This window comes from Globicephala melas, chromosome 4 (assembly GCF_963455315.2).
Source record: "Globicephala melas chromosome 4, mGloMel1.2, whole genome shotgun sequence".
Lineage (NCBI taxonomy): Eukaryota > Metazoa > Chordata > Mammalia > Artiodactyla > Delphinidae > Globicephala > Globicephala melas.
This window is the reverse complement of record NC_083317.1, coordinates 145,111,797-145,255,975: the sequence shown is the minus strand read 5'-3', so window position 1 is coordinate 145,255,975 and position 144,179 is coordinate 145,111,797. Positions and strand designations below refer to the sequence as shown.

Sequence of the window (144,179 nt, the reverse complement as noted above, 5' to 3'; positions counted from 1 at the left end):
TTTTTTTTTTTTTTTGCAGAATAGCACAATGGAAGACGGAAGAGTGAATCAGTGGACAGGACCAACTTTGCCATCAGACAATCTGGATTTGCATCCTCATTCTGCTGCTAAGTCATCTTTTCACTTCTCTGAACCTTAGTTTCCACAAAACAGCAGGATGCTCATTTGTTTGTTGTGAGGATTAAGTGAGATGATCAGTGTAAACATCTCTCCACCGTGCCTGGCTTTGATAGACCCTGAACAAACATAAGGAGATGGAGAGCAGGTCAAGTTCACTGAGGTGCTGCCGGGACCTTCTCCACATGGTCCATATCTTCACTCGGAATCGTGAAACTAAAGGGGGAGCTTAGGGACCATGTGCTTTTCAAATGTGACTGCACACCTCAATCACCTGAGGAACTTTCTGTTTTAAAATCTAGATTCTTGGGCACTTTCCCCACATCTATTCAAGTAGAATCTCTGGAATGGATTCCTGATATTAGTGTGTTGAAAAAACAGCTCCTGGGTGATTCTGGTAAGACACCAGGTGTGGTACCTTCTGATTTAATCCACTCTCCTCCAAATGAAGAAATCTCCTCTTCAACACCCTTGCTCCAGCCTCTTCAGGGCACGTCAGTGCTCTTAAGTAGAGAGGATCTTATGTTGTGTCGGTCCAGTTGTTAGACAAGTGTTCTCCAACGAGGTCCAAAAGTCTTATAATTTCTAAGCTCCCAACTTACATCTTAGTATGAAACAACCCTTCCTATGTAATAACTTTTCTAAAATCTTAAGCCTGCTGTATCTAAAATCACCATGCCTGCTGTGTATCTTTTTTCTTCTCTAGTTCCTTCAAATATTTCTCCTAGGACATGGTTTCTAACCAACCCACTAGCATCTTCCTCCCCATCTTAACACTAGGTCAATTACAACAGTCCTCCCTGAAAGATCACACTAGAACACAATAAAATTCTGTTTGGCCTGATTAACACAAGCAATCATTTCCATGATCTCCTCCTAAGCAGTCTAACGTCTTATGAGTAGTGCCTATCATTTGACAGCTCTTTTGACCTGTGATGTCACAGGTCCATCACGACCACAGATGTTCTTCAGAAACTGCTACCAAACTGCGTCTTCCCTATTTTTACATCCGCGTTTAATTTTTTGATGCAAATTAAGGACCATATATTCACCACTCTTAAATTTTGTTTTGGAGACTTTGGAATCATCATCCCAACTTATTGAGGTAATAAATACAATTTTCACTGTAATCAATATATGCATTCTTCTTCTTTGCTTTGTGTCATCTAATTCAGACATTGCCTTAAAAAAAAAAATGCAGGACCAAGTGTTAAAGCTTATGGGCTTCCCTGGTGGCGCAGTGGTTGAGAGTCCGCCTGTCGATGCAGGGGACACAGGTTCGTGCCCCGGTCTGGTAAGATCCCACATGCCGCGGAGCGGCTGGGCCCGTGAGCCGTGGCTGCTGGGCCTGCGCGTCCGGAGCCTGTGCTCCGCAATGGGAGAGGCCACAACAGTGAGAGGCCCGCGTACCGCAAAAAAAAAAAAAAATAATAATAATAAAGCTTATGGAACTCCACTAGAGACCACCACCAGGATGGACACAGACCCATACAACTAGCTACAAGTCTGATCCTATCAAATGCTTTGCTGACCTCAAGAAAAAATTTAACTGGAGAGCTCCTTGCATCTACCAACCTCAGAGGTATCTATAAAGGAACTGAAGTCAGCTTTAGTCGTCTTCCTCTCAATGAATACAGCTGTTCCTCAGTATCCTCGGGGGGTTGGTTCCAGGATCCCTGAGGATACTGAAATGCACAGATGCTCAAGTCCTCCGTCTAAGATGGAGTAGCATATCTCAGGTTGGTTGACTCTGTGGATGTGGAACCCACAGATACAGACGGCCAACTGTAGGCACAAGTGGCTACGGATCCTTGCCTCTTCTAAGGTACATAAGCAACTTAATGATCTATTTCAGGATGTTGCAAGGTTGTAAACGTCAAGGCTCCCAGTTTATATCAACCAGAAGATAGATAGCCTTTATGAGAATAAGGGAATTATTTGATTGTCCTCATTTTTCTGGAACTTCTTTATGAGCCCTCAGAGGTTATTGACAATAACGCTGAGACTCAAATCACATTTCTAAGTTCCATTAGCATTTTAGAGACCTGGTTCCTTTTATTCTCAGGTACTTGAGTTCTTTTAAATCTACTAAGTCGTCTTCTTTTTTTTTTAACATCTTTATTGGAGTATAATTGCTTTACAATGGTGTGTTAGTTTCTGCTGTATAACAAAGTGAATCAGCTATATGTAAACATATATCCCCATATCCCCTCCCTCTTGCGTCTCCCTCCCACCCGCCCTATCCCACCCCTCTAGGTGGTCACAAAGGACACAGCTGATCTCCCTGTGCTACGCGGCTGCTTCTCACTAGCTATCTATTTTACATCTGGTAGTATATAAAAGTCCATGCCACTCTCTCACTTTGTCCCAGCTTACTCTTTCCCCTCCCTGTGTCTTCAAGTCCATTCTATATGTCTGAGTCTTTATTCCTGTCCTGCCCCTAGGTTCTTCAGAACCATTTTTTGTTGTTGTTGTTAGATTCCATGTATATGTGTTGGCATATGGTATTTATTTTTCTCTTTCTGACTTACTTCACTCTGTATGACAGTCTCTAGGTCCATCCACCTCACTACAAATAACTCAATTTCATTTCTTTTTATGGCTGAGTAATATTCCATTGTATATATGTGCTACATCTTCTTTATCCATTCATCTGTTGAAGGACATTTAGGTTGCTTCACTGTGCTGGCTATTGTAAATAGTGCTGCAATGAACATTGTGGTACATGACTCTTTTATTTCTTTTGTTTTGTTTTGTTTTGTTTTTTGCGGTGTGCGGGCCTCTCACTGTTGTGTCCTCTCCTGCTGCGGAGCACAGGCTCCGGACGCGCAGGCTCAGCGGCCATGGCTCACGGGCCCAGCCACTCCACGGCATGTGGGATCTTCCCGGACCAGGGCACGAACCTGTGTTCCCTGCATCAGCAGCCGGACTCTCAACCACTGTGCCCCCAGGGAAGCCCACATGACTCTTTTTGAATTATGGTTTTCTCAGGGTATATGTCCAGTAGTGGGATTGCTGGGTCATATGGTAGTTCTATTTTTAGTTTTTTAAGAACCTCCATACTGTTCTCCATAGTGGCTGTACCCATTTACATTCCCACCAACAGTGCAAGAGGGTTCCCTTTTCTCCACACCCTCTCCAGCATTTACTGTTCGTAGATTTTTTGATAATGGCCATTCTGACTGGTGTGAGGTGATACCTCATTGTAGTTTTGATTTGCATTTCTCTAATGATTAGTGATGTTGAGCATCCTTTCATGTGTTTGTTGGTAATCTGTATATCTTCTTTGGAGAAATGTCTATTTAGGTCTTCTGCCCATTTTTGGATTGGGTTGTTTGTTCTTTTGATATTGAGCTGCATGAGCTGCTTGTATATTTTGGAGATTAATCATTTATCAGTTGCTTCTCCCATTCTGAGGGTCATCTTTTCATTTTGTTTATGGTTTCCTTTGCTGTGCAATAGCTTTTAAGTTTCATTAGGTACCATTTGTTTATTTTTGTTTTTATTTCCATTTCTCTAGGAGGTGGATCAAAAAGGATCTTGCTGTGATTTATGTCATAGAACGTTCTGCCTATGTTTTCCTCTAAGAGTTTTATAGTGTCTGGCCTTACATTTAGGCCTTTAATCCACTTTGAGTTTATTTCTGTGTATGGTGTTAGGGAGTGTTCTAATTTCATTCTTTTACATGTAGCTGTCCAGTTTTCCCAGCACCACTTATTGAAGAGGCTGTCTTTTCTCCACTGTATATTCTTGCCTCCTTTATCAAAGAGAAGGTGACCATATGTGCATGGGTTTATCTCTGGGCTTTCTATCCTGTTCCATTGATCTATCTTTCTGCTTTTGTGCTAGTAGGATACTCTTTTGATGACTGTAGCTTTGTAGTATATTCTGAAGTCAGGGAGCCTGATTCCTCCAGCTCCGTTTTTCTTTCTCAGTATTGCTTTGGCTATTCGGGGTCTTTTGTGTTTCCATACAAGTTGTGAAATTTTTTGTTCTAGTTCTGTGAAAAACGCCATTGGTAGTTTGATAGGGGTTGCATTGAATCTGTATATTGCTTTGGGTAGTAGAGTCATTTTCACAATGTTGATTCTTCCAATCCAAGAACATGGTATATCTCTCCATCTGTTTGTATCATCTTTAATTTCTTTCATCAGTGTCTTATAGTTTTCTGCATACAAGCCTTTTGTCTCCTTAGGTAGGTTAATTCCTAGGTATTTTATTCTTTTTGTTGCAGTGGTAAATGGGAGTGTTTCTTTCATTTGTCTTTCAGATTTTTCATCATTAGTGTATAGGAATGCAAGAGATTTCTGTGCATTAATTTTGTATCCTGGTACTCTACCAAACTCATCGATTAGCTCTAGTAGTTTTCTGGTAGCATCTTTAGGATTTTCTATGTATAGTATCATGTCATTTGCAAATAGTGACAGTTTTACTTCTTCTTTTCTGATTTGGATCCCTTTTATTTCTTTTTCTTCTCTGACTGCTGTGGCTAAAACTTCCAAAACTATGTTGAATAACAGTGGTGAGAGTGGACAACCTTGTCTCATTCCTGATCTTAGAGGAAATGCTTTCAGTTTTTCACCGTTGAGATTGTTGTTGGCTGTGGGTTTGTCATATATGGCCTTTATTATGTTGAGGTAAGTTCTCTCTATGCCTACTTTCTGGAGAGTTTTTATCATAAATGGGTGTTGAATTTTGTCGAAAGGTTTTGCTGCATCTATTGAGATGATCATATGGCTTTTATCCTTCAATTTGTTAATACGGTGTATCACATTGATTGATTTGCATATTTTGAAGAATCCTTGCATTCCTGGGATTAAACCCCACTTGATCATGGTGTACGATCCTTTTAATGTGCTGCTGGATTCTGTTTGCTAGTATTTTTTTGAGGATTTTTGCATCTATGTTCATCAGTGATATTGGCCTGTAATTTTCTTTTTTGTGGCATCTTTTTCTCGTTTTGGTATCAGGGTGATGGTGGACTCATAGAATGAGTTTGGGAGTGTTCCTCCTTCTGCTATATTTTGGAAGAGTTTGAGAAGGATAGGTGTTAGCTCTCATCTAAATGTTTGATAGAATTCGCCTGTGAAGCCATCTGGTCCTGGGCTTTTGTTTCTTGGAAGATTTCTAATCACAGTTTCAATTTCAGTGCTTTTGTCTTCTTTCACTGGCCACAATACTTACATATTTTGTTTTTAGTGTTTTTTTTTCTTTTTTGTTAGGAAATGTTTTTCCTTTCTAGTCAAAGGAAACAAAAATAGAAATGGTGAGCTCTCCCTTCTCTCCATTATGTTAACACACAAGTCTTTTTTTCAGGCTTCAGGCTTGACACTTCCTTCAATGGTAGTAACCTCTTGCTCCAAAGCCAAAACAGTTTTCTGAGTCACTGAAACCCTGGGAATGTCCTTTTTAACTTAATATTTACAGTCCTGTGCTGGGCTTTCAAATTCAACCTTGATAATTGGACATTTGAGGCCAGATAATTCTTTGTTGGAGGGTAGTGGGGCTGTCTGGTACATGTAGGCTATTTAGCAGTATCCCTGGCCTCTGCCCACTTGATGCCAGTGGCACACACACCCCACACCCCAGTTCTGACAACTTGAGGATACCTTCAGACATTGCCCCCAGTTGACATGCTAGTTTGGGGAAATTTTTAGAACCATATATCAAAACTTTTAGATTATGAGGGAAGGAAATCCTGTCACATGCCACAACATGGATGAAATTTGAGGACATTAGGCTAAGTCAAATAGGATAGTCACAAAAAGACAAATATCGTATGATTCCACTTACATGTGTTATTTAAGTAGTCACATTCATAGAAACAAAAAATAGAATGGAGGTTAGCAGAGGCTGAGGGGAGAAAGGAAGGGGAATTGTTATTTAATGGGTATAGAGTTTCGGATTTGCAAGGTGAAAAAGTTCTAGAGATTTGCTTCACAACAACGTGAATATACTTAGCACTGCTGAACTGTACATGTAAAGATGGTTATGACAGCAAATTTTATGTTATGTACTTTTTAACAGAATTTTTAAAAGGAAGGAAATTCTGACATATGCTACAATATAGACAAATCTTGACATTATGCTAAGTGAAATGAGCTAAACACAAAATAACAAATATTGTATGATTCCACTTATATGAGATAACTAGAATAGTCAAATTCATAGAGAGAGAAAAAAGAACGGTGGTTGCCAAGTCTTGGGTGGAGGGGAAATCAGGAGTTATTTTTAATAGGTAGAGAGTTTCAGTTTCAGAAGATGAAAAAGTTCTAGAGATGGATGGCAGTAATGGTACCAAAAGAATGTGAATGTACTTAATGCCATTAAACTGTACACTAAAAAAAAAAAACCTTTTAGATTGTAATGTAACCTTCCTTGGCAAGTGCCCCTTGGTGCCTCTAGGCTGTTTCATACTTATATTTGCTATCAACAAATCCATGCAGTTTGGGTTGTATGTAGGCATACCAGGAACCCTCCTTGGGGGACCAAGACCCCCAAATCTAGAGCTTTTAGAAACTGCTTCTCACATCTGACATCTCCGTTACTTCATTCGCATGTCTGTCATTTTTTAGTCCAGCAAAGAAAAAGTTGAATACTTACTCCTCCTAGAGCTTCTCAGATCGCAGGGTTCAGGTGAAAATAGTGAAATCATGAGACAATACCCTGAAGTTCTCAATGTTTCTAATTCTAACACCCCCACAGATTCTGGGATGAAAGAAACCAACCAGTTCGCCTTGGCTCCTCCTTACAGGCACTTTCCAAGAAATGCTGATTTACACCAGAGGTAATCTTTTCTCCTCGTTGTTCATTTCTAGATACTTTTCCAACAAAGTTGTTTTGGTTTTTTTGTTTTGTTTTGTTTTGAACCTTAACTGGCCCATCATTAGATGTACTTTTGGTGGTGTGTCCTTGTAATAAAGTCAACTGAGCAAAACCCAGAGGGGAGGATGCTTTCAAATGTCTTTTGGGAAGAAAGAAAACAATCCACAAAAAGAAAGCCAACACTGTTCCTTTAGAAATAGCCTGCTGTGGCAAAAAAGGAACACACAGAAAAGGACAATTTTGTGATCCAAAGGGAATGAAGAAGTCAGAATTCCTGCCAACACAGAAGGACAGAAACTCAGAGCACAGGGAGGCAAGGCTGCCAGAATCGCTACTGATACACAAAGAGCTTCGTGCCTGCTCGTCCGCCCTGGAAGACATGCTGTGTATCTTTCCCACTAAAGTTCAGAAAATCTTCCTTCCTCTTTGTGGCATCGAGATCCTGACTTTGTAAAAGTTCCCACCACAAACGCTTTCCCAGAGATTCTTCGGCAGCTTCCTGGGTCCAACCCAGCCTACGTTAGACACCTGCCAGTAGCCACTGGGCCAATGTTTTTCAAACTTTAGTGTGCTTGGAAATCATCAGGAAAGCTTATTTCAAATGTATCATCCTGGAACTTGTCCACCAGAGATTTACTATGCATGGGATGGCACCCAGGAATTCACATTTTTAACAAGCAATACAAGTGATTTTGATGCGTCGTTGAGAAACACCATCCTAGGTGTCTCAGGGTGAAGCTAGGAAAACCCTGTTCCTGGGGCCTGGTTATATGGGCACAAAATTTATTCTACCTTGGTATTTCCTACTTCTCTCTCCAAGGACAGAATCAGCAGATAAGCAACATAAAACTGTGGTACCAAAGCCTGTATGCAAATCCTTCCAAAAAGAGAAGGGACATATAAAAAGCAACACTGCTCACCAAAAAATATGTGCTCAGCAAGAATATGTTGTCAGATTTTTAAGCTTAGTTTATGTATTAACTAAGATTTCTTTTCTCAAACAAACAAAAGAGTTAGGCCACAAGTACATATTTTTCTCCCCTAATACACCATGAGACTGGAATATTACATGCCAATGCCTTGTCTATATTGTCCATAAACACTCCCTCCATCTGTGAGCCCAGTGAGATGGCCGGGCCCTGGAAGACCCAGACTGGGAGCTGAGCTGTCCAACCACTGACTCCATCTCCACAGAGGATCATGGGGAATTCACCTGACACGTTGGCTCGGGTGTCTGTGTTTCTGGGCGAGAGAAGTTCTAGGTTATCCACCTTGCAGAGGCAGCTGACTGTCACTTCTTACAAGCCTTATTTCTCAGGTCAAAGATATCCCCACGAAAGCAGGATTTCTCTTTTCCAAGATTCGTGGGGCAGAGGCATTCAGGGGAAGTCACGATAACATCATCTCTATTTGAGCCCAAACTGACGTTGCTTTCACTCTTGTTCTACAAAAATAAATGAACAGGACTTCCCTAATGGTGCAGTGGCTAAGAATCCGCCTGCCAGTGCAGGGGACACAGGTTCCATCCCTGGTCCAGGAAGATCCCACATGCCGCGGAGCAACTAAGCCCGTGGTGCCACAACTACTGAGCTTGTGCGCCACAGCTACTGAACCCTGCGTGCCTAGAGCCTGTTCTCCGCAACAAGAGAAGCCACTGCAATGAGAAGCCCGCGCACTGCAACAAAGAGTAGCCACAGCTCGGCACAACTAGAGAAAGCCCGCACACAGCAACGAAGACCCAATGCAGCCAAAAATAAATTAGTTTAAAAAAATTTATAAAAATAAATGAACACCTAAACAGGATTTTTTCTTCCATTTATGAATAGATCCAGAAACAGAAGTGCACAGAGTGTCAGCACCCAGCTGGGTGAGTTTTCACGAAGTTGAGCACACCTCTGTAACCATCCTCTATACCTAGACATGAGATATCACAGGATCCCGGAGACCACCTCTTACACGCTTCCAGTAACTGACCCGCCCAGGGTAGGGGCAAGGGCATGGTTTTGCCTACTGTTGGCCCTTATAAAAGATATAATGTCACCTGTGCTGTTTTGTGCCTGGTATCTTTCAAAATAAGTGCTTGTAATACATGAATGCCCATCTGGTACCCTCTGTTCTCCTGGAATACTGTTATTAATCAAACCATTAAAAAGTATTCAGTAGAGCAAAGCGATTGACCTACTGTATGAGAAAGCCCTCTAAATTTTAGCAGCAGCCTAAAGCATGAAATTAGCAGATACTCACCACAGACACCATTGATGCCTTTCCATCAGGTAATAAATTCACACCAAATGCCTGCTGTGTGTCCCCCACGGGGCTGCCAGCTCTGCATTAGAACCAGGGGGTAGAAAAGGTAGGACCCACACCCAGAAAGCACTCAGAATATATCTGGAGAAGTCAGTACACACACAAAAAGAAATAAAGATCAAGATGTGTGCATATGTATTTGTAGTACTCCACTGTGTGGTCCAAACGATTGGAGAAAAAAAACCAGTAAGGTGCTACCTGAGTTACAGACAATAATTGCAAAATGAGTTCTGGAGGAAGGAGCCCAATGTGTGCTTATTGTCAAGGGAAGGCTTCACAAAACAGACGGCATTCTGTCCTATTAATTGTAGCCGGTGCTACAAAAACTGTGTTATCCATGGCACTAGGATAGGAGCAGGCAGCTCTGCAGGGAGGCCAGGCCCAGGCAAGCCCAGGTGGGCAAAAATAGGTAATGGCGCATAAAAGGGAGGCCCCTGTTAGAGGCTGTGGAGAAAAGGGGACCCTCCTGCACTGCTGGTGGGAATGTAAAGTGGCACAGCCACTATGGAGAGCAGTATGGAGGTTCCTTAAAGACCTAAAAATAGAGCTACCATATGACCCAGCAACACCACTCCTGGGCATATATCTGAAGAAAACCATAACTTGAAAAGATACATCACCCCAATGTTCATAGCAGCACTATTTACAATAGCCAGGACATGGAAGCAACCTAAATGTCCATCGACAGATGGATGGATAAAGAAGATGTGGTACATATAGACAATGGAATATTACTCAGCCATTCAAATAGAATGAAATAATGTCATTTGCAGCAACATGGATGGACCTAAAGATTATCATACCAAGTGAAGTAAGTCAGACAGAGAAAGACAAATATAATATGATCTATCACTTATATGTGGAATCTAAAAAACAATGATACAAATGAAACTTTTTACCAAACAGAAACAGACTCAGACTTCAAAAACAACGTGTGGTTACCAAAGGGGAAAAGCGGAGCTGGGGGAGGGATAAATTAGGAGCTTGGGATTGACATACACACACTACTATATATAAGATAGATAACCAACAAGGACCTGCTGTACAGCACAGGGAACTCTGCTCAATATTCTGTAATAAGTAATAACGTATATGGGGAAAGAATTTGAAAAAGAATAGATACATGTATATGTATAACTGAATCACTTTGCTGTACACCTGAAACTCACACAACATTGTAAATCAACTATACTACGATATAAAATAAAAAATTAAATTAAAAAAAAAGTAGGTCCCTGTTGACAAAAAACAGAAAGGAATGTCAATATTTGTGAGTCAGTGATGATTTGCCACTGAGCTATTTTTTCCTCTGGGCATCTCAGCACCTCTTTATGAATACGAAATCTCGTACTTGAGCCAAAGAGGTTCCATAATTGAAACTTATATCTTGGTAACAGCACTCAGTGCCAGACAAGAGTTTGTTCTTTTTAGTACCAAAGAGTTCCCTTAAAGTTTGCAAAAGTTAAAAAAAAAAAAAAAATTAAATGATAATAAAAAATCATTGATTTGGGGCTTCTCTGGTGGCGCAGTGGTTGAGAATCTGCCTGCTAATGCAGAGGACACGGGTTCGAGCCCTGGTCTAGGAGGATCTCACATGCCGCGGAGCAACTAGGCCCGTGAGCCACAACTACTGAGCCTGTGCGTCTGGAGCCTGTGCTCCGCAACAAGAGTCCGCGACAGTGAGAGGCCTGTGCACCGCGATGAAGAGTGGCCCCCGCTTGCCACAACTAGAGAAAGCCCTCACACAGAAAACGAGGACCCAACACAGCAAAAATAAATTAATTAATTAATTTAAAAAAATCATAGATTTGGTGGCAGGAACTCTTCCATATACATGTTTTAGCTATAATTTTCACCATGTCCTAAAAGGCAAATATATGAAAACTAAGACTCAGAGAGCTGCAACACCTATCTCAGGATCCACTAGCTTGTAGGGGAATTGGATGGATATGATACAAATCTATCTCGATAGAAAACCTAGAGAGCAGAGGGTGGTCCCTTTCTGATGGGTGTGCTGATAATGATCACAATGGCCCGGTGTAATCAATAATTATATAGTATTTTCTATTCTATGGATTTTTTATTTTCTATTGCTCCTAACAGTCCCACAAACAGGTTCATCTCCTTCGGACATTCGCAGTGACCATAGTGACTAAGTAAAGCCAGCCCAGGCACAGGGGAGCTCACTAGTTTGTAAGTGGGAGGCCACAGGTGAAGGCCAGGGCTTCCGGTTTCATTGACGGTTTTGTTCCCACAGAATAGAAAAGCACAACTTCAGTGCTTCCATATAAATGTAGACGACTAACTATAATATGGCCCTTGAGTCACGGGTGAAATAAAAATCCAAGATATATACACTGATGAAATGTCTTTATAACACAGTTGCTCAAAATGCCCTTCTTAAAAGAGACCTGGAGAGGAGGTTAAGACTCCAATAGTCCTAACAATTATTTATTTCATCAAATCCCAGCTTTCTTCGGCAGCATGGAAATGTCTACAGAAATGGCTTCGCCCGCATCTGTCTGAGAATAAGAGAAGCAGAGGAAGGGTAAACATGCAAATGAGGCCACAAAACTCATGACCATGGATGCGTCTGAATTCCCAGCCCGCTGCTTGAGGGCAGCACTTGGCTCCCCTGGATAAAGGAACGGAAGCATGAAAAGAAGCTGGCGGGCTGTCGCAGAACACACACCACGCTTGGGCGTCTTGCCTGAAAGAACTGGGCAATATCACAAGTGGATTTAAATGCTCAGTGGCTGACCTCAGCCTCAGGGAGCCTTGTGCGGGCAGTGCTCACTAAAATACTTGGACTTGGAGAAGAAGCCAGGTATCGCATGCCACTAAGAACCACAGAAAGGAAGCTTCCTCGGAGGACAGTGCTAGACCAGCCAGCCCCCTGTACCACAGAGATCGTGAGCACAGTTTCAAAGGGCAAGCAGGATGCCTTATCATTACGGTCAAACAAACACATGGCTTCTAGCATCCTTAGGCACCTCCTTGCCAACTGTTTTACCTACTTGCTTAAAGTGCATTAGACAAGGTCAGGGCTACACCCAGAGTCCCTGGGATGTCATTTTACCTTGGTGTATGTCCCTCCTATATTTTGGTGTGTTTTACATTCCAAAAACCGGCAAGTGTTTTCAAGATTCCTTCAGACTCTCAGAAGGGAGAGCCTGAAACACTTGAAAATTCATGTGTCCCTTGGAGAACCCCGAACCGATGACTGACAGGTGTCAGCTTTGTCCAGGCTCCAAGATCAGTCTGTTTGCGCCTGGAATTCCACAGAGATTTTCATTCAACAGTTCTTTCTGCCTTCTGCTAATAAGCATGGGGGCTCAAATCCAGGCCAAGGAGCCAGCTGGAGGAGAGTGAAAATGCCACTCTCCAGGGCACACCCCTTGCCCTCTGAGAAGCCCACCTGCAAGAAATGTCACGCCCGTACACCTGTTTCAGTTACACATATCAGGAGGTCCCCTCTACATCAATAGATGCAAAGAGATCCTGGGAAGGGTGCTGGATACAGGACAGGGTCTGTACGCAGAGATGACTGTGCAAAGAAAATGTGCAAGCAGATTTGCACTGGAAGGCAGGTCTGAGCAGCTTAAAGTCAAAAGAAAGTGTGGCTGGGCAGGAAATCAGGTTGAAAGGTCAGGAAAGACAGGTGTGTTTCTCCTAGAGCCATGGTTCTTAAAGTGTGGTCCAGCAGCAGTAGCATCGCCTGAGAGCTTGTTAGAAATGCAAATCCTGGGGTCCCAGCCCAGACCTCCCAGGGTATGGGCCCAGCGATCTGTGGTTTAGCAAACCCTCCAGGTGATTCTGATGAATGCTGAAGTTTGAGAGTCATTGGTCTAAGGTGTGACTCTCATAGAACCTTGCTCCGAGCATGTGAGCAACTGCCGCCCTGCCGTAAACACCAGGTGTTATGGGGTAAATGGTTTAGACTGTATAATACTGGTACAGACCCGGTAAAGCTTGAGTTACAGGGTTTTTTTCACTGTAGCCTTAAGGCCTTAAAGAGAAAGTCAAATCCTCACCTCCAAACACATCGCTCAAGGATGAAGTGGTCCCCTGTGTCTGCTCTCATCTGTGCAGTGGTTGGCTAGGTGGGAACCAATTCGTGAAGAAGCCCCAATATGCCCCTACCTGTTTGGGATGGCAAACATGCAAGAGGATGTAAAAGAAAAAGGAAATAAGGAAGATAAATAGAGAAGCGGAGAGTTGAGAGTGATGTTCTCTAAGTGGAAGTGCTGTGAGACCTGGGGGAACTGAGTGACCTCTCTGGACTTTGCTTTTCTCTGCTTTAAAATGAATGAGTCAACTGGATGACCTCCACGGCCAATTCCAGCTCTAAAACTCTGTGTCTCTCTCCCTGCAGTCTGTGCCTCTCCTCTCTTAGATGTACTGAGTCCCTGGGGGTCTAATCACCTCTTCCTAATCTCTGGGTACATTTTTTCCTGCTGACATTCCCAAGGGCAAACTTCTACTGATTAGAACACTTTTAAAGTCTCTTCTTTTGAACTGGGTGTGGGATTGGTGCCTACAAAGTAAGCACAGGTGAGAAAAGTGCATTTCAGCAATGGAGGAGGGAAAAAGAAATAGAGTTTAATAAGTATTAAAACAAAGAGAGAGGTTGATACATATGAAGAAAAATATTCTCTCTCTCTCTTAATATGTATTAAACTCTTTATTTTTTCATACCTGGATCTCTCCTTTCTCTTGCAGTTAATTAAATTCTCATTTCATACTTTGCCCCATTCTGCACTTGTGTGAAGAAATTCTCACAACAACTATAGGAGGTAGGTACTGTTATATCTCCATCTTATAGTAAGAAAACTGAGGCTTAGGGACATTAATTCACAGTCCCAGGATGACACAGAGAGCAAGTGGCAGAGGTGGAACCCAAACCCAGGAAGGACTGAGTCCAGAGCCAGGTGCTAAGTCCTCCAGTGTGTTGCATCCCTAGAATTTCCTTTTTAAACTGCTATTTTGAAATAGAAATGAGTTTAGGAAACCTGGTGAAGGTTTACCTGTTCCTTAAAGTGGCCTTTCTGGGCTGTTGCAGACTCCCTTGGGCAGGGGAGGGGCCCCTGGTATTGAATCCCCACAGACAGCCATTGGAAGAGCATCAATTTCCCCCACTGGGGGACCAAGATGAATGAAACCAAGACAGGCCCATGACACCAGGGTCTCCGTGTTCACCCTCAGAGTCTGAGTACCACTACAGATTCCATTCTGAAAAACCATGTGGGGACTCCCCTGATGGTGCAGTGGTTAAGAATCCACCTGCCAATGCAGGGGACACGGGTTCGAGCCCTGGTCCGGGAAGATCCCACATGCCACGGAGCAACTAAGTCCATGCGCCACAACTACTGAGCCTGCGTACTAGAGCCTGTGAGCCACAACTACTGAAGCCCGCATGCTTGGAGCCCGTGCTCCGCAACAAGAGAAGCCACCGCAATGAGAAGCCCACACACCGCAACGAAGAGTAGCCCCCTCTCGACACAGCTAGAGAAAGCCCACGCACAGCAACGAAGACCCAACGCAGCCAAAAATAAATAAATAACTTAATTAATTAAAGAAAAAAGCCATGTGACCTTGGGAAAGTCACTTGAGATTGCCAGGCCTTAGTCTATCTGGAAATGAAGGAAAGATTCCTTTCCTAAGGGGCAAAAAGTATCTGTGACCATTCTCACATCACTCAACTCTTCATGGAGATCTGCTGATTTCCAACCCAGCTCCTTTATATGGGCAGAACAAACTCTACAGAAAAGTGAGACAAGTAGTCAGGTCCCAGAAGTTGGTACTGGGCCCTGTGCTGTCATACACTGAAGGCTTCTCGCCACCTGAAGTTTCTACATTTACATGTCATATATTTGTTAGTCGGTTTTGTTGTTGTTTTTGTTCCTTTTGCTTCACCTCCCACAAGTTAGAATACTGTGAAACACAGTTAACCGATTATTCTAGCACTCAAAAGCCCTTGTTTTCATGTAGAGCAGTTGCTGTATCCTACATGTTGGTATCTAGCCCACTTAGATGACAGATTCCAGTCCCATTGTCTCAAACAAATTTGCTTTCTCTTGTTTAAGCCTTTGATAGAAACGACCCTGTGATTCCGGGGGAAACCTCCTCTTCCCCCTTCACTGTTGTCTCCTCCACCTTTCCAGAAACAAACAGTTCAGAGCAGGGGAAATAATTATGAACCCCTTCTCTATTTTGAATCATGTCCACTAGCATTTAATTTTTAAGGCTGGGTGAATTGCAGATTGAAAGAGTGCAGAGACGCAAACCAAGACGTTACTCTTGGGTTTGAACCTCAGCAAGGAAATTACAGTGTTGGCGTCCCCACCAGGATAAATTCGCCCTTCCTATTTTATTTCTTGACAGGTTCAAAGCATCAACTTAGAATATGGAAAATTACATCTCAGAATCCATCTCTTCTCAGTATCCAGTACACAGGTTCCAGTTCAATTTAGTTGTCAAGTCACATCAAGATTAATAACCCTTTAGGAGAGTAATCGTCTTACTCAACTAACTGAATGAATCTCCCTCAGTGGGAATTTTTTTTTTTTTTTGCTGTACGCGGGCCTCTCACTGCTGTGGCCTCCCCCGCTGCGGAGCACAGGCTCCGGACGCGCAGGCTCAGCGGCCCTGGCTCACGGGCCCAGCCGCTCCGCGGCATGTGGGATCCTCCCGGACCGGGGCACGAACCCGCGTCCCCTGCATCGGCAGGCGGACTCTCAACCACTGCGCCACCAGGGAAGCCCTCTCAGTGGGAATTTTGACGTGGCTAATCCATGGTCTTAGGAATCAGGGGGCTGGAAAGAAACTTAAGAGATGTCCTAGGTCACCTTCACATTTAGATTGAACCAAGTTCAAAATAAAGAGAATAATGAGATCTTTACTTAAAACAGTCAAAGATTCATTAGTCTTTTTTTAGTAATTCAATGCTTATTTCAGTAGACTAATACAAAAAATCATTCACTTCTATTTTTCCAAGAGAAAGAGGAAAAGAAATGGTTTTGACGATCAGATGTTTAATACAGTTTAAACCCTAAGTGAAATTTGTACTTTAACTCATTAAGAATCTTTTAAAGAACCACGAATTTAATACCTTGGAAAAAATGGCTGAAATAAAGTGTGGGCATTTCTAAAATAAGTATACTGTTGGCATAGACAAGCAGTGGCATTCAGAGCAACTAATTCAAACTGCCAGAAATATGCTAAAATAATTCTGCACATTAACAAAGAAAATTTGAAAATTAATTTATATATTGTATTAGTCAGGAATCTTATTTGCAAGCAATCAGAAAATGAATGAATTGAAATGATATCAGCTTCTTGCAGAGTTGAGTTGCTAGGAAGGATGGAAATCCATCAGGAAAAGGGGATAATAGACCACATTCCAACCAGGGTCAGGGTTGTACCACAAGACTTACCCAATGGAGACTCTGCTTCTGATGTCCTTGAAAACCAAACCCAATAGTTTATAAAATGTCCCCCAATGGTCCCAGACCCCAGACGTTACTACTGTACCTGCTACCCGAAAGTGTCCCAGAAATATATATATCCTCCACTGCTGCTGCCACCAGAATAAATGGGAATGAATGATACACTGTTCCTACTCCTTTGCACTTCTAGCTCCCAATACTTCAGTGGATCGACTGATCAACTTCAGGTCAAGTGGCTACAAGAGAGTTCACAAAAGCAACTATGTACCCTTTTGCTCTTCTGTTATGTGAACAAGGCTCTTCCTCCCACCAAGACTCGTAGGGTGGGGGGTGACAGTCAGGAGAGGCCAAGTTATGCTGCAGTAACCAACAACACCCCAAATCTTAGTGGCCCTAACATAAAACATTTTTGTTTCTTTCTTTTTCCTCTGTCAAAAACATTTTTGTTTCTTTCTTTTTTCTCTGTCACACTTACATATCTGCAACTAATTAGCTGGGAGCTCTGCTCTATGTCGCTCTCTTGTTCTCACTCAAGGACATGGACTGACAGTACCACCTCTGTGTGTAGCTGTAGGTCATCATGGCAAAGGGAGAGCATGGTGAAACATACACCAGCACTTAAAGCTTCTAACTGGAAGGAACACATGTCCTTCCCGCTTATCCTTTAGCGGCCGAAGCCAGCTCTGTGGCCACACCCAAGTTCAAGAGGATGGGGAGATGCAGGAAAATACAGTGCTACCATTTGCTCAGCAAAAGAACCAGAAATACTTGATGGGCAGCACTCATGAATAGTGTAATGGTGAGTTCCCAAATATATGAAGGGGATTCAGACATCAGACGGTCAGCTGTTCTACATTAATGATAGTTAACATTTACTGGGCAGTTACCTTGTTCCAATCATGGCTGCTATTAAATTGCCTTATAGACCTTATCTCATTGAATTGATTCTTGTAGCATTATCCTCATTTATTAAGGAGGAAACTGAGGCTAAAGAGATTATGTGACTTGCACAGGGTCACACACTAGGGAATGAAGAGCTGAGATTTCAACTTATAATTTTCAGGAACTGTAAGCTAAAGACCAAAAAAAAAAAAATTACACTTTTTCCTGAATGAATGAACAATAATAGGCACAGAAAGTTCAAACAAAGGGGTGGCTGAAGACTCACGTGGGAAGTGAAGTTGATCTTCTGCTTCCCATCCTCTCGGTTCCTCTTCTCTTTTTGCTTCTTGCTCTCACGAATTCCGTGTGTCGATCCCAAGTCTCCTTCATGGAGACCTTGACCATGAGTTGTGGAGGGAAAGAAACCTGGGCCAAAGCCAGGGTCCTTATAGCAGGCTTTGGACTGCAAGCAACTCCCAGCCACTCTGAGGCTCAGCTGTAAAATGGTAATAACAACCTTAAATTAGAGGACTGTGGTAGAAGTACAATGTCACCAAAAAGTACTTTAAAAAGCAAACCTTATACATGTAGAATATTATTACTAGAAAGATGACGTAATGAAGAATGTCTGCTATGATAAGATACATCTGGAAAAATGAAAAAAGCTTCAAAATCCGAAAGGATGAACAGCTGAAGGAATTCCTAGCCAAAAGGGAGATATTTGGGGGAGTTATCCTTTTCAAACTTTTTTTGAAATAACACCAGATAGCATCCACACGCAAGATTTGTTTTGTTCTCCCTATATACCCTCATCAGTGAGAGCTTGCTAAAGCTGTCCCCTTCCTAAATAAATCTAATTCCCTAAGCCTGTCCTCCTAAGACTCTCTAATGCATTTCAGGAAACAGTGACACCACAAATCATGTTAAACCTTATTCATTTAGCTGATAATGGACAGTAATTAAATATGCCTTCTAGACAATATATTGTAGAATTCTGAAAATGATTCTGTTCATTTTGGGGATGTCATTGGTGAAGTTAGGATTTCTAAATTCTTTCACTTTCATTGGGGTAAGTGGATAGGAGAGGTCAATAGGGATAAAACTTTCCCTCTATTCAGCACAGATGGAAAGCAAGAGCTGACACTTGGAGAAAATGTCAGTGCCAACTAAAAGTCTCCACTAAAACATCTCCCTTTACAGCCTGTCACGTGACTGCTGTGACCTAAAATCACTCCTTCCATCCTTTTCTATTAATTAAGATAGCTTTTCATTGTTCGATTAGCGTAGAGACAATTGCTTATAAGCATTCACATCCACAGCATGTCTAAATTCATGATCTAATGCTGTTTTTTCAAAGCCTGCTTTGTGCAAGGCAAACCCAGAGGCAGCAGATGGACACTTTCTGGTGCTAAGAGAGCTGTGTATTTATTATAAAACAGAATTCTGTTGCTTAAGAAACAGCTCATTTTATGCTTCCTTTACAATGAAAAAAAGGCATTCATCTTCTGTCACATACCCCAAAATTATCTTAGTTGGCATAAATAAGAGAGAAATAAGAAAAGGAAAGACCAACATGGGAAAAGTCTATAGTTTTCAGTTACTGTTGGATAAATTACCCACTCTTGTTTCTTTGGCAACCATTTTTTTTTTAAAGCAGCATTAATTTCCTGAGACATGGAATACCTTTCAGGACCACATCAGATCTCTGACAGATTTTACTCACATCTTAAGCTATGCACATTGAGGAAGGTAAAAATTGCTCATCTTGCAAATCAAATACAAGTGACTATTTAGTCCTGATATTAATTTGTATTCTACCTCTCTGCCCCATAGGCTTGGATCACTGGCAAATAGCTACAACTTATTCCTTCGTGGTTTCAACCAGAACTTCTGGTTTTCAAAGAACAAAACTTGAATATTGTTTTGCAGAATGTTGGGACCTATTTTAGCCTCAGTTGTTTGCAAATACTCGTGTCAAATTGTCAACCATATACTGGAGGTATTATTCGTTTCTTCTCATTGATGAACTCTGATATCAAGAAGTTGATGAGGGGGGTGTTATTTTTTGAGTGAGTTCCTCCAAACTTCACATAGATATCAGCAAAGGGGGTAGCATGAAATTCACCATCCCTGTTGCCATGTATAGGCAGGGTTGCAAAAACACAACCCATTTTCCAAGTAAATAGTAGCAACAGCCTGAAAATGATCGAGATGGCAAATGTGACTCCAAAGAATGTCTCTTGTCTAATGCTATGGGTCACCATGGCTGTGCCTCTACATAAATGTAGCCTTCCTTGGCTGTCATTTCCCTTTGCTGTCACCTTCCCTCCCCTACTCCTCTGCAATTTCTTTCTGTAACTACTCAAACTTTCAAACGGGAACATTGCATTTCCCACTTTGCATTTATGTTTCTGCATCTTGGAAAGTGAATACTGCTTTATATTTCTGAAAGAAAGAAAGAAAAAAAGAAAGAAAGAGAGAAAGAAAGAAAGAAAGAAAGAAAGAAAGAAAGAAAGAAAGAAAGAAAGAAAGGGAAAGAAAGAAAGAAAGAAAGAAAGAAAGAAAGAAAGAAAGAAAGAAGAAAGAAAGAAAGAAAGAAAAAAAGAAAAAAAAAGAAGGAAAGGAAGGAAGGAAGAAAGAAAGAGGGAGGGAGGGAGGAAGGGAGAAAAAGTAGTTTCACTTGCATGATTTTAAAGTATTTCTTTCCCAGAGGCCTTTACTTCAAAAGAAAAAGAGAAAAAGAAGCTCCTCCCCACACTGAAAACCTCCCCAAGAGAGAATACAATCAACCACATTTAGTTCCTTCAGGGGGGAGAACGATCAGGCAGTCATCAGGCAACTCTTGCTGGGAAAATCTGGGACATGAGGGCCATTTCCACATATTTGTTAATTTAAAAATTAGAGTTTTATTTTACTGACTGTATAGAATGATTTATTTTCTTTTTCTGCATGTTGAACATATGCTCTTGTACTGAATTTTTATGATGCAATGCTTTAGAAAAAGCATTAGTATAAAACTTCTTTTAAACATCTCCAACTCTAAACCCTAAATGCCATTTCCCCTGTGAAGTAAGACTGTAAAGATGTGTAATTTGGGTTTTACAGGGCCTACTGTTACTAGAGAAAACAGTATAAGTCAACTTCTCATTAAAATGATATGTGTTCCATATTATGACTTTTAATTATGAACACTGACTCCAACTATGACTCATCATTCCCACAGGCTTTAAGACAAGAAAGTAAGAAAGCCAAGCAGAAGAATTTTATAATCAGTATTTGGGCAATAGTGGATTTGGGGTCTACTAGGATTGGAGAAACCCCCAAAATCTTCTCTGCCCCCCTTTATGAGAGATAATACATTGTCCTTTTGTCTAAGCCAGTTTCAGTATGGGACTCCTGGTACTTGTAGCTAATAGTATCCAAATATATAATATAGTGTTCTTAATTAAAAGCAAGAGTCCAGGGCTTCCCTGGTGGCGCAGTGGTTGAGAGTCTGCCTGCTGATGCAGGGAACACGGGTTCGTGCCCCGGTCTGGGAGGATCCCACATGCCGCAGAGCGGCTGGGCCCGTGAGCCATGGCCACTGAGCCTGCGCGTCCAGAGCCTGCGCTCCACAACGGGAGAGGCCACAACAGTGAGAGGCCCGCGTACCGCAAAAAAAAAAAAAAAAAAAAAAGCAAGAGTCCAGCTCTGGATCACTTAACCAGAAGAAAATATATTAGACAGATCCCTGAGGGATCACAGGACTGATTAGAGTCTGAGAGATCAGATTTGGAAATTAACACAAACCTGGGCCATTATAGACGGCCATGATTTAGGAACCCATAAGAGTGTCACCAGTGTTACAGTCTTAATTAAACAGCTCCCTCCTCATTCTTGTGTTCTTTACTCAAGATTTAATATCTTGTTGGCCATGCTTAGATCACATCTACTCTTGGGGTCTGCAGATAGCAGGAAGGAATGGAAAGATTAACTCCCTTCATTTTCATACTAGGAAATGAGCAGCCTCACTCCAAGAAGATGTAAGACAGGTAAATCCCCAAAGGAACTGGAATATTAAGAGAAATGAGGGTGGACTCTGGGCAAATTACAATGACAAATAATTTAGCCAAACAACATGGGCTTTGAAGTTAGATGGACTCCATTTATGAAGTGTGTGACCTTGAGCAAATTACTTCTTCCCTTCAAATATCAGTTTTTCAATCCGTAAGATGATCATGATTATGATGATGGAAATAACATCTGCTTTGTAGAATTCTTCCAAAGATCAAATAAAATAATGTGTACCAAAATCTTTAACACAGAAACCACAACAAAGGAGCTGTGGACCATCAATACCAGCTGCAGCATGGTTCTCAGTATTTCCAACCTGCTTTCTTGAGTGATCATTAACTTACAGGGTGTCCCATACTTTTTCCTTTACTTGTGATCCCCTAGTGGGATTAACATTTGAATCACCCTCTTTGTCCCTTTACTCTGTCCATATCAGTACTCTCTTCCCAGTCAGCACTGACTAGGGAGGAGTGGGGTCCTAGGAAGTGACAGAGCCATGAAATGAAAGAAACCTGGATCACTGTGTGAAGCGATGCCTCTCCCAATCACAGATGTCTGCACGGAGCTGTGACGTTTAAGCCACTACACTTTGGGGGTTATTTCTTATTGCTTCCTCCTGTACCCCAAATAATACATAAGCTCTATATAAGTATTTGTTGAATATATGAATTATTTCCCCTAGTTTGTTTTTTCTATGCATGGTTCTTGTATTCTTGCAAGAGTGTTATAACTGAGGGTGTTATAAAGGTATGTTTATACAACACATAGTTTTCTATACTGCTTTCCTTTTGATATTTACAGTACTTTTTCCATGTTTCCATATTCTTGTGAACAGAATTTAATGATCATCAAAACCTCTAAGTGGATATTCCACAACTTAATAACTTATCGGTAGAAATTTACATTTTTGTTCATCTTTCACTCTTTTAATTTAATCCTGTAATGAATAACTTCATAATTGAAAATGCATCTGAACGTTATCTATTTTCGAATAATATTCAGACGGCTGTACTTCTTTTTTTTTTTTTTTTTTTTCTGAGGTACGCGGGCCTCTCACTGTTGTGGCCTCTCCCGTTGCGGAGCACAGGCTCCGGACGCGCAGGCCCAGTGGCCATGGCTCACAGGCCCAGCCGCTCTGCGGCATGTGGGATCCTCCTGGACCGGGGCACGAACCCGTGTCCCCTGCATCGGCAGGCGGACCCTCAACCACTGCGCCACCAGGGAAGCCCGGCTGTACTTCTTTTAACATGCAATCCTGTTTTGCTCAAAGTCTGTGAAAATGTTTAAGATAAACTTCTTCCAAGTCATGAGATAAACTTAGGTTTCATTCAAGACCAGTAACAGTTAGACTAAGCCTACTGTGCCTCGTATGCCTTTTCTCCTCTCTCCTGAAGGATGAAACAGCAGCATTCACCTCTGCTAAGGTGTTTGGTGTGCTTATATTTAAGGTCTGAATTGTTTCTTATTATTTTCAGAAGACAGACAGCAGCTGGCTCCCAGCTGAGGTTCCAGCAGTAACCAACTCATCAATCTTAAGGGATTGATCCTGACTTTAACTAATTTAATAGCAGAGTTAATCTTTTATACCTCAAATGTAACAAAAACAAAGCAAAAAAACAAAAATTGTGCCACGATAACTGATTTTTGAAAACCACTACCACCACCACAAAAACCTGCCAGCTGAGTCCTGGAATTCATTGTGTTACAAGAAACATGTTATGTTCATGGCAAGTAGTTGATAAACTAAGCAAAGTCTCTTCCATAACATTTTAGAGCTGTGTTTCTTTTGCTTTAGACCCTTAAATTTGGATATTTATTGATACAAAGGGAAAGAGCTGAAAGAATTATGCAGAACTTTGGGTCTCAGACCCCTCATACTCACGGCCCTTAAGCTTCCAAGGTGTGTTGTAAAAACACACTTAAAGTTTCTCATGAGTTAGGAAAATTAAAAAACTGAAGTGGAAGAAGAAAACAGATTCTGAAAATGGAATCAGGGAGATAGTCTTGAGAGGGCTGGCTTTACATCCCCAAGATCCTATCTTAGATGAATGGAAAATATGTCTGTCTCTATTCATTGGAGCAGAAAAAGGAGAAGACTCAAAATCATGCTGGAAAAAAAGGAGAACCTTGTATGGTAGTTTTTCTTCTCCTTGCCTTTGAATTTGCAGCTCCTGAGTTTTTGCTAGAAATTTTCTTAGCAAGTTTGCAACCATGACCAGTGTGTTTTGGGTATATTAGAAAGTGGTTTTAGTATCATCCTTGAGCAATTAGCTGATTCCGAAGGTGGAGAGAGAGCATTGGTCAAGTGACGGGCTGGACCAACCCAGACCACCTCTAATGTAACGCTGTCAGATGCACTCACACTCATCAATCATGGAACTTGTCAACCAAACTTAGTTAACTTAGTCTGACAATCAAGAGTGACACTCAGCTGCAGGGACAACTTTGCTCAATGTAGACAATCTCCCTTCATCAGTACACAAACCATGCAAAAACGTAATTGACCACTAAGCAAAAGTGTATCTAGAGACCCTGCCACAGACATTTCATGCTGTTGGGGCTTTCTGGACTCACCAGATGGACCATGAAGCATTACCATGAGAACTGCGAATCCACTTATTAAACATCTGATGAACACTCTATGATGTTACAGCCATTATTTTTCCATCTTACCTATTTTGCAGCATTTGGGACTTCCCAGTGTTACAACACGCTCATTCCATAATTGTGGAGAATCCAGCAGGTTGAGGTGAACATTATCTCACCCTTTGAAAAAGGCACTAAGATGCCTCAATAGTTTGTTTCCAACTAGTGAAGCAGATTAAGCAGAGAGTTTCAGACTACTTTTATTGATGTCATCGGAGGATGGGACATCTGGGCACATTCTTTCTTCCCCCAAAAGGTTACTTCCAACATGAGAGGCCCTCAAACTGATAGTGTCTCAAAGTCTCTGATAATAGTTACTACAAATAATATAAATTAACTAAACCAAAGCAAACGGTAGACTAATTTCCTCTTTTCTGTATATGTCACTGTCAATCTTCTTCCTCTTCATTGCTTAACTTAACCTCTGAAGAATTTTTTTATGTGGTATGAGAGGTAGTAACTAGTTAATTGGGAAATTGAAACAAGCAGAGAACTCATTAAAAATCAGTCATCTGGTGAATGTATAAAGAAGATGTGGTATGTATATATAATGGAATATTACTCAGCCAGAAAAAAGAATGAAATGCCATTTGCAGGAACATGGGTGGGATGGACCTAGAGATGATCATACTAAGTGAAGTAAGTGAGACAGAGAAAGACAAATATCATATGATGTCACTTATATGAGGAATCTAAAAAAAACAAAAGATACAAAATGAACTTATCTACAAAACAGAAAGACTCACAGACTTAGAGAATGAACTTATGGTTACCACAGGGGCAAGGGTTGGGGGGAGGGATAGATTGGGAGTTTGGGATTGACATGTACACACTGCTATATTTAAAATAGGTAACCAACAAGGACCTACTGTAAAAAAACAAACAAACAAACAGAATCATTCATCTGGGAAGGTCTTGGTGAGGTGATAACTTATGAGTTGATTCTACATGATGAGAAGGAGCCAGCTACGTGTCTGGAATATTCAGCAACCAATTGTAAGGCATGAGCTTAGAGTGCTGAACACACAGGAAGACGACTTCTGTAGCTGGAGTGTGGTAAGCAAGGGGAGAGCTGGGGGGGAGTGGAGGGTGGTCTGGGCCATGCAGGATGTGATCAGGAGTTCAGCTTTTGTTCCAAGTGCAACTGGCAGCTCACCTGGAGCATTTTAAGTGGGAAAGTGATGTGATCTATTTGACATTTTAAAAGATCACTGCAGAGTAAAGAATTCATTGTGGAGAGACAAGAACAGTCCTAGGGAAGCCAGTCAGGAGGCTATTGTAGGAGCTGAGGGGAGAGCTAATGGTGGCTTGTAATAGAGTGATAGCTGTGGAAATGGAGGGAAGTGAATGAATTTCAGATATGCTTTGGAGGTAGAGGAAAAAGGAACTGTTTAGGATTGGTTAGGTGTATGAAAGAAAGTGAGTAATAAGGAATGACTCCTAGGCTTTGGCTGTAGAATGTTAAGTAGTTGGTGGTACTCTACACTGAGACGGGGAGGCCAAAGGGATGAAAGGAGAAGAGAGATTCCATCAAGAGTTCTGACTTAGTCATGTTAAATTTCAAGGGCTTTTTGTAAATAAGGGCAGGCAAGGGGTAGTTGGTCTATGAATCTGGAACTCAAGATGGAAGTCAGGTCAGATGTATAGCTTATATTTATAAATTTAAAGCCATGAGACTTGATGAGGTCACCTAAGAACAGAGACAGAAAAGAATAAAGAACCTATAACTGCAATGGAACCGTCTAGAAGAAGAGAAGGAAAGGAAATACAGATAGAAAAGGACACTGAATATGGAAGCCAGAGGAGTAGAAAAATAACCAAGTGTATGGTGTCCCGTAAACCAGGGGAACAAGGTGTTTCAGAAAGGCAGGTGGAGACAAAATCCACTGGATGTTTGCAAAAGATCAGGACTGCAAGTGATCACCGCTTCTGGCAATCTAGAGGTCATCCATGACCTACACAAAAGCCGCTTCGGAGAACTGGTCTACTGAAGTGAGTTGAGGAGGCTGGTGGGGGGGGTGGTCGGTGAGAGGAAAAGAAACTGATGGTGGTATTAACTCAACACGTTTATCTGTGAAAGAGAGCACAAAATGGCTGCAGTAGGTTAGGGGAGGATCATGGTCTACAGGTCTACAACATGGTCTTTGTTGTTGCTATTCTTTGTATATCTAGAGCAAGAATTCAGTAGAGCAGGACACACTTGTTGTGAACGGACCGGAGGGCAGAGCTGAGGAAATGACTACTTAAGAATGGGAGAGAGATGGAATCCAGAGCCCAGTGAATCTGCCCTTTGAGCGGATCAGGGATGTTGATCTTCTCTAACAGAAAGAGGAGAACTCGGGATCACAGGCCTCGATTGGAGAAAGACCCGCCGTTACCCAGAGTGACTCCGCCTCCACTGTGCGGGCTCAGAGACTCCCCAGTGCTGGGACTCAGAGGCTCAGCTCCGTCCCCAGCAAGACCTGACTTTCATGCCCCATTTCCAATCGCTGCCATCCTTTTCCCTCCCCAAGTTTCCATGTTCTTTCTACTCCAATTTCCCATCACTTTAAAAAGTGTAATTCAATACTCCCTTCTTCAAGAAGCTCTTTCAGTCTACGTGAATTTCTCCTTTCTCTGAGTTCTAAAAGTTCCATGCCATCCTCATCTGGCATTTTATTATGTACTATTTGGGTCTCTAAATATTTCTTACCTTAGGTCTTGTTTGCATGATAGGATCAGAGGTCCATGAGACAGTAAAGATGTTTTTTAATATCTGGTCTTCTGTGGTGCCTAAAGGCCAGGAAGGATACTGTCTCATCTCAGAAACTACCTGATTGCTTGTGGATTGTTGCACAGGTAGAACAGAAGAGACCAGGACAGGAATGACAGAATAAATAGTCTTTCCGGTGAATATCCGCCATTACTACACAGTTAACCCCAAACTCTAGTTAATTTAGGGCAAATTAAGCTCTGCTGGGGCGTATGGTATAAGCAACAGGGTGCCCAAAACATTGCCACTGCTAGCTCTTTGAATATATCTGGCCAGAACCCCTGAGATGAGACTTCATTCTAAAATCAAAAGTCATGGTATTTCTCACATTTATTGAGGAAAGATTATAACACTCATCATTGAAGGGCATGATTATTTACTTAATTTTTGCAGTAGGTTATATCATCCTTATTCAACCCATATCATAGACAGGATAAACTAGTACAAACCTGCCCACATTTCACAATTACATATTTTCCTTGAAGGGTTCTGTGTTGAACAAAAAAGAACGTGAATATATGTCATTGTCATTTCAATGAACGAAATAGAATGTATTTTCTCAGGATCCTCCTCTATGGCTATTAAATTATGAATGTTCTCTTAAATCATCTGTGTCTTCATGAGGTTGGGATGTGCTGAAACTACAGCTCATATATTCTTCCCCACTCCTTGTGTTGTCTCTAAACTATCCTTCATGACTGGCGATTTTCTAGTTGGATTGAAAGCATGTCAATTTCACTTAGAGCTATACGAGCGCTAGGAAATCAGCTGTGTACTCATTTGGTGATGGCTTCAGGCCCCCTCGGCTAGCGGACATCTCAGTAAGGACAGAGCGCTCAGGAAAGATGTAGGGGCTTGACTTTCATTAGCCAGCTCTAAATCCGTTATCCCCAAAACAGACAAAAAAACAACAGTGCAAAATAAATTTGGTCTATCAATGAATTAATAGCTAGATTACCATTTTGTTAATTATAATATAAAATGCCTGCCAGAGTTCTAATCCCTGATCCCTTCTCCACCCAACCACCACTTGCTCCTTGGATTCTTAAAGTTGTTCATGCTTAAAGATCAAACTCTCCAAGCGAAGGCTGCCAACCAATACACACTAGATGCTTTTGGCCCGTCTACAGGATGGATTGGAACAAGAAAATGGTAGGAAGGGCTGGCAATGAGGACAGAGTGCTATGGCAGTAATTTAGAAGTCCTTAACTCTAGTAGAGAAAAGGCAAAGGTTATCACACAGAACATTCTGTAGAACGGAAAGGTAAGAGGGGAAATGCGATTGTTCCTGGTAGTCATTAGTAGTGTTTAACTAAACGATTTTCATCACCAAGGGGTATTACTTCATATGAAAGAAATACGATAGTCTTTTAAATCCTGCTAAAGAAGGGTTATTTCACGCTCTTGAAATTATCTTAGTTGAAGATGTGTTCTTGGTTTTCTTACATTAACCTTGACCTTTCCCTGACCTTTCCTCTGACTCCCTAATCACACTCCCTACTCAGTCCCTCTCAAATCAGCTGGGAAAACGAAAAATCAGAATTTCCTCTTCAAGGAAATCTATTCCATAGAAGAAATGATAAAATTGTGTGCCATTTGGAGTTTACAACTAATTATTTTACTCTCTGAAAACAGACTGGAGCTGTCCAAAGAGTTTATCTAGGAAAGAAATGTTCCCTTTCTTTGCATTTTTTTAGCTGTGAATATGAGAGAGGTTACTTTTAATGTGTTTGAAAGCAGTTGTTTCACCAAAGATGAAGGAGCACACTTCTAAATCGGGTTAGGATCACTGTGTCTTCTATCTGCTCTAATTCCTTGAGAAAAACAATTTCCAATTAACATTGGAAATCTTGACAGACAGAAAAGAAACATTCTTTCCCATGGTAAGCAATGCTGTTCCTTGGCTTCTCCAATGCTGTTCCTTGGCTTCTCCAATGCTGTTCCTTGACCTGATGTGCCTTTTCTGCCTGGCCCATTTTTCTGTGTGGCTTTAGTTGATCTACCCTGTTGGGGTCAGGTTTCCTGGGAATCCTCTCCAGACCCACTCATGCAGAGTTAATGACCTGTCTTTGGGGCTACTGATGGACTTGGTACTGCTCTTACCATGTGCAGGGACATCATTACCTTGCTGCCCCATATGAGCACTGAGAGAACAGGGACTGTCCTTGTTTTATCTTCATATTCTCATTGCACACAGCAGGTGCTTAATAAATGCCTGATGAATGAATGATTCCCCATTCCGTTACGTACTAGCTTTGTGATCCTGGGTGAGTTATGTAATCTCCTGATGCCTCAATTCCCTCCTATGTGGCTGATAATATAGACCTTACTGGATTGTGGACAGGATTTAAAAATTAAATGCTTATTGGTAATCCTGGCCCGTGGAAGGAGTGTGCCTAGATGATGCTGATTCCCTACCCCCAAACCATCGTTCTTGCTAATAAATGCTAGATGTTACACCAGTATGTGATAACACGTGTTTAGAGAAGGTGTGCCCATCCTTCACACCCAGATGGGGAACTCTTGACAATGACAGGTTTAGGAGGGGGCTGAAGACTCAGTCCCAGTTCACAAAGCTCTGAGGGTTTCTTGGATTTTCCTCTTCAATAAAAGGCAGTCTCAGGAGGAAAAAGACTGTCCCCTTTTGTCTTCCATGGACACTGTTTTATGAGCTGTGGCCTCTATCTTGCTACCATGACAGGAAAGCTAAGAGAGTTACAGAGAAGCCAACTCAAGGAACCTGACATCTTCGAGTTGTTGTATTAACAAACCCTGAAACCACGTCCATGTAGACATCTTAGTATGTGAGGAAATTAAATGTCCTTACTGTTAAGCCACTTTACTTGACTATTCTGTTACTTGAAAGGGGGGAAGTTCCTAAATAACGGGACTCTAGCAGATGCTAGCTATTCATTACTAGTAGCAGTAGCGCTAGTATTCACCATCTCAGCCGGCACTACTGCTCTCTCAACAGTCTCAGTTTCCACAAGGAAGTAGGCTCTTGCTGGAAATCATCTCATATTTGCCCTGGTGTTACTTACAAAATAGGAATTCCATAAGCCAAGACTGTTTTGTCGATTAAGAAAACAGGTTAAAAAAAGTACCAGGTATCCACTTCCCCCACTCACTTCCTTACTAGCTCTCTAAAACTCCATGGAAACACAATGCAAACAATGGTCAGTCTGACTTGTAAAATCTTTCAATGTATAATGAATCTATTGGGACATGGTAGAAACCTATGAGGTTGTGCCCTGTGTCAAACCCAGCTCAGAGAAGCTGGTTCTGAGTGAACTCAGTCAACAAACTCTTCATGCCCTTCTTCACCTGCGCCACATCTCACCAACTTACATCCCCTTGTAAAGAGTACATTCAGGATAGAGGCAGTTGGGGTGGGTTGATGCTGCCTGTTGAGAGAATGTCTTCAAATTGTCATATTCTTCTTGAGACGTATTGGCATCTCCTGTTTCTGTAACACTCCAGATATGTTGTCAAAGTTTCAGATGCTCCATCCACTCACTCCTAGACTTTTAGGTACCTACTATCTTATGCTGAGTCTACTATCATTCCTACAAACATCCACCACAGTGCAAGAGGTCCTGATCTTTATCATGATGGAACAAAAAAATGAAGACTTGGGGGTGAGAGGGGGATGGTGTCATCCAACACATACCTACCCCATAGATGAGTCAGATCCCAGCAGAAAACAAATGGCACGCCCGGAACTGGACATAAAATGGGATACTTCGTGGAGGGTTTATAAGAGGCTATGACAAAGGTGTAAGGGCAGGGTAACACCGAGGGATAATACAGTGCCTGGGAGCAGGGGCAGCCAAGTCATGACCACCCTGAGGACAGAAAGAAGGAAATGGGGGACAGTTAAATACTGCCGAGAAAGATGCCCTTGGAGTGACCTTCAGTTGATGGACACAACAAGTCCCAGGCAATTTTTCCTGAAAAGATTTAATACCTGGGCCTCACTCTCCTCCTTTTCTCTGACTTTGGGTTGAGTCTCCCCACTGATTAAATCCAATCAGAACCCAGAGAGTATGGGAACACTGTGATGAATCCCAGACACATCAACCTGTGGGACAGAAAAGGGGGGGAAAGAGAGGCTAATAGATCCTGAGAGAGGCATATCCCATGTCCACAGGAGGACCCTGTGAGAAGAAATGTACTGGGTCAGAGCTGGTTAACTTTCTGAAAAGTACGTTTCATTGTGCACATCCTGGTAGTGTCTCCTGGGAAATGAGAGAAAAGGGGAAAGCAGGATCAAAACCCTTCCACCTTTCACCTACTGTTGCTTGAATTTCAGGTCTCCGTATTTCCAGCCAATGATTAGGCCTCTAAACATTGACAGAAATTTGGATTTGGGTGAGAGCTTCTGAGAAAGACACAATTGGAGGTAGGAAAAGTGGAGGAAAATGAGAAGCCAATTTCTCTCCCTCTGTGGCAGTTGCAGTGCCTTTTCTTTTCTTTTTTTTTTTTCTTTTTTGGGCTGCTTGAAAAAGATGTCCCTAGATCTAAGCCATGGAAACATTTTAAAGCACTCTGTCTTAAATTATCCTCAGCTGGATACTGGCTTGGCTGTTCACAAAGAAATGCATGCCACTTTATAGAAAATCCACGTCTATGCATGTGAAGAGGGCATTATTCACTTCTCCGGGTGTATGCTTATCTACCCATCTACACGTGTAGAAACTCCTTACCAAAGAAAGTTCTTAGTTTTTCCCAATGCAAGCCATTGTGTATAAATGGGCTTTAGTACTGAAATTGTTCAAATGTATTTTGTATGTTCTTAATTAATTTTTACTTGTCAAGTAAAAACTGATTTTCTTCCCAAAATAAATGGAGACATGACATAAAAGGCTAAGTCCCTCCCAGGAACAGCTCCAACCATCCTCATATCAACAAACATCCCACTTGGGGGCACATCTCCTTCCAGGACATCTGCCCAGGCTTTTGAATATATAACCACGTATTTTGGAGATGTCATGGAAATTATGTACTATTACATAAATAGTGAGGAACTGTACTGTTCACGTAATTCTGAAACTTCTTTTTGTCCTTCAATGATGTATATTGGAGGTATAGTGATGTTACACGATCCTTTTAGTAGTAACATGAATTTACTACAGTCTATTTATACGTTCACCTACTGATAGGTATTTAATGTAATCTGGGGAAGGAAACATAAACAATGCCGCAGTGAATATTCTCCGACAAGTCTTCTTGAGTACTGTGCGTGCCTTTCTGTAGGGCAGTTAGAAGGACTCGGCATTGGCGGTGCATGGGAGTGGTGAATAGCCTGAGAGGCGGCTACCACCAATCCCTTACCCCCCTGTAAACTCACGCTGCTCCTCACATCAGTATGTAGAGTCTAATTCCAATCTCCTTGAAAATGAGTTTCCCTTTCATATTTGACCAAGAGGGTGCAGTGGAAACTATGTTCTTGAACGTCTGTCGCCAGGTCCTAAGAAGCCTTGCAGTTTCCACCTGGGGAAAGCCTGTCATTTTATCAGAAGTATGACTGCTCTGAGAACGCCATGCTGTGGGGAACCCTAAGCTAACTCTTTGGAAATGTCATGTGAGGAGAGAGAGACCAGATATTGAAGCTGAGGCACCGTGTATGTCGTGAGTGAAAACGCCACCTTGGATGTCCCGCCCAGCCAAGTTTTTGAATAACTACAGCTCTAGCCGCCGTCTGACACAGTCACATGAGAAACCCCAACGAGAGCCATTCAGCTGAGCCCAGTCAACCCACAGAGCATGAGTAATGACAGTGAACTTTTAACCACGAAGTTCTGAGTTTTTTAAATGTAGCAATAGATCTCTGAAACAACAAAGCACACTCATTTTTATTTCTAATCAGGGCTCCCCAGTTGAGCTCCAAGGTGTCTATACCATTTATTTATTATATTATTTATTATATATAATATATATATAATAAATATATTATTTATTACTCTCCTCTCCCTAGTATATGAAAATTCCCAGGTACCCACAACCCATTTTTTTTTAACACTAAGAAAGTTTAAAGGACATTTTTGTAGCTGATCATTTAACTTTGATACTAAAGTCAAAAATACTTTTGTCATTTCCATTTGTAATGTGAAGGTGTTGCTTCTTTACTCTCTTGCGCTCCACACACAGACAGACAAGGTCAGGCAGACTCCCCTTCCTTTCTTAAATAAGTGAGTTAGCTGTTTTATACTCAAAACTGTGAAAACAGCTCATGGTCATTGTAATGTCTGGTTATCTAGGACCCTAAGTTTGCAGACCATAATATTTAAAAGCAATGTTTGAAAACCGACTCTGGATCGTTTCCCAGTGGTCACCCTGAGGCTAACCCAGGCCCACACATGCCAGTGGGGAGCGCATCTCAAGGCGGACATGGTTCTAAGTATATAACCCCACTTTTTTCATCTCTCCAATCCAATTAAATACAAGCAACCCAACCACTGTCAGAAAATGACTACAGAGAATTGGGTCAACACACCTCTCAGAATTTCTTCTGAGCCAATCAGAGGGTCAGTCCAGTTATTTTCAATGATTTGAAAGGTGACGTCAAGAAAGTCTGTCCTTCGATCTTATTATTTAACTGCCAGCAGCTAGATAGGCTCAGTGATGACCTGTAGCACATGGTGATCCTGGCCAGGAAAACCTGTCCTTTCCTTGTCATCCTTCTTTATGCACCCAGAGAAGTCCTCATACAGCTTCTCCAGTCCATTCTATAAATAATCCCAAAATGGCCTTATTTTACTACAACTGTAGTAAACTGGACATTGTTTTGTGAGCTATGGCCTCTATCCTGCTACCATTGTTAAAAATACTGATAATATTCACCTCACAGCATTATAAAGTCTTCAGAAAAGTATTCACCCCTGAAAGAATTTTATTTAATAGAGCTGGTATTAACAACCAACTATCCCCGTAGATTTGGACCAACGAGGAAAAAGACATTATGGTTGGATTTTTTAGTTATCGTAAGAGAAGAAATACCCATGAGTAAATCTGAGACCTATTCAGGAATCGGCCTGACTACTGCAGTTAACCAAAGATAATTTAGTGACTCTAAAAAAATATCTAGCTCTTCAAGTCAAATTAATACCAATTAAAGGGAAGCAAAGGAATAAGGAGCTGCAAGTCCCTCCATGTGTACTTCTTACAAAGGCAAACACGGTGAGTGCTGACTCAGTCCCTGAGCCTCATCCAGCAACCCCACCTGTCCAAGGGAGAAACAAGAACCAGAAAGGAAGTGGAAAAAACTCTGAGCCTCCAAAAGAACTGCCACAACATCAGAACATTGAATATTGTGCAATTTACTCAGGAGGCACCAAGGCCTTCAGGCAGAATTCTGCCATTTGGAGCCAATTTCTAAAAGCTTGCTTATCTGGTTTCTCATTCATACCAGACTAGAAATGGCAATGAAAAGGAGGTAGATACGACACAAATCAGCCTATCTATGAAACAAAAACAGACTCACAGATATAGAGAACAGAGTTGTGGTTGCCGAGGGGGAGGAGAGAAGGTTTGGGAGTTTAGGATTAGCAGATGCAAACTGTTATATATAGGATGGATAAACGACAAGGTCCTACTGTATAGCACAGGGAACTCTATTCAGTATCTTGTGATCAACCATAATGGGAAAGAATATGAAAAAGAATGTATGTATATGTATAACTGAGTCACCTTGCAGTACAGCAGAAATTAATATATTATAAATCAACCAAACTTCAATAAAATTTTATTTTTAGAAATGAGGTAGAAGAGACTGGCTGCCAATGATAGACAAACTGACATTAGCAAGAAGTTCGAGAAGAAAACAAAGTACAACAAAAATCATGAAGGAAGCTATACTAATTCTTGGAAACACATGAACTGGGAAGATAAAGTGAAACTGAGGTTCAAGGATTATAACAATAAAAGTTGTACAGAAACTTCTGAAAACTTCAGAACACCGTGGAATACTCTAGGCTTTGTGAGGGAGGAGAGAGCAAATGTAGAGATTCAGCAAATTACATCAGCACAGAATTTTCCTTATGCCTAAGTAGGGTGGACCCATCTACTGTTTGTAAATATATAACTGTATATATATTTATATAGTTATACAAAATTATACATAATTATGTTACCTCTGTGTTTTCAGAAACTATTCTCTAAAATGCCAAATTTTCTAACTTTCCAGTGAATTAGATAAAAAAGAAATAACAATCCTACCTTTAAAACCTGTCTTCCCCAGTTTAAATTATCATTTAAAATTTTAGATGTAAAGTGTTGAAACTACAAAACGTTCATTAATTGTCTTGATTCTTACACTTTTCCTTAGCTTATCTTGATTAGAAAGATCATCTTATTATGCCCCCCAAAAATTTTTATTAAATCCCTGGGAACTTGGGCATAAATCATCATTGTTGCTTCTTTTCTTTCTTCTTTTATTAACAGTGTAGATGTTTTCTATTTCCTAATTTCTTGCGCCTGAGTTTACTATCAGGTTAGCTAAAGGGAACATCATGGTCATTTATATTCCTAACTGGATTTTTGCCTAATCCCCTTACTTGTGAGATTTCCCCTTTCTTTCCCTGTGAATCATTACAAATGAAATGACAAAATCTCTCTAATCACCCCCAATGTTTGCTGCTCATATTCTTAGAGATTTTGATACTTGAGGAAATTACTGACCCAGGGAGACCTCAGTACTTACACTTTCATTAAGATATTCTCTTAAATATAAAGATATTTTCTTAAAGTTTAGATTTATGATCAGGACAAAATTACATATTTCAGAGTGCAGGATAGAATCTAATAGCACCCATCAAAGACTGGGGATTTTCAGTTTTCTTAACCAAAGGACTTTTCAGAGCTGAGACACCATCCAAACTGAATCCATTCCAGTATTTTGGGGACTAAAAATAGACTATCACATTTGCGTTGCCTTTGCGGTTCACCGTACGTAATCCTTCACAACTGTATTCTAGTTCCATTTACTTTTGCATGTTTTTGCATAATATATGTTTACTTTCATTTAGCAGATCTTATTTGCCACTAGAAAATTAGACTATAAGAAGATGTTATGTGTATTTTTCTTTAAAATACAATAACCCTTGCCATGGACAGCCACAGAATTGACTTTGAGAAGCTGTCTGTGAAATTGGGCTCCACCATCCCTGCTATTCTTTGAATACACTGCAATTCTATTTATTACACTGGACAGGTCAGATAAAGCAGAATTAAATTTCATAATTAATGGATCGACCTGTGCTTATTCATTGAATTTCCATGTTCTCACTGGTTTGTGAAATAAGTCTATCAGAAAACAGTCTTAACAAAGGGGTAGAGTGACAGAAGTCCATAACTGAGCCTATGGGGAAATATAGATGTTTAGGGTATGTTTGAACTGGAAGGTCTGGCAAACTCTTAGATTGGCCCTGTGATGAAGATGAGACCAGAGCTGATTTAGTTATCATTGTATCCCCAGAACCAAATACAGTGACTAGTGCGTGATACTTGCTCAGTAAATGTCAGATACATTTGTGGGTTATCAAATAGAGTGCATGGCATGCTGTTCAGGAGAGTGAGAGGTGAAAATTATTTCAATCCCAGCTAGAAGAAGCTTAGTATACTCAAACCCCAAAATAACACTAAGTGGTGGTTAAATAGGTGGGAAATCAGTGGCACAGTAGTCGAGATTAATCAGCGTTTGAGGAGAAGAACCCCCGGGATACAGTATTTTTGGAGAAGGACACTTGTAATGCCTTCCTGGCTCTTCGAAAGGGTGGTGCATGGGATGGAAAAATACAGAAGCGGGAGTGTGTGTGAAGTGCCAGGAGCGCAGGACATCAGGCTAGAGAGATACAGGAGAGTCACACTGCAGGATAGAAAAAGTCTTTTGGGGAAAGAGGGCTGGGACTCTGTGTGGGTGTGTGAAGTGGTCCTAGCAAGTATTCAGTGATGTGTCTGTTTTATAAAGTACGCTTTCATAAAAGGGCAGCACCTCTTACTCTGACAAGAAAAAAAAAAAAAAAAGAAAAAGAAGAAGAAAGATGGAAGAGCCACAACAAGGCTCTGAGGTAAAGAAAGGAGTGGGTTAAAATGTTCTTTTTAATAACCTTTGGCTTAGAAGTAAAGTAGGATGAGATATATTCTGTCAAGAGACCCAAGGCAAGGAGGATTTGGGCTTTAAAAAAGGTGGGAAAAATCATTGTAAAAATGATGTCAGAGAAATAGAAGGATTCACAGCCACAGACCACCACTTCCAGCAGCCATTACTTTGTTCTGCAGCTTGGGAACAGTAAGGGAAAAGGAGACCTTGGAGATGACTCCAGTTTATGTAAGCAGCTCTTTGCAGGAAACCACCCTCAGCAGGAAGCCCCTTTTCTTGTCACTCTACCAAAGCTGCATTGTAACTAACTTTTTTTTAACATCTTTATTGGAGTATAATTGCTTTACAATGGTTTCTGCTTTATAACAAAGTGAATCAGCTATACATATACATAGATCCCCATATCTCTTCCCTCTTCCGTCTCCCTCCCTCCCACCCTCCCTATCCCACCCCTCTAGGTGGTCACAGAGCACCGAGCTGATCTCCCTGTGCTATGCGGCTGCTTAGTGTATATATGTCCATGCCACTCTCTCACTTCATCCCAGCTTACCTTTCCCCCTCCCCATGTCCTCAAGTCCATTCTCTAGGTCTGCGTCTTTATTCCTGTCCTGCCCCTAGGTTCTTCAGAACTTTTTTTTTTTTTAGATTCCATATATATGTGTTAGCATATAGTATTTGTTTTTCTCTTTCTGACTTACTTCACTCTGTATGACAGACTCTAGGTCCATCCACGTCACTACAAATAAGTCAGTTTCGTTTCTTTTTATGGCTGAGTAATATTCCATTGTATATATGTGCCACATCTTCTTTATCCATTCATCTGTCGATGGACACTTAGGTTGCTTCCATGTCCTGGCTATTGCAAACAGAGCAGCGATGAACACTGTGGTGCATGACTTACTTTTCAATCAGGCGCCGATATGCCCTACTCATCTCCAGCCAAGCACACATTTCAAATGTTTTAATCACACAATACCTTGCCTAACTTGTCAGTTCTTTCTGTAGATCAAAGAAGTAGGAATGAAGAATAAGTAAATAACAGATGACCAGATCTCTTCCCTAGCTTCCCCTGCAGTAATCTTGTGAACAAACTGTGTGAACAAGATAGCATCTAAAGAAAAATCACAGGGAGTCAACAACCGTGCAAGGATATGGGGAGGGGGAAGGGTAAGCTGTGACAAAGTGAGAGAGTGGTGTGGACATATATACACTACCAAATGTAAAATAGCTAGTGGGAAGCAGCCACATAGCACAGGGAGATCAGCTCGGTGCTTTGTGACCACCTAGAGGGGCGGGATAGGGAGGGTGGGAGGGAGGGAGATGCAAGAGGGAAGAGATATGGGAACATATGTATATATATAACTGATTCATTTTGTTGTAAAGCAGAAACTAACACACCATTGTAAAGCAATTATACTCCAATAAAGACATAAAAAAAAAAAAAAAAAGACAAGCCTACACTCAGTGGGGGACGGCACGACTCTGACTCCCTGTCTCAGTGATTAACTAAGATTACTTCCCTCCTTTCCTTTAAAACTTTCACGGCCGAGCAGAATCTTCAGAGGTGGCTCTTTGGGGGACTCTGAGTCCACCATCTCCCGAGATTGCCGGCGTTCTGATTAAACCTCTACCAAGGTTTATGAGTTTGATTCTGCAAGCGGAGAGCAGCAAGACTCCAGATTAGAGCAGCAAAAACTGAGGAGCAAGTACAGCAGATACTCCCTAGAGCAAGGGAATCTGTGTCATCCAGGGAGAAGAGCTCTTGATGGAGGCCTTTCTGCTTTCCAGACTAACCAGGAGCTCGGAAGAGCCAGAAGAAAGCGGAGTGACAAGAAGAACTGGAGGAGTTGAGTTGGCTGATTCTATTACCAGGACCAGCTTTCCTTTTCAAATGGCTACACAGCTAGACTCCATTTCGCGACCTGACTTAGAGTTAGCTGTGGTAGGGGACCGAGTTCTGGAGAATGGGATGAGAGTGGGGTGTATTTGGCCCTTTTGAGCTGAGATGGTTGAGACGTGAGTGTACCACACCTCCCACCCCCATGGTCTCTTGGCCCGTTCATCATTTTAGGAGCAAGCACTCCAAGGACCTACAGAAGATTGGGACTGACCACCAAATGAAAGAAATCTAGGTCCCCTGGATCACATGGCAGGTGCCAAACAGAAATATACATGTGAATAGACAATGATGTGCATGAGAAACAAAATTCTATTTGAACAGCACACTAAGATTTGAAGGTGCATTTTTTGCAGCAGCTAGCATTACCTTAACCAATATATACCGAGCTTTTGGTGATCCACGTTCACTGACTGGGAGAAACCGCAGATTTAGAAAGAGAGATAGAAGCAGGGAGAGCCCCATCTGGGCTGCTGGAGATAGAGGGGTGCCAGGAAAAGTGTGTAGCCCTGCTTGTGCGAGACGCACAGCCGTAGTCTGGAAGGAACCGAACTGTCATCCCACTGAGCTTCACCATCAGAAGAGCCTAGTGCAGGCATATTGGGTCAGAAGAACTAAAGATCACTTTGGTGTCATACCAGTGGGGAAACTGAGGTTTGGTATTAAAAAAAACCCAAAAAAACAAACCTGCCCCATGAGGGATCCTGGATCAGATGAACAGGATTTCCAGCTATCACGATACGTAATTTTCTGTGTAACTTGCAAGAAAGGTCACAGAATATTTCCGAGCAGTGGCTCTCAACCAAGGTGCAGTTTTGCCCCCAGGGGCTATCTGACACTCTCTGGAGATACTAGTGGTCAAAACTGGCAGCTGAGGTGCTATCGGCATCTAGTGGGTGTAGCTTAGGGATGCTGCTAAATGTCCTATGATTCTCAAGACAGCTCCCCATGGGGAAAAAAAAGAATCCAGCTCAAAAGATTAATTGTAACAAGATTGAGACACTGTTTTAGAGTATTATGTAACCACCCATAATAAAAATTTGGTTTCCAGTTTTAAGAAAAACTAATTCCTCGGCTAATCTAAAGCTAGTTTGACCTTGACATTAGCTCATCCTTTTGGTATATTTATTTTTTCAAAATCTCATTTTGTCTAGAGTGAAGTCCTATGGAGAAAGACAAGCTTCCCAGTGAAGTATGTATTAATCGAAGAAAGGCTCCAGGGGTTTGGCTTGTACTTACACAATTGCACTGCATTGAAAATCGGGATTTTCCGAGGACAGAAGTCACTGCACAAATCAATAATCCCCAGAGGTAAAAAGTGCTCAGCTCTGCATGGATATTCTGTTTTCACCTTAAGTTTCATAATTGTTTGCCATATTTGGTGACCCCTGTAGAGAAGGAATAGGGAAAAATTGTATTTGGTGCAAAGAAGTCATAGAGTTTTCTGGCTGACTTAGCAACACTGAGATGAAGGTGTTTGTAGGAGTCTGTCTTGCAGGTAGAGATGAAAGACAGAATATTACAAATGATATGTTATCAGCAATAAATTCTAGGCTGGCTAGACTTCATGCTGCTTTTTTGAAAATGTCTTTTCTGTTCTTCTTAATGCCCCATTATCAATCTCAGCTTGCCAGGGAGAATTTCATTTTTCCTTCCTTTATTTTGTCCTTATTTTTAGTTGCAAGAAAAGACATTGTTTATCATATTAATTCTGACAGGAGTATACATTTATATACCACACTGCAGTTTATGTACATTTATATTCACACTGAATATACATGTATGTATGCATGGGGTAAGTACCCTGATACTATGTTGGTAGCAACATGTTATTTTTTTCTGTTAATAATTTCAGAAGAGATTCTAAGATCAATTAAATACTCTGATTTGGCTCGTTACAGACATGTCTTAGAAAATGTGATTATGATTTCATTCAATTTGCTGAATACTTGCTTAAGATACATACTTGATTTCTCAAGTCTCATCCCCTTATTAAATTAGACCATCAGCCATATCTAAAATATTTTTACTGAGCTAACGTTTAATGGTATAACCTATGCTCTTATAAGGTCACTAGAACAACAAGTTGTTTGCACAATATTTTCACACCTTTTACAAATTTTTAAGTCAAGATACTGTTCACTGTGTTACCCAACATCCTTTATCCTGGTATTTATATGATAAATCCATCTTTATACTTAGTTTCAATGTTTATTTACAGATCAATATTTTGCAGCACTTGCCTAAGTTATGAAATGTTAGTTTTTCATAGTCAATTTCAATAAACCTATGTGTGATTGTACAACACATGTGCAAATAGGTTGACAAAAGAAAGAAAGGAAAGAGAAAGGTGAGGGAAGGGGAAGAAAGAGGCTTTTAAGGACAGATTAGGAGAGTGTGGCTTGTTACTAAAATATCCTTCACTGTGCGAAACTTAAGACAACGCTAGTTTATTTTCTACATAAGGAGCAAAGGTAGGGGAAAAAAAACATAAAAAGGGGAATTTAGAGAGAGTTGTAAAGAAAGTCATTAAAAAAATGTTAGTTTGCAAGAAATAGAATCTGCAGACTAAATTGATGAGGATCCAAAAACAGTATATTTAGCCCACTCTCCAAAGTGATACTTAATTGGCTTAAGAAAAAAATGAAACAGTGGAAAGAAACCTCTCTAATCCTGACCAGGAAAAGGGGTCAGGAGAGCTCATTAACAGATTTGCAAGGGGCTTGAGTTGAATACGGAGTCATTTTTGGAGACAAATTTTAGTGTAAACGAAGTAAGAAACAATTTTAGTTTTTTTAATGTTTTTCATTCTCTGATATTTTAAAATCAGTTATTTGTTAATTATTATATAAAGATGCATTTTGAAATTATACATGATTAGATTTTGTGCAAAGTTGGATAAGATCTTAATCACTGAATTATTTCCAGAAGTTGATTTTACCTAAATCATTAAAGTAACTACATTACTGTCACAGCTCAGAATTCTGTCACCACCATGGTCACTTGGTGACATTCCTAGTTGAATTTAAAAAATCAGGCCACGTTAAGTTTCTTACAAATATAATTTATTAGCACCTTTGCGGTTTCTTACGCAAAGCTCTAAATCAAGGATTAAAAGTGGATGATGATATGACCATGTAATCCAAGACGACTTCGTTTTATTTCTTCAGTCACTTTGAATTTACAGTCATACTCAGAACCAAATTGAGGTCACCACTGCTGGGGCTCAAAAGGAGCCTCCCAAAATGTGCCATCTTTGCACGTGGATTATTTTGAGCTAAAGGCAGTCAAGATCCTGTCGGCTCGAGAGAAACATATACCCCTCCCCTAACTACATAGAAGAATTTAAATTGGCAGTCTTTCCCCAAATGAGAATTATTAGCACAGATAAATTTTATCTGCAGGGCAAAGGGCTAATCACCCAATCTCTGCTCTTCTTTTTCTCTTGTGAACTGCACTGTCCCCCTACCCTTCGAAGCCCCAGGCCCCCTGTCACATCCCTTAGCTCAGGGTGGCATATACACCACATTTTACCTTTTTGTCTTTGAACCTCACGTATGTGGGCTTCCGTACATACGAAATTAAGTTTGTCTTTCTCCTGTTATTCTGTCTTCTGTTGATATGATTATTAGACCAGCTGAAAAAGCCTTTGAAGGTAGAGGAAAAGTCTCCTCAACACCATCTTACATAGGTGCCTGTTGGCCTCTGTTTTCTTAGGCTCACTTTTAATTATTATAAAGTGTAGGAACTGCCTCACGTACAAAACAAATAAAAGAAATGCTGTGTCTGATGTTTTCAAGGAAGCAATTGTACTTAGATAAACATTCATAAGTGATGAAAAATTCAGAAATAATCAGTATTAGATAAACATTCATAAGTGATGAAAAATTCAGAAATAATCAGTATTCCCATTCATATTAATGCAAATTAGCCCTACGGATTAATAAGCCCCAGGGGTTCAGGATCCAAAGGAAATTGGTTACACCTAAAATAAATTACATTCTGAGAGCACAGGAATATCAGTAATAATTGCAATTATGACCCAAAGCAATAATATTGTAATTCTCTGGGTTCTTAATGTTTACTTCCACAGGATATATTATAACCAGGATGAACTAGGAAAATGTGGGAAGTCCAGTGAAAAAGTCATACACTGGTTAAATTATTTTGCAGGACAATGGATTTTAAAATTTATTTCCAACTTTCTAGTTGCTTTCATGTACTAGAATCTCATAAACTCAACTACAAGAGTGTGGAAGACCTAACCTAATTAGCAAAAATACATATATTTGAAAGATTTTTAAATGAGTAGTCAAGTATATATAGTTAACTAAGAGCAGAATAACAATGAGCTGTCTTTTAGAAGGCCCGAAGGAAACCTATTTTTAATGACTAGAAGAGAAAGATTTGCAATTAACATATTCATTATTTGCATGTAAATTGATGATTCCAACAGCTGCTTAACGGGTGTTAAAAAACAATTTGTCCTATTAAGCAGTTTAAACATTCTTCTTAAAAGTCTTGTTCACTGGGCTTCCCTGGTGGCGCAGTGGTTGAGAGTCTGCCTGCCGATGCAGGGGACACGGGTTCGTGCCCCGGTCCGGGAAGATCCCACATGCCGCGGAGCGGCTGGGCCCGTGAGCCATGGCCGCTGAGCCTGCGCATCCGGAGCCTGTGCTCCGTCCGCAACGGGAGAGGCCACAACAGTGAGAGGCCTGCGTACCGCAAAAAAAAAGTCTTGTTCACCTGTCTAATTCTCTGAACCCCTTCAGAGGAAGGCTGGTAGCGGCAGGGCTGGGGGGCGGGATTCACATTGCTCATCCCACCCCCACTTCTCCACTGGTGAGATCCTTGCACAAAAGGTGCGAGGGGAGGCCACAGTTCAGCGATACTGTCTGGGTTTCTTTCTGTGTTCTTTCATTAACTGCTGCAGCATTTTTTGGTTTGGGCAGGGATATATTTTACAGCAGCAAAGATTTTCTAGACAGCATCCTATCTTTTCTAACCATGAATCCTCTAGTGAGCTCAGAGGAAAACGGTGGACAATTTAAGAGAAAGGACATTTTGTTTTTCTCAAGCATGATTGGGAAACAGTCAGCTATGATCTTCACCCAGGCCCTGGTCAGCCATATCTCAAAACGGCTGTGTGGGATTCAGAAGGGGTGGAGGGCTGTCCCTGCTCAAGGATTCCAATCATGAGAGCTTTTCATTTCATTCCTAAGGAAGCGTGAGAGTCCAAGAGAAGCTGTGGGCCCCCAGGACTTGCTCTACGAGCCCTCATCATCCCTCCTGTGCCTCTTCCTGCAGGAATCCGAGGCAAACCATCCCTCTGCCAGCAGCTGTCCCAGTGTTAGATGAGGACACTGATTTAAACCCTGTAACCCTCACCCGACACCTAGGCCCTTCTGTCCACCTGTTCTCTGATCAAGACCCAGGCTCTGCAAACTTCACTGTGCACAGCAAGCAGCCGGAGGGCCTTGTTAGAGCACATTCTGAATCAGGAGAACAGGGTGGGGCCTGGGATTCTGCCTTTATAACAAGCTCCCAGGTAAGGCTGCTGGTGGATGGTCCACACCTGAGTAGCAAAGGGGGCTCGAACCGAGTCACAGGTGTCTGGTTCTACCCCTGGGTACGGTAATAATAATAACAGTAGTAGTAGTAAAAATAACACTAGCAGCTAACACATATATTACATACATATCTATCACTTAATTTTTTTTTTTTTTTGCAGTACGCGGGCCTCTCACTGTTGTGGCCTCTCCTGTTGCGGAGCACAGGCTCCGGACGCGCAGGCTCAGCGGCCATGGCTCACGGGCCCAGCCGCTCCGCGGCATGTGGAATCTTCCTGGACCGGGGCACGAACCCGTGTCCCCTGCATCTGCAGGCAGACTCTCAACCACTGCGCCACCAGGGAAGCCCCCATAACAATATCTTTGAGCTCTTTTGCAGAACTAAACTCCCGACAAACGGAAGACGTTAACTACTTGATGAAGCATTCTTCATTCCAGAGAGAAGGTCACAGTTTGATAACCTCAAGAACCAGAGAAGCTCATCAGGAGGCCACCTGAGGCCAGATTAAAGGAGCGCAGGCCCTGCACACACTCTAATCCGATCAGCAACCCTGCCCTTGAACCATTGCTGTAAAACTCCTCACCAAATCCTCCTGGGTTGGGACACACAGTTTTGAGGGCATTAGCCCGCTGTGTCCCCCTTTGCCTGGCAAATCAATAAAGCTATTCTTTTCTACTTCACCCGAAACTCTGTCTCCAAGATTTGATTTGGCACTGGTGCACAGAGGCTGAGCTTTCAGCATCAATACTGCAAGCCACAATGATCCTTACAAGACAGAGGTCTCCACTGCTTTCTCACATCTACTGCTGCCTTATAGCTGACGCACTTCTACCCCCTTCTCTTTTTGATCTCACCTTGTTTTCTCCACATCTTTTCAGCATCTCATCACCTGGGATGCTGACAGATGGATTATGCACTACAAATAAGCCCAAGGAAACACATCCATTTCCTGAGAATACTGCCAATGATCTTGGGCCAACAGAAAAAGTAATATTCGAGAGCTTATACACAGAATGAATAATCTGTTTATCCCCTGAAAGACAGCAAAATTTCAGACCAGTTCCTAAATCACCACAAATTCTAAATATATAAGTGCATATTCCAAAAGCATACATAATGATATTTGTTTTCCAGTATGTGGTAAAAGGACAAATTCCACTTTTCAGACTGCATGTAATTACTGAATCATAGTATAAGTTTTTGTGTAAAATTTCAAATCCAAGCCTTAAAAAGCATTGACGGCAAACTTGTAAGGGTAGGTTTGTAAATCTTTTATAACAGCACCATGCTCATTTATTGCTATTGTATATTGACAAAGTGCTTCTTTTATCTTTTTTTCTTCCTTCTTTCCTTCCTTTCTTTTATTCTTCTTGCTTGTGACAATATGTCTCATTGTCAGTGATATATTTATATTCACTCATTGTCTGGAACACATAAAATTGTGATGAAATACAAAATCTGGGCCATCACAACATGGGACAACCCCAGACTAATTGAATAAGTAAAGCAAGGAGCAGTGGTAGAAGCAGGTCTCCCATGGCTTGGCCCTCTAACTGTCCTGCCACCACATGGTGGAACCTGAGTGAAATGGTGGAGATCAATATAGCTGTTTTCTTGCTGTTACTCATGCAACAAGCTTCAATTCACTGATGATTCTTTTTGGTGGAGTCCTGAAGGGGCAGTTACTTTGAAGAAACTGGAGGAACTGACTAGGACCGTTGCCATAGATATCTTGAGCCTTATTTTTCAAAAATAGCGTGGCTCTAACCAGTCATCAGATCAAAAGATGACTTCACCACTGGGGGTATCAAGCCCAGAAATGCTCGATGCCACCAAGAACATCACTTAGCCAGACCCTCTGGGGCACATGCCAAAAACAGTTATGGAAGGATACACAGTCTCTGCCACCTTTGTGCTCTGCACCTAAGACAGGCAATGATAACCACACTCAATTCGATGGCTTGTTTGCATCTTGTTTCATCAAATGGTGCTGAGAGTCCTGTCTGAGCAGACATGCTGTGGCCTCAGATAGACCAAGAATAACTGGAAGCTAATTTGCCATGGAAAGCTTAATGATATCTGAAATTACAGATGAGCAATCGGGAGATAATGGGAGGAATGTTCAGCAGGCAGGTCACCCGTGACCATTATAGTTTGTTTCCCTCATGAGCTGCAACTAGCCCCCAGTCGCCCTCCCTATCAGGAAAAGTTCCTGTGCCCAAATTCTTCCAAAATGATTGCTGCTATTTTTTTAAACTAAGTTCACTGTAATTGCACATGCATATGGAAGAGGGATTATGTAGTATAGGGCAACAAGAACACTCTGTTCTCTCTGCCTTTTGTTCACCTGGTTTGGTCTACAGCCTTTACAAATGTGTTCAAGTGGCTGTCCTGTCTGCTTTGAAAATTCATAGACCCATAGGCTTAGAGGGGCCTCAAACATGGGTCTGGTACAGATATGAGCTTCTTGCTGCTTACTTGTTTGGGGTTTTTTTGTTTGTTTTTATTGAAACATTGTGTTAATTTCTGCTGTACAGCAAAGTAATTCAGTTATACACATATATACATTCTTTTTTATACTCTTTTCCATGATGGTTTGTCACAGGATATTGAATATAGTTCCCTGTGCTATGCAGTGGGACCTAGTTGTGTATCCATTCTCTATATAAACGCTCACACCTGCTAACCCCAGCCTTCCTCTCCATCCCTCCGCCAAGCACCTCTTCCTTGGCAACCACCACACTGTTCTCTGGCTCTCTGTTTTTCTTATCCCAACTTAAAGGTGGCATGGAGGCAGGTGTTGAATTGCTCAAGGCTGCACTGTTGGCCAGAAGAATGGAGACCAGATCCTAGAGGCTTCCTCTTTCCTCCGTTCCTTGTGGATTTTCCATCATGCCGACTCCACACTAAATCTATTCACTCTGAAACCCAGAACCCTCTTTTTCTTCTCCATTTGCTTAAGTACCATATTGGAGAAAAGAAAAATGGAGCTAATATTCGGTGCTGCATCTCACAGTTCCTCTCGTCAGCTTCTCTACAACACTGCTCTGCTCTGTGATTTTCTTACCTCGTGAAAAGGAAAACAAGGGCTGGAAACGGGGAAACTGGAAACAGGGGCTCCCCTTCATCGTGCCAAGCCTGCCTTCTCCTTGGGCCTATTGGAAGAAGCCCAGATGTGAGTTCCTGAGAGATTGTATGCTGCATAAGTTCTATTTTTCCACTAAGCAGAAACTAAGATGCTCAGTATTATTGTTGATGTAGTAGAGAGCCTTTGCTCAATGTGGCAGTATGTCACGTGGTTAAGGGCTGACGCTCTGAACTTGACCTTCCTGGCATCAAATCTGGGTTCTCCTACTTCCTCATAACTGTCAAGTTGTTTCATCTCTCCTGCCTAAGTTTCCTTGTCTGTAAAAGAGGGACAGTAATATTGCCTTGTGGGGTTATTGAGAGCATCGAACGAAAATGCTTGTAAAATCTTGTCCAAATGCATGGCACATATATGCTCAATAATCTTTATTATTATGAAGTGGGTACACGGTGAATTTTGTGGGATGAGACAAATACATGTGCACCATATGTAGGATTTGAAAACAGAAAACAAGGCACCTCAGTTACTAGATACTAGGAAAACTTGTGGGTTGGGATTGGAAAGGCAAGGTGGCTGAGGGGAGTGTGAGTGCAAGAGTGAGACACAACCTCAAATGAGCTCAGCCACACACATGATGGGCCTGTTGTCAGACATCACCATTCAGCCAGTGCTGCAAGGTCCCCTGGAGGAGACCTGTGACCCACAAAATGGACACACGAAAGCCCCACCCGCAAATGCACAGAGGTCTCCAAAGGGTCAGAACCAATCCAGTGGGACACAGTCCACCACAAGGGAAAGTCAAAGAGCTTCACGCAACACTCGGTTTTTCTCCATCCAGATTAAACCGAGAGTCTTGCAACCAGCAATGGCTTCCCGAAAAGGGCACATTTCATGTCCCCCCATCCACATCCATGAAATCGTTCTTCCAAGTGTGGCACTGGCGGTGAGGGTGGAGGAGAGGGGTTTCTCCTGAACTTCCCTAATGGGAGACAGGAAGGATACATTTTGCTTAACATTAAAGATGAAACAAATTTATCAAAGACATCAGGGCAAGTTACCATGTAATGACCCAATATTACGAGCCACGTTTAAGTTTCCTTACTACTTTCATTGAATTATTAAACGAAAATAACAATCACCTTTAGCTACCCTGTCTAGGCAACTGACGGGTACAAGGACTCCCACAGAAGCTACCCCATCTACAAACAACAATTCACTTTATATAATTTTTCTCTTGTTATGGAGACCAAGATGACATCACCAAGCTATGCCTACTGGAATGTATGTGTTCAGAGCTTTCTGACGTTAATGCTCGCTAACAGCCACAGCAGGAAAGAACAGAAGATAAATAGCTTATTTGCTCTGTTTATACTTCTACTTCTAAAGCTAATGTTTAAATCCACCAAACTATTTTTATCACAAGCCTTTGGAACCTGAAAACTTTTATTCTCTAGTGTTACGCCAGAGCCCTACAACCAAGGCGGTAGATTCTTTCCAAGTGGTAATACTGCTGCTGATGATAATAGCCTTTAATTTGACAAACAGTTGACTTTGCATCCAGAAATGGATAATAGAGCACCACACTAAAAGGCAAAATTGTTCTTTTCTTCCCCTGCAGTGGATATTAGGGATATTTCTTGAGTCATGTACAGCAATGCACAAATCACTGATTTTAGTATTCCCATAAGAGAGAGAGTCTCAATTATTGAAAATTCTGCTGAGAATGTGCCTAACTGGTGATTCAACATTGAAACTATTTTCTCAAATTGTAGAGGCTGGGAGTTCTATTCAAGACAGATCCCCTTTATACCTTTTAGTATCTTCCATCTGCCTTCCGTTCTAGCCTCATTTGTTACATTTCTGCCCCTTGTGTTTCCCACCGTGCCATCTTAGATTTTGGGGGGTGAGGGTTCCTGGGCCACGGGTGGTCTGTATACCCACTCCCTCTTCCTGAATCACTTGCTTCCACCACAGACCCCTCTTTGGTGCTGAAGTTTTCCCTTAGCCTCTAGACCAGACCAGTATTTGGTCCTGGTTTTATACCTTCACACAACTTCGTATGTCTACATTATACAATTATTTATCTGTGTAATTATTTTATTATTTATCTCCCCCACAAGTGTGAAAGCTTTATGAGAAAACGGAGATTGTCTGTTTAGTTTATCATTAGAGATGCAGCATCTAACATGGTACTTGACACACATAACAGAAGCTCAGTACATACCTGTTAAATGAGACTCACAGACCTAGAGAACAGCCTTGTGGTTGCCCAGGGGGAGAAGGGGTAGGGGAAAAAAGAAATGGGAGTTTGGTATTAACAGATGCAAACTACTTTATTTATATAGGATGGATAAACAACAAGGTCCTTCTGTATAGCACAGGGAACTATATTCAATATCCTGTGATTATAATGGAAAAGAATATGAAAAAGAATGCATATATGTATACCTGAGTCACTTTGCTGTACAGCAGAAATGAACACAATATTGTAAATTATACTTCAATAAAATAAATTTTTTTTAATTTTAAATTAAATATTGTAAATCAACTCTACTTCAATATATTTTTTAAAAAATACCTGTTATATGAATAAATATTTTTCATTTTTTGGAAAAGTCATCAATAGTCTGGCATTTTCTCAGAGAGCAAGCCAACCATACCAGCTAAAGCAAAAAATGAACAGTCTATAAATGAATGTTTATTAAGTCCTGTGAAGTAATATATCGTATACACCCAACTTTACTCCCCTGTTAAATGTATCTTTGTTTGATGATGTATATTTGGTGGAGCCATGGGGTCAGGATTCTAAGTAGTCTATTTCAAACAGGGCACTAATAGAATTAGCTGTTCGGTAGGTTGTAAGCTTCTGTAGTAATGTCTACCATAAGACAGAATATAACACTGAAATGGGGAGAAAATGATCAGTTTAGCTAATTTTCTGGGCACTAAGACTCTGGGGAACTCTTAATACAAAATCCAACAGAGCCCCTAGGAAAAGAGAAGGTATCCTGCCCTCAACAAACATCCATCCAGCCCCAGGGCTCCTGAAGCCTCTTCCACAAATAGTAGAAGCTTAAGTTCATGATCCATCATTTTTGGCGCGTCTACCTCCTCATGCAGTAGAATTCATGAAAAACCTTCATTAAGCTCACCCCACACATACACATACCTCAAATTTTCCCATTTACTAAAATAGCTGTCAAACTCCTCTGTACTCTTTTCTCCTACCACAAAATGAGACTAACACCCATTAACCGGAAAGGAATATTTCTAAAGTACAATGAGTCAAGAGAGTGGGAAATTAATATACATGTTATTATAGAAATGTCTAAAATGATTAAGAAGGGATTCATGTCAGCGTCACCAAACTTTACAGCTTTCCAACATCGTGGAAAAGTTAGCAGACATAAAATACTTTATGACAGTTCTCAGAAAATAAAAGAGAGCAATATAAGTTTCAAAGAAATAAGAAAGTGTCACCAAGAAAAATGTAGAGCCAAAGATTTAAAATAGAACTCCTGAAACTTAAAAACAAACCCTTTGTATGCCTTGGTAACAGTAATGATGATATTCAAGATGATTAATAGTAGAGTCAGCCCTCAAAGCATGTGAGTACCAAGCAAGGCACTCATGGATAATGTCACCATTAGTGGAACCACAACTCTGAATACTTCCTTTTAAGAGGAAAGCAGAGCAGGAGAATCAATTCTGTGTCTCATCAAGACAACTGTCCTCTCTTCTTTTCACTCTTAGTTTTGTTTATTGTAAACGATGCAAAAATGAAGAAGCACACTGTAACATTTTGTTTTCCTTTTCCTTTGTTGAATGTGTTGTCTCTTTTTGGTTACTCCATAATTTAGTTCTTTCACATAGACGATTTTCAAAGTATGCTTTTTGAAATACACTGTTTTGTTTCCTTAGATGTCTGGATCAAATACTTTGACAACATTCTTATAAAATTGAGTCATGGGTTTGAGATGTCGACCTACAGTACAAATTGAGCCAGTAAACCATGGGCTGTCTGTTCATATTTACCTGATGGGGCCAAATCATCATCAATCACAGGGAATTATTTATTTTCTTGAAACAAGTTATACAAGCAAGCGTATCCCGTTTGAGCAAGACAAGATTCACTTTGAATGCAGCATCCCCAAACCTAGGATTTCGGTTGCTGGTCGGCTTCCTACTTTGTATTCGACTTAAAGATTCTCCCATCTGGTCATAATCAAGCTCCCCCTAAACACTGGGAGAGACCGTGATTTCCAGGCTAAGAGCTGGCCTCTCTTCTTGGCCAAGTCTCTCTATTTATCCTTGGTGAGAGGTTCCTGATGAACTTATTCATCTGTCTGCAGTGCTTGGGAGGAGAGGAAGAGAGCCTTTAAAAGGTTAAAAGGAAATCCTTCAGCCTGAAGCGTAATGACACAGATGATAACTTAGAAGAAATGAAGAGCCAGAAGGGTACATACGTAGGTAAATAGTAAACACTCTAAAAGCATATTTTTTCACATTTCTTCCCTTAACTTCTTTTTTTTTTAATAGATCTTTATTGGAGTATAACTGCTTCACAATACTGTGTTAGTTTCTGTTGCACAACAAAGCAAATCAGCCATATGCATACACATGTCCCCATATCCCCTCCCTCTTGTGTCTCCCTCCCACCCTCCCGGTCCCACCCCTCTAGGTGGTCACAAAGCACCGAGGTGATCTCCCTGTGCTATGCGGCTGCTTCCCACTAGCTAGTTATTTTGCATTTGGTGGTGTATATATGTCCATGCCACTCTCTCACTTCATCCCACCTTACCCTTCCCCCTCCCTGTGTCCTCAAGTCCATTTTCTACGTCTACCTCTTTATTCCTGCCCTGCAACTAGGTTCATCAGTACCATTTTTTTTTTTTTTAGATTCCATATATATGTGTTAGCATATGGTATTTGTTTTTCTCTTTCTGACTTACTTCACTCTGTATGACAGACTCTAGGTCCATCCACCTCACTACAAATAACTCAATTTCGTTTCTTTTTATAGATGAGTAATATTCCATTGTATATATGTGCCACATCTTCTTTATCCACTCATCTGTCGTGGACATTTAGGTTGGTTCCATGTCCTGGCTATTGTAAACAGAGCTGCAATGAACATTGTGGTACATCTCTCTCTCTCTTTTTTTTTAAATATTTATTTATTTATGGCTGTGTTGGGTCTTTGTTGCTGTGCACAAGCTTTCTCTAGTTAAGGTGAGTGTGGGCTACTCTTTGTTGCGGTGAGTGGGCTTCTCATGGCGGTGGCTTCTCTTGTTGTGGAGCATGGGCTCTAGGCACACGGGCTTCAGTAGTTGTGGCACTCGGGCTCAGTAGTTGTGGCTCTCGGGCTCTAGAGTACAGGCTCAGTAGTTGTGGCACATGGGGCTTAGTTGCTCCACAGCATGTGGGATCTTCCCAGACCAGGGCTCAGACCCATACCCCCTGTGTTGGCAGGTGGATTGCTAACCACTGCACCACCAGGGAAGCCCCTTATCTCTTTTTGAATTATGGCTTTCTCAGGGTATATGCCTAGTAGTGGGACTGCTGGGTCATACGGCAGCTCTATTTTTAGTTTTTTAAGGAACCTCCATACTGTTTTCCATAGTGGTTGTATCAATTTACATTCCCTCCAACAGTGCAGGAGGGTTCGCTTTTCACCACACCCTTTCCAGCATTATCGTTTCTAGGTTTTTTGATAATGGCCATTCTGACTGGCATGAGGTGATACCCCATTGTAGTTTTGATTTGCAATTCTCTAATAATTAGTGATGTTGAGCATCTTTTTGTGTGCCTCATGGCCATCTGTATGTCTTCCTTGGTGAAATGTCTACTAAACTTCTTAAACACAGATTGCATAAAGCAGTAATTATTAACACTGTGTCATCAGATTGATATTAGTAGATGAAATATATAACAATATAATATACTATATAACAATAAGAATATAATATAACAATAATAGGATAAAGAAGAGGAAAAGAATAGAGCTATATTGGAGGAAAGTTTCTGTGTTTTATGAAAACTAAGTTAGTATTAATCTATAAGATTGTGATAAATTAAGATGCATTTTATGATTCCTAGAGAAACCATTCAGGGAATAACTTTTTTAAAAGTTTAGAAAATCCACAGAGGAATTTAAATGGTACGCCAAAAATAGTTTCTTAACAAAAAAGACGGCAGTAAAAGAAGAGAGGAATAAAGAAATAGGCAATTCAACAGTAATACATGACTTCAATAACCAAGATTCAATAATTGATAGCGCTACTTTATCAAAAATCAGCAAGGATATAGAAGACTTGAACAACACTACTAACCAACTCAAATTATACATCAATAAAGTTGTGAGGTGGTTTTTTTTAGTGACTAATAAATAATATGAAAAAGAGGGCTTCCCTGGTGGCGCAGTGGTTGAGAGTCCGCCTGCCGATGCAGGGGACACGGATTCGTGCCCCGGTCTGGGAAGATCCCACATGCCGCGGAGCGGCTGGGCCCGTGAGCCATGGCTGATGAGCCTGCGCGTCCGGAGCCTGTGCTCCGCAACGGGAGACGCCACAATAGTGAGAGGCCTGCGAACCACCACCCCCCCCCAAAATAATAATATGAAAAAGAAAAATAAATGGCTCCATTTGAGGCAAATGCCTGATCTCCTTAAAAAGAGAAAATGCAAATTAAACGTGTATATGAGGCACGATTAAGATTACGGTTTGTAACACACCCGACAGATAATTATATGGACACTAGGCATCCTTATTTATGGTTGGGAGCCATATTAATTTGGTACATCTTCTATGGGGAGTGATTTGGCTTTATCTATCAAAAATTTTTAATTACATGTTCCTTGATTCAGTAATTACATTCCTACTCCCACTGATGCCAAATCATGAATTTACATTCTATTTGCTTCAAGCAAAAGATTGCAAACAATCCAAAAGTCCGTCATCCACAGTAGACTAAGATAAATTATGATCTAACCAATGAGTGGAATCTAATGAAGTTGTAAAACTATACAGCTCAATTTGTGGTATCTGGAAAAGATCTGCAATCTCTAGTGCTAAAAAGTGAAATCAGGAAATTGTGCAAAGAGTAACCTGCATTTGTGAAGTATGGGTAAATACAGGAATGCATAGTAAAAGCATTAATAATACGTTCTATACATGCCTTCAGGCAATGGAGTTGAGTTCTTTTAAAAATGGAGAAGTGATGAAACCGTATTTTCACCATCTACTCTTTTGTACTTTTGAAATTTTGTATTGTGCAAAAAATCAAAAACAATAACAGCATGGCAATTATCTTTAAAAGGGGGCTTTGAATAAGCTTAAAAGGGATATCAAGAGAGTACCGGACCCATGCTAAATAGAATAGAATCTTTCCATTCTGATTCTTAATGTAAAACATTGAGCCATTCATTAATATACTGGCTTACAAGTTCTTGCTTGTCACTAGAGCAACAACTACAAATTTTGACTTTAAAATACTTTTATTTGGGGGAAATTTCTATTTAATTACCAGAAAACTTATTTAATTTGAATTTGATTTTTTGCATGGTAGAAACTATTTTTTAAAAATCAAACATTCCATTTTAAGGTAATTTTTAAAATTTATTTATTTATTTTAATTGAGGGTTTATTTTCCTATAATCCGTGGTTGTAAAAAGCAATCATTTCAGAATATTATTTGAGACTGCTGGAATTTTTGAGAGTAATTATGCTAAAAACTAAAAAATGAGTCTTTGACCCAAACTTTGAGAGCAGAAATCATTTATTCCTGCTCTCATAGAATTAATGATAATTCAGCATCCTTGAAACAAGGATTTCCCCCTGGATAATCTCATATAGACACATGTCCCTTACCAAACCTCATTATACTAAATATTTTTAGGGTTGTTTTTTTTTTGGTAGCCCTTTCTTTCTTGCCCAAGATTTTTACATTGGTGTTAATGCTATGCCTTCTATTAACTTTATTACATCTCCTCAGAACTTAAAAATTTCTGAATAGGTTAACAAAACTTTCAAAGTTGCAGTACCAGTGAGCTGAGGACTGTCAGAGAAAATAAAATGTCAAAAACCCACACAGAGTAGACAGGAAGAAAAGCTGATCTCACCAACTCCCCAAGGCCGTTTCTACCAAAGAAGCTCCCCATTGACCCCTAAGGATCTAAGACTAACACTTGACTTCAGACCCCAAAAGTTTTTCTCTTTTAAATATAGCCATTGACTTATATTTTTTCCTGTGCCATTTAGCAAACATTAGTTGAGGGACTATATGTCAGAGACAGTCTGCTCAGCATTAAGAATGGGAAAACAATACGTCTCAGTCCCAACCTGCCAGGAGCTCAGGGTCCACTTGGGGAGACAACCACACACAAGCATAATTGTAATAAAGTGTATAAGATAGAGAGCACTGCAAAAAAAGGAAGTGATTCTGAGACAGGCTGGGACCTGGGACCTGGAACCCTTGGCTGCAGTGCTTGCACCTGGACAAATGTCTCATCCAGCAACAAAATACAAAGAAAGTATAAGGGACTAAAAATAACTGTGTGCATGCACAGCTGGGGCAAATTATGGACAACAAGATACAAAAAGACCAAAAACCCAACTGCCACTTCTGAAGAGCCAGGAGCAAAAGCAGGGCACTGCGCATGCCCCCTGCACATGACACCACCAAAGGGGGCGGGCAGACCACCTCAGCCACCCCTCCGGCCCCTATCCTCCAGCACCTGGACCTGCCCCTATCCTCACCCCATACAAGCAACCAGCTCGCCCCCCCTCAGGGAGTGAGTGAGCAAGGGAACCTGTTGCTTGTTCTCCCTCCCCTCTGCTGCAGCAGGGGACCCAATAAAGCCTTGCCTGAATTTTTTGTCTGTCCTCTGATCAATTTCTACTGATTAAGGAGGCCACAAATCCTGGTCAGTATCAATTCATTCTGCAATAGGAGTGGTGATGTGTGGATAGATTTTAAAAGACGAGTAGAAGTTTGTTAGGTGCTCAGTGCAGAAAATTGCTCCTGGCAGCAAGCAGAGGGTTGTGAAACAGGATGGTGTGTTAAGGGAAATACCAAGTAGTGAGAAAATTAAAAAAAATAACCCTGAGGGGTGGAGGTTAACCCCCCACCAGGCCTACCATCCTAGTTTCTCCTCACTTACCAAGGAATTCGTATTATAAACACAGGAGAATTTCATAAGTCTTGGGGAAATTCAAGTGTTTTGTTTATAGGTAGCTTGTAGACTATAAATTTACCTACAAACATTCCTTACAGAATTGTTTGCAGTGGCAAAAGTATGGAAGCAACCTAGATGCTCACTGTTTTGAGTCTGATAAAATAAATTATGATAGCTCCATGAAATGTAACAGTACGAAATTATTTTTAAACTAAGGTAGTGCTACATGTATCAAAATGGATCTCGCTCCAGGATATAAAATTATTCAGCAAAATAACAAAAACTAGGGGCAGACCATGTGTATACTGCCTTTTGTGAGGAATTTTTAAATGTGATGCATACATTACTAGGATATGCTCTATTAAACATGTAACGGTTATCATTTCTTAAAAACCAGAACAGCGCAGGAAGTCATTCTCTTCCCTCATTCCCTCTTTCACTTGTGAAAATAAACAAGCTAATACTAATCAGGACAGTCAGAGGATGAGAGATGCAGCAGTGAACAAGAATTCCGAAGCAGTTGTAGATTTTCCCGCAGAATTAAACATGTCAACACAAACACTGTGTATAATTCTTCAGCTGGAGTTTTTCGCTGGCACGCTGTTCTTTTGATCAACAAATAAAATCTTATTTTCCTTTCTTCTTTCTTTCCTTTATCTTGATATGGGGCCCAGAGGCAGAGGCTTGGGGACTGTCAAGCTGGGAGACTGTGTGTCCCCTGGAACACAAGGACTCTGTCTGCCAAGCATCAGAGTCTGACATCAGGGCAGCAAGCCATTCTATTCATCAACAACCTGGGGCTAAAGGGGAACAAAACAAAAAGTGTGGATGTTTTATAGATGCTGCAAGATGCTGTTGCACCGTGGATATGGTTGTGTTACAGTCGCTTCTGTCCGGACAGTGAAATTCTGAATTTTGTGCTAGCAAAACATACTAACATTTGCTATCTCTCATGTACCTAAAAGGTTGAATCCACTGTTTTTGTTTTTGGCTGTGCCGAGTGACTTGTGGGATCTTAGTTCCCTGACCAGGGATCAAACTCCGGGCCCAGGGCAGCGAACGCACTGAGTCCTAACCACTGGACTGCCAGGGCATTCCCAGACTCCACTGTTTAAAATCATCCTCCTATAGCCCTCAACACTATCCCTTTTAGACATCTGACCTATCCTAAATTATTAATGAATGTATCTATACATATCCATGGAAATAAGCTGAATTTAAGGGAGGAAAAGATGTGTCATGGGTGCAAGAGCAGGACCTGACCACATACACTCAGGAGTAATTTGCAAGTATAATGTACCAAGTCCAATGTCCAGAGCTCTTCACTCTCCCCTGAAAAAATCAAGAAAACAAATATACTGTAGCCATCGAGTCCCGCCAGCCCCTGCGCAAAGTTCAGAGCTGACCGGGTTTTTCCCGCTGGAGCGTGGCCTCAGCCAGAGGAGGCAGAGTGGAAGGAAAGGAGGAAGAGGGAAATTGGGGGCGTCGGTCATCTCCAGGTGCTGGTGTTCTGGGAAACTGTCCATGGAGTTGAGATATTTATTGCAGTAATTTCTGGCCTTACATACTTAGCCATGTGGATGAAAGGCTCTTGGTGCTGCAGCCAGCAGTCAGTGCTGTGCCTCTGAGGTGGGAGAGCTGAGTTCAGGACACTGGTCCACAAGAGACCTCCCACCTCCACATAATATCAAACGGTGAAAAGCTCCCAGAGACCTCCATCTCAACACCAGCACCCAACTTCACTCAACGACCAGCAAGCTACAGTGCTGGACACCCTATGCCAAACAACTAGCAAGACAGGAACACAACCCCACCCATTAGCAGAGAGGCTGCCTAAAATCATAATAAGTCCATAGACACCCGAACACACCACCAGACGTGGACCTGCCCACCAGAAAGACAAGATCCAGCCTCATCCACCAGAACACAGGCACTAGTCCCCTCCACTGGGAAACCTACACAACTCACTGAACCAACTTTAACCACTGGGGACAGACACCAAAAACAATGGGAACTACGAACTTGCAGCCTGCAAAAAGGAGACCCCAAACACAGTAAGATAAGCAAAATGAGAAGACAGAAAAACACACAGCAGATGAAGGAGCAAGATAAAAACCCATCAGACCTAACAAACGAAGAGGAAGTAGGCAGTCTACCTGAAAAAGAATTCAGAGTAATGATAGTAAAGATGATCCAAAATCTTGGAAACAGAATAGACAAAATGCAAGAAACATTTGACAAGGACCTAGAAGAACTAAAGATGAAACAAGCAATGATGAACAACACACAATAAATGAAATTAAAAATACTCTAGAAGGGATCAATAGCAGAATAACTGAGGCAGAAGAACGGATACATGACCTGGAAGATAAAATAGTGGAAATGACTACTGCAGAGCAGAATAAAGAAAAAAGAATAAAAAGAACTGAGGACAGTCTCAGAGACCTCGGGGACAACATTAAACGCACCAACATTCGAATTATAGGGGTTCCAGAAGAAGAAGAGAAGGCAGTGAGGAGTTTTATAGTAATGTTTCAAGGAGGGTGTGATCAGCTAGTGGACATTTTTCTGATTGGTTGGTGGGGAGGTAAGTGGGAGTCAGCATCATCAGCCATCCGGTTCCAACTGGTCTGGGGTCTACATGCCTGTGGGCAGCACACTTTTAACTTCTTCTACCTAGTGGGGATTTCAGTGTCTGCAAAACAGCTCAAAGATATTGTTACGTGTATCCCTTGAGGGGGAACCAGGACCTGCCCCAAGGCTGCACTGTTGTGTCTTGGCTTCTCCTCCCTTGTCTCTGCATCCCCTCCCTTCCCTGATTAGCAACTGTTTGAATTTTCCCTTTGGAACTCAGGGGAGGTCATGGAGGCTGAATTAAGCCTGTTTCCTATAATCAAAGAAATGGGGGATGCAGAAAGACTACCATGCCCAGCAGCCCCACAGGGTCCTGCTTGGTATCAATATGAGTTTTCGCCCCAGTGGATTCCAGCCCATACATCCCTCACTTGCCTATTTGTGCCTCTCTCCTCCTACTGGATTTCTCATTATGGACCTCATTTCACTCTCTGAACCAATTTCTGTTCACCACCTTCACTTGAGGATCCAGCTGACTGCCTCTCCAAGCTCCAGGTCATGGCTCTTCTGAGGTTGGGTGTGATCAAACCTAGAAATATTAGGGCCTTTCTTGGCCAGTCCCTGGGCTGCCCACACTTGATTTTGCCCATGTGGACAAACTTTTTGTACTTGTTCAGCATTGTAGCTCATGTTACAAGAAACACCTTTATACTCTGAGTTTCTCCTTTGCTCTTTAAGCTGATCATCTCATAGCTCACCGCAAATTGCTCACAAAGGTAAGCTTCAAACACACAAAAAGGGTTCTAGATGATTGCCTCTGGTTGGTCTCCCCAGAAAGCAGTCTCTCAGACAACGATCAGCATGTAGGGTGTTTATTATGGTATGCTTTGGGGATCAAGACCTGTGGAGGGGAAAGGAAGCAAGCACGACTGGACAGAGGGAGAAGTTGGGCTATGATGAAGCCCCAACGAAGGGCTCAGCCAACCACAGACGGAATTCTGCAGAACGGTTCTAGCAGGGACGGAGCCCTTACATTCTGGCATCGGTCAGTCATTGAATGAGAGCTGCCCATCCCCAAAGAGGGCCAACAGCAGAGGGGCATCTTTTGGCAGCACTGTCAGCAGCTGGGGGAAAAAGTCCTTTATTATTTAAGGGCAGCATAGAGTCCAACTCAGGGCCACTCAGGACCGTCCCCTTCTCTTCCACTCTCCCTGTTTCATCGGTCCCCAAACTGTGTCCCTTTTTTTCTTGTGGCCACAGACTTCGACATCTGCCTCTACCCCCTGGTGACCAGCAACCATCCCTCTACACTACAGTCACTCATCTAGGGTAGATGTGGTGGTGAACATAACCAAAGACACAACACTTACGGCATTTGCATCAGTACAATAAAAATAATAACTGCATCTCTTTCCTAGAGATTAAATTGGATAATGAACAGGGCACACACAACACGATGTTTGGTACCTAGTCAATGTGAGGTGTATTTTATTTTACTTTATTTTTTTTTTATTTTATTTTTTGGCCACATGATGTGGCATGCAGGATCTTAGATCCCCAACCAGGGATTGAACCTGTGCCCTCAGCAGTGGAAGCACAGATCCCTAACCACTGGACTGCCAGGGAATTCCCTGAGATGTATTTTAGTCATTATGTGCACCTTCCAGTGTTCCGCATTTGAGAAGAGAAAATTAGACTCCATTTTAGTCATCTGTAGGCTGGCGCAAAATAGAAGGAAAGAAAAGGGAAGATATTTTAAATCTGGAAGCATCTGGAGTTCATAAATGATCAAAGCAATACGACACATCCCAGTTTTACTTATAACAAATGATCTGGCCTAAAAAGGCCTGGAAAGACCCCTTTTCCTACCTCCCTACAGCTCTGCAGAAATCATGGGAGGCTGAACTATTTCTCCGATTTCACTGGATGTGGAGCTATTTACTGATGACAAATTAGGAAGCCCAGCAGGTCACTCGCCGCTGTCCCATTGGATCACAGACGTGCCGCCCGGAAGCAGTGATGCTGACCTGCCCACTTAGTCTGCAGTCCCTGCAGCCTCCTCTCCTCAGTCTCCACTGCTGGATCCTTCGTAGCCTCCAGCCTGACCCCAGGGCACCTTTGTCGCAGGTTAAAAAAATAACTGCTAAGCTGGAGTCCTCAGCCATGTAAACTCTAGATTATGACTAGAATTCAACAGGGCTTTCCTGTCTGCCTGCCTGTGTGGCCTGCGGTGACCTGATGAGAAAGCAGAGCTGGGGCTTCCCTTTCTCCCAGCAGCCGTGGTGTGTCCCCCAGGGGAACCGTGTCAGAACAGAGGTTTCCAAGCCAAAAATACATGACCAGCTTTCCAAAATAGCAGCCACAAAGCAGTCCACGCCCGGCCTGCTCTGTCCATCTGACTCACCTGGGACAAACACACGCTCCTGTAATCCTCCCCTGCCCTTTGTTCACTCACACACAGAAATCCAGTGCTGTGAATACAGTTTCTGAGCTCTGAAATACACTGCTAGCATAATCATGTTAAAGGGACACCTTGAGAGGTTATCTCCCAGACGCTAGCAAGCAGTTTCCAAAATCATGCACCACAAATACTCTAGACAGAGTACCAGTCTGCGTTCACGCCCCTACATTTGTAATCAGTCTCCTCTCAACTGAGGTCCATCACTCACCACATCGTGGAGACAAAAAGACATGCTCACGGCCTGCTTCTCCAGAGGAAGATCCCCATGAGACACACACACACACACACACACACACACACACACACACACACACACACACACAAAGACCTAAAAGGAAAGACTGGAAAAGCCGAGTTCTTTTAGACCATTCAAAATCTGATAAATCCTCCACTGCCATTACAAGTGGTGCATTGCTGTGCTAAAAATAGCTATTTGGAATGATGAATGTTACTTGTCACGATCCAACACAAGAGGCTCCGGTCCATTCTGGACCGTGTCCAAGACATCCAACACCCTGCGACTCATCAGGGTCCAGGGTGGGTCTACGGTTCACGGAGGTTAGCTCAGATGAGCAGTCAGAGGAAGAGGCCAGTGGGGTCCAATACTTCCGTAAGCTCCCTTACAGTGAGGACGGTGCCCTGACCAGGCTGCATACCTGACACCATAACGTGATTGGTGCAGGGCCCCTAACATATGGTTGCAGAATAAAGTATTAATGAATGGTGGTGAGTTCTAGTGTCTGCGAGACAGGTGGATTATAATATCTAAAGCGGAGCTTCTCAACAGCATCATTGTAAGGAAAAAACACACTATTGTTTTTATATATGTTACACATAGTGAAACGGAGCAGGACCCTGTGGGGCTCCTGGGCACCAAAGCCTTTCAAACAGCTGTTGATCAGGGAAGGGAGGGGATGCAGAGACAAGGGAGGAGCAGCAAAGACACAATAGTGCAGCCTTGGGGCAGGGCCCTGGTTCCCCCTCAAGGGGTACACATAAAAATATCTTTGAGTTCTTCTGCAGAACTAAAACCCCAACAAAAGGAAGATGTTAGCATTCTTCATTCCAGAGAAGGTCAGAGTTTGATGACCTCAGGAAGCTCATCAGGAGACCCCCTGAGGCCAGATTAAAGAAGCTCAGGCCCTGCACACACCCTGGTCCTTATCAGCAACCCCACCCTTGAACCATTGCTGTAAAACTCCTCACCAAATCCTCCCACACTGGGGACACACAGGTTTGAGGGCCTGGGAGGTAGGGGAGGGACTGAAAGTTCCCCTCACAACCAGCCTCCAACCTTACTAAGGGCTTTCCAAAAGTCACCTCATTAACATAAAAAAGGCCACTTTATCACTTACAGCACTTAAGAAATTGCGAATATTACTCAGCCATCAAAAAGAATGAAATGATGACATTTCCAGCAACATGGGTGGACCTAGAGCTAATCATACTAAGTGAAATAAGTCAGAAAGAGAAAGACAAATACCATATGATATCACTTATATGTGGAATCTAAAATATGACACAAATGAACCTATCTACGAAACAGAAACAGACTCACAGACATAGAGAACAGACTTGTGGTTGCCAACGGGGAGGATTGGGGGAGGGATGGAGTGGGAGTTTGGGATTAGCAGATGCAAACTATTATATAAAGAACTGATAAACAACAAGGTCCTACTGTAGAGCACAGGGAACTGTATTCAATATCCTGTGATAAACCATAATGGAAAAGAATATGAAAAGGATATTTACATACACACACATATATATATCTGAGTCACTTTGCTGTACAGAAGAAATTAATGCAACATTGTAAATCAACTCTACTTCAGTAAAATTTAAAAAAAAAAAGAAAAGAAATTCCAAGAGCTCTGTGCTAAGATGGGAACGAAAACCAGATATACATCGTAAATCATAATATCACATGCAACTGTTGACATTTGGGCTGGATAATTCTTTTTTGTAGCGGGCTATCTTGTGCATTGCAGGATGTTTAGTAGCATTCCTGGCCTATATCCACCTACTCCCTTTATGACAACCAAAAATGTATCCAGATATTGCCAAAGGTCCCCTTGGGGGCAAAATCACCCTCTGTGGAGACCACTGATCTAAAGGGCCAGGACAGAAGATTTAGGGAGACCCTCAGCATCCCAGAGGTCTGACAGCAGGACCCCAGGCAGGTTGGGTGAGGCTTAGGGACAAATCTCATCTCTAGAAAAGACTTGGGAAGGATAGCTCTCAGGATCTCTTTCTTTGAAAGTGGTCTCACCCAAAGTAGCTTGAACAATCAAAGATAATCTATTAGAATAAGACCTAAAAAGCCCAGAGATAAGCTCACTTCAGGTCTGTGAGAATCTAAAAGCTCAAATAAGACCATCAGGGCTCAGTTTTTCTCCACTGCTGCACTCTGCTTTCCTGTGTGATATGGCCCCTGCTTGTGGTGGCCAAGCCCCACCGTTCCTGCTCTAATCCCACTAGCTCAGAAACCAAGCCTGACAGGAAGAGAGCGTCTCTTTCTCAGTAGTTCTAGGGGGGAGAAAAAAACCTCACAACTGAGTCTCTTTGGACCATCGTGGCTCATCTCAGACTAATCAGATTTAGGAAACTGATCAGTTGTGGATCGTGCCAAGTGATCAGGTCCGAGTCACACGCCACTCCTGGATTCGGGAACAAGGAACAGGCCAGTTTCACCCAAAGTATCTGGAGTAACTGGGAGGCAGAGTGGTTCCCTAAAGAAACTCAAGATGCTAATACCAGAAAGCAGTAGTAGTGGGCTCTGGGCAGGTACAACAGCCCAAGCCTGGGAAAATGAAGATACTGGACCAGAAATCAAAGCAAGGGCTCTTGCTCTAGTATAAATACAGAGGTCCTGTGCTGGCCTCAGGGTACAAGCTGCTCAGATGAGACACTATTTATAACTATTTTCTCTCAAACTTTCCTTCCTAGATCTGTGAGTACTTATTAAACATGAAGGGGTTTATGCATTCAAACAGCAGCATTTAATCTTTCCCCCTGCCTGGCTCTATCTGCATACCTTTGCTTTCATTCTGCCCTTTCTGAAGATCCCCTCGGGTAAATTCAGACTTGGACCAGCTCCTTCCAGCTTGATTACAGGCACTTTCTGTTTTCTGCTGCTCAAACACTGACCTATGGTGAGAGAGTGAGGTCTGCTAACTGCCATGGCCAGGTTGAGGGCAGGGAGGGAGACTTGTAATATCCACCACTGCAGTGGGAGGACGATATTTCTTCCTGACTTAGCTAGTGAGCAAGTTATGTCCACAAACAGAACGCGTTTCATGATTTCTGCCTTCACCTTCACGTGGTGATCTCCCTGTGTGCGTGTCTGTGTCCACAGATCCTCTTTTATTTTTTTAATTAATTATTTATTTATTTTTGGCCGCGCTGCACGGCATGTGGGATCTCAGTTCCCCAACCAGGGATTGAACCCGCACCCCCTGCATTAGAAGCACTGAGCCCTAACCACTGGACCTCCAGGGAAGTCCCAATCCTCTTTTAATAAGGACATCAGTCACATTGGATTAGGGATCCATCCTACTCTATTATGAACTCATCTTACTAATTACCTCTGCAATGACCCTGTATCCAATTAAGGATAATGTTTTTAAAGTATGGTCGCCCTGATGAGACCACAGGTGCTAGTTTTACTTGTTCAAATGCCAATTCCTTTTATAAAGTCTTTCTGAGGGTTTCTCTACAGAACCTATCCTGTCACATCCACCTCAGATGACATGTTATGCAGGATATGAGAAGAGCGGCTGCGTGTCCCTTATAAACCTGCAGCCTTTTGATCTCATTGTGTGACAAATTGCAGGAGTTCATGTAAAAATGTGATGAGGCTGCTCTGCTCTCCTAGATTTATAGCTGTTTTGCACAGAGTGAAAGTTCCTTGAGGACAGCAACTTTTGTTCAGTGAAGACATTAGAACATCTACAGAGGGACAAGCCCTGTGCTGACAGCGTCTGCATCGGCGTCTGCTGGTCCACGGATTTGCCTGCTCTGGAGATGACAGTCTTGGATCCCCAGTGTCTGTGATAAGACCTGAGAGAGATGCTTTAAGTGTGTGCATCCCTAAATGATAAAAATAGAGCTGTTAATTTACAAGCATTAAAAATATTCAGTGGATTTGAATACCAGTCCAGGTTGCTCATCATTAAGGACCTGATAACAACCCTGAACTTCTGTTGTAATAATTTTCTGGTTTGGATTCCTCTTCCATTTTGCAAGCTTGCTGACACATCAAATAAAGCTTTGTCCTGCTCTTTTCTGTACTAAGGCACTGCGTGGCAGTATCCCGCAAAGACTTCAGACCTGCAGATTCTTGTTTTGAATCTTTGTTTTGCCTCTTACAAGTTTGTGATCTGGAACATATTTCACATCTATTTTCTCATCTCTGAAACAGGGGCACAGCTCTCTGACAGAACTGTGCTGAGGTTTAGCTGTGAGGCCCATGCAACATTGGGCAGAGTGGGAGATCTACCCACAGAGGCAGTTGTATTGTTTCAGGGTTTCTGTTTACTATTTGAAATAATCCTTGGTTTCTGCATCAGTGACCATATAACATTCTCTTTCACTCTTATCTTTACAGAGGCTTTGTCTCTCTAACTTTTAAGGCCAATGTTAGCCACCTGCTTTATTTGTTAACCCAGGAAAAAAATGAGCCTCTCTGCTCAGTCTGCAGTCAGTACAGAGGAGCACTCTCCCAGGCCCAGGATGGCTCTGACCTGGACCACTTAATGATGCTCCTTAAGTAATACCATTAAGCATCCTACCAGAAGAGCACACCAGAGGCATGACAGTCATCCCATGCCTGATGCGGTGTTGGCTGTGGAACTGTTTACTGTGATGTTAACAGTCAATTAAACACACACACACACATCTCGGGGTAAAACAGATACTTTTGCGAAAACAACCTTCACTAGGAATTGAGCTCTACTTGATACAGAGCATCCCTTACTACTGGGCAAAACATATTTGCTGAGACCTCTTCACCCTATTTCCTTTTTCTTATTTCTTCATAACTCCCCAGATGGCTTGTTCAGAGAATACCATCACTTACCCACCCAAAGTAAATAGAATCAGCTGACAAGCACATCTCTAGTATAAGAGACCTAGACAAAGCTTTGGCTCTTTAGGGGTTATTTGCATATTTCCTAAATGCATACTCACATCCTTAGCATCTGATTATGGGGCTTGTTCTCTTGGGTGGTCAGCCTCATCTTTTGTGTGCGTATTCAGCTCTAAGCTCACCCTTCAGGGTTTTATCCTCTGTCGTGTACCTTGCCTTAGGAGATTTCTAAGTAATTCATTTATTTATTTTTTTTCATTATCATAAACCTTTACTTTAGCTCACTGTTACCAAAAGGAATTATTGCAAAATAAAAAAGCAATAATGAACAATTAGACAAAGAGGGTATGGATTGACATCACACAATAAAAAACAAAACCCACTATAGCAAGAACATTTGAACTATATTCCATACACTTTAAAAAATTACTCCTCTTGCATTCCTATACATTAATGATGAAAAATCTGAAAGTGAAATTAAGAAAACACTCCCATTTACCATTGCAACAAAAAGAATAAAATATCTAGGAATAAACCTACCTAAAGAGACAAAAGACCTGTATGCAGAAAATTATAAGACACTGATGAAAGAAATTAAAGATGATACAAATAGATGGAGAGATATACCATGTTCTTGGACTCAAAGAATCAACATTGTAAAAATGACTATACTACCTAAAGCAATCTACAGATTCAAAGCAAGCCCTATCAAACTACCAATGGCATTTTTCACAGAACTAGAACAAAAAATTGCACAATTTGTATGGAAACACAAAAGACCCCGAATAGCCAAAGCAATCTTGAGAACGAAAAACGGAGCTGGAGGAATCAAGCTCCCAGACTTCAGACTATACTACAAAGCTACAGTAATCAAGACAGCATGGTACTGGCACAAAAACAGAAATATAGATCAATGGAACAGGATAGAAAGCCCAGAGATAAACCCATGCACATATGGTCACCTTCTCTTTGATAAAGGAGGCAAGAATATACAGTGGAGAAAAGACAGCCTCTTCAATAAGTGTTGCTGGGAAAACTGGACAGGTACATGTAAACGTATGAAATTAGAACACTTCCTAACACCATACACAAAAATAAACTCAAAATGGATTAAAGATCTAAATGTAAGGCCAGACACTATCAAACTCTTAGAGGAAAACATAGGCAGAACACTCTATGACATAAATCACAGCAAGATCCTTTTTGACCCACCTCCTAGAGAAATGGAAATAAAAACAGAAATAAACAAATGGTACCTAATGAAACTTAAAAGCTTTTGCACAGCAAAGGAAACCATAAACAAGACCAAAAGACAACCCTCAGAATGGGAGAAAATATTTGCAGACGAAGAAACTGACAAAGGATTAATCTCCAAAATTTATAAGCAGCTCATGCAGCTCAATAACAAAAAAACAAACAACCCAATCCAAAAATGGGCAGAAGATCTAAACAGACATTTCTCCAAAGAAGATATACAGATTGCCAACAAACACATGAAAGAATGCTCAACATTATTAATCATTAGAGAAATGCAAATCAAAACTACAATGAGATATCATCTCACACCAGTCAGAATGGCCATTATCAAAAAATCTAGAAACAATAAATGCTGGAGAGGGTGTGGAGAAAAGGGAACCCTCTTGCACTGCTGGTGGGAATGTGATTGGTACAGCCACTATGGAGAACAGTATGGAGGTTCCTTAAAAAACTACAAATAGAACTACCATATGACCCAGCAATCCCACTACTGGGCATATACCCTGAGAAAACCATAATTCAAAAACAGTCATGTACCAAAATGTTCATTGCAGCTCTATTTACAATAGCCCGGAGATGGAAACAACCTAAGTGTCCATCATCAGATGAATGGAGAAAGAAGATGCAGCACATATATACAATGGAATATTACTCAGCCATAAAAAGAAATGAAATTGAGTTATTTGTAGTGAGATGGATGGACCTAGAGTCTGTCATACAGAGTGAAGTAAGTCAGAAAGAGAAAAACAAATACCATATGCTAACACATATATTTGGAATCTAAGGAAAAAAACTGTCATGAAGAACCTAGGGGTAAAACAGGAATAAAGACACAGACCTACTAGAGAATGGACTTGAGGACACGGGGAGGGGGAAGTGTAAGCTGTGACAAAGTGAGAGAGTGGCATGGACATATATACACTACCAAACGTAAAATAGATAGCTAGTGGGAAGCAGCCACATAGCACAGGCAGATCAGCTCGGTGCTTTGTGACCACCTAGAGGGGTGGGATAGGGAGGGTGGGAGGGAGGGAGATGCAAGAGGGAAGAGATATGGGAACGTATGTATATGTATAACTGATTCACTTTGTTATAAAGCAGAAACTAACACACCATTGTAAAGCAATTATACTCCAATAAAGATGTTAAAAAAAAATTGCTCCACCTCTATTTTCCACACATATTTTATCTACACATAAACTATAGTTTCCCGGGTGTCTCACTGATTGTTGATTTAGTAGCTCCATGCATTTCAAGGGCTACTGTGGGCATAAATTTTACAACAAGTGGCCAGCAAAAGGATCAGCCTTAAATACATCTACCCTCACCACCCAAGACAGGAATGCGTCAGATATTCTCGGCTGCTTGTGTACAGGGATTAAGCAATTCATTTATTTAGCAAAGGTGTATTGAGCCCTTCCTAAGGGTAAGAGTCTTTGCTAGGAGTTGAGGATACATATGTAAATGAACCACACGGGACCACGACACAGGATATAACAGCTGTTACAAGTGCAGGAGTTGTAAGCCAGGGCAGTACAGAACCAGCACATTTCATCAGAAACCAAACTTTCTGAGCAGGCCCTGCACCCCTGCTCCAAAGCTAAGGCCGCACACCTGGGAAATGAGAGAGTCGTGATCTCAGATACCGTGCCCGACAGACATGAGCTTACAGGTACAGGGCTCCATTCATGGCGGGAGAGCTGGCTAAGGAAACAGGAGCAGCTTCTCAAGGCCTTTGCTGCTAAGCAAATCAGAAAGAACCATCACATGGGGTCAAAGTGTGACTACATATTTCTTCACTCCTCTAGATCTTAGTTTCAAGGTTGTCACAAACGATTCCTCCTATTTCTGACCAAAAGGGATTTCTGACCATTCATTCACAATGAGTCCTGAGTAATTCTCTGACAGGCACAGGAGACAGAGGCCAAGCTGTGGACTCAACCTCACTGTGCCCTTAACCTGCCACTCCCTTTCCACACTTGGATTTCACACCATGACCGCCTTTGATGGTGCAATGGTTATTCCTGTTATTCTTGTTCTTGCTTTTTTTTTTTTTTTTAAGGAATAAGAATTTGTTTTCTGCTTTCTTGCTTTGAAATAACAACTCCTTGCAGTGTATTTCGTAAGTGCCAAATCAAATTGACGGAGGGATTGCAACCAGGAAGATTTTTTTGGAAATTACATGTTTAGCAATCTGTAGGTAGGCTAAGAGGATAAGAAACTCCGAGGCTAATCCACAGAAATGCATGATCCTTAAGTTAACCACAGCTGAACCTCTACAGGGCTGTTTTTATAAACAGAATAAATCTCAGATAATATAACGAAGGGCTCAAAGCCATTCGTCAGTGTGCTTGGAGATGTGCAACCTTGTGTTCTAATTAGAGAAGCAGGCACCGACAGGATTTCTAGGGAACAAGACACCATCCTGTGTACCAACAGGACCTGTTTCTCTTCTCTCCAGTCCAGAATGGAAATAAATATGGCATCACTCTGCTTCTGTTTAACTCCAGTAAACTCTAAGTGCTGCCCATATAACCCCAAACATTGTTACAGTGTCAACTAAAGTCCAAAAGGCGAGTTTTGAATGGGTCAACCCACCATAAAAAAAAAGTCATTATTTTTATTATTTTTATTTGGGTTTCCCCAGAAACAAATTATTTTTGTGTGTGTCCTCGGAGATAAGGACTCCAGTATACAAAGTTTATTTAGGACACAAAGAAAACATCTACGGGGGAGTAGGAAGTGATGGGGGAAGGGAAGACTGCCAACAAGAGAGTTATACAGCAAGTCACCAGAGGGGGCAACCAGAGCTCACCACTGTGGAGACTCTGGGCAACAGTATAGCATTCATACCAAAGAACGTTCCCACCTTAGGTGTTATGGGCTGAATTACGTCCCCAGAAAGAGATGCTGAAGTCCTAACCCCCAAGACCTCTGACTGTGATCTCATCTGGGAATAGGGTCATTGCACATGGAATTAGTTAAGTAGAGACGTGGTCCTACTAGAACAGGGTGGGCTGTTGATCCAATGTAACTGGTGTCATTACACGAAGGCGACGCGAAGATACAGGGAAGAAAGCCCTGTGAAGATGGAGACAGAGGTGGGAATGATATAGCTGCAAGTTAAGGATTACTGGCAAGCAAGGATTCTACTTAGAGTCTCAGAGGGAGCACAGCCCTGCCAACACCTTGATCTTGAACTTCTAGCCTCCAAAACTGTGAAAGAATACATTTCTGCTGTTTTAAGGCCCCCAGTGTATTGCATTTTGTTGTGGAAGTCCTAGGAAACTGAGACACTCCATAAGGATCTGGGGTATTTATACACTACCATCAGTCAGTGGTTGAGGGCTGCTCAACCAGTGGCTAAGGAGACTTATACCCGTAATTCTTCTTGGCTTTCAGGCACAGCCAGAGAAGCCTTTCTAGGCTCCAGAAGAGTCCCCAGGCGTAGAGATACAAATACGGCAGTTGGGAGCACACTGACGTAGTCTACGGGCTGGGTTCCACTTCCCCGTTGCCTACAAGATCAAGTTCAGCTCTCTAGACTAGGAGCAGAAGAAGAGCAATTTGAGGGCTGAGAGGGAAAACAAAAACAGATTCTGCCAACAACACAAATGAGCTTGGAAGTGGCTTCTTCCCCCCAAGCCTCCAGATAGATGCCAGCTAGCCAACACCTTGACTTTGGCTTCTTGAGGACCTTTAAAGCCACTAAGTGTTGGTGCGGTGTGTCATGCAGCACAGATCACTGAAAAAAGACCTGTGCCCTCTGTTCACCGTTGGAACACTTCCCCAGATTAGGCATGCTGCATACAACATCTCTAGCTTCACCACAACCTTGAAAAGTCAGTCCGGTAGAATTATCTCCATTTCACAGATAAGGAATCTGAGTTTCACAGAGGTTGAGCAACTCATATAGATTTACCACCAATGTCCTTATTATTTCTACTCTTGCCTTTTAATGATAAAACAACACTTGAACCTCTGATTTTATAAGGTCATTTCCCAATGTGTGCCATGTAAAGAAATTCTGGCATAGACATTGACAAGGGCTGGGCTCCTTGCTGCCTTTAGGAAACCAAGTGTCACTGTTGTAAGGCTTCCATAGGCATATGCCCAGAGGCATGCTGACTGCTCCAGGAAAGCAGTGGGGAGCAGAGGCCCCACAGGGCAGTAAGGGTCCACCTACCACTCACCATATGTCAAGTGGGGACAGGTCAGCATTTGTCTAAGAGGTAAGCCTTCGCAAAGTTGTCACCTGGGAGCATATGGCCATTGGGATAGAAGAAAATGCCCCACTAACATGCCAGGTGTTCAATACCATTTGCCAAAAATATATATTATTTATGACAGCTTTTAATTTCTAGAGGAAGGTGGAGAGGCATTTTTTTCCCTAGGCAACTTTGTGAAATGACTCAGTTATACTCAATAAGCTGCAACTACTATATACAGGGAAGATGTATAGCCGGACAGTAGTGGGATTGTTCCTTGCTCTTAAAAATATGGCCCCAGACTATAATCTAGAATCAATTAACTATCATCCAGACAACCGAACTGTGAAATAGGCAGAAGGTCAGGACAAACGCTTCACAAAAGCAGGAGTCCAAGTGGCCAACAGACATGTGAAAAGATGTTCAATTTCATTAAGGCATCAGAGAAATGCAAACTAAAACTCCAAAGAGACAGCATTGACAATCCACCAAAATGGGTAACATGAGAAAGGCATTTGACACGGACATTGTAAATCAGTTGTCGACAAATCAGTCTCGGTTGCTGACAAGGATGGGGCCTGACTGGCAATTCCAAGTATTCCTGATGAAAGGAGTATCCATTGGTCCTTTAGGATAATCTTGAGCAGCATTCAGCAAATGTGAATGTACCTTTTCTATATGACCTAATATAATTTCACTGTCTGGTAGACCAAGCAGAAATGTGTGCATATGTTCCCCAAAAGACATGTAAAAGCGTGTTCGTATCTACATGGGTCATGACGTGGTCTTTGAAAATTAACATTTTGCATACCAGACCCCGTCACGAGTCCCAGGTTCCTGTCCCTCTGACACTTTCTCTGGAGTGTAGTCTACCCAGAGCTCCCAATGTGGGTCAGGCTGACAGGGATTAGAACACTGGTTCTACCATTTTATTAGTTATGTGGCTTTGGACAAGTCACTTAAGCATCAGTTTTTCTGTCTTTAAAATGGAGGCCATAACAATACTTACTTCAAAAGATTATAATAAGAGCTCATTATGTTAACATAGACACAGCAGAACCAGGCCCAGCACATAGTAAATGCTTCATCAGTGTGATGCCTGTCAAGCCTGTCTCTCCATACTGATACATTTGTACGCACTGGTATAGTTTAATTGTACTCTTGTAAATTCAGCCAGGGGTGAACTTCATATGAGCACTTCAGTCAATGGGCAGGTAAGCATCCAATGATATTGCTAAAAGTCAAATCTGTTGATTGATAAACATTGACATTAATAGGTGTAAGGAATAACTTTATAAGGACGTATGCATTTCTGAGTATGTATCTTTCTAAATTTTTAAAATTCAACTTGGAATGTTGATGATATGCTTATTTAAACACATGCTATTTTGAACTCAATATAGTACATAAAATGTTTATATTCATTGTATGCATATACAAGCATGTTTAATTAAACTTTTCATTTATTTTCAGCTTTGCTAATTTAATCGATGGTTGAAAAGTTTGAAGGAGTGTAAAAGATGTCTGATAACCTTGAGGTCTTAGTAGAGAGATCAAATAGATCACAGAAATGATATAAAAGAAAATGGGCACACAGCATTGAAGAAATAAAAGAAAGATCAGAAGGAAGAATAAAGGAGAAATACACTTGGCTAAACCCAATAGAAATACTAAATATAGATGGTCAACAAGCTATAATAATACGGAAAAGTATAACATGAGGGTGGTTTTTCTTTTCTGTCCATTTCAACTATGAATGAACATGTCCTACTGCCTCTGATAAAACATGCTTTTAGTATTTATGGTCTAGGTCTTGAGCCTTCTCAGTGACCATCAACAATGACAGGGAGAGAGTTTTGAAAGAATCCATTTACCTTCCAAGATATTGTTAATATTCTGCTCTCCCAGGAATCCCAGGGTCAGAAGAAAACAGTCCCTGGATGACAGCTGGGCAGCGACCTCAGGAACAAGTCCTGGATGGAGCAAGAGGACACAGTCAGCACAGACTTCCTCAGAGCAAATGTAGGTGACAGGCGGCTGCAGTGCTGGGCCGCATGGAGGAGAGCTGTACATCCAGGGCAGAGATGGGGGGAAGCACAGAATTAATGACAGCAAAAGATTAAGCAACAGGGAAAATGAAGAAATCATTAAATGTCCAGGGGAAAATACCTGGGGGTAGAAGAAAGGAAATGCAATCATATTACACAGTTCAGCTCGGCAGGGAGTACTATTTACACAGGTATAACAGTGGACACACACTATTGATTTAACAGAATATTATGATCTGAATGTCCTGTGTTAGGAGGGTTGAGGAGGGAGACAGTTTGAGAGGAACAAAGAGAGAACATGTCTGTGTCTTAGTCGGGGGTCAGGAAAAGCAGGTAAGAAAATAAAATTCTCTCTTAGTAGAAAATCAAAAGGTAACAGTATAATTATATTAGATATGGAGATAAATATCCAAAGAAAATCTAAGAGTTGATAGTGGCTCGATTCAGAGGTGAGAATGGGAGGATCTGACGGTCTCTCTTTTGGATTATTAGACTTGCAATATTATTTGATTTCAAAACTATTTTAAAAACTAAATTAAAAAGGGGTTAATCTTTGGACTCATTGAGTCTGTAGTCTAAAAAGAACAATACGGCTGGTAGTGTTTATAATAAAATATAGCAATGTGTAAATTAAATGTGTTAATATTGTAAAACTAACCATTCAGCTTCACTGGATGGCTTATGGGATACTTATAGATGCATAGTCGCCATGCTGGATCCCAACTGGTCAAAGCCTACCGGAATTAAGATACAAGAAGAAGGGTGCAACCTGTTTTTATTTAACAACAAGTGATATATTCAAAATGTAAGACTATAACGGCCCTTAGTAATGTGATCTGACAGGACTGTTGGATTATGTTTGCTTTCCCAGGGTACTCCCTGAGTTCTTGGCCATTCTTAACAATTTTGGCTTTCCTTGACTATCCTATGAGATGGGCAAGCCCCCTGGCGCTGTCTCCCCCAGACACCCTGAGAATAGATAGAACCTCCTTCTCCAGCTCACTCACAACCCACTGGCACAGTTGCTAAAGCTGACATGGCTGGTCCTTGAGGGATGGAAGGTTGCTGACAGGAGCTCATCCCACCTCCTTCTGCTTTGCCACCGCATCTGGGTAGCATGAGAAGGAGCAAGAGTAGAAAGCCATGAAAACGTGCTTTTGCTTTTCCCATTCCTTGTGTTCACACAGTAGAAGAAAAGGAAACTAGCTTCCGTTGAAACCAGCTGATTAAGCTGATAATGAGACTGAAGGGGCAGTGTACAAAGTCCGCAGGTCACAGTCAGCTTGGGATGAAAGAATTCTAGCTAGAATGCTCTTTATTGCTGCAACACCCAAGTGGCAAGACATTTAATGAATGAAAATTGTGGAGAAGTTAAAGACATTAGTTATACGAAGAAAATCAGAAAAAAAAAGGCAGAGTAAGAGAAAAAAATATACAAAGAGGAAAGTAAAATCATCATGACCCTGTATTGTGGTGAACCCAAAAAATGTCTACTCTGCTTCCCCAACCCCAGCTCCAGGGCACAATCTCATGGGGCAAACCAACTGCAGAAATCCCAACTCCTATGTCAAAGTTCATTTTCCAGATAAATCAATTAAAATTTTTTTTGTTTTCTCTTTTTCAGTTTTACTGAGGTATAATTACTGAGGCAAGAGACTATTGTTTCCAGGTGCACGAGGAGAGGGGATTCAGAGTGCTGCCTAAACAAACTCCAGAGACGGGTGCGAGCTGTGGCTATCGGCACAGACACCAGAGACGGGCATGAGACGCTAAGGCTGCTGCTGCCGCCACCAAGAAGCCTGTGTGCGAGCACAGGTCACTATCCACACCTCCCCCTCCAGGGAGCCTGTGCAGCCCGCCACTGCCAGGGTCCCGGGATCCAGGGACAACTTCCCCGGGAGAACACACAGTGCGCCTCAAGCTGTTGCAACATCTCGGTGGCCTCTGCCGCCGCAGGCTCGCCCTGCATCCGTACCCCTCGCTCCCCCCGGCCGGAGTGAGCCAGAGCCCCCGAATCAGCGGCTCCTTTAACGCCATCCTGTCTGAGCGAAGAACAGACGCCCTCAGGCGACCGACACGCAGGGCCAATCCAAAGCTGAACTCCAGGAGCTGTGCGAGTAAAGAAGAGAAAGGGAAATCTCTCCCAGCAGCCTCAGGAGCAGCAGATTAAATCTCCACAATCAACTTGATGTACCTGCATGTGTGGAATACCTGAATAGACAACGAATCATCCCAAATTGAGGTGGTGGACTTGGGGAGCAACTGTACACTTGGGGTTTGCTTTCTGCATCTGATTTGTTTCTGCTTTATCGTACTTTAGTATTTAGAGTTTATTATCATTGGTAGATTTGTTTATTGATTTGGTTACTCTCTTCCTTTTTTATATATATATAGGTTTTTTTTCTTTCTCTTTTTTTATGAGTGTGTATGCTTCTTTTTGTGAGTTTTTCTATATAGCTTTGCTTTTACCATTTGTCTAGGATTCTGTCTGTCCTTTTTTTTTTTTTTAGTATAGTTTTTACTGCTTGTTATCATTTATGGATTTGTTTTTTGGTTTGGTGGCTCTCTCTTTTTTTATTACTTTTGAATTTTTTTATTTTTAATAATTAAAATAAATTTTTACTTTAATTATTTTATTTTATTTTATTTTTTTCTTTCTTTCTTTCTTTTTTTCTACCTTTTCTTCTGAGCTGTGTGGCTGACAGGGTCTTGGTGCTCCAGCCAGGTGTCAGGCCTGTGCCGCTGAGGTGGGAGAACCGAGTTCAGGACATTGGTCCACCACAGACCTCCCAGCTCCACATAATATCAAACAGTGAAAGCTCTGCCAGAGATCTCCAACTCAACACTAAGACCCAGCTCCACTCAATGACCAGCAAGCTACACTGCTGTACACCTTATACCAAACAACTAGCAAGACAGGAACACAACCCCACCCATTAGCACAGAGGCTGCTTAAAATCATTATAAGGTCACAGACACCCCAAAACACTACACCGGACGCGGTCCAGCCCACCAGAAAGGCAAGATCCAGGCTCATCCACCAGAACACAGGCACCAGACCCCTCCACCAGTAAGCCTACACAACCCACTGAACCAACCTTAGCCACTGGGGACAGACACCAAAAACAACAGGAACTACGAACCTGCAGCCTTTGAAAAGGAGACGCCAAACACAGTAAGTTAAGCAAAATGAGAAGAGAGAGAAACACAGCAGGTAAAGGAGCAAGGAAAAAACCCACCAGACCAAACAAATGAAGAGGAAATAGGCAGTCTACCTGAAAAAGAATTCAGAGTAATGATAGTAAAGATGATCCAAAATCTTGGAAATAGAATGGAGAAAATACAAGAAATGTTTAACAAGGACCTAAAAGAACTAAAGTGTAAACAAACAATGATGAACAACAAAATAAATGAAATTAAAAATACTCTAGAAGGAATCAATAGCAGAATAACTGAGGCAGAAGAACGGATAAGTGGCCTGGAAGATAAAAGAGTGGAAATAACTACCACAGAGCAGAATAAAGAGAAAAGAATGAAAAGAATTGGGGACAGTATCAGAGATCTCTGCGACAACATTAAACGCACCAACATTCGAATTATAGGGGTCCCAGAAGAAGAGGAGAAAAAGAAAGGAACTGAGAAAATACTTGAAGAGATTATAGTTGAAAACTTCCCTAATATGGGAAAGGAAATAGTCAATCAAGTCCAGGAAGCACAGAGAATCCCATACAGGCTAAATCCAAGGAGGAACACACCAAGACACATATTAATCAAGCTATCAAAAATTAAACACAAAGAAAAAATATTAAAAGCAGCAAGGGAAAAACAATAAATAACATACATGGGACTCCCCATAAGGTTAACAGCTGATCTTTCAGCAGAAACTCTGCAAGCCAGAAGGGAGTGGCAGGACATATTTAAAGTGATGAAAGGGAGAAACCTACAACCAAGATTACTCTACCCAGCAAGGATCTCATTCAGATTTGACAGGGAAATTAAAACCTTTACAGACAAGCAAAAGCTGAGAGAGTTCAGCACCACCAAACCAGCTTTACAACAAATGCTAAATGAACTTCTCTAGGCAAGAAATACAAGAGAAGGAAAAGACCTACAACAACGAACCCAAAACAATTAAGAAAATGGTAATAGGAACATACATATCGATAACTACCTTAAATGTAAATGGATTAAATGCTCCAACCAAAAGACATAGACTGGCTATATGGATACAAAAACTAGACCCATATATATGCTGTCTAAAAGAGACCCACTTCAGACTGAGGGACACACACAGACCGTGAGTGAGGGGATGGAAAAGGTATTCCATGCAAATGGAAATCAAAAGAAAGCTGAAGTAGCAATACTCGTATCAGATAAAATACACTTTAAAATAAAAACTGTTACAAGAGACAAGGAAGGACACTACATAATGATCAAGGGATCAATCCAAGAAGAAAATATAACAATTATAAATATATATGCACCCAACATAGGAGCACTTCAATACATAAGGCAAATGCGAACAGCTATAAAAGAGGAAATCAACAGAAACACAATCATAGTAGGAGACTTTAACACCCCACTTTCACCAATGGACACATCATCCAAAATGAAAATAAATAAGGAAACACAAGCTTTAAATGATACATTAAACAAGATGGACTTAACTGGTATTTATAGGACATTCCATCCAAAAACAACAGAATACACTTTCTTTTCACATGCTCATGAAACATTCTCCAGGATAGATCATATCTTGGGTCACTAATCAAGCCTTGGTAAATTTAAGAAAATTGAAATCATATCAAGTATCTTTTCCAACCACAATGTTATCAGACTAGGTATCAATTACAGGAAAAAATCTGTAAAAAACACAAACACATGGGGCTAAACAATACACTACTAAATAACCAATAGATCACTGAAGAAATCAAAGAGGAAATCAAAAAATACTTAAAAACAAATGACAATGAAAACACGACAACCCAAAACCTACAGGATACAGCAAAAGCAGTTCTAAGAGGGAAGTTTATAGCAATACAATCCTACTTCAAGAAACAAGAAACATCTCAAATAAACAACCTACCCTTACACCTAAAGCAATTACAGAAAGAAGAACAAAAAAACCCCAAAGTTAGCAGAAGGAAAGCAATCGTAAAGATTAGATCAGAAATAAATGAAAAGGAAATAAAGGAAACAGTAGCAAAGATCAATAAAACTAAAAGCTGGTTCTTTGAGAAGATAAACAAAATTGATAAACCATTAGCCAGATTTATCAAGAAAAAAAGGGAGAAGACTCAAATCAATAGAATTAGAAATGAAAAAGGAGAAGTAACAACTGACACTGTAGAAATACAAAGGATGGTGAGAGATTACTACAAGCAACAATATGCCAATAAAATGGACAACCTGGAAGAAACGGACAAATTCTTAGAAAAGCACAACGTTCCAAGACTGAACCAGGAAGAAATAGGAAATATAAACATATCAATCACAAGCACTGACACTGAGACTGTGATTAAAAATCTTCCAACAAACAAAAGCCCAGAACTGAATGGCTTCACAGGTGAATTCTTTCAAACATTTAGAGAAGAGCTAACACCTATCCTTCTCAAACTCTTCCAAAATATAGCAGAGGGAGGAACACTCCCAAACTCATTCTACGAGACCACCATCATCCTGATACCAAAACCAGATAAAGAAAGAAAACTACAGGCTAATATCTCTGATGAACACAGATGCAAAAACCTCCAACAAAATACTAGCAAACAGAATAAAACAGAACATTAAAAGGATCATACACCATGATCAAGTGGGGTTTATCCCAGGAATGCAAAGATTCTTCAATATATGCAAATCAATCAATGTGATAAAGCTTATTAACAAATTGAAGGAGAAAAACCATATGATCATCTCAATACATGCAGAAAAAGCTTTTGACAAAATTCAACACTCATTTATGATAAAAACCCTCCAGAGAGTAGGCATAGAAGGAACTTACCTCAACATAATAAAGGCCATATATGACAAACCCACAGGCAACATCGTTCTCAATGGTGAAAAACTGAAACCATTTCCTTTAAGATCAGGAACAAGACAAGGTTGCCCCCTCTCACCACTATTATTTAACATAGTTGTGGAAGTTTTAGCCACAGCAATCAGAGAAGAAAAAGAAATAAAAAGCATCCAAATCAGAAAAGAAGAGGTAAAGCGGTCACTGTTGGCAGATGACATGATACTATACATAGAGAATCCTAAAGATGCCACCAGAAAACTTCTAGAGATAATCAATGAATTTGGTAAAGTAGCAGGATACAAAATTAATGCACAGAAATCTCTTGCATTCCTATACAGTAAGGATGAAAAATCTGAAAGAGAAATTAAGGAAACACTCTTATTTACCACCGTAACCAAAAGAATAAAACACCCAGGAATAAACCTACCTAAGGAGACAAAAGACCTGTATACAGAAAACTATAAGACACTGATGAGAGAAACGAAAGATGTTACAAACAGATATACCATGTTCTTGGATTGGAAGAATCAACATTGTGAAAATGACTCTACTACCCAAAGCAATCTCCAGATTCAATGCAATCCCTATCAAACTACCAAAGGCATTTTTCACAGAACTAGAACAAAAAATTTCACAATTTGTATGGAGACACAAAAGACCCCGAATAGCCAAAGCAATATTGAGAAGGAAAAACAGAGCTGGAGGAATCAGGCTCTCAGACTTCAGACTATACTACAAAGCTACAATAATCAAGACAGTATGTACTGGCACAATAACAGAAATATAGATCAATGGAACAGGATAGAAAGCCCAGAGATAAACCCATGCCTATATGGTCCCCTTAGTTTTGATAAAGGAGGCAAGAATATACAATGGAGAAAAGACAGCGTCTTCAATAAATGGTGCTGGGAAAACTGGACAGCTACATGTAAAAGAATGAAATTAGAAAACTCCCTAACACCATACACAAAAGTAAACTCCAAATGGATTAAAGGCCTAAATGTAAGGCCAGACACTATCAAACACTTAGAGGAAAACATAGGCAGAACACTCTATGCCATAAATCACAGCAAGATCCTTTTGGACCTATCTCCTAGAGAAATGGAAATAAAAACAAAAATAAACAAATGAGACGTAATGAACCTTAAAAGCTTTTACACAGCAAAGGAAACCATATACAAGACAAGGAAACAACCCTCAGAATGGGAGAAAGTATTTGCAGACGAAGCAACTGACAAAGGATTAATCTTCAAAATTTAGAAGCAGCTCATGCAGCTCAATATCAAAAAAACAAACAACCCAATCCAAAAATGGGCAGAAGACCTAAACAGACATTTCTCCAAAGAAGATATACAGATCGCCAACAAACACATGAAAGGATGCTCAACATCACTAATCATTAGAGAAATGCAAATCAAAACTACATTGAGCTATCACCTCACACCGGTCAGAATGGCCATCATGAAAAAATCTACAAACAATAAATGCTGGAGAGGGTGTGGAGAAAAGGGAACCCTCTTGCACTGTTGGTGGGAATGTAAATTCAGCCACTATGGAGAACAGTACGGAAGTTCCTTAAAAAACTAAAAGTAGAACTACCATATGACCCAGCAATCCCACTACTGGGCATATACCCTGAGAAAACCATAATTCAAAAAGAGTTGTGTAGCACAATGTTCATTGCAGCTCTATTTACAGAGCTGCATTGCAGCCAGGACATGGAAGCAATCTAAGTGTCCATAGAGAGATGAATGGATAAAGAAGATGCAGCACATATATACAATGGAATATTACTCAGCCCTAAAAAGAAACGAAATTGAGTTATTTGTAGTGAGGTGGATGGACCTAGAGTCTGTCATACAGAGTGAAGTAAGTCAGAAAGCGAAAAAAAATACTGTATGCTAACACATATATATGGAGACTAAAAAAAAAAAGGTTCTAAAGAACCTAGGGGCAGGACAGTAATAAAGATGCAGACAGAGAGAGTGGACTTGAGGAAACAGGGAAGGGGAAGGGTAAGCTGGGACAAAGTGAGAGAGTGGCATGGACATATATACACTACCAAATGTAAAACAGATAGCTAGTGGGAAGCAGCTGCATAGCACAGGGAGATCAGCTCAGTGCTTCCTGACCACCTAGAGGGGTGGGAGAGGGAGAGTGGGAGGGAGACGCAAGAGGGAGGAGATACGGGCATTTGTGTACATGTATAGCTGATTCACTTCATTATAAAGCAGAAACAAAGACATCACTGTAAAGCAATTATCCTCCAATAAAGATGTTAAAAAGTAATAATAATAAATTAATTAATTAAAAAAAAAGTCATGTACCACAATGTTCTTTGCAGCACTGTTTACAATAGCCAGGACAAGGAAGCAACCTAAGTGTCCATCGACAGATGAATGGATAAAGAAGATGTGGCACATATATACAATGGAATATTACTCAGCCATAAAAAGAAACGAAATTGGGGCTTCCCTGGTGGCACAGTGGTTGAGAGTCCGCCTGCCGATGCAGGGGACACGGGTTCGTGGCCCGGTCCGGGAAGATCCCACATGCCGTGGAGCGGCTGGGCCCATGAGCCGCTGAGCCTGCGCGTCCGGAGCCTGTGCTTCACAACAGGAGAGGCCACAACAGTGAGAGGCCCGCATACCACAAAAAAAAAAAAAAAAAGAAAGAAACGAAATTGAGTTATTTGTAGTGAGATGGATGGACCTAGAGACTGTCATACAGAGTGAAGTAAGTCAGAAAGAGAAAAACAAATATTATATGCTAACACATATATATGGAATATAAAAAAAAAAGTTCTGAAGAACCTAGGGGCAGGACAGCAATAAAGACACAGACGTAGAGAATGGACTTCAGGAAAGGCGGAAAGGAAGGGTAAGCTGGGATGAAGTGAGAGAGTAGCATCGACATATATATACTACCAAACGTAAAACAGATAACTAGTGGGAAGCAGCCGCAGAGCACAGGGAGATCAGCTTGGTGCTTTGTGACCACCTAGAGGGGTGGAATAGGGAGGGTGGGAGGGAGATGCAAGAGGGAGGAGATATGGGAATATACATATATATGTAGAGATGATTCACTTTGTTATAAAGCAGAAACTAACATACCATTGTAGAGCAATTATACTCCAATAAAGATGTTAAGTATATATATATATATATATATATCTGAATTATTTTGCTGTGCCCCAGTAATTAAGACAACATTGTATGTCAACTATACTTCAATTTAAAAATAATAAATAAAATGTACATTTTGCTGATTTGATGTAAATATATATTGCAGAAGGATTTCTCCCATCTAGTTAACACATCCATCACCTCACATCCTTATCTTTTCTGTGTGTGAGAATATTTAAGTTCTACTCTCGCATTAAATTTCAATATTACAATAGAGTGTTATCAACTGTAGTCACCATGTTTTACATTAGATCTTCAGACCTTATTCATCTTACATCTGAAAGTTTGTACTCTTACCACTTCTCCCTCTTTCATTCACCTCCTGCCAGCCCGTGGCAACCATTTTATTTCTCTGTTTATGAGCTTGGCTTTTTTTTCCAGACTCCACATATAAGTGATACCACGCAGTATTTGTCTTTTTCCATAGGCTTGTTTCACAGAGCACAGCGCCCTCTAGGTCCATTCATACTGCTGCAAATGGCAGGATTTCCTTCTTTCTCATGACTGAATAATATTCCATGGTGTGTACACACCACGTCTTCCTTATCCATTCACCCACTGATGGACACTTAAGTAGTTTCCATATCTTTGGCTATTGCCAGGTAGATATTTATTTATCTTAGACAAAAGAGTTGCTTTAGGGCAGTTCAGTCTGTGTTGTACTCAGCAATTTTGCTCAGTAATCGTGGGAAAACTGTACTCTGCTGGCTGCCATCTTGTGACCATAAGGGATCAGAAAGCTAACCTAGGGTAGGAAAGTGTAGGGAATCGCAAAGAAAGAAAGTAGAACCCTCAATAAACCACACCTGAGACTAGCCTCACCTCTGGGCGTTTTGGTAATGTGAGCCAATAAATCCCTTCTATTGCTAAAGCCATTTTGCTCACATGTTTTTTACTTGTAACCAAAAGCTTCTAACTGACACAGTACTTGAAGGGATTAATGCATGAAGAAGGCAAAGGGTGATGGAGTTTTGGGAACTGGGACAGAGGATTGAATGCATCTGAAAATCATCTCGTTCAAACAGAGTCCAGAAGACAACTGAGGAAAAAACTCAGTGATGGAAATGAGAAGTTATTTGCTTAATTAGAGCTTGGGGACAGCATTTGTAAGGGCAACATTTCACCCCAATGAGACTGCAAAGAAGAAAATGATTCCCTGTTCTCCAAATGGCAAAAGCTGAAATCCCTTGTCTAAGGTTTATTGTTCTCTGTGATAGCTCCAAAATATTCTGCTAACTTGCTTACACATTTTTGAAAGGTGTGTTTTGTTCTAGGCACCTTAGGGGCAATGAATAAGGACAATCAGGAGATGAAGGGGTGGCAGCTTAATGAAAGAAACAAAACGTTTGTTTTCATACACATTCTGGGTTTGGCAGAATCTGATATTTGCAATAGTCGTTTTAAATGTTAACGTTTGATGAGACTTTTAAAAATTCATCCACAAGCTCATTGTAACTATAGTTTGTGAGAAAACTTCTCAGGTCATAAGCCTACAAATCTACAGCTTTCTGTGGCCAACTTGCAGTCACGTGAAGAAATGAAGGCGAAGAGAAATAAAATTCAGAAACAGAGAGAGAGTAGGTATAAGAGAGCGAGCCGTAAGCATCAAGTACATGTTTTCTGTACTTGGGGTCCCCAATAGCCCTGATTACTTTGTTTCTTGTCATGTCTATTAGTTTCCCCAAAATACACTGAATTAAAAAACATCCTACTGTTTTATCTTCTTTGAGCTGAGTTTTTGTCACTTGCTGTCAAATGAATTCTGTTAATTCATCACTCAAATATGATTGAGATATTATAATTCTATCATTTCCTAAGGTCATTCTTTTATCTTTCTCAGGCATGTGGTATGTAGAATGTCACTAATTCAGGACCTGCTGTATAGTACAGGGAACTCTGAGTCAATACTTTGTAATAAGCTGTATGGGAAAAGAATCTGAAAAAGAATGGATAGATGTATATGCAGAACTAAATCACTTTGCTGTACACCTGAAACTAGCACAACATTGTAAATCAACTATACTCCAATATAAAATAAAATTTTTTTTAAAGAATAAAAAATATATTTAAAAAGGAAAAAAAGAAATAAATAAATGTTAACGTTTGAACTTCAAGATTAAATAATACAACCCAAATCAGCTGCTAGATCCCGCCGAGCAAAACTCTCCACGCCAGCCATCCCTCTGCCATATAGAAGTCGGAACAATCCATGGATTGGGCCTTTGCACTTTTCCCTGTCTCAGCCACAGCTGTCCCTCACTTAGCATCTTTAATATCCCATTTGTTTGCACAGATTAGATTATTCTAGGGTAAGAGGACTGTTGGTGTACTAAAATTACACCTATGCAGGTTGCTTTTAATTTGCCATTCAATACTATATTATCTAGCTCCTCTTACTTGGATTTCTGAATCGATGACCACGTAAAGAATATAGCTCTTAAATTCACACCAACCCATGTGTTCAGAACTCACTGAATAGTGTTTATGAAAAAGAAAGCGCAGATTCTAGAGAATACACCTGACAGAGAATTGTGGCACATGAAAGGTAAGACACTGAAGGAATGGCAGCATTTCTTCAGACAGAGATGCACCTTTTTTTCTCATTTTAGATCTCAGAAGTTGAGCTTCACCTTACAGTTGGCCAGGCTACGGTGATGACGAAGTTCTGATTGCCTGCCTGAGCACATCGTGGGCCCTTCTGCAAGTTATGTGAATTGATGGTCCATCATGCATTCAGTTTAAATGCCATTTAAGACGTTTTCCTAGTCGTGTTAGTTTGCTAGGACTGCCATAACAAAATACCACAGGCTGGGTGGCTTAAACAATAAAAATTTATTTCTCACCATTCTGGAGGCTAAGAAGTCCAAGATCAAGGTGCCAACAGGGTTGGGTTTCCCTCGAGACCTGTCTCCTTGACTGCAGACGGCACCACCTTCTCTACATCCTCACACGGTCTTTCTCTGCGCACGTGCATCCCTGCTGTCTCTCTTCTGTGTGTCCTGATCTCTTCTTCTTATAAGGACACCAGTCAGATGGGATTAGGGCTCAACCTAACAGCTTCATTTTACCTTAATCACATCTTTAAAGGTCTTATCTCCAAACAGAGTTACATACTGAAGTACTTCAACGTGCGAGTTTTGGGGGCACACAGTTCTGCCCGTCACACTGGTTGTTGCCTGAAAACTTTCAGAGGACATCTTCCGGTGAGATTACGAGAGTGCCAACATCAAAGCTTGCGGGATGGGTATCTTAGGGAAAAGAAAAATCCAAGAAGACAACAGCAAAGCACTCTTTAAGAAATGTTGCTTTACAATGCTCTGATGACTCAGGGAGGGGGTAAGAATTTGTGGGAAAATGTTAAGACGTTAAAGCTTTGTGCTGTGCTTTGGCAGCTTTTCTTTCTAAAGGACAGATAACGAGATGTCTTTCAATCAGTGGCATCCGTGCAGATGACTGACCTGTTCCTCCCAGCATCAAACCTCCCCTCAAGCACTCTGGGATGCCTGAGGTGAGCTGTGGGGACCACAGACCCCACACTTCCCCAGCCCTGGGCATCCTGGTTGGCTCCGCCAGTGAGAGCCTCACAGGGAGACGGGAAGGTGGGAGGAGAGGAGAAAGGGCTGATTTTCTGTTTCCAGCTCCTGACAGCATTATTTGCATAACAGCATTATTTCTGTTTCCAGCTCCTGACCTCTGCGTTACAGAGGACAGTAAGGGCCTCAGCCTCCAGGTTCCTTTTTTTTTTTTTTCTTTTAATTTTTATCGGAGTTGATTTACAATGTTGTGTGACTTTCAGGTGTACAGCAAAGTGAATCCATTATACATCTACATCTATCCACTCTTTTTCAGATTCTTTTCCCATATAGGTCATTACAGAGTATTGAGTAGAGTCTCTTGTGCTCTACAGTAGGTCCTTATTAGTTTTCTATTTTATATATAGTAGCGTATATATGTCAATCCCATTCTCCTAATTTATTCCTCCCCCCGCCACTTTACCCCCTGGTAACCATAAGTTTGTTTTCTACATCTGTGAGTCTATTTCTTTTTTATAAATAGGTTCATTTGTACCATTTTTTTAGATTCCACATATAAGTGATATACGATATCTGTCTTTTTCTGTCTGACTTACTTCACTCAGTATGACAATCTCTAGGTCCATCCATGTTGCTGCAAATGGCATTATTTCATTCCTTTTTTTTGGCTAAGTAATATTCCATTGTGTATATGTACCACAACTTCTTTATCCATTCATCTGTCGATGGACATTTAGGTTGCTTCCACGTCTTAGCTATTGTAAATAGCACTGCAATAAACACTGGGGTGCATGCATCTTTTCGAATTATGGTTTTCTCCAGATATATGCCCAGGAGTGGGATTGCAGAATCATATGGTAGCTCTATGTTTAGCTTTTTGAGAAACCTCCAAACGGTTTTCCACACTGGCTGAACCAATTTACATTCCCACCAACAGTGCAGGAGGGTTCCCTTTTCTCCACACCCTCTCCACCATTTGTTGTTTGTAGACTTTTTGATGACGGCCATTCTGACCAATGCAAGGTGATACCCCATTGTAGTTTTGATTTGCATTTCTCTAGTAATTAGTGATGTTGAGCAGCTTTTCATGTGCTTAGCCTCCAGATTCTTTTGGCAGTTCCAGAACCAGCCAGAGAGATGTCCAGCCATGCCACCTCGGCCACATTTCAACCCCGTCAGCAGCTCAAGCACCAGCCTCACGGCACCAAGCTCCTAGGTTTGGTGAACCTGCCTCTTTTTATGCCCTGCTGTGGTAGCCGCTCACTGCAGTTCCTATATCTAGGTAACTTCAGCATCGGGCTTGGGCACTTTTACCTTCCAAGACCTTCATAATCAGTTCCTGTGCTACCTCCTCTGTTAAAAATACCTGGTATAGTTCACTCTCCCCTATATGGACCCCGACTAAAGTAATGTCTTAGATTAGATGAAATAAAGCACCACGAAAATATTTAAGTACCTCTAAATATTGTTCATCTTTACTCACAGGGTTTCTGTAAACCAATTTATGTGGATACTTTGCCTCAATTATCCACCTCTTCGGTATAGAGCTTTAGAGTTTATTTTGCATACACTCTTTTTAGCCTTTACAGTTTCACAATAACAGGTTAATTGGCTTTATATTATCTTTGTAGCTTCTAACACCCTCATGTACTCAAAGCTTTATCTATAATAGGTAACCATATACAAAGGAATATATACACAGGTTTACCAAGGGTAAACTGTGCCTTTATTTTGAAATGTTCTAGTACAGATGAGTCTTGATAATAGTGGGAGATATAATTTTGTTTATGACAAAATATCTTCACACATATAAATTGCCTTGAATAAATTCATATGCTACTGGGGATAAGAGAACTTCCTAGATTTAATGTTCCTCCTTCAGAAAGTTCTTTTCTGTGAAAAGATTTTTTATTGAATTATAGTTGACATACAATATTGTGTTAATTTCAGGTGTACTACATAATTATTTGATGTTTGCATACATTGTGAAATGATCAGCACAATCTCTAGTAACCATCTGTTCCCACACAAAGTTATTATAGTAGTATTGACCATATTCCTATGCTGTAGATTACATTCAATAACTTATTTATTATATAACTGGAAGTTTGTACCTCAATTCCCTTCATCTATTTCACCCTCTCCCTCAAACCTCTTCTGTTAACCACTCATTTGCTCTCTGTATCTGTGAGTTTATTTTCATTTTGTCATTTCACTTTGTTTTTTAGATTCCACATGTAGGTGAGATCACGCAGTATGTGTCTTTCTCTGACTTTTTTCACTTAGCATAATGCCCTTAAATTCCATCCAGGTTGTCTCAAATGGCAAGATTTCTTTTTTTTTTTTTTTTTTTTTTTGCTGTACGTGGGCCTCTCACTGCTGTGGCGTCTCCCATTGCGGAGCACAGGCTCTGGACGCGCAGGCCCAGCGGTTATGGCCCACGGGCCCAGCTGCTCCGCGGCATGTGGGATCCTCCCGGACCAGGGCACGAACCCGTGTCCCCTGCATCAGCAGGCGGACTCTCAACCACTGCGCCACCAGGGAAGCCCAAGATTTCATTTTTTATGGCTGAGTAATATTCCACTGGTTGTGTGTGTGTGTGTGTGTGTGTGTGTGTGCACGCGCACATGCGTGTGCGCGTGTACTTAGCTAACTCCCAGTTGACCCCAGAGGCACGAGCAATAAATGACTATTGTTCACCACGCGAGGTCACAGTTGCTATGCAGCAACAGCTAACTCACATCAGATAGGTTCTAGACCATCATTTGGCCAGTTGATTGGATCTGGAAATTCAGTCTATGGTTTGGAGGAACACTCAGAACTTCAACCTGCTTAAGTACCAAGATCAGCACTCTCACTGAGTTCAAGGGTTAGATGGTATAGTTTGAAGAAGAATGGTCTGGGATCCAGAAACTCTGAATTCAAGTTCTGATTTTACAATATACTGGCTCTCTGCTGTACTTTGGATAGGTCCTTAATTTCTCCAACTTCAGCCTCCACATTTCTAAAACAGGGATAATAACACTTGCTCCAGGCATTTTATAATAACCAACTAGCATCACACAGGTAAGATGTATGTCTAAAGCCAAAAATATGTGTTGTGGGTCACACTGTATTCCCCAGAAAGATATATTGTAGTTCTAATCCCAGGTACCTTTGAATGTGACCTCATTTGGAATAGGGTTGTTCAGATGCAATCAAGTTACGATTAGGTAGTAGGCTCTAACCCAATGACTAGTGTCCCTATAAGTAGAGGGAGGTTTGGAGACATGCCCAGGGAAGAAGTCCATGTGACTATGGAGGTGGAAATTGGAGTCAGTGATGCAACTATAAGCCAGTGATGCTAAGGACTGCCACTAAGAATGGCTGGCAGGTACCAGAAGCCAGGAAGAGGCAGGGAAAGGTCCTTCCCTAGAGCCTTCAGGAGGTGCATGGCCCTGCTGACAACTTGATTTTAGACTCTCAGCTTCCAGAACCGTGAGCAAATAACTTTCTGTTGTTTTAAGCCGCTCTGTTGTACTTTGTTGTGGCAGCCCCAGGGAACTAATGCAATATGGATGTTAAGTATTGTGCTAAATTATGAATTTTGCAAGAAGGAGTCAACTTACTTATGAGTATATGTGAGCCACCTTGGGGGACTTCAGAAATATTGAGGAGGAGAATGCTTTTTCCACAGGCGGAGTAACTAAGCTTGTGTAATTTGAGTGTTAGTATTAATTTGAACTCGGTTGTACCCACAGAAGAGTAAAGTTCAGGGGCTTTCTCATTATTTAGTGGAGCAATGATATGGAAAACATTTAATAGTCACTAATATTAATCGAATTCCAAGTACTGCTCTCAGTGTTTTTATATATTAACTCATTTAAACTTCCCAGTGACACTGTGAGGTGCTGGATCACTGAGGGTCTAATCAGGTGTGACCAGGAAAACACGACCTTGAATATTTAAAACAGAACTGATGATAGGCCAACAAGCCATGCTGAAACACCTTAGAGTCACAGCATCAGGAAGCGGCTATCACACTGGACTGGAAGGACAAAGGGAGAGGGCAGGGCTGCAGGAGGCCAGGGGCAGGGGTCTCCGGGTCAAGATCATGCTGGAATAGGAGCAGGCCTCTCCCAAGAGACCTGGAGCAGTGGAGGACGTGCAGGAAGCCTGACTGAGGAGGGCCGGGGTGGGGGAGAGACGTGTCCTGGTTCTTTCCTCCCTCCCGCCCTCTCCCTTCACGTCCCCCCTGCTGGCTGAGCTGATGTGGGGGACCTAAGGGGAGTCCCCTTTGTGACCCAGAGCAGAGCAGGGAATCAGCAATCCCAGGAGCAAATAGGCAGGCACCCCTTCTACCTCCTGTTCAGGATAAAAGCGGAGGCCTAGAAGATAAAGTCACACGGTAAGGTCACTCAGCCAGCGCTGAGATTTGAACCCAGGCAGTCTGGCTCACCCCCGGGCTCTTGACCGCTGCTCGTGATAGCACTGCACTGGACTTAGGAGGAAGGTGGGATGGGGAGCCTGACGTGAACGTTATTATGATCGTCCATGGGTCAGGAATTAAGGGCCTGGATTCGACTGGTATCTGTGAAATTGAGGAAAATAGGTTTCTTTGAGAAATATGACCAAGGCAAGAGTTAATTGTTTAAGAGAAAGGAAACAGATTTTTTTTTTTTTTTTTTTTTTTTGCGGTACGTGGGCCTCTCACTGTTGTGGCCTCTCCCGCTGCGGAGCACATGCTCCGGACGCGCAGGCTCAGCGGCCGTGGTTCATGGGCCCAGCCGGTCCGCGGCATGTGGGATCTTCCCGGACCAGGGCACGAACCTGTGTCCCCTGCATCGGCAGGCGGACTCTCAACCACTGCGCCACCAGGGAAGCCCAGGAAATAGCTTTTGGTCATTAAAAAATATTTGAAAACAGAGAGAGACAATTTATTTAACAGTAGTCAAGTCAGCAAATAAGTGAGGCAATGTGATGAGATTAAAAAAAAATTCCCGTTATCATTATAACAAATTGCCCCTCCACGAAATAATTTGAGATGCCTCTGAAAGTCTGCATTTTCCTTTTGTGAAACTTCCGAAGTTTCTTCTCTTTTACGGTTTCCTTTTTTCATCTGCCTCAAGGCACATGCTGGTTATGCTATTCTCAATAAAAAAGTAGTATTCTAAGATAGTTTTTTGCTTTGCAACTTGGAACCATGAACCTAAGATGATGTAATAAAATTAGAAGCGTTGTTTTATGCACAATTTACTTACTAGTCTAGGGGATATAAAATAAAATAACAAATAATTAATTGAACTAGGAAAAACTTGTATTTTTCTTTCTTTTTTAAATGATTTGTTAGCTAAATTTAATTAAGAAAATCAACAAGTCTGCTAGAAACTGATAATTACTTGAATTATGGGTGATACAAATCTTTCCTAAAAATGTAAGTTGCAAAAAGGAAAAACCAGCTAAAGGAAACATAAATGTTCTTTCTAATGGATGTGGCATATGGGAGAGAGGCTTCATATACAGATTAACTAAAGCAGATATTGCAGGCAACTTAATGAAAACAAATGCCAATCTGTATTAATTTAGATAACCCCAAACTCCTTTTGCTTCAGTAACTGCATTTTCCCATCGCTCCAAATTATCCAGATGATTGTTTTAACTTTCTACTCTGCCTGTGGTGATAAACATAGGGAGTGATGGTTTCCATTTCATGCAGGTGAGCTAAAGCAAACTATCCAGTAAATGCCACTTGAGCTATCCTTCAACTTTAGAGATTATTTAATGACTACCTTCTCTGTGTCAGTAATGGAATATGAAAAGGATATTTGTGGGTCTTTGGTTTCAGGCAATAGAAATGTGTTAGGTACAGGTGTCTGAATGGTTTGAATTATGGAACATTAAAAAAATTCCTGTTGGGACTTCCCTGGTGGTGCAGTGGTTGAGAGTCTGCCTGTCAATGTGGGGGACACGGGTTCGTGCCCCGGTCTGGGAAGATCCCACATGCCGCGGAACGCCTGGGCCCGTGAGCCATGGCCACTGAGCCAGCACGTCCGGAGCCTGTGCTCCGCAACGGGAGAGGCCACAGCAGTGAGAGGCCCACGTACTGCAAAAAAAAAAAAAAAAAAAAAAAATTCCTGTCAAAGACAAATATCATATGATATTGCTTATATGCAGAATCTTAAAAATATGATACAAATGAACTTATTTACGAAACAGAAACAGACTCACAGACTTGGAGAATGAACTTATGGTCACAGGGCGGGGAGGGTTAGGAGGAGGGATAGTTAAGGAGTCTGGGATTAACATACACACACCACTATATATAATATAGATAACCAACAAGGACCTACTGTAGAGCACAGGGAACTCTGCTCAATATTCTGTAATAACCTAAATGGGAAAAAATTTGAAAAAGAAGATACATGTATATGTATAACTGAATCACTTTGCTGGACACCTGAAACTAACAACATTGTTACTCAACTATGCCCCAATATAAAAAAAAAATTAAAAAAATGTCCACTAGAGTCTTACTGACTCAGCTTCAGGAAACATCACTCATATTTCTAGTGTATATATAGTCATATATAGTCACTAACCTTAAATAACTCACTATGACATGGGAGACAAAGGCTGTTCCAAAAAAAAAAAAAAAATCCTGTCAGTGGGAGTGGGAGTGATCAATGAAGTGAACCTGAAGGAAAGAAAGTATGTGTTCATTTGGTTCCACCTTATTTCAGTTCCTCTTATGTATATTTGGATGAAAATTCTGGTTAAGGAGATATGTCTCTGACATAAACTGTAGAATTCACCTAAGAGTACAGATTCAGACTACAAAAGCAAATGGATTTTACTGGAACCAGCGGTTCCAAACCTGGAATACCCACAGAGGCCCATGAACAGAATAATGGGCGCCAATGAATTATGTTCAACATTTTGAAAAAGCTGGAGCAAATCTAAAAACAAAAAGAAATTAAAAATTGAAATATCCAATTGACATTTATATATATGCCTAATAGATACTGGGAAATCCAGACTTACATGCAGTCTTCTGGTGGAGAAAAAATTTTAAACATGGGATTCATGAGAAAGAAGTGAGAAAACATGTCTTTAATGTTTAAAGGGGTCAAAATTTCGTCCAACCCCTTGTATATCTCAGGTGAGACAACTAAGGTCAGAGCTGTAGTGCATCTTAACTAATGTCACAGAGCTCTATAGTGTCCTCACTTGTATTAGGTATGAAATCTAGAGATTAAAGTGAACCAAGACCAGAACTCGGACACTAAGAGCTTTCTGAGGGGGGGTGTGGCCAAGACGGCAGAGTAGGAAGGCCCTGAGCTCACCTCTTCCATGGGCACACCACAGTTATAACTATTTACAGAGCAACTATCTCTGAGAATGTCCTGAAGACTAATAGAAAAGATCTTCTACAACTAAACACATAAAAAAGAAACCAAGAAGAGATGGGTAGAAGGGGTAGAGATACAATATAGTCAAGAACAACACCCCTGAGTAGGCAACCCACAAACAAGAAAATAATCACAATTGCAGAAATTCTCCCCAAGCAGTGAAGGGTCTGAGCCCCACAATGGGATCCCCAACCCGGGGGTCCTGCACCAGGAAGATGAGCCCCCAGAACATTTGGCTTTGAAGGTCAGTGGGGCTTGCATACAGGAAAGATGGAGGGCTGCGGGAAACAGAGACTCTAGTCTTTAGGGTACATGCAAAATCTCATATACTTTGAGTCCCAGAACAGAGGCAGAAATCTGAAAGGTGCCTGGGTTAGACCCACTTGCTAATCTTGGAGAGTCTCCCAGAGAGGCAGTAGGCAACTGGGACTCCCCTTGGATAGATGTGGGTGGCAGCCACTTTGGGGAGCTCATTCTACCACAAGGACACTGGTGCCAGTGAGCACCATTTTGGAGTCCTCCCTCTAGCCTAGTAGCTCTGGGGCTTACCCTCCCACCAGCAGGCCACCCCCAGTCCTGAGACTCCCCAGGCTGTGCAGTCAGCTGTACAAGAACCTGGCCCTATGGCACAGTGGGCCAACAGCTACCACATAAGGCAGGGCCTGGCAGCCAACCAGGCTGGGAGCCAGATCTAACTACTGCTGTGCCTGCAGTGCTCAGCTCACCACAACAGAAGGGCCCATGCAGTCTACACAGGAGGCACCCCTAGAGCATACAGCTCTGGTGACCAGAGGGGTGTGTGCTGCTGGGCCCCATAGGATACCTCCTACACAAGACTACTTTTCCAAGATTGGGAAATGTAACCAAACTGCCTAATACACAGACGTAAACACAGAAAATTAGGCAAAAAGAGAAGACAGAGGAGTATATTCCAAATGAAGAAACAAGTCCAAACCTCAGAAAAAGAACTAAACAAAGTGATGATAAAATACTGACCCAACGGAGTTCAAGGTAATAATCATAAAGGTGCTCAGTGAACTCAGGAGAAGAACAGAAGAACACAGTGAGAATTTTAACAGAGTTAGAAAATGTAAAGAAGAACACACAGAGCTGAAGAATACAAAAATACAAAAACTGAAATAAAAAATACACTAGAAGGAATCAATAGTAGATTCAATGACACAGAGGAATGGATCAGTGAGCTGGAAAACAGAGTAGTGGAAATCCCTCAAGGTGAACAGAAAAAAGAATTTAAAAAAATAAGGACAGTTTAAGAGAACTCCAGGACAATATCAAGCATACTAACAGTTGCATTTTAGGGGTCCTAGAAGGAGAAGAGAGAAAGAAGGGGCAGGGAACATACCTGAAGACATAATAGCTGAAAACTTCCCTAACCTGGGAAAGAAAACAGACATCCAGGTCCAGGAAGCACAGAGAGTCCTAAACAAGATGAACTGGAAGAGGTCCCCGCCAAGACACACTGTAATTAAAATGGCAAACATTAAAGAGAAAGAGAAACTATTAAAAGCAGCAAGGGTAAATCAACTAGTTACATGTAAGTGAATTCCCATAAGACTGTCAACTGACTTTTCAGCAGAAACTCTGCAGGCCAGAAGGCAGTCACATGATACAGTCCACGTGATGAAAGGAAAAAATCCTACAACCAAGAATATTCTACCTGGCAAGACTGTCATTCAGATTTGAAGGAGAGATAAAGAGTTTTACAGACAAGCAAAAGCTAAGAGTTCAGCACCACTCAACTGGCTTCACAAGAGTGTTAAAGGAACTTCTATAAGCAGAAAAAGATCACAACTAGAAATATGAAAATTACTAAAGGAAAAATCTCATAGTTAAGGCAAACATACAGTAAAGGTAGTAAATGAAGTACTTATAAAGCTAGTAGGAAGGTTAGAAGACAAAAGTAGTAAAATCATCTACAATAAGTAGTTAAGGGATACACAAAACAAAACCATGTAAAATATAAGGTCAAACCATTAATGTGTGTGGGGTGGTTAAAAACGCAGGGTTGTTAGAAGGCTTCTGAACTTATGATATCATCAGCTTAAAATAATCATATATAGTTATACTTATATTTATATTTATCACTCACTCTTCTGGGTTTGGTTGTCTATTGACTCATCAAGGCTAAACTCAACTGATCCAGTTCTCCACTGTTCCACACGTCTTTTATCTTTTCCCTGAGACCAGCAACCTCTCCTGGATGTGTTTTCATGGTGATGGCAGAGGTTCAAGAGAGAGAGTAAGTCCCAATGTACAAGCCCAAGTCAAGCCTCTTCTGCTTGCCTTGGCTACTAATGTCCCATTGGCCAAAGCAAGTTCCACGGCTGACCTAGTGTCACGGGGCCACGCAGGTCATGCTGCTCACGTTGGGAGGGAACTGCAAAATGATATGACAAAGGGCATGGATAGAGGGAAGGGTGAAGAATTGCAGCCCTATTACTCTGCTGCCTTCGGGTGACTATGGTGAGTGGTTTCTTTCCCTCAGCTAGCAACCAGGACCACAGAGTTTATTGCCTGAAGTTTATCCCCTTTCCTGTTCACCCAGTAAGTGATGGTCCTGCAGTCCCTAAATAAATTTTGAAACTTCTTGTAGTTCTGTGGCTGGCTTTCACATAAGGCTTGAGCTTATTCAAAATGAAAGGGTCATCATTTTAGAACTCTGGATGTACTTGCAGAATGGAGAAACATAATTTTTTTTACAGCAGCAGGTGGAACGATCTACATTGAATCTTTTTTCTCTATCCTCAGTTCTAATATTCTTCTTCATAGTTCAGCAGAAGGTTTAATTTTTCATTTTGACACTGTGATTCAACTTCCTCTTCAATAGCTTATATCTATAGAAAGCATATTTTATAAACCTCAGTAATGGGTTCTCTTGTTCTTTAAAACAAATCAGACATTAACAGTATTTCAACAAGGGCATTCATATGCTGAGATTTTCTCAGCAAACACTTTTTTCTAGATTTCTCTCCTTTTCATGTAGATTCATGATTATATTCATAAGTTCTGAAATATCGTTGGTCCCTCGATAAATGTTTGTTGAATAAATACATGAATGAGTTAACGTACACCTGAGCATCCATCAATTCTCAACCAATAATGCCCACGGAGGAAAGCTGGTATTTCGTAGACAAAATTATTTCCAACCCAACTGCAGCAACCAGAAGGAATGGGTGGTCCAAGATCTTTACCTCTTTTGTACAAAAATTTCACATCATCATGTGAAGATGAATCCCAGGAAACAACAAGCTTGGCTAAGAGCAAATGTGGTTCATCAGAGCATTCTGATAACAATGAAAACTTCCACCAATAAGGGAACTGTTAAGTAAATATGGAATATGTAATACGATGCAAACTTTAAAGTGACCAGTGTGAAGACACTGTAGGAAATTTTTTTTTAAAAAAGCAAGATTCAAAAAATAAATAAATAAATAAATAAAATAAAAAAGCAAGATTCAAAACTATAAGATCAATATATCTACATTTAGGCAAAGATTTATATAAAAACTATAAATGAATGCACAAAAAAAATGATAGTAGTTGTGTTTTAGGATGCTTGCAAAAATGGAGTCATTTTCCCCACTGATTTCTAAACTTTCTCTGATTTTCTTTTACTTTTTATAATTTGCAAAAAAGAGAAAAGAGTGCAAACTCATCCTCTAATTTACCCCATTAGTTAATAATCTGTAAAACTTCCATTTTATAAAAATGCACTGAATTAATTTAGACATGACATTATGCTACTAATATTTTGCCCACCTGATAGACTTGGGAAGTAGCATCCAGGGAGAATAATGTTCGTTGAGATGTCAGGTCCACAATCCTTTATCTGCAATTCTGAGATCCAAAAAACTATCAAAACTGAAAGCTTTTTGTCCAGCATTTGAAGGCAAAACCTGACCTGAACTGAACTGACACGAGGCTACTTTTACCACTTAGTGTGAATATTCCTCCATTTCACTGCAGAAAGATGAGTGTTTGATTGCAGGGTGCTGTCCCGTCTCTGATGTGTGCTGTGATATGTGGTATATACACCGCATTACCTTCCAAAATCCAAAAGTTCTGATTGCCAGGGCTTTCTAGAAAGGATTATGGGCTGTACTATTTCTTCTTCAGGGTCAGTGACACGGTAATAACAATAATTCTCCGCATCATAATACGACTGTAGTCTCTAGAGCTACTGTTTCATATCTACTACGTGTCAGATAACATTCTAGTTTCATGATGACTCCTATTTCATTTAATCTTCACAACAACACTATGAGGAAGCTTTTACTCTCTCAGCTTTATAGCTGAAGGAAATGATGTACTGAAAGCTGTAATTGACCACCACAGTCACACATTGGCCCGCAGTGGTGCTGGCAGTCAGGAGATCTCTCTGGACGACTTCAGCAATAAAGATGACCTTACTTCTCAATTAATTGTGTTTCCATGATTCACTGTACTTCTGTCCCTTGCTTAGGGAAGCTCCATTCCTGTTTCTCTTCTCTGCCCCTTAGTCCTGATTTATGGCAGGCAAATTCACTTCATCAACTGGCCACTCTGTAAAGCTCTTAGTGTTGAATATTCCGGTCCTTGCAGTTTTGTTGGGAAAGAGAGGTGTCATTTACAAAGTAGTTTCTGCATGTCAGGTACATGGCTTTCCATGCAGTATCTTCTTTCATCTTCCCACCAGGGATAGAGGTAGATATTATTATTTTTGTTTTTAGGTGAAGATACTGAAGGTGACCGTGAAAATCTCAGAGTTGTTCTGAAACTACTGTCTATTGAATGACAATATAATATAATGTTTCTCAAAGTGCAGTTCGCTGTTGAAAGGCATCAGAATCATGGAGACCCCTGGCCCCTTGCCAGGCCAATGGAATCAAAATACCTAAAGGTGGAGCCCTGGAATCTGCACCTAAGATGCTCCCCCAGAGAACTCTGACACCGCAAAGTTTGAGCTTGGCCTGGCAGAGTGTACGTGGGCTTTGAAACCAACCTGCCCAACATGCAAATCCAGGCTCCATCACATACTAGCTGTGTGACCTTGGCTGAGTTTCTTCCACTCTCCAAGCCTCCGTTTTCTTATGTATAGGGTGGGGCTACTCACCTTCCCTGCCTTGTCAGCTGTGGAAGGTAAATGAGGTACTGCATGTGACGGTTCAGCTTGTGATAAGACAGACATTCAACAAACTGTGTTGGAAAATGAATAGAGTGAATAGATAAAAGAGTGAATGGATAAACTAAAACCTATTTGACTTTTCTGGCTGCGCTGGCTATGTTAATTTGCCTGGGTCTTTCTTTTTTTAATTTCCCCCAAAGTCTGCCTGTTGACTTAACTTGGAGGAGACAGGTTTGGAGACTAAATATCTCTCTTGTATACTTAATGCTTCTTTGTTTGCTCCTGGATCGTAGCTCACGCAAAACCATGATCAAGTGAGATCAAGGAGGATGTCTGCAGGCACTGATGGTCCATGCTGGCATTTCTGAGCCTTGTTCAAAGTGATGGAAACACTCTTAAAAAAATCCCGAAGCTAGACCAGCCCCGGTTTCAGCTGTTAATAATGTTATTTGGAGTCTAGAAAGGACCTTTGAGCATAGGTGGCCTTTTCATGATGCAAGCCCCTGACAGGGAGGCGGTCCCCATGTTTTATCACATTCTTGATCATAAAATGACAAATTCTGGCCCCAAGAAGTCTGTTTCTATGACTGGCTTTGGCCATTTTTAAAGTTTCCTTTGATGAGTTTTAGAAGTAGATAATCGATCCTGAAACACCTTACGTTTAGTTGATGTAGTAGAGTTATACTGCATCCCGTTAATTATCTTTGTCATATAAAATGAGCTGGTTTTATGATTTCATTTTTCAGATGGGAGAATTTAGTCAGTGTCTCAAGGCCACATCCCGTTTGAGTCTGCAGACCTCATATTCTCATTCCTGAACCACTTGTGCATACGTGTACAGGTTAACTTTCTCATCTCGAAAGCATTCGTGTTTTGTTTCTTTGTTTTGTTTTAAGAAAATTGATGACTTTATATTAAGATATGTCTGCTCATATTTTAGGGGGCAGATTTTATCAGTATTCCATGTCATTCCTCTTAGCACTGAACTGTCAAGTGCCTTCACTTGTGTATTCAGTAGCTGGGGCTAAAGGTCCCCATGGATAGACTTAATTCCATACACAATCTGATGTGCATTTAGGGTGATGTGCATTTGAAATGAGAGGCAGGGACCCCAACAGACTTGTAGGAGGACACATCATGTTGACAGCAGGGCCCCAGCAACTCTTGCTGCCCAGGGTCCAGCCCTGCCCCACGTTCCCCCCACCTTTTTTTTTTTTTTTTTACTTTTTATTGGAGTAAGACAATACTGTGTTAGTTTCAGGTGTACAGCAATGTGACTCAGCTATACATACACATATATCCATTCTTTTTCAGATTCTTTTCCCATATAGGTCATTACAGACTACTTAGTAGAGTTCCCTGTGCTATACAGTAGGTCCCTATTCATTATCTATTTTATACATAGTAGTGTGTATATGTTAATCCCGAACTCCTAATTTATCACTTCCCCCCCACGTTTCCTCTTTGGTAAACATAAGTTTGCTTTTGAGATCTGTGAGTCTGTTTCTATTTTGTAAACACATTCATTTGTATAATTTTTTATTAGATTCTGTCTTAAGTTCTGTGAATGCCCCCAGCATCTTTCCAATCTAGTCTTCCTTTTTTCTCAAGTTAAGCAATATTTATTTCTGTTGATGGCAAAGAATGTAATCTTAACAAATATATTTATGGAGCACTTATTATAAAGTCTCACCCTAGGCCATGTGCTTTTATTTCCTAATCTTCACGACACAGCGCTATTATTATCAGCCTGTATTTAACTGACGGGAAAACTGAGGCAGAGAGAAGTCACATGAATTTCCTCAAGTCACACTGCCGGGTGGTAGAAAAAGTGTGGTCTGAACCTAGGCAGGCTAGCTTGAATGCGCCTGTGATGAGCCCCGTGCCCCCTGGAGGGCTTCCTCCTGGCATTTGTTATGCCCGTAGAGACCGGAGACATTAAAGCGAAAGAGATGTGAGTGGTGTGCTTCTTACGAAGCAAGACGGAAAAGATGCTATTTCCACTGATTCAATAACAAGAACAAAAATAATAAAAGGACAAGTGCTTCTTTAAGAAGTGAAAATGTCTATGTCCATGGACAGGATTCAGGCAGAACGCCGCCGGCTTCGTGCTAACAGAATCATCGGAAACGTGTCTGAAGCGACAGCAGGCTCAGGTGAGAAGGGGAAGTGGGTAAGAAGAGGAAGTGGGTACCTATGTAAGCTGCCTCTTCCCTGCCACCCCCGCTCCACCCCCTCCTAACTCCAGATGCCCCCTCCAGCCTCCTCACACCTCTTCTCTCTGTTTCTTTCTTCATTGCTTTTGAGGTTCTGACTCATTTCCAATTTTTACATGTCTGAGCCTGTCTCTCTTCAATGAATCCAGACAGCCAGGTCACCTCTAAGGAAGACTGTCCCCCTGGGGGGACCTGGACTGGAACCACCCCAAGGCAGGGCTCCTAAGCAGAGAACGTGACAAAGGTTTTGGGGGTCTCATTGAAGTAGAGATGATTTATGATGTTGTGTTAATTTCCGCTGTACACCAAAGTGATTCAGTTATACATATATGTACATTCTTTTTTAAAATATTCTTTTCCATTATGGTTTATTACAGGATATTGAATATAGCTCCCTGTGCTATACAGTAGGACCTTGTTTTTTATCCATTCTGTATATAACAGTTTGCATCTGCTCACCCCAAACTCCCACTCCATCCCTCCCCCATCCCCTCCCCCTTGGCAACCACAAGGCTGTTCTCTATGTCTGTGAGTCTGTTTCTGTTTTGTAGATAAGTTCATTTGTGTCATATTTTAGATTCCACATATAAGTGATATCATATGATATTTGTCCTTCTCTGTCTGACTTAATTCTCTCAGTGTGACAATCCCTAGCTCCATCCAAAATGAACAAAAAGGCATTGTTTCATTCTTTTTTATGGCTGAGTAATATTCCATTGTATATATGTGCCACATCTTCTTTACCCATTCATCTGTCAATGGACATTTAGGTTGTTTCTATGTCTTGGCTATTGTGAATAGTGTTGCTATAACATAGGGGTGCATGTTTCTTTTTGAATTAGAGTTTTGTCTATATGCCCAGGAATGGAATTGCTGGATCATATGGCAAATCTATTTTTAGTTTTCTGAGGAACCTCCACACTGTTTCCCATAGCAGCTGCACCAACTTACATCCCCACCACCAGTGTGACAAATGTTAATCATGACCCCAACAGCCATCCGTTGTGAGCATCCTGTGTGCCCAGCCCGGGACCAAGCTCTTTTCTATGCCTTCTCATTCCATCCACACCCCACCCTGACAGGTAGGCATTATTCTTCTAATTTTAGAAATGCAGAAACTAAGGCTGAGAGATGCAAGCAACTGGTCCAAAGGTGTGTCAGCAGCCAGGACTCCTTAGATTCCAGGCCACAGGAACCAATTCTGGCAAACAAGCAGAAACGGGCATCTGTTGAGAAGAAGTTGGCAGCCCCCTGCATTTACAGAGAACCAGGAAACAAGACCAGAACAGGGCAACTCCAAGCTCAGGAATCACTCAAACAGTTGTCCAGTGTTTACACTAGGATAAATGGTGCTGCTATATTTATCCAGCGTTACTCAAGACGCAAATCCTAGGAGAGTCGTGGCTTAGCCAGGAAAGGGCAGCACACTTAGATTTACATTCCCACCAAGAGAGACCACAAAGAGGGAAGATGTTTCCCCCAAGAGAATCACATGCTGTTCGGAAGGAGGGCGGGCAAAAAATGCAATCCATGCCCTGGAGGTACCAAAGCGGCAGACACAGGATTCAAACCCAGGTCCTTCTGACGCACAGATGGAGCACCTTTCTTAGGGTCTGTAGAGGGTGGGAGGTAGGTTAGGGTTGCTGCTGGGGCTCACTGTCTTCAACTAAACTGACAAGGAGCAGAGCCCAGGGCCAGAGACAGAGTAGGAACTTAATACGTTTTTGTTGTGCAAACAAACCAAAGAGATGCAGAAGAAAGCCAGGAAGGGACTGCCCTGGTGGTCCAGGGGTTAGGACACCCTTGCACTGCAGGGGGTCCGCATTCCATCCCTGGTCTGGGAAATAAGACCCTGCAAGCTCTGCAGCCAAATGGAAGGAACAAAGGAAGGGAGGAAGAGAGAGAGAAAGAAAGACAGAAAGAAAGAAGAAAGAAAGAAGGAGAGAAAGAGAGAAAGAGAGAGAGAGAAAGAAAGAAAGAAAGAAAGAAAGAAAGAAAGAAAGAAAGAAAGAAAGAAAGAAAGAAAGAAAGAAAGAAAGAAAGAAAGAAAGAAAGAGAAAGAAAGGAAAGAAAGAAGGAAAGAAAGGAAGGAAGAAAAGAAAGAAAGAGAAAGAAAGAAAAGAAGAAAGAAAGAAAAATTAAAAAAAAGGAAGCACTCTGACTCCCCTCCTATCTCCCTGCACCCCTGGAGGAACAGGCACCTGTCTGTCATTCTCAAAGCTCATCTGTCTGAACCATACATGGCTTGAGGGTCTGAGTGGAATTAACAGCCTGAGCTCTCCTTCTCTTTATGAAACCCAGACATGGTTAGCATGGCCCCATCACCCTGGAGTGAGCAGCCCAGCTGGTCTGTGTGAGTGCAGGCAACACGCACAAGGAGTCCTCCCTTGCAGGGGAAAGAAAGTAAACCACAGCACCCACACACTGCTCCCTGATTCCAAAGGCAACCTGTGCAGTTCTTAGAAGAAAGGGCTATGAGCTTGGCGTCTGATGTTCTTCCTAGTTCAGAATCTTAGAGACTACTGAAAGAAGCAGATATAAAGGGATGTGCTCTTTCAGTGAAAGAGAGAAAAAGAAGCATCATGTAATTGGGGGTCAGAAGGAGAATGCCATTCTTAAGATACCAGAATTCTCTGTTGGAGCTTCCTTGGCTCTGAGATCTAGGAGGGGACTTTTTATCTTTAAAGCACTCCTTGGACTTAACATAAAAAATAAACTCTGGAGGACCTGTACCTTTACAGTTGACCCCACTGATCCTGTGACCAATGGCATTCACAGGGTCAGACATCATTGGAGTTGGAGCAATTTGATGTTCATTTGGGTTCAAAATGAGATCTCAGCCGTGAGATTAAAAGCTAGAGAAACCACTAAGTTCATTTCTGTCATTTGCAAGTTCAGGCTCTCACAGTAATAGCTCAAAGTACTTCACTGTTGAAAGAATAAGGAGGCTGCTAACATGAACAAAGATGAGGGTGACCCTAGAAATCATCAGTCCTGGTCAAAGAAGCTGAATGTTTCCCTAGGTGAGGATGGAATTTTAAAAAGGAGTAACCATCACCTTGTTTAAAAAGAAAAACAACTCAAAGCTAAATTCAAATGAGATATTTTATTTTTATGACCATGATTCAGAGCTTAATATACTTGTTTTGTATCCTTAGCACAGGGCTTTGGAGAAACAACCTAGACTTTTTTCTTTCTTGTGAATTAGAAATCAATAACCTTGAACTGAAGTTTCCTTCAACCTCAGAGACATCACAAATTCTACAGTTCTTTTTTAATAATGAGAACTGTAGGTAGGGAGGATCTATAATTTGAATAATTCAAGGATCACTACTACTTTTTTCAGTAACGCTTTAAACTAAGATCATAACACAAAGGATATGCTTGAAGTACCAACTATTATAGACATCATGATTAAGCTCCATTAAGAAGGTTCACATAGGAAAAACTGAAGAATTTCTCAGTGTCCTAATAGTTCATGATATGCTCAAATTCTTACCTCTCCTTACTATGTGGCAGAAATAGATAATGTTACAATTCAAAGTAATTCAAAGTACAAACTTTGGCAAAAATGTTCTCTCTCATGAGCTTACTATCAACAGTTTCATTCAAAGTTTGCAAGGACAGGAATGTCCACGAGTAGTTTTCAATGAAAAGGAATCTTGAGCTGAGTTCTTAGTTGACTGCTTTCTATTTTATAACTAACTGTGAGAACTTTGGGTATAATAACTTCTTGCTAAATTCTCATTGAAATAGGAAAAATAAAGTGGGTTCTGAATATAAAAAAAAAATACAACCCTGAGCCTTACTTAAGGACTATCTTAAATAATGAAACAATGACTCATTTAATCATTGAGCTTGCTAAGATTTATATATATATATATATATATACACACACACACACACATACACAAGATATACCTACACAAGATATATGTAGATATATATATATAGATACATACACACACAAAAGACTGAGTCATCCAGGTACCCTTGATTGGAATGATGGTTACATTAGTGTATTTATTTGTCAAACTGTGTTGAACTAGACACTTCTAAATGAGTGCACTGTATGGTATGTAAATTATATGTTAATAAAATTAATTTTTTTAAAAAAGATTGAGTTATCCATTTATTCAACAGACACTTGGTAAGCACATGCTATAAGCCAGGCCCTCTCCTACCAGGCATGGGGGATACAGTTATAAACAGTAATAAACATGACAGACAGTCTCTGCCTTCATGGATCTATACTCAGGACAGAAGACAGACAATGGGCATATTACCAACCAATTAATGCTACCTTTCATGTCTTGAACAGAGCACTAAGGAAAACAAAACAGTATAACGTGATAAAGCCTATATTTTTAATGTATGTTTAATTAGCATATAAACTTCTATGAACTAAATCTTGGTTTTATTTGCCATGTTTCTTTCTACTGTCATTTCCCTTTCTTGCCATTTTAGCCATCTGTTTTGCTTTTCTGGGCTGAATAAACATCAACAATGAGTGTATTTCTTCTGAGATGGACTGTTTGAGTCTAAATTAATCTCAAAGTACTTTAATACTTTTTATGCCAGAATTTACATTTTAGTAAACTAAGACAAGAGTTGCAGCATAAATAATTCAATGGTGCAGAAGCTGGACTGCAAGCTTTGCTTTTACAAATAATACAACACAACAAAAAAATCCATTTTTGTTAGGCTAACCAAGAAGATATAAATGTATGTTTTTCATAGTTTTAATGTATTTTGGATATAGTGCTTAAAGCACATCATACAAAGTCACAAAGTCATGAAACTGAAAAGCAAAACAGCGGCAGAGAAACAAATTATAATCCTAACCAAAGAACTGGATTTAGCTTTGGACACATCAAATGGGAAGGGTGTCTCTGAATCGTGACAGACTCTATTTCTTTCCTATTAGTGGCAGTATCAGTTTCCAATTGACAGTTCTTATAAAAATTATTCTTGTACTGACACAAACTCTTTAAGTTCCTTAATGCACTTTACTTATTAAAAGTAACCCTTGTTATTTTTCACTAATGGCAACAAGGAGATTCTGGGAAAGGAAAACTCAGTCACAATCCACAAACCTAAATTTAGCCTGAGAATCCATCACTACCAACTCTTTGGCCAGAGCTGTTAAAAAAGTCAGAGAATATGTATTCAGTTTCCTCTCCTTTGATTTTTCACTGTCAGGAAAATACTTGAGTTCACTGAAATGGCCTGGAGGCAGACAGAAGAAAACCGGAGAAGCAAAATCTCTACATAACCCACTGGCTGGACAACCAATCCACAGATTAGGGTTGATTATATTGTCACAGCCTCCAGGATTTTACAAAAACAAACAAACAAAAAACACTAGAACTCTTGGAAAAGTGAACAAGATTGCTGTGCCAGTAGAAAGAAAACGCAACTCAATATTCCTAAAATTCCTGTCTCTAAAGGAAAACATTTAGTCTCATTCCCATAGCACCAGATTACTGGGGGAAAAAAGACAGTGAGAGAGATGGAGAAAGAGAAGGGGGATCAAAGCTAAGGCTGAAAAGGCCTAGAGAAACAACATTCAAAATGTAATAGAAAAGACTACTTTCTGCAAGAAAATGGCTCCCAGTGACATCAGCAGCCTCAGCTTCTTTGACAGAAAGTGATATTCTCCATGATGATATAAATAGGGATGAAGACATGGTCTTCCCTCCACTGGAGGAACTGAATTTGGACTGCATCTTAGGTGACATTAGGGAATCACTAATGATGACTCATGAATCATGATGATTTTGAGAGTTTGTCCTTATCTTTGAGAGTGGTGTGCTGAAGCAGTTGGGGCAGAGTGTCATGATGTCTGACACATACAATTATATGGTTCAGTGGAAATAAAGTACATATACACAAAGTACATATATATATGTACAGCGTGGCAACAAACGTGGCAACAAACACATACAATTATATGGTTCAGTGGAAATAAAGTACATATACACAAAGTACATATATATATGTACAGCGTGGCAACAAACGTGGAATAAAAGCGGTAGGTTTGTGGATTGCATTCCTTGCTCGATTCCTTCAACTCCTTTATACCTTTGAAAATTCTCATACTAGGGACTTCCCTTGTGGTCCAGCAGTTAAGACTCCATGCTCGCAGTGCAGGGGGAGCAGGTTCGATCCCTGGTCAGGGAATTAGAGTCCACATGCTGCAACTAAAAGCCCGCATGCCACATCTAAGAGTTCACATGCTACAACTAAAGATCTCACATGCTGCAACTAAGACCTGGGGCAGCCAAATAAATAAATAAATATTAAAAAAAAAAAGAAAGAAAATTCTCATACTAAAAACCTGGAAAAACTGCAATAGGCAAATGATAGTGTGTGGGGAAGGAATTTGGGATTGATGTGTACTCACTGCTATATTTAAAATAGATAACTAACAAGGACCTACTGTACAGCATGGGGACCTCTGTTCAGTATTATGTAATAACCTAAATGGGAAAAGAATCTGAAAAAGAATAGATACATGTATATGTACAACTGAAACACTTTGCTGTACACGTGAAATGAACACACCATTGTCAATGAACTATATGCCAATGTAAAATAAAAAGTTAAAAAACAAAAGAAAAATGACAGTGTGCCCTCCAACAGAGTGAGACGTACAAATGTACAATTAATGATACAACAAAGTAGAGGAAATAAGTGCCAACATATAACGTTGAGTTTTTTCTTGTTTTATCGTTGTCAGGGCTAAAGAGAGTGAGTACCTCTGAGCTGGGGAAAACAGAAGACTTCACAAAGGAAGTGCTACACAGACCCTTAACAATAAAGACTTTCACAGGCAGAGAAGGGTGACACGTGCCCTCCTACAAAGGGCAGGAAGATGTTCTTGAGTGTGAAGGGAAGGGCGAGTGTGAACAGAGTCTGGTGGGGGTGGTGTGCCGACACCGAGAGGATGAGGTCGGGGGGCCGGGTGAGGCCAGGCTGCGGAGGCCCTGGACACCCTCATCACAGCTTTGGGCTCTCACTGCTGGGTAAAAGGAGGATCCCCTGAGGTCGGTTTGTTTGTTTGGCTCATGTCTCTGAGACATGAGCGAGACAATTACTTATATGTTTTCCCCCAACATTTTATTCCATGTATACGTTTTTTTAAATAAAACTCAAATCATAGAGATGCTCCAAAGACAGTTACCTCCTCCTAAGCGTGTGTGCTCTGGGGGCTCTAGGGATGACAACCATATTCATTCATTCTATGACCGCCACTTGCCCATGAGGTGGTACTGTCATCACTGCTCCCATTTCAGGGGAAAGGAAACTGAAGCACAGAGGCGAAGCAGCCTTTTCAAAACCACAGAGCAAGCAAGCGGCTGAGTGGGGATGCTGAGCTCGGCACACTCTGCCCTACAGCCTCTCCTGGTAGGAGAAAGTGGCATACACAGCAGGAATCCAGTTCCTGAAAAGCCACCTTGAGAAGCTCTTATCCAAGAAATGCTATTGAGGCAGAAAAAAATTATATACATGTAATTTTAATATTTTACTATTAGCAGTATATAAATAATTATATACTTATTTATAATTATATGAGGCATATTATAGAAGTATATAAATATAATTATAAATATATATATGTATATAGAAAGAGTGATCAAGACAATGCTATACATTTATTGCCATGGAAGCAAAATGAGACTACAATTTTCATCCCTAAGAGTGGACAAAGAGAGCTGAGTCCAAAAAATAAAGCAGAATTTGAATCCAATGAGCTGTGAGAATGTAAATAAAATAAGGTAAGACCATCCCCTCGGGCACTCACCCAGCATTAGCAACTCCAGGTCCATACGCAGGCAGTGGAAAACGCTCACCCACCCCCATCCCACCTCCCCTCTGTGACAGAGGCAAGCATTCAACTCTCTGTAGGTACGAATTTATACCTGCAAACATTCCCTTTGGCCCCAAGAGGACATGGCGACGGTGGATCAGAGACATACTGTCCCTGCTCTCATGGAGCACAATTCTGTCACTGTCTCCAGGTGGTGGTAGGCTAGACACCCCCAAAGCAAGTCCCAGATTCTTCTGCAGAATGATTGATTTTTTGCACTATTAATATTTGTGTTTCCAAAGCCAAGAAGGCAGAGGAATGCAGCAGGTTGGAAAGCAGAGACTGTCAACACACTTCATGCCTTCGCTTTTAATTTCAAAAGTTTAAGTCAGTTGAAGTGGCTTTCCAAGTGCAACGAGAGGAGAAGAAAAGTCACAGAGTGAGGTGGGCACAGGGCAGGGTCTCCTGACCAGTGGGGACTGGTGTTCTGCTTCCTGAAAGGCAAAGCCTCAGCCATATTGAAACCGAGCAGGACCCTTTGGGGCTACTGGGCATGGAAGTCTTTCTGCGTCCCCCGTTTCTTGTTTGTAGGGAATAGGCTTCAGCCTCCATGACCTTCCCTGAGTTCCAAAGGGCAGGTTCAAATAGTTGCTAATTAGGGAAGGGAGGGGATGCAGAGACAAGGGAGGAGAAGCCAAGGCACAATAGTGCAGCCTTGGGGCAGGGCCCTGGTTCTCCCTCAAGGGATACAGTAACAATACCTTTGAGCTCTTCTGCAGAACTAAAACCCCCACCAAATAGAAGATGTCAGCATTCTTCATTCCAGATTAAAGGAACCACAGAAACTCATCAGACTACCTGAGACCAGATTAAAGGAGTACAGGCCCTGCACACACCCAAATCCTTATCAGCAACCCCGTCCTTGAACCATTGCTATAAAACTCACCAAATCTCCCCCAGTTGGGACACACAGTTTTTGAAGGCAGGAGCCCACTGTGTCCCATTTTGCCAGGCAAAGCAGTAAAGCTATTCTTTTCCACTTCACCCAAAACTCTGTCTCCGAGATTAGATTTGGCACCAGAGCACAGAGGCCGAGTTTTCGGCGTCAGCATGTCTCGGTGGTGTTCCTAGGAAGGCCATATCCGATGCTCTGACGTTCACGTTGTCAATCATTCCTGCAACACCAGTGGAGTAGCGGCAGAGCCCCTGGACCTTAGGGGACCATGAACAAAGGGACAAAGCACAGGGGAGGATGAAGCCACCACAGTGGCTCAGCAGCACCTATGACCTTGGAGCCTTAGCATGACCCTGGGTGGGGAGGCCACAAGGAGGACAGAGGCCGAACTCCCTGCCAGCCTGGAAGGTGGGTGCTCCCATCTGAACAGTGTTGACTGAAAGGAAGGAGAGAAATGCCTGCCTGAATTTGTGGACTAAGAGTCATGTTGTTACACCTGTAATCTTTTTGACAACAAACGTTTCCAAAGCCTCATAAAGGTTGATGACAAAAGGGGTATCAGACACCTTTAATATCTTCTTTTTTCCTACCCAATATATGTGGCAAAAGATGGGGTGGAGAGAGAAAGAGAAGGGGTAGAGAGAGAAAGAGAAAGAGAGAAAAAAACATGGAAAAGCAAACACTACAGAGCACAGCACTACTACCTCGTAGCTGTTGCCTGTAGACTTGTGATTTGAAGAACAAAAGACGACAAACTCTTCTTTGATCATTGCCTAAAATTGCATTATCAACAAACACACCACGATCATAAGCATGGTCCCCTCTCTGTGTGCTTCTGTAAATGTGTTAATTCTACTGAGGACAGTCAGGAATAATAACATTCTCTCTTCTCTATGACAAGAGGGTTGAATCTCGATGGAATAAAAGAGTCTTGGCATTTAGGGTTCCTGAACTAAATGAACACAGAACAGAACAAGGAATAGAGCAGGAAAATTTTAAAAACAGAGAAAACTGACTCTCTTGTGATCTTGCTTAAAGACTTTACCAAGGCTGAAGTGCCTTTCCCTCCCTTGACCCCTGACAACTTCCAGTTCAGACAGAGCAACTGAAAGGGTGGAGAGAGGCAGTTGGACTTACTCCAGACATAAGACATATAATAAGATCAAGACATAGTTTTGAAGTCTTTTTTTAATCTTAAAAAACACCTTTACTGGGATATGATTTATATACCATACAATTCACCTATTTATAGTATACAATTCAATGTGTTTTAAGTTGCGCGACCAACACTACAATCAATTTTAGAACATTTGCATTTACCCTTCCCCACCCAAAAAAACCTTAAGCCCATTAATAGTTGCTCTCTTTCCTCTTCCCACCCCCAGCCCTGCACAACTGCTAATTTACCTTCTGTCTCTATAGATTTGCCTATTGTGGACATTTTGTATAAATGGAATCACGTAATCTGTGGCCTTTTGTGACTGGCTTCTTTCAAACATTTCACAATGTGTTTGAGGTTCATCTATGTTGTAACATGTCCCAATACTTCATTTCTTTTCATTGCCAAATGATGTTCCATTATATGGATAGACCACATTTGTTTATCCATTCATCAGTTGATGGATATTCACATTGCTTCCACTTTTTAGTTATTATAAATGATGCTGCTGTGAACATTTGTGGACATGCTTCATTGTTCTTGCGTACATGCCTAGTAGTAGAACTTCTGTGAGACTGTATGTTCAGCTTTTTGAGGAACTGCCTCAAAAGACCGTTTTCCAAAGTGGCCGCACCATTTCACATTCCCACCAGCAATGTATGACAGTTCTAGTTTCTCCAGATCCCTGCCAACACATGTTTCAGCTGTGGTTTTGACTACAGCCATCCTAGTGACTGTAAAGTGGTACTCATTGTGGTTTTGACTTATATTTCCCTAATGATGTATATCTTCCTTGGAAAAACTGTCTGTTCAAATCCTTTGCTCATCTCTTACATGCATACAGACATGTAAGCCCTCAAGCTTTCTTGGGGAACACTACAACTTTTATGAGCTCAGTGATGTCTGAGCTCACACCGAGATTCTTTGATTTTAGTTAAGTGGTTCTGGGTAGGTTTGATTACGGATAAGTCAGAGAAGTGGGAAGGATCCAGAAAAAGGGTGACAGCAGAGTCATTTATTTGAAGGGGAACAACAGTATCTTCACTGTTGAGCGTGAGTCGGGGAAATACTTCAGTGCCTTGTAAAGCCATCTCTGTGTAGTTCCTTCACCTAGGAAATTCTATTAAAACGCTGGAGCAGTGACACACCTAGCAGGCCCACGTGAAAACACAAAGCAGGTAAAATGACCGTTGATAGTAATCTAAGCAAAGCAAGAGCTCCTGTTTGCTCAGGACTTGTCCTCATTCCCACAAGCGTTGGGCTTTAGGCATGTGTGGCACAGCCCCTGCCTGGCCTCAGAGAGTCTGTCTCCGCCACGTCTGTATCTAATATGCCCAGCAGCTCCTAAGTCCCTGAGGCAAACATGAAAGCACGTGACCTATCGCTCACGATCCCAATACCTGTGGCCTGCCCCCAGCAGTTTATTTGCCTTGTACCGCATTTTCACCCCAGTTCTCTGCTGAGGAAGTCTGGGTCTCGGGCTCACCTGGAACTCGTATTGAATTCTGAGAGAAGTCACACTTGGTTTAGACCAGGCTGCTGACTCATCAACACATGGACCTCAGGGCAGGTCCCTGGGTGTGGGTAAGAAAGTAAGCACTGCCCAACACGGCTGCTCCTGTACCATGCCCTTCCCAACCCTGGAACTGATTTAGATGACAGGGTCCTGGGCCTCAAGCCTGATGCCATGATCAGATGAAACTAGGGATTTTGACAGAAGGATGAGTTTGTGGGAGGGATGTGTATACTTGTAGCCAGATGGCAGACTATAGTAGCAAATAGTATTGTCTAAAAAAGCTGCATCAAGAACAACTTCTGGACAGCAGGAAATAAACATTTTAAGGAAAACCTTAAAAAAGTTAAAAATTAAAAAGCTGCATCAACGTTTTGGATTCCAAATGTTCTTTCATTACCTTGCCATCGAGAATTAAAATTTATTCCCCTCCCCTTGAAACTCAGAAAGCCTTTGTAATTGCCTCAATGAACAGAATGCTGTGGAAATGCCACTGCACTGTCAACCTCGAAGGGTAGATTTACAAAGACGGTACAGCTTCCACCTGGTTATCTTGGGCTGCTCACCCTTGAACCCAGCCACTGGGTGGAGTGACTGTCCAGACTACGAGAAAAGGGAGTGTATAGATGTCCCAGCCAACAGTTCCAGAGGGTAAGGTCTCGGCCAATGGCCAGTAGCAACCACCAAGCATGTGAGGGATGGAACCTTCAGATGATTCTAGCCCCCAGCTGTCAACCACTCCCAGTTCTTGAGTCTTCTCTCTGAAGTCCCAGACATTATGGAGCAGAGGCAAATCAGTCCTGCTGTTTCCTGTCTGAATTCTTGACCTACAGATCTATGAGCATAATAAATGGTTGCTCTGAGCACTAAGTTTGGGGTAATTTGTTACACGTTTATAGATAACCACAACATCCATAAAGAATGTGGGTACCCGCGGTGTAACCCTCCTTATAATTTCAACAACTTTTTGCAAACGAGACTGAAAATGAACACCAAGAGCCACCTTGAGGGTGAAAGCTGCGTTGAATGATCATCCAGGTGGCATGAGCGTATTACCAAGAGATGGTTGCACACTTGATTCTAAGCAGAAGAACAAGCTCTTTCTTCCCCTTTCCAAAGATGGGAAGGGCAACTCCAGGACCCCTTGCCACTGCCCGGCTGGAGTAGCAATTTTCCAGATACACGTATGGACTGGAAACTATGCTCTCCGAAACTCACCCCAAACTTCTCCTCATACCCACAATCCTATGTATCAAGAGACGTCTGCCAGCACTGCCGATGTGCCAAATCCTAAATGGCACCGCCGTCCCACTGAAGACCTTCACTTGCTTGCCTTGCATCCATTCTCCCCCTTGATATTGTTACTCCACGTTCTCTTTAGGAAATGACCTCGAGGGAGATTGAATGATTGACCACAGCTGTCTGCCCCTCCCTATATGCATGCCCTTTGTTATGTGACTTTGCTGTTCCTCCTGCTACCCTGCTGCCAGCAAGAAATGTTTCCCAGTCTCGTGGGTCGACGGCTGGGCTGTATGGTTTGCTCTGGCCAATGCGTGTGAGTGAAGGTGGCAGAGAGTGCGGGTCTGAGCTTGGGTTCTAAGAAGCAGCAGTTTCCACCTACCTTGCATCCCTACCATCACTACGAGTTTACCACAAGTGGTGAACCTCACAAGAGAAGACTGTGTAGTTCATCCACCCTGTCCATGGTAGGCCAAGAAAAACGTTTGTTTTCTCTACCTAGATTCTCAGAAAACCTCTGCTTTCTTTCTGACACCTGGTTATGCTGCCTTTGCTTTAATTCAATCAAGCACTCCATCCTTTCCATAAATTCCTTTTTTGCTCAAGGTAACCTGTATCAGTATCTATTGTTGGCAACTGAAGTACAGTTACTTGTACAGTGAAAGACACATGACTGGGGATGTTTGGAATAAATCTGTCTATTGAAAGAAATCTACATCTAATCCTCCCTAAGCAAAATAGTCTGATTCAGAAGGAGGCAGCTCCAGGGGAAAAAAAGAAAAAGGTACTGGATTTGAAAAATTCATCCTTTATAAAGTGCCCTGGGAGATGGGGATATGGGGTTGTAGAATGTAAAAGGAACAGACTTTGACCTTAGCCAAAAGATCCTTTTGTGCTTATTGCTTATGCATAAGCCTCTACGTTCACAGAATGGGATTTGTACCATGGCTGGTCAATTAAGAGAAAGAAATACTCCATAAATCAGTCACAGGCTTTAGCTCTCTGCTGGCCAACCAGAGTAACTGAATCCGTAATAAGTACACACAGCATACAGCATACACACACACACACACACACACACACACACGCACGCACGCACACACGCACAGCAAGACTTTCTAGCAAATGCAGCCAGAGACCAAATTAATCAGAAATACTTGAGTTATTTTACACAGTGTGGCCCAGGCTCAACACTGTGATTATTTCTGGGGCTGTTATATGCTATTTTTTTTTTAATTTTATTTTACCTTTTTTATATAGCAGGTTCTTATTAGTTATCTATTTTATACATATTAGTGTATATATGTCAATCCCAATCTCCCAATTCATCCCACCACTACCACCCGGCCCCCCCTCGCTTTCCCCCCTTGGTGTCCATACATTTGTTCTTTACATCTGTGTTTCTATTTCTGCTTTGCAAACCGGTTCATCAGTACCATTTTTCTAGATTCCACATATATGCTTTAACATATGAAATTTGTTTCTCTCTTTCTGACTTGCTTCACTCTGTACGACAGTCTCTAGGGTCCATCCACGTCTCTACAAATGACCCAATGTTGTTCCTTTTTATGGCTGAGTAATATTCCACTGTATATATGTACAACATCTTCTTTATCCATTCGCCTATCGATGGGCATTTAGGTTGCTTCCATAACCTGGCTATTGTATATAGTGCAGCAATGAACATTAGGGTGCATGTGTCTTTTTGAATTATGGTTTTCTCAGGTTATATGTCCACTAGTGGGATTTCTGGATTGTATGGTAATTCTATTTTTAGTTTTTTAAGGAACCTCCATACTCTTCTCCATAGTGGCTGTATCAATTTACATTCCCACCAACAGTGCAAGAGGGTTCCCTTTTCTCCACACCCTCTCCAGAATTTGTTGTTTGTAGATTTTCTGATGATGCCCATTGTAACCAGTGTGAGGTGATACCTCATTGTAGTTTTGATTTGCATTTCTCTAATAATTAATGATGTTGAGCATCTTTTCATGTGCCTCTTGGACATTCTGTATGTCTTCTTTGGAGAAATGTCTATTTAGGTCTTCTGCCCATTTTTGGATTGGGTTGTTTTCTTAATATTGAGCTGCATGAGCTGTTTATATATTTGGGGGATTAATCCTTTGTCAGTTGCTTCATTTGCAAATATTTTCTCCCATTCTGAGGGTTGCTTTTTCGTTTTGTTTATGGTTTCCTTTGCTGTGCAAAAGCTTTTAAGTTTCATTAGGTCCCATTTGTTTATTTTTGTTTTTATTTCCATTTCTCTGGGAGGTGGGTCAAAAAAGAACTTACTGAGATTTATGTCATAGAGTGTTCTGCCTATGTTTTCCTTTAACTGTTTTATAGTGTCCAGTCTTACATTTAGGTGTTTAATCCATTTGGAGTTTATTTTTGTGTATGGTGTCAGGGACTCTTCTAATTTCATTCACTTACATGTAGCTGTCCAGTTTTCCCAGCACCACTTATTGAAGACGCTGTCTTTTCTCCATTGTATATTCTTGCCTCCTTTATCAAAAATAAGGTGACCACATGTGCATGGGTTTATCTCTGGGCTTTCTATCCTTTTCCATTGATCTATATTTCTGTTTTTGTGCCAGTACCATACTGTCTTGATTACTGTAGCTCTGTAGTATAGTCTGAAGTCAGGGAGTCTGATTTCTCCAGTTCCGTTTTTTTTCCCTCAAGATTGCTTTGGCTATTTGGGGTCTTTTGTGTCTCCATACAAATTTTAAGATTTTTTGTTCTAGTTCTGTAAAAAATGCCATTGGTAATTTAATAGGGATTGCATTGAACCGGTAGATTGCTTTGTGTAGTACAGTCATTTTCACAATATTGATTCTTCAAATCCAAGAACATGGTATATCTTTCCATCTGTTTATGTCATCTTTGATTTCTTTCATCAGTGTCTTATAGTTTTCTGAGTATAGGTCTTTTACCTCCTTAGGTAGGTTTATTCTTAGGTATTTTATTCTTTTTGTTGCAATGGTAAATGGGATTGTTTCCTTAATTTCTCTTTCTGATTGTTCATTGTTAGTGTATAGGAATGCAAGAGACTTCTGTGCATTCATTTTGTATCCTGCTACTTTACCAAATTCATTGATTAGCTCTACTAGTCTTCTGGTGGCATCTTTAGGATTCTCTATGTATAGTATCATGTCATCTGCAAACAGTGACAGCTTTACTTCTTCTTTTCCAATTTGTATTCCTTTTATTTCTTTTTCTTCTGTGAATGCCATGGCTAGGACTTCCAAAACTATGTCGAATAATAGTGGTGAGAGTGGACATCCTTGTCTCATTCCTGATCTTAGAGGAAATGCTTTCAGTTTTTCACTTTTGAAAATGATATTTGCTGTGGGTTTGTCGTATATGGCCTTTATTGTGTTGAGGTAGATTCCCTCTATGCCCACTCTCTGGAGAGTTTTTATCATAAATGGGTGTTGAAATTTTTCAAAAGCTTTTTCTGCATCAATTAAGATGACCATATGGTTTTTATTCTTCAATTTGTTAATATGGTGTATCACATTGATTGATTTGCATATATTGAAGAATCTTTACCTCCCTAGGATAAATTCCACTTGATCATGGTGTATGATCCTTTTAATGTGTTGTTGGATTCTGTCTGCAAGTATTTTGTTGAGGATTTTTGCATCTATATTCATGAGTGATATTGGTCTGTAATTTTCTTTTTTTGTAGTATCTTTGGCTTGATATCAGGGTGATGGTGGCCTTGTAGAATGAGTTTGGAGTGTTCCTTCCTCTGCAATTCTTTGGAAGAGTTTGAGAAGGATGGGTGTTAGCTCTTCCCTAAATGTTTGATAGAATTCAACTGTGAAGCCATGTGGTCCTGGACTTTTGTTTGTTGGAAGATTTTTAATCACACTTTTAATTTCATTATTGTCTTTGGTCTGTTCATATTTTCTAGTTCATCCTGGTTCAGTCTTGGAAGGTTATACCTTTCTAAGAATTTGTCCATTTCTTCATGGTTTTCCATTTTATTGGCATATAGCTGCCTGTAGTAATCTCTCATGATCCTTTATATTTCTGCAGTGTCAGTTGTTACTTCTCCTTTTTCATTTCTAATCCTATTGATTTGAGTCTTCTCCCTTTTTTATTGATGAGTCTGGCTACAGGTTTATCAACTTTGTTTATCTACTCAAAGAACCAGCTTTTAGTTTTATTGATCTTTGTTATTGTTTTTATTTCACTTATTTCTGCTCTGATCTTTATGATTTCTTTCCTTCTACTAACTTTGGGTTCTGTTTGTTCTACATTCTCTGGTTCCTTTAGGTGTAAGGTTAGATTGTTTATTTGAGATTTTTCTTGTTTCTTCAGGTAGACTTGTGTTGCTATAAAATTCCCTCTTAGAACTGCTTTTGCTGCATCCCATAGGTTTTGGATCATTGTGTTTTCATTATCCTTTTTTTCTACGTATTTTTAAATTTCCTCTTTGACTTCTTCAGTGATCTCTTGGTTATTTAGTAACGTACTGTTTAGCCTCCATGTGTTTGTGGTTTTTTTCCCTGTAATTGATTTCTAATCTCATAGCATTGTGGTTGGAAAAGATGCTTGACATGATTTCAATTTTCTTAAATTTACAGTCTTGATTTGTGACCCAAGATGTGATCTATCTTGGAGAATGTTCTGTGTGCACTTGAGAAGAAAGTGTAATCTGCTGTTTTTGGATGGATTGTCTGAAAAGTAAATCTATCTGGTCTATTGTGTCATATAAAGCTTGTGTTTCCTTATTAATTTTCTGTCTGGATAATCTGTCCATCGGCGTAAGTGAGGTGTTAAAGTCCTCCACTCTTATTGTGTTATTGTCAATTTCCTCTTTTATAGCTGTTAGCATTTGCCTTATGTATTGAGGTGCTCCTATGTTGGGTGCATATATAATTGTTATATCTTCTTCTTGGATTGATCCTCTGATCATTCTGTAGCGTCCCTCCTTATCTCTTGTAACAGTCTCTAAAGCCTATTTTATCTGATATGAGTATTGCTACTCCAGCTTTCTTTTGATTTCCATTTGCATGGAATATCTTTTTCCATCCCCTCACTTTCAGTCTGTATGTGTCCCTAGGTCTGAAGTGGGTCTCTTGCAGACAGCATATATATGGGTCTTGTTTTTGTAACCATTCAACGAGCCTGTGTCTTTTGGTTGGAGCATTTAATCCATTCACATTTAAGATAATTATCTATATGTATGTTATTACCTTTTTCTTAATTGTTTTCAGTTTGTTTTTGTAGGTTCTTTTCTTCTCTTGTGTTTCCCACTTAGAAAGAAGTTCCTTTAGCATTTGTCGTAAAGCTAGTTTGGTGGTGCTGAATTCTCTTAGCTTTTGCTTGTCTGTAAAGCTTTTGATTTCTCTTTTGAATCTGAATGAGATCCTGTCAGGTAGAGTAATCTTAGTTGTAGGTTCTTCCCTTTCATCACTTTAAATATATTGTGGCACTCCCTTCTGGCTTGTAGAGTTTCTGTGGAGAAATCAGCTGTTAACCTTATGGGAGTTCCCTTGTATGTTATTTGTCGTTTTTCCCTTGTTGCTTTTAATATTTTTTCTTTGTCTCTTTTTTTTAACATCATTATTGGAGTATAATTGCTTTACAATGGTGTGTCAGTTTCTGCTTTATAACAAAGTGAATCAGATATATATATACATATGTCCCCATATCTCTTCCCTCTTGCATCTCCCTCCCTCCCACCCTCCCAATCCCACCCCTCTAGGGGGTCACAAAGCACTGCGCTAATCTCCCTGTGCTATGCAGCTGCTTACCACTAGCTATCTATTTTACGTTTCGTAGTGTATATATATCCATGCCACTCTCTCACTTTGTCCCAGCTCACCCTTCCCCTCCCTGTGTCCTCAAGTCCATTCTCTAGTAAGTCTGCATCTTTATTCCTGTCTTGTCCCAAGTTCTTCTGACCATTTTCCTTTTTTTTCTTTTTTTCTTTTTTAGATTCCTTATATATGTGTTAGCATACGGTATTTGTTTTTCTCTTTCTGACTTACTTCACTCTGTATGACAGTCTCTAGGTCCATCCACCTCACTACAAATAACTCAGTTTCGTTCCTTTATATGGCTGAGGAATATTCCATTGCTTACATGTGCCACATCTTCTTTATCCATTCATCTGTTGATGGACACTTAGGTTGCTTTCATGTCCTGGCTATTGTAAACAGAGCTGCAATGAACATTTCAGTACATGTTTCTTTTTGAATTATGGTCTTCTCAGGGTATATGCCCAGTAGTGAGATTGCTGGGTCATATGGTAGTTGTATTTTTAGTTTTTTAAGGAACCTCCATACTGTTCTCCATAGTGGCTGTAACAATTTACATTCCCACCAACATTGCAAGAGGGTTCCGTTTTCTCCACACCCTCTCCAGCATTTATTGTTTCTAGATTTTTTGATGATGGCCATTCTGGCCAGTGTGAGATGGTATCTCATTGTAGTTTTGATTTGCATTTCTCTAACGATTAATGATGTTGAGCATTCTTTCATGTGTTTGTTGGCAATCTGTATATCTTCTTTGGAGAAATGTCTATTTAGGTCTTCTGCCCATTTTTGGATAGAATTTTTTGGTTTTTTGATATTGAGCTGCATGAGTTGCTTGTATGTTTTGGAGATTAATCCTTTGTCAGTTGCTTCATTTGCAAATATTTTCTCCCATTCTGAGGGTTGGCTTTTCGTCTTGTTTATGCTTTTCTTTGCTGTGCAAAAGCTTTTAAGTTTCATTAGGTCCCATTTGTTTATTTTTGTTTTTATTTCCATTTCTCTAGGAGGTGGGTCAAAAAGGATCTTGCTGTGATTTATGTCATAGAGTGTTCTGCCTATGTTTTCCTCTAAGAGTTTGATGGTATCTGGCCTTAAATTTAGGTCTTTAATCCATTTTGAGTTTATTTTTGTGTGTGGTGTTAGGGAGTGTTCTAATTTCATTCTTTTACATGTAGCTGTCCAGTTTTCCCAGCACCACTTATTGAAGAGGCTGTCTTTCTCCACTGTATATTCTTGCCTCCTTTATCAAAGATAAGGTGACCATATGTGCATGGGTTTATCTCTGGGCTTTCTATCCTGTTCCATTGATCTATACTTCTGTTTTTGTGCCAGTACCATACTGTCTTGATTACTGTAGCTCTGTAGTATTGTCTGAAGTCAGGGAGTCTGATTCCTCCAACTCCATTTTTCTTTCTCAAGATTGCTTTGGCTATTCAGGGTCCTTTGTGTTTCCATACAAGTTGTGAAATTTTTTGTTCTAGTTCTGTGAAAAATGCCTTTAATATTTGTTAATATGATTACTATGTGTCTCGGCGTGTTTCTCCTTGGGTTTATCCTGCCTGTGACTCTCTGCGCTTCATGGACTTGGGTGGCTATTTCTTTTCCCATGTTAGGGAAGTTTTTGACTATAATCTCTTCAAATATTTTCTCAGGTCATTTATCTGTCTCTTCTCCTTCTGGGACCCCTATAATGCGAATGTTGGTGCGTTTAATGTTTTCCCAGAGGTCTCTTAGAAATGTCTTCATTTCTTTTCATTCTGTTTTCTTTATTCTGTTCCACAGCAGTGAATTCCACCATTCTGTCTTACAGGTCACTCATCTGTTCTTCTGCCTCAGTGATTCTGCTATTGATTCCTTCTAATATATTTTTCATTTCAGTTATTGTATTGTTTATCTGTTTGTTCTTTACTTCTTCTAGGTCTTTGTTAAACATTTCTTTCATCTTCTCTATCTTTGCCTCCATTCTTTTTCCGAGGTCCTGGATCATCTTCAATATCATTATTCTGAATTCTTTTTCACGAAATTTGCCTATCTCCACTTCATTTAATTGTTTTCTGGGGTTTTATCTTGGTCCTTCATCTGGTACATAGTCCTCTGCCTTTCATTTTGTCTATCTTTCTGTAAATGTGGTTTTCGTTTCACAGGCTACAGGATTGTAGTTCTTCTTGCTTCTGCTGTCTGCCCTCTGGTGGATGAGGCTATCTAAGGGGGTTGTGCAAGCTTCCTGATGGGAGGGACTGGTGGTGGGTAGAGCTGGGTGTTGCTCTGTGGGGCTAAGCTCCTTAAAACTTTAATCTGCTTGTCTGCTGATGGGTGGGGCTGAGTTCCCTCCCTGTTGGTTGTTGGTCTGAGGTGACCCAGCATTGGAGGCTACAGGCTCTTTGGTGGGGCTCATTGCAAACTCTGGGAGGGCTCATGCCAAGGAGCACTTCCCAGAACTTCTGCTGCCAGTGTCCTTGTCCCCGCAGTGAGCCACAGCCACCCCCGCCTCTGCAGGAGACCCTCCAACACTAACAGGTAGGTCGGTTCAGTCTCCTATGGGGTCACTGCTGCTTCCCCTGGGTCCCGATGCACACACTACTTTGTGTGTGCCCTCCAAGAGTGGAGTCTCTGTTTCCCCCAGTCCTGTCAAAGTCCTGCAACCAAATCCCACCAGCCTTCAAAGCCTGATTCTCTGGGAATTCCTCTTCCCATTGTCGGACCCACAGGTTGGGAAGCCTGACGTAGGGTTTAGAACCTTCACTCCAGTGTGTGGACTTTTGTGTTATAGTTGTTCTCTGATTTGTGAGTCACCCACCCAGCGGTTATGGGATTTGGTATTATTGTGATTGCGTCCCTCCTACTGTCTCATTGCAGCTTCTCCTTTGTCTTTGGATGTGGGGTATCTTTTTTGGTGAGTTCCAGTGTCTTCCTGTGGATGATTGTTCAGCAGTTAGTTGTGATTCCAGTGCTCTCGCAAGAGGGAGTGAGTGCACGTCCTTCTACTTTGCCATCTTGAACCAATCCCTCTGTTATGTTTTTATACAAGTTTCAACAAGACTTGCTATTTCTCCCAAGTGTAATCAATCACATGTCATTCTTTTCAGGTTTCTCTCAGCTGTTACCCTTGGCTCTGGGGTAACTGTGTGGAATTTCATGGCCCAAGCCAACACGGTGGCCTGTGTGGCATTTCCATTTCTCAAGCCTGGCAGGCGATGGAAAATGGGATTCAGTGAGTACACTTGGTCATTCATCTTGTAGGAACAGCATCCGTCATCTGTTGCTTTTTCTTCCTTTGCCACTGAGATCTTTCCTCTTATTTATAAGACATGAGATTTTATTGAATCTTAATGTTAATACAATGCACTAAAATTTGGCCTTATGTTCTCATTTTTCATTTCATGAAAAATAGAGCAAAATAAGCAGAAAATGGATTCTTAGTAGGTTCACCTCAAAATACCTCCAGTTCTGGGTTTCAGGATCCTGAAATGCATTAAATATCCAAAGCTAACAGGGGAAAAAAAATCCCAAACATAAGCCCACAATAAGAGACATATTTTAAGACTGTTTTTATAAGACTTTGTCCTTAAACCTTCCCTTGTACACTGTTGGTGGGAATGTAAGTTGGTGCAGCCACTGCGGAGAACAGTATGGAGGTTCCTCAAAAAACTAAAAATTGAACTACCATATGATCCAGCAATCCCACTCCTGGGTACATATCTAAAGAAATCTGAGGTGGATGGAGAAATAGGAAGTGAACTGAGATAATACAGTGTCATGAAAAATACAGAAGAAAAATGTTCAAGAAAGGGGAAATGATCTTCCATATGAAATGGTCTGTTTATAATACTGTCCCTTCTCAAAGACTCATTCAATTAAAATACCTTTCTCCCAAAAGTGCTCATTTCTGCACAGCTTTCTACAGTGTCAAGTAAAAAGAATTCCATCTGTTCTTAGATCTTTTTTTTTCCCCTTCTGCTCCAGGGCAAGGTCTCACACCTACAACAGAGTCAGTATGCAAAATGTTTTCAACCACCAACTTGCCCCTGACTAAGCAGATGCAGGTGAGACAGCATCTTCTACGTGATCTCAAAATCCTATCCCATCTGCTGCTTTGGTGGCATTTGGAACTGTCCAGAGGATCCAGGTCTCATGGGTATCACTTACCTCCCCAAAGCAGCTGGGAAGTGAGTAGCGAGAGCACAAGGATGCCACGACAAGCAGAAAAACTTCCCTAGGTGAAGAGATGAAGGGAAGTCAGGATATATGACAGTTTCTTGAACCTCCCTCTGAAACTTGTAAATCTGAAATTGAATCCACTTTATGGTTCCAACATCATCACTGAAGCCAAGATTGCTCCTAAATTACCCAACTTGTATTGCAGATGACAATGTGCGGGGTTAGTGATTTTGCTTTAAAAATAAATAAGTAATTGTTCTCCTTCCTTGAAAAGATGAAATAGTGAATAGGCAGGGTACACTACTTTTTAATTTGGGGAACATCTGTCAGCCAGAACCTTGTCAGGGAAATTGCAATGTCAGGCTAAGAAATGCTTTAACACTCCATGGCAGAAGAGGTGTGTGACAGCGAAGCTTGATCTAGCTGGCCCGAGAGCCCGGCAGGAGGCCCTGAATCACAGAACAGCAGGAGCTTTGAGATGCCCTTGATTTCAGAGCTCCCTACAACTTCTGAGGCGCTCCATCACCCCTTCCACACTGGGTGACCTTGCTGGCTGGGCGAGTTCCCCACATCATCCCCTAGAGACAGGGATTAAGAATGCTGTTATGAAAGAGAAAGACAAATACCATATGATAACACTTACATGTGGAATTTAAAATATGACACAAATGAACCTATCTATGAAACAGAAACAGAACCACAGACATAGAGAACAGACTGGTGGTTGTCAAGGGGGAGGGGATTGGGGGAGGGTTGGAGTGGGAGGTTGGGGTTAGCAGATATAAGTTTTTTTTTTTTTTTTTTTTTTTTGCGGTACGCGGGCCTCTCACTGTTGTGGCCTCTCCTGTTGCGAAGCACAGGCTCCGGACACGCAGGCTCAGCGGCCATGGCTCACGGGCCCAGCTACTCCGCGGCATGTGGGATCCTCCTGGACCAGGGCACGAACCTGTGTCCCCTGCATTGGCAGGCGGACTCTCAACCACTGCGCCACCAGGGAAGCCCAGATGTTAGCTTTTATATACAGAATGGATGAACAACCAGGTCCTACTGTATAGCACAGAGAACTATATTCAATATCCGGAAAAGAATATGAAAAAGAATGTATATATACGTGTAACTGAATCACTTTGCTGTAGAGCAGTACTTTACACAACATTGTAAATCAACTATACTTCAATTAAAAAAAAAAAGACACACACAGAAAAGAACACTGTTATTTTACTTTTTCCATCAGTGGCAGTAAAGTTCCAAAGTAAATATGGAGGATGGCAGCCAATATCACATACCTGAGACAGTCTACTCCTAGAAAAGGGAGGTCTTGTGATTTAGAGTGAGTGCTTTTGCTCAAGGGCAAAAAAGTCTCAGACTAGAAAAGCTCCAACTTGATGGCCCAAGTTGAAAAGAAAGTCAGATGGCCAAGGTCCACTGTGCAATGTGGTACTTCTAAAGTAGATGGAGAAGCAAGCAATTGCTTCCACTCCAATGCGACAGCCATGGAAATAGCACCCTGGCCTCCTGGTCCCTCAAACACATCAGCAATTGAATTATGCCAGCCATGCTCCCTACCCCTGTGCCAGCAGGGTCTTATCTTACCTTCCTGACATGGTGCAAATCCTACCTTCCTTACAAGGCTTTCTTATGTTTCTGGCCTACAGGCATGATTTTCCTCTGAATCTCTACAGTATTTTTTTTTTTTTTTTTTTTTTTTGCGGTATGCGGGCCTCTCACTGTTGTGGCCTCTCCCGTTGTGGAGCGCAGGCTCTGGACGCGCAGGCTCAGCGGCCATGGCTCACAGGCCCAGCCGCTCCGCGGCATGCGGGATCTTCCTGGACGGGGGCACGAACCCGTGTCCCCTGCATCGGCAGGTGGACTCTCAACCACTGCGCCACCAGGGAAGCCCTCTGCAGTATTTTTAAACTGCAGGATTCATCTTAGTTCTGCATCCTACATGCACTGTCTTAGATGCTGCAGGTGAACGTCTGTTCTCTGCACCCAGATCATAAACCCCTGAGGACACCAGCTCTCTTGGGATGACTTCATATCACCTACAGCTTTAGCTCCAGGCCACGCCACCAAGTCCTCTTAATCGCCACCACCCAAGGCTGGAGGTTATGCAGAGACATTTGGCAAGACACAAGCAATAAAAAACAAAAGGCTCAAAGAATTTTCTTTTACTATTCAAAAGAAATGCGCATTTACCTCCATTAACACTTTGCCAATTAAATTCATGCTGCTAATATCCATGAAGAAAGAAACTCCACTTGAGGAAAAGATAGTTCCTGAGTCTTTCACAAAGTCCAAGAAAGAATCTCTTAACATAGAACCACTTCTTTTTTTCTTCATCATCAAAATGACCATAATTTCCACCAGATGATGTTTATCAGATCAGATCACCTGTCATTCTAAGTAGGCTGGAAATGTGCCTCTTTCTTTCCTTCTTCCCTTTCTTCCTTCCTCTCTTTCTTTCAAGAGTGAAAATTTTCATATTTAGGATGAGCTGGCTGGACTCAGCTTAGATGACCCCAATTTTGTTGGCAACATCCAAAGCATCATAGTCAGGAACCAGTGGACCATATGCCTTCTCTCCATCAGGCCTGATCAGGGCACTGACCTTGGCCGGGTCAATGTCATAGAGATTTTTCACAGCCTGTTTAATCTGGTGCTTGTTGGTGTTGACAACCAAAACGAACACAAGTGTGTTGCTGTCTTCTCTCTTCTTCATGGCTGACTGGGTGGTGAGGGGGAACTTAATGATGGCATAGTGGTCAAGCCTGTTTCTCCCAGGGGCGCTCTTTCGAGGATATTTGGGCTGCCTCCTGCAATGTTTTGGGCTGCCGGAAGGTAGGTGACATCTGGATTTTTTTTTTTGTGGCTGTGGACGCCTTTCGACACTGCTTTCTTGGCCTTCAAAGCCTTTGCTTTGGCTGCAGTTTTGAGAGGGGCGGGGTTTCCTTCTTCGCCTTCAGCGCCATCTTCGTGAAAAGGGTGTCTTGCTTTCCTTTTCATAACAGTGCCAGGTGCTGTTCTAGATTCTGAGATTACTGTGGTGAATAGGACAAAAACTCTGCCCTGATGGAGCTGACATTCCAATAGGAGAAATAAGACAATACCTGTATGAATAAGTAATGATAATCAGGTTGCGATCTGTGCTACGGAGAAAGATTAAATAGGGAAAGGAACTAGAGAAAAATGGGAGAATAAAGAGACAGAGTGATCAGATGACATTTGAATGGAAACTTGAAAACAGTGAGGGAGCCAGCAGTGCTCAAGTAAAGAGCACCCAGACAGAGGGAACAGCAAGTGCAAAGGCCCTGGGGCATATCTCATTTGATGTGTATAAGGAATAATCCGGAGCAGCAGAATGAGCAAGGAGTATGGGAGATCCTTCACCAGGAACCAAATCAGTGGTGACTTGATCTTCGACTTCAGCCCCCAGGACTGTGAGAATAAATGTCTGTTGTTTAAGCCGCACAGTCTATGACATTTGTTATAAAGACCTAACACAGGTGTTAAGGAAATACCAAAGGTGCACGAAGGATGGTGTGACCATAGAGAAGTGGAGAAAAACCTCCCAAACAAGATGACCTTTAGCAGGTGCTTTTAGTCACTTCTACCTCTTAAACAAATTTCTATCATTTAATGGAAGTGCTGGCTGAGATAACTTAGTGCAAGTTCATTGTTCTTCAAAACCATATTCTTATGTATACACTTTTATTTTATACAGTCTTTGCATGAATGCCCAGAATTCACACCACATCTGGCTTCATTAAGATATTTTTGCATCTCTTTTTATTCAATAAATGTAATAGCATTTTTTGAACTTCAATTAATTCAGTGATCATTGAATCTACCTCTTTTATAAAGTAACTGTTATGAGTACGTTCCTTGGGAGGAAAACTCTCCAAGAATAGACATTCTTATGAAATATATTTTGTCCTGTGCTCATTTTGTTCATTCTTCTGCCTAAAGCCCGTTAGCCATGTACGTCCTAAGAAGGAAAAAGGGGTCAAAGTCCTTCTATTAAAATATTTTCTGTGCTAGAAACCCATCAGCCTTTTTAGCAAGTAAGAGAAATCGAAAAAGGAGAAATAAATTTGTCTTCTCCAAAGTAAAGAAGCAGGAGGTGAGTTTCTCAAGTGGGCTAAATTAAGGCTTCTGGAGCTGAAGTTTACATCGCAGTTTTACAGATTTTGTTGATGGAAATGTGTTTGTTGTTTAGCTTCATTTTGCTACCTTGTTCCACAGTAAGGAAAGTCACACAGCTTGCAATACTGAGAAACTTATTAGAATCCTGTGGTGTTTGCCAGCTTCCATTTTCACACAGTAGAGCCAATGTGAGGGGAAGGATGGAGCTGCAAACAGGAAATGTGAAACCCCTGCAAGAATTCACGGCTGGAGATGGCAGTGCCAGGCTGCCAGAAAGCACCTTCCCACCTTGGCATCCTCCTCCTCAAAAAAAAAAAGGTAATTTCAGGGTTGGTCTTGCCTGGAAAATTGCATCTAGAGTTGAGGTTTTAGCGGAGGATTGGAACTGCACAATAGAGTTAAGAAACTGCTGTGGAAATGCCAACAGATTTTTAGATTCATTTTAATGATTTCAGCTTACTTCAAAGGGCCTTTGAATCATCAGATGGTTTCAAAATGCCAAGTAGGACCGATGGGAAATGGGGCTGAAGTGAGAAAAAGCTGTGCTAAGTCAATAAATGTGTTTGTCTTTATTCAGTTGTGAGGCATCTTTGCCAATATTCCTAACAGGCACACTAGGAAAACCTAGTACAAAAATCACAGAGGTGCAAAACTCACACCAAAAATCAATTAGAGACATAAGCTTTGGGAAATATAAATTGGAGCAAATGAAAAAAATTAGATTAAAATTCCCAGAAGTACTAGAGAAAACTACAGATCCACACCAAAGAGAGAAGCCAGTGGATAACCAATAAATTAAACAGATAATTAAAGGAAAAAAGTCCTAAAATAACATTTCATTTTCTATTGAAGAAAAAAAGAAGAAGCTCTTTAGCATGCGGATCTGTCCACATGGCTTAAAACTACAACACTGGCTGGAGAAAATGTCACAAGTGAACATCCTGAGTTTCCTAATGACACTCATCTGTTCCACTGGGTTACAGAGTCTCCAAGGAGAGAGCTATTTGCTTATGAATGACAAATCTATACTGTTTGGTAGAGGAAAACTGCCTTTTCTCCCATTTCCTTTGATCGGCTATTTTAACCTAAGAATGTAAGATTGGTATAGTTTTCCAAGTGTCAACCCGATTTAGAAGAAAACTCTGACTCAACCAATACCTGTCTTAAATAATTCTTGCTAATATAGGCCCTAAGGTCTCACTGGTGTGCTCATTAACAAAACTCTGACAAAACTTCTAAGTTCTTCTATATTATTTTAAATAAGTAACAGGAACAGTTGAAAAATACTCTCTTTGCTAGAAAATTAGATCATTATATAAATGCCTAAAGTTCTCTTTGACCTTTGACCCAAACCAGGCTCTTGCCAACTCCTGCTAGTTTGCCTGGGTTTTTGATCCCTTGTCTCCAGCACATACACATTAGACACAGGTATTTTGTGGTGTTTGTGTTTCACAAGTGGAATCATATTATATATACTTTTCTGAATGTTGTTTTTGTTTACTGATCATGGGATATGGAACTTTCCATGCTCATACAAACAGACCTGCCTCAATCTTTTTGATCAATGCATAGTATTTCTTGTGAATTTTACTATGTATTTTGCCATCTTCCATTGGCAGACACAAGTTTTTTATAGTTATCTGCTCTTATGAAAACTCTTCAATGAGCACCTTTTCACATGCCTCCATGGGCACCCCTCAGCGTGTTTCTTCCGGAGTACAAACAGACAAGAGAAATGTCTTACGCTTTTTTTAAATTAATTTCTATTGGAGTATGGTTGCTTTACAATGTTGTGTTAGCCTCCACTGCACAACAAAATGAATCAGCCATACACATATAGATATCCCCTCCCTTTTGGACTTCCCTATAGGTTACCACAGTGCATTAGGTAGAGTTCCCTGTGCTATACAGCATGTTCCCATCAGTTGTCTATTTTATACATAGTATCAACAATGTATGTGTGTTAATCCCAGTCTCCCAATTCCTCCCACCCCACCCCTTTCCCCCTTGGTATCCATACATTTTGTTCTCTATGTCTGTGCTTTTTAATCACTGTGCTAAAATAGCAAAGAGTGAAGAATGGCATGTAGGCACCTGTTGGAATAAAAGAAATAAAATTACAACTTTCCCAAAGAGCACCAGAAAGCTATAGCAGATTGATTTGGTGCAGATTCTTAAAAGTCAGAGATTCCTGAGTTCAAACCTCAGTCCGAGTTCCACAATGAAAACAGTCTGCATCCATCTATGGAAATGGCAAAATACATCATAAAATACCTAAAGAATGCTATGTAACTGATTAAAAAAATGAGGCGGATCTAGATATACTAACAAGGAAGAGTGTAACTTTATGTAACTTTTAAAAGTTTACTTAACTTTTCCGAGCCTTAGTTTCAATGTGGAAATAATATTTTTTAAATGTATCTACAGCATAGAGTTGCTGTACAGATTAAATGATAGAATAGTTACAAAGTACTTAGTGCACCACCTGACACAGCGTAAGTGCTCAATAAATATTAGCTTGCATTATAATTCTTAATGTGTCCCAAGATGGTGGAGATATTTGAACAACTCAAGGCCACTTATTAATGTCAGTCATTTATGAAGCTTCTATTATATGAACAAGGTTTCATGCTACCTGATTAGAAGAAAACACAGGTGAATGAAACAATCTTTGTCCTTGAGGGTCCTGGGAATATATTGGGGAATATAAATCATGTCCACACTAACCTTAATTTAAAAAGGAATGTAGTAAAAAGTAGCATAAGAGGATGTCATAATAGACTGCTACTATTTTATCTGCACTACACCCCCCTTTAAGAAATAGCACTACACCCTCCTTTAAGAAATAGCACTACACCCTCCTTTAAGAAATAGCATCCCCCTTCTTTGGAAGAAGTGTTCCTCCTCCAATCCCAACACTGATGTGAGGAGAGTCAATTATAGATATCAACTGGCCACAATTGATAGGTCAGGAAATATACATGTGACTTAGTCATGTGACCCAAGCCAGGCCAATGAGAGAATTTTTCACGCTAAGAACGAAGGGAAAGGGGTGCATCTTCTCTAATGGCAAAGGCATCAGATGGGAGGCTTGGATGCTCTTTGCAGGAGCACAGTGACAAGAGCAGAAGCAAAAACAAAGAAAGACATGATGGGATTTGAGTCCTGGTTCTGGAGGTCCAGCCTCAACCCTGCCTTTTGGTGATGGCATGGGATTATCATTAGTTCTATGACAGCAGGGATTCTATATGTTTTCATGTACTAATGTATCCCTAGCATCTAGAACAATGCCTGGCACAAAGTACGCATTCACTACATAGTTCCTGAATGGATGAATAAGATCCTGTAATAGATGCCTCTTTTTTCTAAGCAAGTTAAAATGTTATTCTTTCCTTGCAACCAAATCCAGAATTATTCTTGGTAAAGTGGAATTTTTTACAATCCTACCTTAGAAGGAAGAGAAAGGGAGGCAAGGAGTAAGGAAATATACCTCAGAATGCTATCCTGGGCCACTCGGATTGTGGCTCCAGATACAGCTCCAGACCAGATCCTGTCAGAGTCCTGTCCGCAACAAACCCAGAGGTATTTCGAGTTTGGGTTATTAAAACCTCTCCTGTAGGATTCAGTCTGGTTTAATAAACCACAGGTCTGTCTACTTGGTTTCCAAGACCACAGATTTTAGAAACTGGAAATCAAAAGACAGTCTGTCCATAAACAAAATGAAATAATGTCATTTGCATCAACATGGATGGACCTAGAGAATGTCATACTGAGTGAAGTAAGTCAGACAGAAAAAGACAGATATCATATAATATAGCTTATATGTGAAATTTTTTAAAAAAAGGTACAAATGGACTTATTTACAAAACAGAAACAGAGTGACAGATGTAAAAAATAAATTTATGGTTACCAAGGGGGTAAGGTGTCGGGGAGGAATAAATTGGGAGATTGGGATTAATATATATGCACTATTATATATATAATAGATAACTAATAAGGACCTACTGTATAGCACAGGGAACTCTACTGAATACTGTGTAATGAACCGTATGGGCAAAGAATCTAAAAAAGAGTGGATATATGTAAAAACAAAAACAAACAAAAAAAACACCACTCTGCCATTTGCCTACCTCCATCCCTCCTATTTGTATATGTCTTCTTATTTATCCTTCAATGGATCAACATATAAATAACTGTCCACGCTGTTAGAGACTGGCGGAAATCTAAGAGGCTGACACTGAGCTCACTGTCAGTAGGAAATTCACGTGAATGAGCTCAGATTGGCAGTGGTTTGATGTAATGTCCAGGGATTGAATAACTTGCAAATCCCCCAGCAGATATGAAACACACAGCTTACTGAGAATTCCATCATTATTGAAAAAATGCACAATATAAGTCAATGTGCATGACAGGTTGAGACATCAGTATACTAAAACAAAATAAAAGATTGCCTCTCTGGACAGTTTATCCAACTGGCCTGAGAAGGTTCCTTGAATGGCATTATATATGTTTTATTCTTTAACACTACTGACTACCTAACATAGGCTGAGAACTATAATAGGAGTTGTTGGGCAGAGAAGAAAAATCGAGTACAGATCTCAGTCTGCAAACTAATACTCTAGCAGACGGCTAAGACATATTCACCAATTGTCACATACTTTTGACCAAATGTAAAATTCAGAGGCAAGCCAAATGTGAAAATGAGAGACGAATGAAAACATTTGGATATTGAAATCTATTAAGGAATGACACAAATGGGAAATCCTTGAATGTGTGCTGTAAAAGTGGGCCTGGCATTGATGACTTTATTTCTCCAAGTGTGTATGCTTTGACCCAGTTTCTATTATTTGCTGAATAATTCAACATGATGGCCATCTGATTCAGACGGCTATGGCCAGCATCTATGGTAGCTATTACTGGGAGGATTCCTCCAAAAGACAACAAGTAGAATCATTTCACCCACGAGAACAGTAAAGCAGAGCGATGCCACACTGGCTGATAAGAGGTCCCTGAATACTGAAGTGGATCAGGTCTTAGAGACCATCTTCTAGACCAGGGTTCCACAGAGTGAGGTCTTGGCAGCAGCGGCAGCAGGATCACCTGGGAACTTGTCAGAAGTGTACGTTCTTGGTCCTATCCCAGACCCACCGAATTAGAAACTTCGAGGTGGGGGTCCATCAATCTGTGTTTTAACAAGCCCTCCAGGTTATTTTGGTGCACACTCAAGTTTGAGAACCACTGATCTAGGTAGTTTCTTACTTTGGAGATGACCACAGTGATCCCCAGAGGTAAAACAAGTGGGCCAAAAAGAATGACAAGAACCGGGTGGAAATCTCACACAGCACAAAATAAGGTTGCTACTGGAATACCAGAGAACCACCACCTCAAGCCTCAGTATTTTTATTAGTCAAGCTTTTCACAGGAATTACTTGACCCTGTTAAACTGGATAACTTTGTGTGTGTGTGTGTGTGTGTGTGTGTGTGTGTATTTATACACATATGGGTTGAAGTGTAAGGAAACCTCAAGAGGTAGTGTAATAACTTAGAGCTGGTAAGATCAGAAAAGCAGGTACCACTCATAGGCCTAAAGGGGGAAAGGGACAAAGGGAAGAAGCCATGTAGACAAGGAGGCCTTCAAAAGTGCAGTGACAACATTGTAAATCAACTACACTTCAATAAATAAATAAAGCTGAAAACAAAAACAAAAAATAACAACAACAAAAACATTGTACTGGAGATTTTAGCCAGTGCAATCAGGCAAGGAAAAGAAATAAAAGGTATCCAGATTGGAAAGGAAAAATAAAAGAAAGAAAGAAAATAAGTGCAATGATTTTACTCATGGGACACAGCCAGCCTGAGGCCGTCTCACAGGGAGGAATCAAAGTGTCAAAAATCTCTGACCTGGGGCTTCCCTGGTGGCGCAGTGGTTGAGAGTCCGCCTGCCGATGCAGGGGACACGGGTTCGTGCCCCGGTCCGGGAGGATCCCACATGCCGCAGAGCGGCTGGGCCCGTGAGCCATGGCTGCTGAGCCTGCGCATCCGGAGCCTGTGCTCCACAATGGGAGAGGCCACAACAGTGAGAGGCCCGCGTACCGCAAAAAAAAAAAAAAAAAAAATCTCTGACCTCACTCTCCACACTCCCTCTGATTGTATCAGGGCTTCCTTCTGGGTCAACCCAATTGGAAGCCAGAAGGCAAAGGAACTCGTGGGTATAATCCACATAAGCTGCCTCCCCAGGCAGAGAGTGGGGTGAGGGAAAAGATGGAGGTGAACTTGCAAGGGTATATGGGAGCTGTTTGACACAATAGTCAAGAATGGCCAGAGATTTCTGGAAGTCACAGCAAAAACTAGAAATTCTTCTCCCTCTTCTGTACTCCAATTGCTTTCTTCTCAAAAAGGTATCAAACACCCAAACCACTCAGCTATCCAGAAAATAGTTGTATTTCATTGCTAGTTTTCCCTAATGCTTGTTCTTATCTTCTTTATCAGTAAAGAAGATAAGAACAGCCTTGTCTTCTTATTTAGCTGGGAGTGTGCTCATCACACCTGGCAGATATGTTTCCTGTACAGTTAGGTAGACAATGTGACTAGGTTCTAGCCAATGGTACACAAGTATGAGTGATGTCCATAACTACAGGGATGGTTCTTAAAGCACCTCCTTCCAGCTGACTGTGAATTCAGGCAAAGTGGCTGGCATTCTGAGCTGTCTTGGATCATAGCTGATTTTGACAAGGATTGTATCACACTGCAGGGGCAACAAGCTGGAAGGAGCCTGCACTTTTTAAAACTTTATTTATTTATTTTTGGCTGTGTTGGGTCTTCATTGCTGCACATGGGCTTTCTCTAGTTGCAGTGAGCGGGGGCTACTCTTCGTTGTGGTGCGCGGGCTTCTCATTGCGGTGGCTTCTCTTGTTGTGGAGCACGGGCTCTAGGAGCACAGGCTTCAGTAGTTGTGGTGCATGGGCTTAGTTGCTCCATGACATGTGGGATCCTCGCGGACCAGGAATCAAACCCTTGTCCCCTGCATGGGCAGGCAGATTCTTAACCACTGTGCCACCAGGGAGGTCCCGGAGGCTGCACTTCTGACACCAGGGAACACGAGACCAACCCTGGGTTGACTCTCTCTCCACTTTGTAAGTGGGTGGAAAAATAAATTCTTATATTCTTAAGCCATTTATTTCGTGGTTCCTATCGCTTGAATCTAATTATGACTAACATAATCTTTAAGTTCTAACATGGAAAAATCAGCAAAGGCATGCATTAAGTGTTAAATTATGCCACCACCACCCACCTAAATTCATATAAAGAAGCCCTAACCCCTAGTAAACTGAAAATAGAGCTACAATATGATCCAGCAATCCCACTCCTGGGCATATATCCAGAGAAATGCATAATTTGAAAAGACACATGCACCCCTATGTTCATTGCAGCACTATTTACAATAGCCAGGACATGGAAGCAACCTAAATGTCCATCAACAGATGAACAGATAAAGAAGATGTGGAATACTATTAGTACAGTAGTATTCCACATCTTCTTTACCTACTACTAGTAATGCTACTTTTAGTAGCATTACTAGTAGCAATGGAATACTACTCAGCCATAAAAAAAGAATGAAATAATGCCATTTGCAGCAACATGGATGGACCTAGAGGTTATCATACTAAGTGTAGTAAGTCAGAAAAAGACAAATATCATATAATATCACTTATATGTGGAATCCAAAAAAATTATACAAATGAACTTAATTACAAAACAGAAACAGACTCACAGACTTTGAAAACAAACTTATGGCTACCAAAGGAGAAAGGTCAGGGGTAGGGATAAATTAGGAGTTTGGTGTCAACATATACACACTACTCTATATAAAACAGATAATCAACAAGGACCTACTGTATAGCACAGGAAACTCTACCCAATATTCTGTAATAACCTAAATGGGAAAAGAATCTGAAAAAGAATGGATATATGTATATGTATGGCTGAATCCCTTTGCTGTACACCTGAAACTAACACAACACTGTAAATCAACTATACTCCAATATAAAAAAATTAAATTAAAATAAACAAAAAAAATTTTAAATAATAAAAAGAATCCCTAACCCCTAGTACCTCAGAATATGATTATTTGGAATAGAGCCTTTAAAAATGTGATTAAGCGAAAATGAGGCTGTTAGGGTAGGCCCTAACCCACACCGCCTACTGTCTTTACAAGCAGAGGAGACTAGCATACACAGACACCAGGGATAAGTGCACACAGTGTGTGGGACCCTGTGAGCTCACAGGAGGAAGGCAGCCATCTGCAAGCCAAGGAGAGAGGCCTCAGGAGAAAGCAAACCTTGACCTTGGACTTCACTCCTCCAGACCGTGAGAAAATAAATCTCTGTTGTTTAAGCCACCCAGTCTGCAGTGTTTTGTTATGGCAGCCCTAGCAAACTAAGACAGCATGTTATTAGGTTAAAGAAAAAAACAGCAAAATGCAGAATGATACTATTCATTATTTATGGGTAATATGCTTAAGTATAAAAATGTATAAACAAAGATCTGGAAATATACACCAAAATTTAAACTAAGATGACCATTGTTAAAACTGGGGAGTTAGTGGGGTACTGGGGATGGAGGTTAATGGGGAATTTCACCTCATCTATAGGGAAAATGTATTCAAGATTCAATGTGAAATTAATATTTTTAAAAATCTATTTACTTCTTCTCTGGTATCGGCAGGACTTTGATTCTGCTGAGTTCTTATATTTGAAATCCAAGGCCTCTGCCCACGGTGGTGGCATGCAGTATAAAGAGAATCTCCCAGAGCTGAGTAACGTGTTTGGTGCTGGTCATGTTTCCTAGAAGTGAACCATGGTAGCCCAGGCTACCATGTACTTGGGGTACATGATCTGCAAAGCTGTGGGAGAGCCATTAGGGACTGATGCCCATAGGGCTGTGGAGTCCTGTTTATACAGATTACATGCTGAGTTGTCTGGGATCAAACCAGGAAATATAGGAAAGTGGTACCATAATGGAAAAGAATATAGAAAAGAACATACATGTGTGTGTGGCTGAGTCACTTTACTGTACAGCAGAAATTAGCAAAACATTGTAAATCAACTATGCTTCAATTAAAAAAAAAAGAAATATAGAGAAGTGGCAACGGGTTCAATGATCAGGAACGTGTTGTAATGTGGCTTACATTAGAGAGGGAAAAAGGGGGACTGCCCTGGCGGTCCAGTGGTTACGACCTGGCGCTTTCACTGCCAGGGCCCTGGGTTCAATCCGCGGTTGGGGAACTAAGAGCCCACAAGCTGCACAGAGCGGCCAAAAAAGTAAATGGGAGAGAGAGGGAAAGAAAGTCCTTCAGCTAGAAATTAGAGTAATGATTTTGATATTAGGTCTTGGATTGCCCCAGGAGGGACACATTTTAAAACTGCACATGGAATTATTTCGGTCAAGACAGAGATGTAGAGAACAAGCTTTCTTGGGATGGGTGCTTCCCACATCCACGTTCCCACAGAAGAGAAGAGAAGTGGTCCCTGAAGGAAGAGATATCCAGGATGTGGCATACAGAGATGTACCCTGAGACTTGGCGTCTATTACAGGAATAGCACAGTTTATAATTAGAGCAGCCAATGAATCACAAAGGACGTGGTAACATGGCAACCCTTAGAACAATGGGATGAGGAAACAGGTCACAGCTCTACCTGGCAGTGGGAAAATGTTATTTCTGAATCCAGCACCTGGGCCCGGTTAAGAGACGGTTACCCTGGAAAGAAAGGATTAGAGGTTGCAGGTTTACATGGTTTAGTGAGAGGAGTTTTAATAATAGAGGATATAGCTATTCCTGTGACAGTTGTGTATTAAGGCAGCAAAGTAACACGAAAGAAAAATGAAGCAAGAAAAACATGGGGAAAAAATCACAAATTGGATCCTTTTCATAAGATAAAAATTTCAAAGAACACTTGTAAAAGGTGGGTAGATGTTATAAGGGTGAAATGTTGATCAGAAAGAGAATCTGGAATAGGGCATAAGCCTAGCTAAAACAAATGAGTTAAATGACTAAATTTGAAAGAAATTGTTGTTAAAGTGAGTCAGACCTGGTGGTAGAAGAGAGACAAAACAGGGGAAGAAAAAGAACATCATTTTAACCATAAAACAATAACCCAATAAAGTTTAAGTGCTCCAGGTAGATTCCATTTCTAGCTGTCATTACGATAAGGATCCTCACCTTATGGAAACAGCATTATATATATATATATATATATATATATATATATATATATATATAATAAATAAAACAGAGTTTTTAGGAGCTGGACCACACAGTTCGCTTCCCTTTGGAGGAAGGTCTGGGAGGAGTTTATGCTACAAGGCAGAGAATGATGTTAAAATGGGGAGAGAGCCTGACCTGAGTGCAAAAATGTCCCCTTGCAGCGGGGCTGAGAAGATCTCCCAGTTTCTGCATACATCTTTCTTCTGCTAACTCTGGCTGTGAGACAGGCTGGGACATGGGACCTGGGACCCTTTGCTGCGGTGCTGGCACCTGGACAAACGTCTGCTCCAGCAACAAAACACAAAGAAACTATAAGGGACTAAAAATAACTGCATGCACAGTTGGGGCAAAACTTTGGACAAGATACAAAAAGATCAAAAAACCCAACTGCCACTTCTGAAGAGGTGGGAGCAAAAGCAGGGAGTCAGGAGCAAAAGCAGGGCACTGCGCATGGCCCCTGCACACACCACCACCAAAGGGGTGGGCAAACCATCTAAGCCACACCTCTGGCCCCACCCCCTGGACCCACCCCTACCCTCACCTCATATAAGGAACCAGCTCGCCCCTCCTCCAGCAAGCGAGCAAGGGAAACCGTTACTGGTTCTCGCTCCCCTCTGCTGCAGTAGGGGCCCTCACAGGGGCCTTGCTTGAATTTCTTGTCTGGCCTCTTATCAATTTCTATTGACTGGGGAAGGCCAAGAACCCTGACCAGTAGAAGTTGGTGTCACAGTCAAGCCACGCGTCCTACGGTGATATACTCACACCGTGTATGAGTTCTGTTCCAGGCTCAGTGCTTAGAAGGAAATCCTCAAAATGAAGAGCAAGGTCTGGGAAAGTCAGGTGCTCTTCAGTCGGTACCTGTAGCCTGGCTGGGATTACTCATTTCTATCACCGGAGAGGTCTAGGGTTCCCAGAGTGGGGAGTGGATAGGAAAGTCAACAACCCTGCCCACACGTGTCCAGAGGGTGACTCCACCCATGCCTGCTCCTGGGAATGAGGGATCAAGAGTGTCCATCACAGCCCAACAAATATCCCGTTCAAGTCTCTTCCATCTTAACCAAGCAAAGTAAATCACTGCTGGCCTGGCAAGTACATCTGGTTGTACATTCCCAAAGGACAATGCCCAAATGCTGCAGGCACTCCAAGGGACCCTATTAGGGATCTAGCAACCATGGCTACAGAGATCACATCCAAGAGGGGCATTCATGCCGCTGCCTGGGCTGGAGCTGTTTCCAGTAGCTTAAGAGGGCAAACGCACAGCTTTCCAACTCAAACCATCACTCCATTGTCTCCACTTTGATCTTTCACTCTTCCCTGCTGTACCTTGCCTACTTACCAAAAGCCTCCACCCCTCACACCAGCATCTGACACTGCCCATGTTAGATGACCCCTCTGAGAAAGCTGTGGAAGAAATACTAGAGCCTTACAAACATCACGACTAGTTCCAGAAAGGATGTCAGCTGGAAGGTCTAGAGAGGAAAGCTGCCTTCTGCTTCCAGAATATGCTACAATGGTCTAATTCTTCAAGTCCTGTAACAAAGCAATCTTAAGAAAATTTCAACGCAGCTCCCACCTCACAGAATAGAAGGCCAGAACAGGAGAAGAGGTATTCATTCCACTCCAGATCCTGTAACTGGATCCAGTTCCTTGCACCATGCCACGAAGTACAGGCAGAGCAGAAACCCAGTATTTTGTGAGGTTTCCATCCCAAACTCTCACCTCCACGTGCTGCTCTCGCTCCTGGTGAATTTCTACGGCTCCCTAAACCCATCTCAGGCTTTCCTTGTTGGTTGGTGTGAAATAGGTTTGGACATTCTCTTCCAACTTTGACACTACACCACTCTCATAGACATGCTACACTGCACAGTTGCACAGGCTGTGCACTGCCCAATGCCATAATGTCATTCATATTCACATGGTGCTCTTTCAATTGATACAGATTCTCTGGCTTCATGCACTCATGACTACCAATAAGAGGCACTCCTACATTTTGCCTTGGTCCCATGAGAACTGTACGAACTGGGCTAGCCCCTACAAGGAGAAGGGGACCTAGTTCACAGACCTAGTTCACACAGGTAGGGATCTGAGCCGATGAGAAAAAAGCAACCTATGGCTTGCAGGTTACAGCCAGTCTGGCTACTTTTGAGATGTAGCTTGAGACCTAACTTCAGAACCAAAGATTTGAAAGCTGTGTTTGGATGGTTACTTCTCAAATATTAACATATTAACATTTTATTAACTCAGAAGCAGTGCCAGTTTTTAATTCTGTTTTTTTTTTTTTTTGCTTCAGATCTTTTATCTCGTCAGGATTAAAATTTATGAATTCTGTTGAATTATGCCTTGTGACTCTACCTAGGTTTTTTCTCTCTTTCCTTTCCTCCAAAACATTGCTCTTCTGAAGTAGGTGACTAGCCATTAAGTCCATGTGTTTATGCTTTTAATTCACATGTGAATCATGTGAACAATATACAGGTTTGGGGGATGATTTTAATTTTATATACAGGTATCCCCCACTTTCTGAAACTTCCCGTTAAGCCACTTCTTTTACATAAGACCTACATCAGTACAATAATGGCTTTTTGTCATAAAAACAAAAATTCTCTTCAGATTTCTTTCAGGTACTGAAAACAGGAACTACATGCCATTTCAGCCTATGGTTTACAAAAGGTTTCATAGGAATGCTCTACTTCCGGATAGCGGGAGAAACCTGTAATTGACATCAGGAATAAACGAAAAGAGCGAGGTACAGAATGACACCTTATACATTGACATTATAAGGTATCATTCTATACCTCGCTCTTTTCATTCAAAACCAAGTTTTTGAAATTTATAAGACTCATATCCTTCACCAACTTTTTTTTCCTCTTAATTCTTTACACATTCTGGATGTATATAGATATACATACTATATATATTTTTCAGGTATATATCCTCTTCTCTTGGTCTAGTGTTTGTTTTTAAATTGCATATGGTATCCTTTGTTATACATGTTTTTAAAGTTTTAATCTAGTCAAATGGATCAATATTTTCCTTCTGATTTTTTCATCTTTAGTCGGTGAAAATATTATTCCCAACCCTGAACTCATAACCACATTCTCCTTTTTACCCCACAAGTTTTACTTTTCATATTTAGGAACCTTTGCCTTCATACAATTTATAGTATGTTCTGTTTCTTGCCAGGGTGTGCAAGGGCTTCTCTCTCACTGAAAAGTTCTCATTTATGCATGGATGTGTTTCTGGCTTCTGTGCTGTTTCTTTGATCTACTTCAGTGACACTTGACCAATACCACATTGCTTTAATTGCAAAATCTCTTTAAAAACCTTGATATTTGGTACATCAAAATGCCTATCATTTTTTCTTTAAAATTATGTAGGTTATTCTTGGCCTTTTATCCATCCATATGAATGACAAGAATTACTTGTCAAGTTCCATACACAAATATACACACACATACAATCTATTATAACTTTTACTGGAATTACTTTGAACTAACAGATAAACATAGACTCTTCCCCTCTATGAATATGTTGTTTTTCCATATATTTAGGACTTGTTTATGCCCTTGAATAAATCTTATAATTTTCTCCACAAAGATCTTGCCCAGTGTTGCTAAAAATATTCCTAGTTTTCTTGCTATTATGATTAGGGTCATTTTAAAATTTCACTATATTTCTAACTGATTATTCTTGGAATATGGGAAACTGTTGATTTTAAAATATTGATTTAAATCCAGAAAATTTGCTGAACTTTCTTAATAGCTTTAATACATTGTCAATACATCCTGCTAGATTTTCTAACTAAACAATTTTACCATCTGCAAATCTGGCAATTTTCTCTCTTCCTTTCCAAACCTTACACTTCCAATTTCTTTTTCTTACTCTAATGCATTCTGTAGGACCATCAGGACACTAATTAATAATAATAATGATAGAGGCATCTTTATTTTATTCCTAATTTAATGGAAATTAACCTAAATTTTCTGCATTAATTATGATGTTTTCATATGTTTGAATTCTTGATAATCTTTTTTCAAGTAAAGGAAGTACTTTCTAGCTGCTAAGAATTTTTAATAATGAATATTTGTGAATTTTAGCAGCACCTTTGAAGACGATCTTTTTCTTTTTCCTCCTTCAGTGTATTATTGATGTGTGTAACATTAATGGAATTTCTACAGTTAAGCTATCTTCCAAAAAGATAAAAGCTATCTTTTATCTTGGGATAAAATGTATTTGGTCAGGATGTCTTATGTACTGCTAGATTTAATTTACTGATATCTTATTTAGAATTTTTTCATCTCTGAGTAAGTCAGTGTATCTTTTTTCGTACACAGTCTGTCCAATTTTGGTATCAAGTTTATATGAGCTTAAAATTAGTTGGAAAGTTTTCCCTCTGGAACAATTTATATAAAAGGGGATTATTCTTGAAAGTTTGATGAAATAAAAACGTCTATGATTGGTACCATTAGGCAAAAGTGGTAGAAGGAGAGGATTTAGAATCCAATTCAGTCTCTTTAACAGTTATTTGATTAATCTTTATTTCCTTTTGAGTCAATCTTGGCAATCTGTTTTTCTAAAAATTTACCTATTGTCTCAAAGTTATCAGAAATTTTGGCACAAAATGATTCAATATTACATATTTTCAAAATACAACTATCAGGACTTCCCTGGTGGTCCAGTGGTAAAGAATCCACCTTCCAATGCAGGGGACAAGGGTTCAATCCCTGGTCAGGGAACTAAGATCCCACATGCCACGGAGCAACTAAGCCTGTGCGCCTCAACTACCGAGCTCGCACATCTCAACTAGAAAGCCTGCGTGCCACAAACTACAGAGCCCATGCACCCTGGAACCTGCATGCCACAACTCGAGAGAAGCCCAAGTGCTGCAACCATGAGCTCACGCACCACAACAAAAGATCCTGCATGCCTCAATGAAGATCCTGGGTGCTGCAACTAAGACCCAACACAGCCAAAGATAAAATTAAATAATTAATATTTTTTAAAAATTAAAAGAAATAAAATACAACTATCTTCTCTGTAGCTATGCTCCCTTTTTATTTCTGAAGTTATTTATTTACACTTTATCTCTTTCTATCAATTGCATGAATATTTCAAATATTCTGCTTTGAGTTTTTGTTAATCATCTCAATCATTTCTTTACCTATTTCCCACAGTTTTGATATATAATACTTTATTTGTATTTT

General features: G+C 41.1%; 1 pseudogene; it reads right to left on the bottom strand.

The window, feature by feature from the left end:
- Positions 1 to 127,080: 127,080 nt before the first annotated feature.
- Positions 127,081 to 127,540, bottom strand: LOC115863522 (large ribosomal subunit protein uL23-like; annotated as a pseudogene).
- Positions 127,541 to 144,179: the final 16,639 nt, after the last annotated feature.